This window comes from Jaculus jaculus, chromosome 11, assembly GCF_020740685.1.
Source record: "Jaculus jaculus isolate mJacJac1 chromosome 11, mJacJac1.mat.Y.cur, whole genome shotgun sequence".
In the NCBI taxonomy this organism is placed as follows: Eukaryota; Metazoa; Chordata; class Mammalia; order Rodentia; family Dipodidae; genus Jaculus; species Jaculus jaculus.
In genome coordinates, this window is record NC_059112.1 from 55,274,043 (window position 1) to 55,416,487 (window position 142,445).

General features: G+C 46.0%; 6 protein-coding genes and 2 pseudogenes across 7 annotated transcripts; 5 read left to right on the plus strand and 3 right to left on the minus strand.

Moving 5' to 3' along the window:
• The first annotated feature begins 1,100 nt into the window (after positions 1-1,100).
• On the plus strand, positions 1,101-57,110 carry Pde6b (phosphodiesterase 6B). Its single transcript, XM_004656059.2, has 22 exons — positions 1,101-1,568; positions 24,340-24,492; positions 25,024-25,113; positions 42,772-42,912; positions 42,992-43,066; positions 43,617-43,681; positions 44,354-44,420; positions 44,603-44,650; positions 47,685-47,834; positions 48,106-48,249; positions 48,817-48,882; positions 49,764-49,910; positions 51,753-51,860; positions 52,096-52,205; positions 52,382-52,469; positions 52,881-52,981; positions 53,073-53,180; positions 53,534-53,597; positions 53,861-53,935; positions 54,456-54,539; positions 56,277-56,433; positions 57,049-57,110. The coding sequence occupies exons 1-22, from the start codon at positions 1,101-1,103 to the stop codon at positions 57,108-57,110; spliced, it is 2,571 nt and encodes an 856-aa protein (XP_004656116.1).
• Positions 16,436-19,240, plus strand: LOC123453280 (annotated as a pseudogene).
• LOC101614002 (intraflagellar transport protein 20 homolog) lies at positions 35,883-36,290 on the plus strand. Its single transcript, XM_045161740.1, has one exon. The coding sequence runs from the start codon at positions 36,021-36,023 to the stop codon at positions 36,288-36,290; it is 270 nt and encodes an 89-aa protein (XP_045017675.1). The 5' UTR covers positions 35,883-36,020.
• Positions 57,111-58,683: 1,573 nt separating the features above from the next.
• Positions 58,684-59,767, minus strand: Atp5me (ATP synthase membrane subunit e). The gene is made up of 4 exons (XM_045161182.1): positions 59,667-59,767; positions 59,344-59,398; positions 59,138-59,236; positions 58,684-58,768 (listed from the first exon to the last, which is right to left on the minus strand). Exons 1-4 carry the CDS (start codon positions 59,700-59,702, stop codon positions 58,743-58,745), a joined length of 216 nt encoding a protein of 71 aa, XP_045017117.1. The 5' UTR covers positions 59,703-59,767; the 3' UTR covers positions 58,684-58,742.
• A 69-nt stretch (positions 59,768-59,836) lies between these two features.
• On the plus strand, positions 59,837-64,556 carry Myl5 (myosin light chain 5). The gene is given in 7 exon segments (XM_045161259.1): positions 59,837-59,856; positions 60,111-60,212; positions 62,374-62,476; positions 62,655-62,730; positions 63,553-63,609; positions 63,612-63,656; positions 64,480-64,556. Coding segments are annotated over 7 exon segments (480 nt in total).
• A 1,006-nt stretch (positions 64,557-65,562) lies between these two features.
• Positions 65,563-78,080, minus strand: Slc49a3 (solute carrier family 49 member 3). Of its 2 annotated transcripts, none has more exons than XM_004656135.2 (10): positions 77,961-78,080; positions 70,701-70,859; positions 70,255-70,468; positions 70,007-70,083; positions 69,413-69,550; positions 69,212-69,328; positions 68,727-68,879; positions 68,296-68,453; positions 67,877-67,986; positions 65,563-66,573 (listed from the first exon to the last, which is right to left on the minus strand). In XM_004656135.2, exons 1-10 carry the CDS (start codon positions 77,961-77,963, stop codon positions 66,296-66,298), a joined length of 1,407 nt encoding a protein of 468 aa, XP_004656192.2. In that variant the 5' UTR covers positions 77,964-78,080; the 3' UTR covers positions 65,563-66,295. The 2 variants fall into 2 exon arrangements, with proteins under 2 accessions (XP_004656192.2, XP_045017703.1); XM_045161768.1 differs by lacking the exon at positions 70,255-70,468 and adding an exon at positions 76,404-76,536 and having other exon boundaries at positions 77,961-78,053.
• A 19,052-nt stretch (positions 78,081-97,132) lies between these two features.
• On the minus strand, positions 97,133-98,209 carry LOC123464456 (60S acidic ribosomal protein P0-like). The gene has a single exon (XM_045161697.1). The coding sequence runs from the start codon at positions 98,192-98,194 to the stop codon at positions 97,208-97,210; it is 987 nt and encodes a 328-aa protein (XP_045017632.1). The 5' UTR covers positions 98,195-98,209; the 3' UTR covers positions 97,133-97,207.
• A 27,791-nt stretch (positions 98,210-126,000) lies between these two features.
• Positions 126,001-126,147, plus strand: LOC123453474 (annotated as a pseudogene).
• The last annotated feature ends 16,298 nt before the right edge of the window (positions 126,148-142,445 follow it).

Genomic DNA, 142,445 nt, shown 5'->3' on the forward strand with positions numbered 1-142,445 from the left:
GAAAGTCAAAAACACTGCCACCTGCCTGGCTCAGCTAGCACCTTATGCTTGTCACCCACTGAGTTATGTCACCTGAACTCTGACACCTGGAAAGAGCTGATCCAGGAGTAGACAGAGACAAGTGGGCCCAGAAGCCTATCAGCTGGTGACATCAAAGAAGAAAATCCTGGCCTTAGTTAAAAAGGAGACATAAAGGGAAGAGAAAGGAAGGGAGGAGGATACTTAATAGAGGGATATTGTATATATGTAAGTACAATGATTGTAATGGGGAGGTAATATGATGGAGAATGTAATTTCAAAGGGGAAAGTGTGGGGGTGGGAAGGGAGGGGATTACCATGGGATATTTTTTTATAATCATGGAAAATGTTAATAAAAATTTAAAAATTAAAAAAATAATAAACAAAACTTGGACTGGTAAAAAAAAAAAAAAATCCTGGCCTTTCAGGAAGCAGCTGTGCAGCACAGGCCCTCATGTCACTGACAGCCAAGTGGCTGCTGAGATGGTGTCACTCCTAAGCTGGTGCCCACCGTAGCAGGTAAACGCTGAGGAGGGACGTGAGGAACAACTTCTAAGTAAGGGTGCCAGGACAGTTTGCACAGTTACCGTTCATCCCACCTGGCCTTGCTCTGCCTGCCTCACAAGTCACCTGCCTCCTCTGAAGGCAGGTCCAGGGCCCACAGCCCTCCCCAGCCTACCTGAGTCCAAGAAGACCAGGGACTTCCTGTGGCACCCTCTCAAATCCTTGGATGTATCCCCAAGCAGAAAGGGATTACCCAGTTTGAGATTAGGTCTGAGGACCTGTCCTACCAGAAGTCACATGCCTTCCCTCTCTGCTCATGACTTCCGCAGTAAAGTGGAGCCCCCACCCCCCAGCTTTGTCTTCAACCCAGTTTCAATGAGCCCCATTTCCCCAGAGGGGGAAGATGTAGAACTTCTGAGGGCGTGGCAAGAGCGAGGACAGCCAACTCTCTGATGTGAGTCAGCCGTCCTCCCCAGGCTCCCTAATCATCACTAAGAAAGACTTTGCTGACACAGGGTTTGCAGAGTCCATGTGCCCGCTGTAGCAGTGGCAGCTCTGGGCACGGCAACAGGGACACCATGAGCCTCAGTGAGGAACAGGTGCACAGTTTCCTGGATGGGAACCCCACCTTTGCCCACCAGTATTTTGAGAAGAAGCTGAGCCCTGAAAATGTGGTGGGGGCCTGCGAAGACGGGCGGCTGGTGGACTGTGGCAGCCTGCGCGAGCTGTTCCAGGTGGAGGAGAGCGCGGCGCTGTTTGAGCTGGTGCAGGACATGCAGGAGAGCGTCAACATGGAGCGAGTGGTCTTCAAGGTCCTCAGGCGCCTCTGCACCATCCTGCGTGCTGACCGCTGCAGCCTCTTCATGTACCGCCAACGCAACGGCGTAGCCGAGCTCGCCACCCGGCTCTTCAGTGTGCAGCCGGACAGCCTCCTGGAGGACTGCCTGGTCCCTCCCGACTCTGAGATTGTCTTCCCCCTGGACATAGGGGTTGTGGGCCATGTGGCTCAGACCAAGAAGATGGTGAACGTGCCGGATGTCGCAGAGGTGGGTGTGTGCCAGCTGCGTTCCAGAACTGTGCCCTGGCCTGCCTTCCAAAGATCTCGCAGGCTGGTTCCCTCCGGAGTTTCCCCAGTTCCCCTTCCCTGCTCCACCAGCTTCTGGTCACAGTGCTCAGCCTCCTACCAGTCCTTCCCAAGACCTAGCTGATCTTTTGAACCTTCAGTAAAAAGGAGTTCCTGGGGAGCTTTGCAGGACCTCCCCGCTCCCCGCCCCCCCCCCCCGCAAATCTTTCCCCATTTGCAGAGCCTCCCAGAAATTCTCCTCAAGCTGAAGTTTACAATCAGGCTAGCAGCTAGACAGACGCAGGCTTGCCAAGGCTTCTGCACCTGGGTCCCAAGGCCAGGCCTCCGCGGTGCATGTCTGTGACTGTGAGGCCCTGAGGCAGCTTCAGGGCTTTGCTGGGGTATCTAAGGGCTGTAGCATGAGAAGCCTACCCTGGGGTGGATGGTCCGAGGCGGACACTGCATGGATCAGGCCAGAGCTGCTATAGCAACCAGCAGGAAGGGTAGCTCCAAGTGCCCAGCTATGGCAGAATCAGCTTTACTCCAACAGGCACCGCACTGGTGCTGGGGGCGGGAAGTCTGAGATCCTGGATGGTGTAGAGGTGGAATGACAGAGATGCAGGAGCCAGAAAGGAAAGACTCTGACAGACCTTTGTGGAAACTGCTGAGGCTGGTAGTTCAGAGCTACTCTGGGTAGGATATGACATAGGTATGGACATCTGAATGAAGTGTCCACAGGATGTGGTAGGAACAGCAGCAGAGACACTCACTCTGGGGAGAGCAGTGATCATCTGTGTGATCACACAGATGCCAGGGATTAGGGGACTCCACAGAAGAAGGGTTCCTCTCCTGTCTTTCCCTCTTCTATCCTTGAGGGATCCAGATAGCCTCAGCTCCTGCTGGATGGGCTGCCCACGTCCAGTGGAGGAATCCCAGCCTCTGTGGGGGTTGCAGCTGCCCTCATTCCTGGCCTGGCTGAAAGGTTGGGCAGGAGGGTGGCTGCAATCCTCTTAAAGTTATCTGTTATAAACAGGCAGTCACCCAGCGACCTGAATAGAGTAATCTTCAGGATTAGCTTGGTCTTCACTTGGCTTCCTTTTCAAGAAATGGGTCATCCATGAGTCAGATGGGGTACCAGGAATATGAATTACCACCAACACAAGAAACTGTAGAAGGGGTGGGGGGCAGGACACCAACATTCCTGTGCTTTCTTGCCCTTCTTTCTTTCCTTCCCCACTGCCCTCACTCCTTCCCCTTCCTCCCTGCACACAGTGTGCAAGCAGTGCACACCTCAGGCTGCCTTGAGCCTGGCACAGACCCTCCCCATGCTACCCCCCCCCCCCGCCATCTGCACCTGCACTGATGCTGTCACTCAGGATCCGTCCAGATCGCAAGACTGGCCTCAGTCGTGTCCTCAAGCCTGCCCATGTCTCACAGCTCATCCCCAGTCTCTCTGGGTGTCTTGATGGCACAGTAAGCACATCCTTGGTAGGCAGAGGCACATTTCCCCTTCCTGTGATGGCTGTGAAAACTCCAGGCTGGGCCAGGCCTTATGAACCCCAGACTAGAGGAAAAGAGATCAGAATCAAAATCAGCAAAAGCCAGATTTCCATCAGGTGTGTCAGGACGCTATGAGCATTGCCAAGGGTGAGCTTCTGGATTCACAGACCTGTTTCCAGGGGTGAGTCTGAGATAAGCAGCCCCTGATCTCCTGGGCTTGCTTGGTGCTCTCCTTGCAGAAGGTGAGCCACACGGTGGCCATTTGTAGACTGCAGTATTGTTTTGCAGTCCTGGGGATCCTTACAAGAAAAGGAACTGATGCAAAGTTTTGTGTACAGGGAGGTAGTCCTTACACTTGGGCACACGTGAGCCTCATCTCCCCTGTTTTGACTGGGGAAATGATTTCTACCTCACAAAGTAGCTGCGCAGTTAAACCAAACTGCTCCTAAGCATACAAAGCCTGAGCATGGGGAAGATGCTGAGCCATCTAGACACACCATGAGCACAGGCAGATGACGTCATAGGTACGGCCTTGGGCAAGAGTCAACAAGTAGAGGGAACTGACTCCACGGGCCCTGAGTGTCCATGATCCTGGCATAAGGACATTTGACCTGTGAGGGTCCAGCTGTGATGTGAATGTGGGTAGCCTGGCTTTCCCATCCACTTCTCCCCAGTGACCTCTCCAAGAATGTGACTTTGTGGAGGGAAGAGTCTGCTGAGACTCACATTGGACTGCCTGCAAGCATGACAACCTAAAAACAAGTGGAGACAGATTTGCCATAGAATAGTCTTTATATGGGAACAGGAAGGCATTGCAAAAGGAAGTACATATGTCTTAGCAAACTGTGAGTGTCTTCAAGGGGGTTAAGGCATGGGACAGATTTTAAAGACAAATGGAAGAAATTGAGATAAACTACTTACTGCAACATTCCTTGCCCTTAGTGAAAAGAGGCCCATGCTGGGCAGGTGTTCTGTTCAGAGCATCTTGTCTGAATTAGGACAATCTTAGGGAGTATTGAAGATAAACTATGTGACAGAAATTTATGCATATATCAAAAAGCATGGATTGTGTGTGTAAGGTGGAAGAAATATTTCTGGGGTCTTGGGAAAGTATTTATCTCAGATAGGCAAGCCTGAGCCCTCTCACTTCATTAATCCAGAATCCAACTTTTTCTTTGTCTGATAAGAATGATTTCATCTTGGAATCATTAACTTTCATATTCCCTCATTTTTTTTAAAAAAAAGAGTTTTTAAAAAGATTTTATTTTATTTATTAGTTTATTTTGAGAAAGAGACAGATGGAGAGAATGGGCACATCAAGGCCTCCACTCACTGCAAGTGAACTCCACAGACATTTGAGCCACCCTTATGCATCTGGCTTTACTGGGTAGTAGGGAGTCAAACCTGGGTCCTCAGACTTTATAGGCAAGGGCATAAACCACTGAGTCATCTCTCCAGTCCCCAAAAGGATTTTATTTATTTGCAAGCAGAGAGGGAGAGAGAGAAAAAGGGCCTCCAGCCTCTGTTAACAAACTCCGGATGCATGTGTCACTTTGTGCATCTAATCTTACATGAGTACTAGGGAATCAAACCCTTGTCATTAGGCTTTGTAGACAGGCACCTTAACTGCTGAGCCATCTCTCCAGCTTCACATTTCCTCCTTTTGATAAAGATCATTCTCCAAAATCATTGCTGATTAAGTAACAGACAGTGAGGTGTAAAGTTCCTTGGTGCTGAGAGGGGTCTGTCCTGGTTGGAAAAAAGAAAATAACAGCTGAAGTTCACGGTCAATATCCTTTTAGCCAGCAAGGAAGCCAAAAGGTGAATCTGTCAGGACTGGTCCCTTGCATTCTCTCTAAGCTCCATTCTGTCAGGTGCTGGTTATCAGCTCAGAGCATTGGGCCAATATCGTTTTGTTGAATTTGTACACATACTTCACAGATAACTGCGTACAATTTAAAAAGAAGTAATGCACAGTGCTATTAACAGTAATCTGATACCCTTAAACTTTCATGGTTTTAAACCACAAGCCTAGGCTTACAGGTAACCAGCTGAATGAATTAAATGACCACCCCTTTAATCCTAGCACTTAGAAGACAGAGGTAGGAGGATTGCTATTATATAGTTCGAGGCCAGCCTGGGACTACAGAGTAGTTCCAGGTCAGCCTGGGCAAGAATGAGGCCCTACCTCAAATAGGCCAAAAAAAATTTTTAATATATAAATATTTTTTAAAATAATTAAATTAAAAGTAAAACAGTTCTCATTTATAGAGTTCCAGAAATGAACAGCTTATGACCATAGCTAAATAGTTGTAGTCAAACCTTAGAGAAAGAATTTAGGATCCAAACCAATCTGCACATTGATAATAAAAAATAGGGAGTAGTGAACAGTTACAATCTGACAACAGATATATTTCATATTTATTTAGATATAATTGTTCTACAGTTATAATGACTTTTTTGTTGTTTTTTTTTTTTTTGGTTATTCAAGGTACGATTTCACTCTAGCCCAGGCTGACCTAGAATTTACTATGTAGTCTCAGTATAGCCTCGAACTCACAGTGATCCCCCCACCTCTGCCTCCCGAGTGCTGGGATTAAAGGTGTGTGCTACCACACCCGGCTATAATGATATTTTTAAAATGGTGAAGGCAGTTTAGTTTTTTCAGATTTGACCTATTTATATAAGTTTAATGAAGAAAGTGATTTGCCCTATAGTAATCTCAGATTTAGGAACCTCAAGGCCAGAAAGTCAAACTGAGGCAGAAACTAGACTTTGCCTGTGGACCATGATCCCCTGGCCCCTGGACTTATTGTTTTAATATTTATTCATTTATTATTTATTTGCAAGCAGAGAGAGAGAAAATGGGCATGCAAGGGCCATTTGCCATTATAAACAAACTCCAGATGCATGTGCCACTTTATGCAACTTGCTGTACATGGGTACTAGGGAATCAAACCCCAGACTGTCAGACTTTGCAAGCAAGTGCCTTTAACTGCTGAACCATCTCTCCAGCTCATGTCATTTTATTTTTTTCAATGCAAGGCTGAAGCTTCTCAAAGCCAGTATTTTGTATACAATTTAAAATGTGACATCTCAGTCAGTGGGGACATTTCCAATTGTATGCTACTATGAGCAGAACAGATTTTTATTTATATCATACAAAAAGCCATAAGACCAAAAGAAATAGAACTACCTACAGATTGTTTTTAAATTTTGAAGGAATCAGGTAGGAAAAAAAATTCTTCCACTATTGTTTACAAAAGTATGTTTTGGCCTGGGGGAGATGGCTCAGTGGTTAAAGAAGCTCACTTGCAAATCCTGATGGCCTGGGTTCAACTCCCCAGTACCCACTAAAAGTGGGAGTTTCTTTGCAGTGGCATTAGGCCCTAGTGTACCATTCTTGTCCCCCCCCCCTTTGCTTTCAAATAATAAACCAAAAACATTTTAAAGTATGTTTCATCGGTCATGGAGGTGCACGCCTTTAATCCCAGCACTTGGGAGGCAGAGATAGGAGAATCACCATGAGTTCAAGGCTGCTCTGAGACTGCATAGTGAATTCCAGGTTAGGCTGGGCTACAGCAAGACCCTACCTTGAAAAACCACACGCACGCACGCACGCACGCACGCACGCACGCACACACGCACGCACACACAAAATGTATGTTTCACCAAACTGCTACAAGCTACAAGCAGATTTAAATGTAGTTTTCTTAAATCTAGAAGAGAAAAATATTTAAGAGCCAAAATTGCTTCTAATAAAAGACATAAAATCCCATAGATTATATCAGTTTATTTGGCCTCCTGACTGTGGTTCTGTGATCACACAATTTTCTTTCATGAGATTTACCTTTCATAGACCTGTGGCCTGCTTTAGCCTTTAGTTTTGCCAAAAAAATTTCTTTTTTACATAGAAAGTTATTATACTCTTATATCCTTTGCATATGGAACTATATATGACTGATTTTATTTATTTATCTACTTATTTGAGAGAGAGAGGCAAATAGAGAGAAACTCTAGAAAGAGAGAATGAGAGAATTAGGTGTGCCAGGGCCTTTAGCCACTGCAAATGAACTCCAGACACATGTACCACCTTGTACATCTGGCTCACATGGGTACTGGGCAATTGAACCTGGGTCATTAGACTTCACAGGTAACTACTATGCCATCTCTCCAACCCTGACTAATTTTCTTTTAATTTTAGGTTTTTTTTTTTTTTTTTTTTTTTTTTGGTTTTTCGAGGTAGGGTCTCACTCCAGCCCAGGCTGACCTGGAATTCACTATGGAGTCTCAGGGTGGCTACCTGTGCCTCCCAGTGCTGGGATTAAAGGCGTGCGCCACCACGCCCAGCAGGTTCATTTTTTTAAACTAAACGTCTGCTATGTTTCCATAGTTTATGAGACATCTTTTAGAACATCTCTTTTTTGTGTCTTGTTTCTTTTGGGGATTTTTGTTGTTGTTGTTGTTTGTTTGTTTTTTGCTTTTTAAAAAATTTATTTATTTTTGCCAGGAACACCAATGGGCTTGGGCCTGGCTTACGACCAACACTGTCCTGGTTGATGCTTTGACCTGGACCTCTGGCACTCTGGACTGGTTCTGTTCTCGTTCATGGCCCACTGTAACTTGTGTACAATAAATCACCTCTTTCACTATCTTAGCTGGAGAATCAAAACCAAAAAGAAATTACTTATTTATTTATTAATTCAATTAAATGAGAGAGATAGCGTGGTCATACCAGGGCCTCTTGCTATTGTAAAAAAAAACATCTCCAGACACCATGTACCACATTGTGCACCTGGCTTTACATGGACACTCAGGAACTGAGGCTGGGCTGGCAGACTTTGCAAGCAAGTGCCTTTGATCACTGAACAATCTCTCAGCTCCTGGTTTTTGCTTTTTTAAAAATATTTTTATTTATTTATCTGCAAGGATGAGCAATCTCTCCAGCCCCAGTTTTTGCTTTTTGTTTTTGTTTTCAAGGTAGGGTTTCACTCTAGCTCAGGCTGACCTGAAATTTACTATGTAATCTCAGGATGGCCTCAAACTCACAGTAGTCCTCTTACCTCTCTGCCTCCCAAGTGCTGCAATTAAAGGCGTGCAGCACCACACCCGGCTCTGGGTTTTGCTTTTTTAAAAATTATTTTTTCTTCTTCTGTTTCCCTCATCCTACCCCATTTCCAGTGAGCCCCTTCTTCTGTTCAGCTAGTCCCTCTTCCATTTTGATGTCAGTTTTTTGCTCTCCTCTGTCACCTAGAACATATTTATGGACCAATATTGTGCAAGTCCTGTGCAGGTAATGAGGGTCATTTTGTGTCTAGGAGACAGCATCCCAAAGCACTCCTTCCCCACCCTCTGGCTCTTACGTTCTTTCTACCACCTCTTCTGTAATGATCCCCGAGCCTTGCAAGGCATGATGGAGATGTCTCATTTAGTGTTGAACACTCAACTGTCATTTCTTTTCAATGCATTGACAAGTTCTGAGTTACCCAGTAGTTACTATCATCTGAAAAGACAAGCTTCTCTAACCAAAAGTGGGGTGTATGAGCATAAACAAAACTTGGTGGGTATAATCTATCCATTTAGCCAAACAGCAGTTAGTAGCTTCCCTGTTGGGCTTATAACCTTCCCAGCCATAAGCTGTTGACCAGGTTTTCAGTACCAAGCATGAATTCATTCTCTTGGAGCAGGCTTCAAATCCAACCAGAGATACCTTATAACAGGCATGCCACTTGCACTAATGGGCACATCTTGCCTGGCTGGACAGTTGGGTAGCTTGCAGGGTTTGTTGCTGGTTAAGACTGTTGATGACTTTTTTTTCTTTCACAGTCTATGTACCACTTTCTAGAACTATGACGGCTAGCCAGCAGGGAGGAGGCTTCCATTTCAGTTTCAGCTTGATTTTTCAGTGCCTTACAACTGAAGTATTTGGTGTCTTCAGCAACAGGATCTTACCATCTAGTTCTGGTAGGCATCCAAGAGCCTTGGAAATAGCCTCTATTATTTTGGGATACTAGGGGTCTCCCTAGCCAACAATTCACTGGAAGGTATCCCTGGCACTGGGATTTTCCTATAACAGCCTATGGCTTCTAGACACAGCATTATCCACTGTCAGAAGTTACATCTGCCCAAACATTCTTGTTTTAAAAAAAATTGTATATATTTGGGGGGAGCTGAAGAGGTGGTTCAGCGGTTAAAGCACTTGCCTGCAAAGCCTAAGAACCTAGGTCAATTCCCTAGGACCCACGAAAGCCAGATGCACAAGATAGCGCATGCATCCGGAGTTCATTTGCAGTTGCTGGAGGTCCTGGCATGACCATTCTCTCCCTCTCTCTCTCTCTCTCTCTCTGCCTCTTCTTCACCCTCAATCTCTCCTTCTCTAAAATAAATAAATAAATATTTTAAAATATATTTTTAATTAGCTAATAAAGAAGTAGGTTTCCATATGATTTATTCATAACATCTTTAGTTTTTAAAATATTTTTATTTTTATTTGAGAGAAAGAGACAGAGAGAGGGAAAGAAAAGGAGAATGGGCCAGGGCAGCCAGCCACTGCAAATGAACTCAAGACACATGCACCACCTGGTACATCTGGCTTACATGGGTCTTGGGGAATTGAACCTGGGTTCTTTGGTTTTATAGGCAAGCACCTTAACCATTAAACCGTCTCTCCAGCCCTCAGAAGAGCTGTAGTTTTAATTAACCCTTCTCCCACCCTCCTCTCCTCTATCCCTATTTTACAATTTATATAAATATGTTTCTTCATGCAGAAATTAATGCGTCAATATTTTAAGTTACCCTGGAGTGACGTGGACATTGCATGACTGTCTATTAATTCAATACAAGTTAATTTAAAGTTTTTGTGGTAGGGTCTCACTTTAGCCCAGGCTAACCTGGAATTCACTTTGTAACCCAAGTAGACTTCAAACTCATGGAGATCCTTCTGCCTCAGCCACCTGAGTGCTAAGATTAAAGGTGTGTGCCACCACATCTGGCTGGTTAATTTGTAATTACATTAAATGTTCATTTATGGGGCTGGAGAGATGGCTCAGCCATTAAGGGCTCTTGCTCACAAAGCCTAAATGGCTTGGGTTTGATTCCCCAGTATGCATGTAAAGCCAGACACACAAAGTGGCTCATGTATCTGGAGTTCATTTGCAGTGGCAAGAGGTCCTGGTGTGCTCATTCTCTCTCATTCTCTCCCTCTCTGCACACCTCTCTCTGCTTGCAAATAAATAAATTAATTAATATAAATGTTCATTTATAAGCACTTATCACATTTATATTTACCTAATGTATTTATGTTTAGCTATCAAACCAAAATTGCTTATGAAAACTGAGACATCAGGCTAGCATATGCTTCATCCTAAATTATTTTTCTGTCAAAGAAAAGCCCCAAGAGTTAAGTTGCCCTGGTACCCAAGAGCAATGGACATAATTGTATCCTTTTTAAAAAAAAATTTTATTTTGGTTTTTCAAGGTATGGTCTTGCTGTAGCCCAGGCTGACCTGGAACTCACTATGTAGTCTCAGGATGGTCTCAAACTTACAGTGATCCTCCTACCTGTGCCTCCCAAGTGCTGGGATTAAAGGGGTGCACCACCACATGCAGCCATGACTGATTGCACTGTTATGTGCACATGAATTGTTGGTTCACACTCCCATTTCTGTGATCTTAAACATTTAACAAAGAAAAAGTGGGGTTTGTATCATGATTAATGTTGACAACTGAAAATATGTTAGCTTTAGTTAAGGCAATCATATTAGCCTTGTCTGTCAAAGAACTGAACAGAGCTGGAGAGATGATGGCTATATGGTTAAATGTGCTTGCTTACAAAGCCTGAAGGCCTGGGTTCATTTCCCCAGTACCCACATAAAGTCAGATGCTCTCCTGTGTGTCCGCCTCCCTCTCTCTCTCTCTCTCTCTCTCTCTCTCTCTCTCTCTCTCTCTCTCTCTCAAATTATTAGAAATTTTTTTTTTTTGAGGGAGGGTTTCACTCTAGCCCAGGCTGACCTAGAATTCACTATGTAGTCTCAGTGTGGCCGCAAACTCTTGGTGACCCTCCTACCTCTGCTTCCTGAGTGCTGGGATTAAAGGCATATGCCACCATGCCCAGCTATAAAAATGTTTTTATTTAACTTTTTTTTCCCTTGAGGCAGGGTCTCACTCTAGCTCAGGCTGACGTGGAATTCACTATGTAGTCAGGGTGGCCTTGAACTCACAGTGACGCTCCTTCCTCTGCCTCCTGAGTCCTGGGATTAAAGGCGTGCACCAACACGCCCAGCTCCATAAAAATGTTTTTAATGCCAAGTATTATCATTTTAAAATAAAAAACTGAACAAATAGATACTTTAAGGACTCTGTGTGAAACCTATGCCCAGCAGCAAACCTGTATGCTGACATCTCATTTCTATGTTATTAACAAATTTAAAAGTCTATTTATGAAAGATATATTTAAGTCATATGAATAAAAAACATTTGGATTAACTAATACATATTTTTAGCAAGCTTAGGTTTATTTAGTTACGAGCACCCATTTATCTCTAAGCCAATTAAAAATACAGCTCCAAAGGCTGAGGAGATGGCTTAGTGGATGAAGTGAAGATCCCATGTAAAAAGGCGGAAGCCATGACAGGTTTCTGTAATCCCAGAATGCTGGTGCCCATGGGGAGATGGGCGGTGGAGACAGGAGGATTGCCCAGAAAGCTTGTGGCAAGCTCAGTAAAGAACAGCAGAATGAGAATGCAGAAGAGAAACCCTACCTCAGACAAGTTTGACAGCTGAGGACTGGCCCTAAAGTGGTCTTCTAACATCATATGCGTACTTTCGCATGTGTGTACCTGCCCTCACATACATAACACAACATACAAATGTGTATACACACAAAAAAATTTTTTTTGAATGTTTTGAAAAATCTACTTCATAGCCAGGCATGGTGACACACGCCTTTAATTCCAGCACTCAGGAGGCAGAGGTAGGAGGATTGCTGTGAGTTTGAGGCCACCCTGAGAATTCAGAGTGAATTCCAGGTCAGCCTGGGCTAGAATGAAACCCTACCTTGAGAAAAAAAAAAAAATCTACTTCGTGGGGCTGCAGAAATGGCTTAGTGGGTAAAAGCACTTGCTGTACATGCATGCAAACCTGAGGTCTCCGGCACCCACATAAAAAGCTGAGCATGGGGCTGGAGAGATGGCTTAGTGGTTAAGGCAGATGCCTGTGAAGCCTAAGGACCCATGTTCAGTTCTCCAGGCCCCATGTAAGCCAGATGCACATAGTGGCACATGCATTTGGAGTTCATTTGCAGTGGCTAGAGGTCCTGGCGCACCCATTCTCCCTCTCTGTCCCTCTCTCTCCCTCTCTCTGTCTCTAATAAATAAATAAAAATAAATCTTTAGGGCTGGAGAGAAGACTTAGTGGTTAAGGTGTTTGCAAAACCAAAGGATCCCAATCCAATTCTCCAGGACCCATGTAAGCCAGATGCACAACGGGGTGTATGTGTCTGGAGTTCTTTGCAATGGCTGGAAGCCCTGGCACATCCATTCCCCCCCCCCTCAAATAAATAAATAAAATATATTTTAAAAAAATAAATCTTTTTTTTTTTTAAAGCTGAGCATGACTATGCATGGCTGTCATCCATAATTGAATAGGGTGGAGACAGAAGGATCACTGGTGCTCCCTGCTCATCCAATCTAAACAAAAAATGTGAAGTTTAGCCAGGCATGGTGGTGCACACCTTTAATCCCAGCACTCAAGAGACAGAGGTAGAAGGATCACCATGAGTTCAAGGCCAGCCTGGAACTACAGAGGATGTTACAAGTTAGCCTAGGCTACAGTGAGACCCTATTTCAAAAAAAAAAAAAAAAATGTGATACTGCAGAGTCAATAAGACACTCTGTCTCCAGGAAATAAGGTAGAAAATTGATAGAAGACACACATGCTCTTTGTACACACACACCAAAAAAAATCCAGGTCTTGGAAAGGATTATACTAAGTGAGGTAACCCAGGCCCAGAAAGCCAAGCGCCACATGTTCTCTCTCATATGTGGATCCTAGCTACAGATGAGTGGGCTTCTGCGTGAGAAGGAAAATACTTAGTAGCAGAGGCCAGTAAGTTAAAAAGGAGACATAAATTGAAGAGAAAGGAAGGGAGGAGGGTACTTAATAGGTTGATATTGTATATATGTAAGTACAATGATGGAGAATGGAATTTCAAAGGGGAAAGTGTCGGGGAGGGAAGGGAGGGAATTACCATGGGATATTTTTTTATAATCATGGAAAATGTTAATAAAAATTTTTTTAAATGTTAAAAAAAATCCAGGCCATACAAATCCAGGGTAGAAAAATCTGTTTTAACACACACACACACACACACACACACACACACATGACAAAAGCACATAAACAGAAATAGAGCCCATATAGTTTTCATTTAAAATTTAAAAAGCTAATTTTTTTTTAATATTTACTAGTTACAAGAGAGAGAGAGAGAAAGAATGGGCACATCAGGACCTCTTGTCACTGCAGCAAACTCCAGATGCATGTGCCACTTTGTGTGTCTGGTTTACGTGGGTACTGGGTAATCAAACCAGGGTTGGCAGACTTTGTAAGCAAATGTCTTTAACTACTGAGCTATCTCCCCAACCCAATGCTCGCTCTTTCTTTTTTTATTATTTTTATTTATTTATTTGCAAGCAGAAAGAGATAGAAGAGAGACCGACGGAGAAAATGGACAAGCAGGGCCTCCAGCCACTGCAAATGGACTCCAGATGCAAACGCCACTTTGTGCATCTGGATTTTTGTGGGTACTTGGGAATTGAACCTGGAAACTGAGGTCATTAGACTTTGTAGGACAATGCCTTAAGTTCTGAGCCATCTCTCCAGCTCCCAAGGCTCTGTCTTTTAGTTGGGCATTACAGAGGGAGATCTGAGAAACTGTGGTAGAACTGCTGGCTTCAGTAATGTTGCTTATTCACAAATCTCAGTGCTAGGGATTATCTCCTTTTTTGACCCTGGCAGGGTCCAGAAGTTAAGCGTAAGCAGCAGGTGATGAAGAGGAAAGCAGAGCACAGGCTTCACATGACATGGAATCCTAATTTGGAAATGAAGACCCCAAAGAAGTAGGATTGGTGTCAACAGATGGAGCAGATAAGAATGGCTGAGTTGCTGGGTGTGGTGCCACACGCCTTTAATCTTAGCACTCAGGAGGATTGCTGTGAGTTCAAGGCCACCCTGAGACTCCATAGTGAATTCCAGGTCAGCCTGGGCTAGAGTGAGTCCCTACCTCGAAAAACAAAAGCAAAAACAAAAAGAATGGCTGAGTGAAGATGGAATAATGCAAGGTAGTGTAAGACAGGTTTGCTCTGCACCCTTTGCCCTTGAGGTGGGCTGAGTTCCCACCTACAGCAGGGCCTGTCTCTTACATGGGAACTTGACTAGGTGGTTTTAAGAAATAGCACACACCATTTTGACTTTACTTCAATGGTAAATATATCCAAAGAGCAAATTAAAAAAATTTAAAATCCTGAGTATGGGATTAAAGGTATGCACCACCACGCTTAGCAGAGAAGGGGAGAAAGAATGGGCACACCGGGGCCTCCAGTCGCTGCAAATGAACTCCAGATGCATGGGTCGCTTTTTTCATCTGGCTTTACATGGGTACTGAAAAACTGATCCTGGGCCATTAGGCTTTGCAGACAAGTGCATTAACTGTTGAGCCATCTCTTCAGCCCCCAAAGAGCAAATTTTAGCCTTCTTTCTTATGTCCCACTGAATGTGGCAGACAGTTCATGCTGACTGCTAAACCCAGCAGCTCTGAGGACAGTTTTGGCTACTGAGTAGTACAGACTGGAGGAAGGGAAGAGAGAGCTCTTCAACACGCAGCGTTTGAATTCTGAGAAAAGGGTTAGGACCTTGCATGGTTCTCACAGTGGCACTTCTATCCTTTGTGTCGTGTGCCATTAAAAAATAGGTAAGAAGGAGCTAGAGAGCTGGCTTAGCTGTTAAGGCATTTGCTTGTGAAACCAAAGAACCCTGGTTCGATTCCACAGGACCCATATAAGCCAGATGCACAAGGTGCACATGTGTCTGGAGTTCATTTGCAGTGGCTGAAGGCCCTGGCCTATCCATATCCCCTCCCAAATAAATAAAATACGTTTTTTTTAAAAAAATGGATAGGAGTTGGGTGTGATGGCGCACACCTTTAATCCCAGCACTTGGGAGGCAGAGGTAGGAGGATCGCTGTGAGTTCAAGGCCACCCTGAGACTACATAGTGAATTCAAGGTCAGCCTGAGCTAGAATGAAACCCTGCCTCAAAAAAAAACAAAAACAAAAATAAATAAGTAAAAAATAGGGCTGGAGGATGAAATAACAGTTAAGGCATTTGTCTGCAAAGCCAAAGAAAGGACCCAGGTTCGATTCCCCAGGACCCACATTAGCCAGATGCACAAGGGGGCACACACATCTAGAGTTCGTTTGCAATGGCTGTGTCTATTCTCCCTCCTTCTGTCCCTCTGTCCCTCTCTTTCCATCTTTCTCTCTCAAATAAATAAATAATAAAATATTTTTTAAATGGGTAAGAAGGGCTGGAGAGATGGCTCAGGGATTAAGGCACTTGCCTGTAAAGCCTAATGACCTGGATTTGATTCCCCAATACCCACGTAAAGCCATATGCACAAAGAGGTTAATGTATCTGAAGTTTGTTTGGCTACAGGCCCTGGCAACACATTCATATTCATTCTCTCTCTCTCTCTCTCCTTACAAATAAATTTAAATTTAAAAAATGCATAAGAATGCCTGCAGGCATGGTTTAGCAGTAAGGCTCTCTCTTGCAAAGCTAAAAGGACCCAGGTTCAATTCCCAGCATCCACGTGAGCCAGATGCATGAGGTGGCACATATGTCTGGAATTCATATGCAGTGGCTAGAGACCCTGGCGCACCCATCCTCTCTTTCTCTCAAATAAATAAATAAATAAATAAATAATCTTTTTTAAACTAGTGAGAAGCAGGGCATGATGACATGCATCTTTAGTTCCAGCACTTGGGAGGCAGAGGTAGGAGGATCACTGGGAGTTTGAGGCCAATCTGGGACTACAGAGTGAGTGCCTGGTCAGTCTGGGCTAGAGTGAGACCTTACCTAAAAAAATTAAAAAAAAAAAAAAAAAAGACAACTACTGGAGCAGTTGAGAGTTCAACAGCAAGTGTAGAAAATGCTGTCCAAAGGGGAAGCGGTTCTGGAAAAGGGAAGAAAGGGGTGAAGCCTCTAGAAGTGACAGTGACAGAAGGTTCAGGGCCCAAAAGGTGGTGGCAATGCAGTAAAGGTCACATACATTCTATGTGAAAAACACAGCAAAATCATGGAGGCCATGGAAAAGTTGAAGTCTGGAATGAGACTCAGTGAAGTGGCCACACAGTACAGTAAAGATAAAGCCAGGCTGAGGTGGGGGGGGGGGGCAGTGATTTGGGTTGGATGACCAGAGGGTCCATGGTGGGACCATTTCAAGAAGCAGCATGGCCAGTAAGTGGGATGAATAAGCCTGTGTTTACAGATCCACCACTTAAGACAAAATTTGGATATCATATTTTATGGTTGAAGGGAGAAAATAAATGTATGAAATACTGAAAAAAAAATGTGTAAGAAGCCAGGCATGGTGTTCCATGGTTTCCAGCCCTCAGGAAGCTGAGGTAGGAGGACTGCTGTGAGTCTGAGGGCAGCTTGGGCTACAGAATAAGTTCCAGGGTTAGAGTGATGGCTCAGCAGTTAAAGGCACTTGTTTGCAATGTGATTTCCAGGTCAGCCTGAGCTAGAGTGAGACCCTGCTTCATAAAAAAAAGTAACAGGGCAGGAGAGATTGCTCAGTGGTTAAAGGTGCTTGCTTAAAAACCCTGTCAGCCTGGGTTTGATTCCCCAGTACCCACATAAAGCCAGATGCACCAAATGGTGCATGCATCTGAGTTCATTTGCAGTGGCAAGAGGCCCTAGTGCACCCACCCTCTCTCTCTCTCTTTCTCTCTCTCTCTCGTTCTCTCTCTCTGTCCTATCTCTCTCCCTGGAATAAATAAATAAAACATGTAAAACAAGCAAACAAACAAACAGAGAAGTATGAATGAAATGGGTGTAATGTTGCACACCTTTAATCCCAACATTTGGGAGGCAAATCCAGCAGGGAACTTCTGTCAACGAAGGGGGCTCCTGGGAGAAGGGCCAGCCAGGATGGGTGCAGGGATCTGTTTCAGCCCCTGCTAGGCTATAGGAGCCATGAGGTCCTTCCAAGAGGGTCTTGCAGCTGGCCCCACTTTTTTGGATATGTCAACCTAAATGATAATTGGAGATTCTCCAGAGAATATTTATTTGGAATGAGTAAGAGAACCACAGTGTGAATACATGTGTCAAACCTAACATGTTCTAGGATATTGAAGCAAGGCAAAGATTTTAAAGACAGGGAAGTTCACATAGCTGCTTGGTTACAAAGTTCCTTGATCTTGGGGATCAGAGACAGGAGCTAGCATCTACTCCCTGGTGTGGATCCTTGAACTGGGCATTGTTCTGCCTAGAGTATTGTCTTTAAATTCTTCAGTCTTAAAGAATGGCAAAGCTAGGACTAGAGAGATGGCTTAGTGGTTAAGGTGCTTGTCTTGTTTTCAAAGCCTAATGATGCCAGGTGTGGTGGTGCACGCCTTTAATCCCAGCACTTGGGAAGCAGGGGTAGGAGGATCACTGTGAGTTCAAGGCCAGCCTGAGACTACATAGTGAATTCTAGGTCAGCCTGGGCTAGAGCTAGACCCTACCTCAAAACAAACAAAAAAGCCTAATGACCCAGATTCAATTTCCCAGTACCCACATAAAATCAGATGCATAAGGTGGTACAATGTGTCTGGAGTTTGTTTACAGTGCCTAGAGGCTCTCGAATGCCCTTCCCCTTTCTCTCTCTCCTCTTTCTCATAAATAAATAGATAAAATAATTTTAAAACATTTTTTTATTTGCAAGCAGAGAAATAGAAGGAAGAGACAGACAGAAAGAATGGACATGCCAGGGTCTCCAACCACTGAAAATGAATTCCGGATCCATGTGCCACTTTGTGCATCTGGCTCTACATGGGTACTTGGGAATTGAACCCAAGTTGCTTGTTAGGTTTTGCAGGCAGGCACTTTAACCACTGAACCATCCCTCTCTGGCCCCAAATAAAATATTTTTTTAAATGGCAGAGCTTAATTTTGTTACAGAAATCTGAGCAATAGAGTTAGACCATCAAACTTAAGGTGGGTATAGGAAGAGACTTTCTGGGGCTTGTCTGCAAAGCCTAACAAGCCAAGCTCAATTCCTCAGAACCCATACGCAGCCAGATGCACAAAGAGGTGCATGCGCTGGAATTTGTTTGCAGCAGCTGGAGGCCCTGGTTCTCCTAGTCTCTTCATCTGTCTCTCTTCTCTCTATCTCTCTTTGCTTGCAAAGAAATAAATAAGAATTTTTTTAAGACCCTCGGAAAGTGCTTATCTCAGGCAGTCAGGTGCCCTCACCCTCCTGTTCTCTTACTTCTCGGTTCTTGCTTTGCCAGGTCAAACAGGATGATTGATTTATCTTGGTGCCAGTGACCTCCACAATAAGCAAATGGTGTGTGGCTAAGTGTGTAGGTGAATGTGAGTGAGAGGGTGAGTAGGTAGGTGAGAAGATGAGTGTGTGCAGGAATGGGTGGGTGAGTGGACATGTGGGCAAATGGGTGACTGCATCAGGGATGCAGCTACATGCTTGGCTATGGGAAGTCACCACCCATTGTGACACTAGGACAGTGGGTGGAAAGGCTCCGGGAGGCTCAGGGAGTGATGCGGCTGAGTCATGTCACAGCTCCCTAACTGTGGAACAGGTGTCAGACCCAGGCTTGGGGTGCCCAGGGTTATCTGCATCCTATCCTCACTCAAAAAACTTGGAGCCAGCTAGGTGGTGCATGCCTTTAATCCCAGCACAATGAAGGCAGAGGTAAAAGGATCACCGTGAGTTTGAGGCCACCCTGAGACTACAGACTGAATTCCAGGTCAGCCTGGGCTAAAGTGAGACCCTACCTCAAAAAAAAAAAAAAAAACCCACCTTGGAGCCCTGGGTTTGCATGTAACCTTACCCTCACAACTTCTCCACGTCCCTCCAGACATCACAAAAGCAGCCTGACTGGACTCAGGCACCAGAGCTTCCTGGACCTGTCTTTAGCAACTTCTCACTAGAGCACTGTGTGTCTAAGAACTCAGGCTGGACTCAGCCTAATGCAAAAGCTATGTTGGGGTCTAAGTGCAACAGATATGATGGGTTCACACCTGATAAACCCAAATCCAGCAAACACGTTGACTCAGTGAGAGAGAAGGGCTAGGGTGTGGATCAATGATGGAGCCCTTGCCTAGTATGCAAGAGGCCCCTGGATCCTGTACCCAGCATTGCGAGAGTGCAGAAAGTTTTATTGCTCAAAACAAGTAAAGGAAGATGGGGATGACTGCTAAAACAGTGTTTCTGGAAGGAGGGCCTCTGCTGGGGATACTGCATGTTCCTGTTGAAAAGACGCCACCACTTGCTGAGGCAACACATCTCTGAGTAGTCTGGTCCAGCTCAAGATTACGCACATCAGAGTGGGTGGAAATGGCTCTGGGGTGGAGAATCTGGCATTATAATGACATGATAGTAAGCAAAGTTCACTTTGAGTTCCCTAAAATGTAGGTTGGTGGCCTTCACGGGTTTAACCTTGTTCTGAGTCACCAGGGTCTACAGAGTGAGTTCCAGGTCAACCTGGCTAGAGTGATTCTTTATCTTGAAGAAACCCAAAACAGAAAAAAGAAATGTGTAAGAAGCTAGGCATAATGGTGACACCTTTAATCCCAGCACTCAGGAGGCTGAAGTAGGAGGGTCACTGTGAGTTTGAGGATAGCCAGGGCTGCAGAGTGAGTTCCAAGGCTGGACGGATGGCTCAGCAGTTAAAGGCACTGGCTTGCAGAATGAATTCCAGGTCAGCCTGGGCTAGAGTAGAACTATGCTTCAAAAAGCAAACAGGAGTCTGATGTGGTAATACATACTTCTAATCCCAGCACTTGGGAGGCAGATGTAGGAGCATTGCCATGAGTTCAAAGCCAGCCTGGAACGACATAGTCCATGTGAGTTTGGGCTACAGTAAGATCCTACCTCAAAAAAACAAAAACAACAACAACAACAAAAAACCTAGGGCTCAGTGGCTCTTGCTTGCAAAGTCTGATGCCCTAGGTTTGATTCACCAGTACCCATGCAAAGCCAGTCATCTGTCAAGGCAGATAGAGGGGTGCAGCAGTCACTTAAGGGGACAGCAGGTTCTCCCACTGCAGAGATGCCTAACTGTCTACCATGTCCTCCCAGTACCAAAGTAAACCAGACTGACTGAGCATGGCTTCCAGGAACTGAGGGATGGATGAGGCAAGGGAAAGATGAAAATGGTTAGGGGCCAGCAGAATAGCATGGACAGAGATCAGACTTAGCACAGAGAGGTGGGGCTTTAAAGAAGTTTTGGTGGGCAAAGGACCCCTAAAAGCCCAGGTCAGGCCACCCCATGTTTGGGGCATATGCACTCCCAAAATGTCACTGCAGGGTCCAACTCAAGGTCTCTGGGAAGTCTGAGGCTGTGTCACTTTTTTCTTTTTTTTATTTGTTATTTTATTTATTTGAGAATGACAGACACAGAGAGAAAGAGGGAGAGAGAGAGAGAGAAAGAGAGAGAATGGGTGCACCAGGGCCTCCAGACACTGCAAACAAACTCCAGACACATGCACACCCTGTGCATCTGGCTAATGTGGGTCCTGGGGAATCAAGCCTCGAACAGGGGTCCTTAGGCTTCACAGGCAAATGCTTAACAGCTAAGCCATCTCTCCAGCTCTCTATCACTTTTTTTCTATGAACTGTAGGCTATAGGGAACAGAGAAGTGGAATGGACAAGAAAGGCATGCAGAAGCCTCTAGTAGGGCTGGGGGTGATCAATCAAGAAGGGAGGCTAAAGCCGGGTGTGGTGGCGCACGCCTTTAATCCCAGCACTCGGGGGGCAGAGGTAGGAGGATCGCCATCAGTTCGAGGCCACCCTGAGACTACAGAGTGATTTCCAAGTCAGCCTGAGCTAGAGTGAGACCCTACTTTGAAAAAGAAAAAAAAAAAAAAAAAAAAAACAAGGAGGTTTCCAGCCCCAGGGTCACATGTCAATTTTTTTTACTGTTGAATACACATTTGTATTTCAGGTGTCAGAAAGGAAAGCTGAGTGGACATCATCCAGGTGGGAAACATGCAGGCTGTTAGCTCAGGAGGTGCAGGGCTAGGTTGAAGTTGAGGAGCTACTGGGATTATTTGAGGCTACAGCCAAGATCATGACAGTGCTGACCAGCTAGATGGAACACATGCATGAGTGGCAGGGCGATGGAAGTTGGTAATGAGGGAGTGACATAAGGGTAGAAACATGGCTTAAGGTTGGGAGGCCATCTTCTCAGGGAGCTCTGTGGTCTCACCCATGGAGTCACAGGACAGGGCAAATGCCAACCAGGACTTGGCACAGATGTTCTCAGAATGATCGCACTCAAAAGCAGCTGCTCAAAGACACACAGATCCAGCCAAACTTGTCAGAGTAGCCAAGCCCTGGCTTGGTCACCTGCCCTGGAGTCAAAGGCTCCTTCACCTTGATCCATGTATGCTCTTGTGGGGTTTATGAGATGCCCCGATGCAGACAGCCAAGGGGATGTGGTTATAAGCCATGGGGTGGAGGTCTCAGAGCAAAGTCTCAAGAGCAGGTATCTGGTGTAGGAGGCACAGGTGGTGCTTGGGCAGTTGCCCAAGCAAGGACAGGGGCCTTCAGCATAGTTGTGACTAGCAAACCTCACCAGAACAGATGGGACCAAGGCCATATAAAGAGTCTGGTTACCTGGCTGGCAAGTCATGAAGCTATGTGACATAAAGAAAAGAACATGGGCAGGGCATGGTGGCACACACCTTTAATCCCAGCACTTAGGACACAGAAGTACAAGGATAGCCAGGAGTTCGAGGCCAGCCTGAGACTACATATTGAATTCCAAGTCAGCCTGGGCTTGAAAAACAAAAGGGATAAAAAAATAAAGGAACATGACATATGAGGGAGCTTAAGAACATTTTAAAGGCAGGACCCAGAGTGTGTTTAATTCCTAGTAGGGGAAGGAACTGTGTAGAGAAAAACCAATGAGTAAATTGGCTTAGGTTTACTAGGCAAACGCAGGGGACTAAGTGAGGTGTCAGACTTGGTATAAAAAGTGTTATAGCTATAGCTGGTAGGAGAGGCAAGACAGGGCAATCTCCAAGTATGGGCTGGGTGTCATGTTTATCATCTTAGAGTGACATGAAGACCTGTGTTCATCATCTGAGGATCAGGTGTGAATATTGTGTACGTTATCTGAGGGTTAGGTGTGAAGATCTGTGTGCATCACCTGATGTCACATGTGAAGATCTGTGTGCATCATCTGAATGTCACATGTGAGGATCTGTGTGCATCATCTGAATGTCACATGTGAAGATCTGTGCACATCATCTGAGGGTCACATGTGAGCATCTGTGTACATCATCTGAAAGTCACATGTGAAGATCTGTGTGCATCATCTGAATGTCACATGTGAGGTCTGTGTGCATCATTTGAGGTTGTACATTTTGTTCTGTGTATGAGCACTGTGGTACATCTTGGTGTGATGCTTTAAGACCACACCTGTAGCAACAACCTGTGTACATGTCCAGCTTCCAGATGACTAGCCAGGAGATAGGCACATCCAAACCACCTGCTATATAGTGGCCACTACACCAAGCTATGAGTTCCCCCAGGCTGTTCTTGGGGTGAGGGTGTCCAGGCAAACCTCTCATTTGGGAGTGGGCACAATTTCATGTCTACATGGCTAAAGCCTTGTGTTTGTGACAGCCAGAAAAGGTTAGTGTTCTCCTATGACGGGATGCTGGTGTTGATCCCAGTGATGTCACCTCTGCCAGGACTTGCTGTTCTTCCTTCTTCTCTGCAGTCATTCACATGCTGATTTTCCTCAGTTTTAGCACCACCTGGCTGCAGGTGTCAGAAGGGAGGGGAAGGGTTGATCTCAGCCACCTACATCCCTCTAGGAGAACAGCTCAAGCTCCAGGCCCCCAGCAGAAGGACCTCTGTGGCTTGGCTGGCCTGCCACCTGACAGAATGCCAGCAGGAACCCTCTCAGTTCATGGGACTGACCCATGAGACTCATGGCACATCAGAAGGACTTGCAGATACTATGTTATGCACATACTTGAGAGTCACTGTCATAGTCAACAGTGGGACAATATATATCATCAACATGAGTTTCCTCATCCAACCATGCTATGACCAAAGAGGCAGGCAGCATTGAACAGGGATAGGAAAAACATGGGGCTGCCCCTGCTTTCTGGGGAAATACAGATCCCAGGAGACTAATGCCATAGCCATCCACCTCACTCACCATGCTAGGGCACTCCATCCTCATGTAAATGAAGGCAAAACCAGAAAGCCAGGGGTAAGGCAGGATCATATGTGTCTGCAATCTGCCTGGCTTTAAATTAGTGTTCCAAACTGAGGCACAGCTCAGCTCACCTATTCCTTGCAGAGGTGGAGCTAAGACCAGGGCAGGAGTCCTACATCTGGGGAAGTGTATGTTGGCCCTCCCTGAGGCCAGAGATGAGTAAAGGTCACTATGTAGCAAAGATGATAGGCACTGGGCCATGGAGCAAAGCTCTGGGGCAGAGGTGCTGGGAGACAGACCCAGGGTGTCCTGGAATCCTCAAATCCAGCTTGCCAGCAACACCTGTCCTTGGAGAGTGTCCCACTAACAAGCCACAAATCAGAAAAGGCGTTGTCCCTCATTCAGGCATAATTATCTTTCCAGAAAGAGTGTGGAGCTGAAGGTGGAAAGACATGGTCACCTGGACTAGGAGGTCTGGGAGTGGGCAGTGGAGCAGACTCAAGCATCCAGGATGCTGACTTTGGGCCCCAAATAGGCAGGTGTTGGATGACCCTGTGTGAGGGATGGTTAGGGGGAGAAGCTTAGGAGATGTCTCAGGAATCAGAGGTCAGGGTTCCTCTTCTCAGAGGTAAGGTGAACCAGGTGGAACCCTGGGAACAGGATGAATTCTCTCTGCCAAGGTACCATGTCCTGAGTCCAGAGACAGGGCCTTCTGGCCTCACAGTGCTGTCCTGCATTGTCCTCCTAGGGCTTAGCCCTACCATAGGGACCACAGCAACAACCTCCCTCCTCTCACAGTGTCCTCACTTCAGCTCCTTTGCTGATGAGCTCACCGAGTATGTGACGAAGAACATCCTGGCCATGCCAATCATGAACGGCAAAGATGTGGTAGCTGTGATTATGGCAGTGAATAAGCTGGATGGCCCATGCTTCACAAGTGATGACGAAGATGTGAGTGTCCTGAAGACGCTGCCCTAGGTGTCTGTGTGCTTGTTACCTGGCAGCTTTCCTATGTGCATCCTCCTGTCTCCTCTGTGCCTAATGTGTATGAGTTGTGTCCTGATGCATGTCCATATGTGTGAGTCATGTTCCTGTGCACATCCATACATGTGTGAGCTGGGTCTGTCTGTGCACCTGTGTGTGTTAGCCATGATCCTCTGCACATCCGTGTGTGTGAGCCATATTCCTCTGATGTCCATGTGTATGAGCTGTGTCTCTCTGCATTCCATGTGTGTGTGGGCCAGATCCCTCTGCACATCTGTGAGAGCTTTGTACCTCTGCATGCCCATGTCTCTATACATCTTTGTATATAAGCCATGTCTCTGCCTCATAGGTCTGAGCATTTGTTGCAAGTCCATACCTATAGATGCTAAATATAGTTCCCCAGCATGTCTGTGTGCTTGTGAGCCTCTCCTTTGCACATGTCTTCAGACATCTGGAGTCTGGCACTTCTGACTCCTGCTATTACAATTGCTATTTCAGGTTTGCACAAAGTACCTGAATTTTGCCACATTAAACCTGAAGATCTATCACCTGAGCTACCTCCACAACTGTGAGACACGCCGAGGCCAGGTACCTGCACACCTTGACTGGTCTTGCCCCAACCTTTCAGTCTCCCTAATTGTCCTGTCTTCATGAACGGTCCAGACGTGGCACACTGTCCAAGTTGAGCATGGTTTTGGCCAAACAGATCCACATGTCCCTGCCCGTGTCTCTGCCTGTGCAAGCTGGGTAGGGCCGGTGGTGCTCACCTGGGTGGGGGCTGCTCCAGGGAAAGTGTCCTTCCTTCTGGGGTTATGCTTAGCTGTTCAATGGAGGCAGCAGATAGAAGGGATTCTTTGGGACCTGGGCCCTCTGATCACCCTATCTCCCTACTTGGTGGGCACAGGTGCCTGCACAACCACAAGTGGGCTCCACCCTCCTCAGATGTTGCCTCAAGTGTTCCTTGAGGGAACTGGAGTGAATTTTAAATGAACTAAGAGCACAAAAAATCCTCAAGGGTGTGGGCCTGCCTCAGGCTCTGAAATCAGCTTACCTTGCACATGTTGGAGACATGAGAGTCAGACAGGGTCAGTGTGCTGGAGGTGCGCTACACAGATCATTGTGCCTTAGGGTGCACTACAAGAGCTGGGGTGGACACATCAGAGCAGGTGGTTCTTCCACCTGATGGGAGCCCTCAATTCCAAGCAAGCTGAGTATGGTGGTACATGGCTGTAATCCTGCCCCTTGGGAGGCTGAGGTAGGAGGATCACAAGTTCAAGGCCAGATTGGGCTAGATGGCAAGATCCTGGAGAGAAGAAAGACAAAAGAAAAGAAAGAAGGAAGGAAAGAAAAGGAAGGGGAGAGAGAAAGAGGAAGAGAAAGGGACGGGAAGGAAGAAAAGAAAGCCAGGCATAGCAGTGCACGTTTTTAATCCCAGCACTCCGAGGTAGGAGGATCACTGTGAGTTGGAGGCCAGCCTGAGACTACATAGTGAATTCCAGGTCAGCCTGGGCTGAAGTGAGACCCTACCTTGAAAAACCAAATAATAATAAAGAAGAATCCTGAGCAGGTAGTAGGAGGGTCATTTTGTGACTGAGGCTAGGAAAGGTTGGATTAGGTACATATTAGATGACAGATGACTTCTCAACTTTTTTTTTTTTTTTTTCGAGATAGGGTCTCGCTCTAGCCCAGGCTGACCTAGAATTCACTATGTATTCTCAGGCTGGCCTCAAACTCATAGTGATCCTCCTACCTCTGCCTCCCGAGTGCTGGGATTAAAGGTACATGCCATCACACCTGACCTTCTCAACTTCTTGATCTGTCTGTGAGTGTAGCTATAGGGGAGAGAGTAAAGACCAAGGCATTGAGATCACAAGTAAATAGCTTTATGGGCTGAAGGGATTGCTTAGCAGTTAAGGAGCTTGCCAGCAAAGCCAAAGGACCTAGGTTCAATTCTCTAAAATCCACATAAGCCAGATGCACAAGGTGGCACATGCATCTGAAGTTCATTCACAGAGGCTGGAGGCCCTGGCACATGCCCATTCTCCCTCTCTCTCATAAATAAATAGAAAGTAATAAATTTTAAAAAACCAGCTTTCTTAGCTGACTAAACCTAAGGCAGAGTAAACTCCCAAAGAACCTGAGCCCCAGCTCAAGGTTTTTCACACTTCTCTTTTGTTTGCTTTGTTCTTTTTGTTTAAGTTTATTTATTTATTTATTTATTTATTTGTTTGTTTATTTGAGAGAGCAAGAGAGGTAAAGAGGCAGACACAAAGAGAGAGAATGGGCATGCCAAGGCCTCCAGCCACTACAAACAAACTTCAGATGCATGAGCCATCTTGTGCATCTGGCTTTCATGGGTCCTGGGAAATCAAACCAAGATCCTTTGGCTTTGCAGGCAAATGCCTTAACCACTAAGCCATATCTCCAGCTCTGTTTTGTTCTTTTTGAGGTAGAGTCTCGCTCTAGCCCAGCCTGACCTAGAATTTACTAGAATTACTCAGGTTGGCTTCGAACTCAGAGCAATCCTCTGAGTACTGGGATTAAAGCCATGTGTACCATGCCTGATGGTTTTTCTCACTTTTTATCATAAAGAACAGCTTACAGCAATGTTGATCATAGTTGGCAGTACATGAGTACTTCTATCTCTAGTCAGGTCAGGGTTACCAAGGAAGGTGGGCAATGGGGGTGGGAGCAGAGGGGAAGGCTCGTGGATGCTAACCAACCTGGTGCAGATGCTTTTTGCTTCCCTTTTCTCTAGTTCCTCTTTATCACCTCACACTGGGCTTCTGAGGTTGTTCATATTCATACAGACACATAGCTGTCTTCCATGTTCTGTGAGGCCACTTACCACAGTCCCCCAGCCCCTTACCACATAGTCAGGCTTTGTAACCTGCTATAAACCTGTAAAATAGCAAGAGTTCTCTTTGTCTTGAAAGGAGGGCCTTGGGCCTCCTGATGGCAAGACCAGGGTTAATAAGGACCACCCAGAGCTCCTTGACAGCCCATAGATATCTGGTAACAGGCGCCTGTCTAAAGACCCAAGCCCAGAACCTGCCTCCCATGGGTACAAGGATCCCAAGGTCTATGTGAGGTCTGGGGCCACAGCCCAGGGAGAGACAAAGCCCAGAGTCCTTGCAGTCACAGCTTGGGCCCTGCAGGGAGGTCATAGGCATGACACCCAGGAGAAGGCAGATCAAGGCAGGGAGGCAGGGCCTGGGATGGAGGGTCTGAAGCAGCAGCTGGGTGGGGAAGGGGGCTTGGGAAGGGCCGTAGCAGCGGAGTGGGTAGCCAGGACTGGTTGGGGCAAATGAAAGGCTGGGGGTGGCAAGACCTGCAGAGTGGGCTGACTAGAGAAAGGTGCTGAAGACAAGAAGCCAGGCCATTCCAGACCTGAGAGGGAGAAAGTGTGGCCTGGCTTGATTGGAATTCTTTTGCACAGAAGATTTGTCTCCTCATCATTTATGAACTTACTCAATAATTTATTTATGTCTGGACTCATGGGTATTTATCTTATTCTTTAGGTTGCAACTCAGTATTATTTTATTCATGATACTCCTCAGATTTTTACAACACCAACACCAAACTGGCTCCTTTTTTGTATTTTGGCCCTGTAAGATTTACAGACTCATTTACTATGCTTCCTGCCTCAGTCCTAGAACCCATCACGTTTCCAAGAAGCCCTGGTCCCTCTATTACACCCTACCTGGAAAAAGTGAGTCCCAAGTCAGCCTGGGCTAGAGCAAGATCCTACCTGGTCCCCCTCCGCGCCCCCCCCCTCACCGCCAAAAAACGAAAAACACCACTTTCCTTTTTTTTTCTTTTTCGAAGAAGTGTGTGTGTGTGTGTGTGTGTGTGTGTGTGTGTGTGTGCGTGTGTGTGTGTTAACCTGTGTATGCACACACAGCGGTATACTACATACAACCCTCTGTATCTGTTTGTTAGACACAAATTCAAATGTCTCTAAGCCCTAACCCATTGACATGTGGATAATACTTCCTCCTTTTAACCCCATCAGAGGGACACCTGACTCTTACCATCTGCCACCCACTTGCTAATTGTGAGAATTTAGAATCAGAGCTGCTAACCTGTGTGTCCATAGAAAAGCAGAGCATAGGGCTGGAGAGATGACTTAGTGGTTAAGTGCTTGCCTGTGAAGCCTAAGGACCCCGGTTCGAGGATCGATTCCCCAGAACCCATGTTAGCCAGATGCACTAGGGGGCACATGCGTCTGGAGTTCGTTTGCAGAGCCTGGAGGCGCTGGCATGCCCATTCTCTCTCTCCCCAGCTTTCTCTGTCAAATAAATTAATTAAAATAAACAAAAAAGTTTTTAAAAAAGAAGAAGAAAAGCAGAGCTCGGAGACAATGCAGTTGCTTTGCCCTCAGCCTTACAATCATCCTGTGTTGAGTAGCATAGTTAGATTCTCTTGATCAACATTCTTTCTCCAATCTTTCAATCTACTAAATTTTTTTTGTGCATGTTAAGCTTCACTCTTTCTACTATACACTTCTACAGGTCTTGACAAATACACAATGACATATTTCCACCCCTGAGGTATCATAAAAGATTAACTTCAGGGCTGGACAGAGGGCACAGTGGTTAAGGTGCATGCCTGAAAAACCTAACAACCTGAATTCAATTCCCCAGTACCCACTTAAAGCCAAATGTACAAAGAGTCACATGCATCTAGAGTTTGTTTACACTGGCTAGATGCCCTAGCGCACCCGTTCTCAATCTCTCTCTCCCCCCTCTCTGCTTGCAAATAAATAAAATGTAATTTTAAAAGATTAACTTTATGCCTTAAAAAACCGCCCCCTCCAGGAACCCTGGAGGGCCTGAACATGGCTCTGTGGCTGTGTTCTTTCCAAAATGCCACATAGCTGTACTCATGCGTCATGCAGCCTTTTCAGATTGGCTTCTGCCACGTAGCCACAAGCCTGTGAGGTGCCTCTGTGTGTTCCGTGGCTTGATTACTTGTGTCTTTTTTATTGCTAGATGATATCTCACTGTCTGGATTTGCCCAGTTGTGTATCCAGTTACCTGCCAAAGTGCACCTTGGTTTACTTCTAGCTTGGGCAATTGTGAGTACAGATGAGATGAATGGCCACATGAAGGATTTTGTGCACATGTAAGTTTGCAACTCAGTTGAGCAAATACCAAGTGCACCATTGCTGAGGAACCTGGTGTGACTATACTTGGCTTTGATAGAAAATGTCAGAAAGTGGCTATGCTGTTTCCACTCCCACCAAAAGTGAGCATTGTTGTCGCTGCCTGTCCTCACTGGCACTGGATGTGGTGGTCATTTATGTTTTAGGAGAGTAATAGTGTACAGCAATCCTCTTACCTTGACCTCCCAGGTGCTGACATTAAATGTGTGCACCACTATACCCAGCAATAAATAGTACTTTTCTTTTGTTTGTTTTTTCGAGGTAGGGTCTCACTCTAGCCCAGGCCTGACCTGGAATTCACTATGTAGTCTTAGGGTGGCCTCGAACTCATAACGATCCTCTTACCTCTGCTTCCCAAATGCTGGGATTAAAGGCATGCACCACTATTCCCAGCAATAAATAATACTTTTAAAAAAGAAAGGGGAGCCGGGCGTGGTGGTGCACGCCTTTAATTCCAGCACTTGGGAGGCTAAAGTAGGAGGATCGCTGTGAGTTTGAGGCCATCCTGAGAATACACAGTGAATTCCAGGTCAGCCTGAGCTACAATGAGACCCTGCCTTGAAAAACAAACAAAAAAAGTCACCAGGGATGGTTGGTAGCTGTCACTTCTGGGCTGGAGAGATGGCTTAATGGTTAAGCGCTTGCCGGTGAAGCCTAAGGACCCCGGTTCGAGGCTCAATTCCCCAGGACCCACGTTAACCAGATGCACAAGGGGGCACACGCATCTGGAGTTTGTTTGCAGTGGCTGGAGGCTCTGGCGCACCCATTCTCTCTCTATCTGCCTCTTTGTCTCTCTGTCTGTCACTCTCAAATAAATAAATAAATAAAAGAAAAAAGGCTGGAAAGATTTCTCAGTGGTTGAAGCATTTGCTTGCAAAGCCTAACAGCCTGGGTTTCATTCCCCAGTACCTATGTAAAGGCAGATGCACAAAGTGGTGCATGCATCTGGAGTTTGATTACAATGGTTTCTCTCTCTTTCTCTTTCTCTCTCTCTTTCTCAGTATGTGTGTGTGCTTGAAAATAAAAATATAACAAAAACCAGACTCAGTCTTATAGTCCAGGCATGGTGGCTCACGCCTTTAGTCCCAGCACTCAAAACGCTAAGATAGGAGGATCAACTGGAGTCCAAGGCCATCCTGGAGCTACAGAGTGAGTTCCAGGTCAGCCTGAGCTAGAATGAGACCCTACCTCAAAAACAATCACAACAAAAATAACCCTTCTAATCCATGAACATAGAATATCTCTCCATTAGTTTTGATCTTTGATGCCTTTCATCAGTTTTGCATGTAGATTCTACATATATTACATATAATATATCTATATTTCATTAGATTCATACCTGAAGATTTCACTTGGAAGTGATAGTATAAGTGGTATTATGTTCTGATAGTTTGATATTCTAATTTTTCATTGCTAGTATGAAGGAAAACAAATGAATTACAGTAACCTTGTGACTTACTAAAATTATTTATTCTTTCAAGGTTTTTGTTACTGATTCTGTTTTCTTTTTCATGTAGATAATATTGTCACCTGCAAAGATCGCTTTATGTCTTGCTTCCCAATCTATATGCATTGTATATTCTTTTTAAATGTTTTATTTATTTGCAAGAGAGAGAGAATGGGCACACCAGAGCCTCCAGCCTTTGCAAACAAACTGCAGATGCATGGTTTTTCGAGGCAAATGTTTCACTCTAGCCCAGGCTGACCTGGAATTAACTATATCATCTCAGGGTGGACTCGAACTCACATAGATCCTCCTACCTCTGCCTCCAGAGTGCTGGGCTTAAAGGTGGGCACCACCATGCCCTGATCTCCAGTCTCACATTCTATTTTCTTTTCTGAACTTCTCACACTAGCAAGGATTTCAAGAAAAATGTTGATTAGTAGTGATGACAGGGGCCCTCCCTTTCTTATTCCCAGTCTTAGGAAACAGCATCCAGCTTCTTGTCATTAATAATTATGGCTACCCATGGAGGTTTGGTAGAAAAATGTTATCTAGTGGAGGAATTTTCCTCTATTTCTAATTGCTAAGAATTTATTCTGAAGCCGGGTGTGGTGGTACCTGCCTTTAATCCCAGCGCTCAGGAGGCAGAGGTAGGAGGATCACTGTGAGTTGAAGGCCACCCTGAGACTCCATGGTGAATTTCAGGTCAGTCTGGGCTACAGTGAAATCCTATCTTGAAAACCCAAAATTAAGAAAGAAATATTCTGAATGAGTGCTGGATATTATCAAATGATTTTTCTGTCTCAATGGATAAAATTATGTGATTTTTCTTCTATCATATTGATGTGGTAGGTTACATTCATTAATTTTGTGTTTTGTTTGGGTTTTTGTTTGCTTGGATGGTTTTTTTTTTTTTTTGGCTTGTTTGTTTGGGGGGCTTTTTAATTTTTATTTATTTATTTGCAAGCAGAGAGAGAATGGGCACACCAGGGCTTCTAGCCACTGAAAATGAACTCCAAATTCATGTGTCACCTTGTGCATCTGGCTTTACATGGGTATTGGAGAATCAAACCAGAGTCATTAGGCTTTACAAACAAATGCCTTAACAGCTGAGCAATCTCTCCAGCTTTGGCTTGGTTTTGGAGGGTCCCCTGGGGGGAGGGTTTCAATGTAGAGTCTGATTCTATCTCAGGATGACCTGGAATTCACTATGTAGTCTCAGAGTGGCCTCAAATTCATGATGATCCTCCTACCTCTCCTCCTGAGTGCTGAAACTAAAGGCATGTGCCATCATGCCCATCCCAGCTTGTTTGTGTTTGAGCTGTGGTCTCACTTCACTATGTTACCCAAGTTTCTCTCAAACTGATGGGTTAAGTGATCCTCCCACACCAGAGTCTCCTGATTAGCTGGGAATACAGGTACATACTACTGTGCTTAGTTTCCATTAGTTGATTTTTTAAAATATTTTTTATTTATTTATTGGAGAGAAAGAGGCAGATAGAAAGAATGGGAACACCAGGGCCTCCAGCCACTGAGAACGGGCTCCAGATGCATGTGCCACCTTGTGCTTACATGGGTACTAGAGAAGCAAACCTGGGTTCTTAGGCTTCATAGGCAAGCAGCTTAACTGCTCTCCAGCACCATTAATTGATTTTTAAATGCTGAGCCAGTTTTGCATGATCTCAGTCATGGTGCAAAATTATTTGGTAAGTAAATATAATAACAATTGGGCTATGTAATGTAACAATAATTACTTTATTAGACTGATTTTCTGATGTTCTTTTTTTTAAGTTAATGCCTTGCTATGTACCCCAAGCAAGCTGCTTGGCTATGATCTCTTATTAAAGGTAACTTCCAGAGAGGATGTATATAGCAGACTTGTGATTAAATTTATCCATCGTGGTATGTCCCCACATGGTAGCCTTCCCACGTGCTTCTTGGCCTGTTTTCTTCCTCTTGGATGAGGCAGGAAGGCTAGAGATTGGGAGTTGGCCCACCCCCTTCCTCAGGCCGATAGCAAGGTCACCACAAGAACACTTGGCATGCTCAGGGTGGCTCCTTTCCTCCTGTGTCTGTCAGAACCAGGATGCATTCTCTCAGGCTTCTCTTGAGGACCTGCTGGGTTCCTGAAAGCAAACCCCACAAAAGTGCAAGCTCCCAAGACTCTGGTTCAGCCTCTAGCAATGGGCTGCACAGTCCACTCCCATCCACTAGCGTCTATGGGCAGAGCACCAGGTGAGTTGGTCTCACTGTGGGTCAGACCACCTGCCTCTCAGATGATGGGAGGATGGGAGGAGGGTCCCTGTGAGCTTACTCTGCATCCTTACAATTGCACACATTTTCAACAGTTTTCTGAATGTTTGTCCTGCCCTGTAAGATAACATGGAGGACACAGCAGAGTCCAGGTCCTTGTGCCTGCAGGCACTCCCCACCAAGACATGCAAGGAAGCAACATGGCAGACAGACATGGCCCAGCAAGAGCTTGTTGTCTGGGCCAGAAATAGTAGACAGTGAGTGTTGTTCATCTGAGCTGTTCCCTTCCAGCCAGGAGACCCTGCCTGAGGCCAGGATGGCTCCATAGTCCAATTATCTGCAGGTTGAGGCAGGACCTTTGCCTGGGGTTCAGTCTTCCCACCTCTCTCCTTAAGGGCTGCTATCTGAAAGGCCTTGGCCCAGTCTGCTGCTCCATTCCTTTTCTCCCAGGAACTGGGGTAGCATCCAGGACCCTAGACTACTGCTCAATCTTACTGGAATTGAAAAAAACATCAGTTCATATATTGTATTTTAGAGGGCTTGAGGTGGGCTCAGGGTAAGCCACTGAACTATGCTCAGTTGGCTCTGTTCATCAGAGAGAGGACGCTTCTACAGTGTTTAAAGGACAGCATACTCAAACACATGGCAATAGCATGGGAGTCCCGGGGAAGGAGATCATACTTAAAGATAATTTCATGACTTATTTGGCTTCCAATGTTCATAGGAGCCTTCAAAAACTGGCAGCCAAACCAGGCAACTCCTTGGACCATCCAAGCCATCACTGTGGTCTATTACAACAAGACTTAAAGAAGGAGGGCTGTAGAGAAAGAAGAAGGAAGTGACCTACCTTCTCTGCCATCTTTAGTCACCATCTTGGGGTATCCCAGAATATAGCCACCTACCAAAGGGCCCCTCCCTATCTGTTTTTCTAGCCAAGGAAACTAGCCAGCTTCTGTTCTCATTGCCAGAAATAACTGGGATGCTAAAAATGGTATTCATGTCTGTCCACTCCGTCTCATAGCCCCAGCCTCTCATGGGTCTCACTAGGACCCTGCATCCCAAGAAACCACACCTCAGAGGGAGAAAGCTCATTCTTATCAACATAAAAACACCACTCTCAGGCTGGAGAGATTTCTTAGTGGTTAAGGCACTTGCCTGAAAAGCCTAAAGACAAAAGTTCAATTCCCCAATACCTATGTAAAGCCAGGTACACACGGTGGCACATGCATCTGGAGTTTGTTTGCAGTAGCTAGAGGCCCTGGTATGACCATACTTTCTCTCTCTGCCTCTTTCTGTCTCTCAAATAAATATATATATATATATATATATATATATATATATATATATATATATATATATATAGAGAGAGAGAGAGAGAGAGAGAGAGAGAGTATTTTTATTTTTTTATTTTTTTTAAATTTTATTAGCATCTTCCATTATTATAAAAAAAAATCCCATGGTAATTCCCTCCCTCCCCCCCACACACTATAAACTATAAATTATTTTTTAAAAAACACACATACCAGCTAGGCATGGTGGCACATGCCTTTAATCCCAGCACATGGGAGGCAGAGGTAGGAGGATCGCCATGAGTTCAAGACCACCCTGAGACTATATAGTGAATTCCAGGTCAACCTGGACTAGAGTGATACTCTACCTAAAAAAAGAAAACAAAAAACAAAACACCACACTCATCTCAAAGGAAATAAAAGATAGTATTTTTGAGGTAAATATTAGTGACCATGGCCCAGGAACACAAATTTAGGTTACCCCAAATACTGTGTTCCAATGTGATAACAGTTTCATGAAGCCTTTTTATTATTATTTACTTGGGAGAAAGAGGCAGACAGAGAGTGAGTATGGGCACAGCAAGGCCTCCTGCCCCTGCAAATGAATTCTGGATGCATGGCCCACTTTGTGTATCTGGCTTTAGGTAGGTACTGGGGAATTGAACCCAAGCCATTAGGCTTTGCAAGCAAGTGCTCTTAACCATTGAACAATCTCTCTAACCCTAGAAGTCTTTATAGTAGCAAAGTTACAAATCAAGGATTTTTTTAAATACCTTGGTGGAAACATCAGAACTTCAGGTTGGCAGGTTGCAGCAAAGCAGGAAAATCTCTGTTGCATGCTATCTCATGGGCTTCTTAGCTTTTGGGTTGGTGGATAGAGAGTAGGAGTAAAATAACCTTCTGTAGGTAGGTAGTTGGGGATACAGATCCAAAAGTGCATCAATGTCAACCTGCCCTTGGGAGACGAGAAGGCTACTCCAGTCTGAACCTAAACCTGATTCATCAAGATGGTGATCAGGACAGATCGTGTAGCCATGGCAGCAGCCGGTGGTGGACCGTGAGGAGAGGGAAGCTCCTGCTGACAGCATCCTGGGTCGTGGGGTGCCACCAGGACAGGTCGGCAGCTATACTATGTGCCCCTCCAGGGCAGGCGCCATGTTGCACTCAGCTTTGTGCCCTCAGCATCTAGCAGTGTTGGCAAGAATGTATGTTGAATGAACGATGCCTATGACAAGCAACTGGACTTTATTCTTTCCTGACCCTTGCTCCTGTGACACATCTGACTGCCACTGTCACCCCTTCAGAGCAGAACTTCTCTAGGGAACGTGGAAGGGAAACAGCTATGGCCAAGGACATCCTGGGGGAAGCAGGGCTGCACTTTGATGAGCTGAACAAGCTGCGGGTGTTGGACCCAGAGGTTACCCAGCAGACCATAGAGCTCAAGGAAGAGTGCAAGGACTTTGTGGACAAAATTGGCCAGTTTCAGAAAATAGTTGGTGGTCTAATTGAGCTTGTTGACCAACTAGCAAAAGAAGCAGAAAATGAGAAGATGAAGGCCATTGGTGCCCAGAACTTGCTCAAATCCATAGCGAAGCAGAGAGAAGCCCAATAGCAGCAACTGCAAGCTCTGATAGCGGAAAAGAAAATGCAGCTGTAAAAGGTATCAGGTTGAATATGAAGCTTTGTGTAAAGTAGAAGCAGAACAAAATGAATTTATTGACCAGTTTATTTTTCAGAAATGAAGTGAAATTTTTATTTTTATAGCAGAAAGACAAAAAAGCACCCCCCAACACACACGCACTCAAAACCACCACCAAACCTCTGTATCGTTCCAGTGACTTCACTAACAACTCAAGCACGTTGTCAGTGGCGGGGTGCAGCCTTCAGGAGGCGGCAGTCCCGAGCCTGGGGCGCTGGTACTAAATCAGTGCATGGCCCCTGCAAGGCGGCCTCCACCTCACCTGTGCAATCTCAATATGAACTAAACACTCTGTAAATTCAAAGCTTTGGAAGGAAAAGCAATAAATTTACATTTTCAAATGAAAAAAAAAAAAAAAGATGGTGATCAGGCACAGCCCTGGTTTGTCCACCTAAGAATTTTTCCTGGCTTCCCTTCCTCCCCCACCCCACACTTGCAGGCCCATTCTGAGTCTGTGCTCCTTGCCCTGACCTACTCAGGGTCCTCTATATATGTTGAAACTTAGCCAGTAAAGCTCATCCCAACCTGATGCTTACTTTACATCCCCAGTGTTATTATGTTTTTTTAAATTCCCATCCAAGTCATCATACAGATTACCTACTCCAGACACCTCAACTGTCTGCTTTACTTTCTTTCCTAAAATTAACCTTGCTCAACTTGGCCTTCTGCTAAGTCTCTACTTGTCAATTGTTTGTGAGTCACAAGACAAGGAAATCAGAGCCACTGGCTTGAGAAAGCTCCAGCACTAGAGATGGCTTAGTGGTTCATATTTGCCTGTGAAGCCTAAGGACCCAGGTACGATTCTCCGGGACCCACAGAAGCCAGATGCACATGGTGGTGCATGTGTCTGGAGTTTATTTGCAGTGGCTAGAGACCCTGGTGCATTTGTGCTCTCTCTTTCTCTCTCCCTGTCTCTAATAAATAAATAAAAATAAATTTTAAGTGCTGGAGAGATTGCTTAGTGGTTAAGCACTTGCCTGTGAAGCCTAAGGACCCTGGTTCAGGGCTCAATTCCCCAGGACCCACGTTAGCCAGATTCATAAGGGGGCACACGCATCGTGAGTTCGCCTCTTTCTCTCTCTGTCTGTCACTCTCAAATAAATTTAAAAAAAATGTTTTAAAACTCACAGAGAAACTATAAAACAATAAATTTAAAAAAAAGAAAGCTCCATCACTCTCAAACCCATAACACTGGAGGTGTTTATACATTCCAAAAAGACTTTTACATGATAGTCACAAAAATGTTAGGCCGAACACAGAAGTGAGCAATAAATAGCTACTCAGGGGACAAAACATAGCCCAAGATAATATGATTTCCAATCTAAAACATTCTAGCGTTCCACAATCAGATGAGGGTTTAGGGGGAGAGGGGCTGTTTTGTTTTGTGTTTGGTTACTCAGGGTAGGGTCTTACTCTAGCCCAGGCTGACCTAGAATTCACTCTGTAGTCTCAAGATGACCTCAAACTCACAGCGATCCTCCTACCCTCCTCCTAGTGCTGGAATTAAAGGTGCGCACCACCATGCCCAGAAACACAATCCGATGTTTGGTATCAGTCTTGTAGAATGTTTAATACTTGTGTGGCTTCTTTTGGGGGGAATGTCAGTCCATGTTGTCTACCTGGAATGTCTCACCCACTTCCCTCCCTCCTGCCACCTTGCTGCTCCTTTAGGAAGGCACCCACATGTCTCAGTGCCCTGTCAGTTCACCCCCAATTTCTTGAGCAGAAGGCCACACTTCGAAATTTTAGCTCTTAACCAAAAAAAAAAAAAAAAAATAGGAGTGAAAATTCAGGTCTTGTTATGGGTGGTCCTGATATTCCTCTGCAACCCCATCCCTAGCCCTCTGCACCTGGGTCCCTGTATCAGTAGCACTGGCCCCAAAAGCTCCACATCAGATAGTGTGACGGGTGGGGCTGTGTGTCCTCCACTGAACCAGGAAGACAATGAATTTTGACACTCAGGCAATGCAGGCCCCTGGACGCTTGTCTCTCTGGCTCCTCGGGCTGCAGGATGCTTGAGGTGCTTCAGTGGGAGTCCTCACCACCGCGTTTTTGCCTCGATGCTTGCCAGGTTCTGAAGAAGCTGCTCTGAGCCTCAGGACAGACTGTGTAAAAGCCTGACTTGCTAGAAATACTGGCCACCCTGCCTTACATCTTTTCACATTTGATCTTAGCCAAAAGGCCAAGAAGCCATCTTACAGTTCTTTCTAGTGTGTGTTCCTTTGTTTTGTGGTGCTAGGGATGGAACCTAGGACCTTATGTAAGTGCGCTGTCATGGAGCCACATCCCTGGCCCTCACAACTCTGTCTAAAAAGAAATCCCATTGCCTACCCCACAACACCTTCTCTTTCTTGTCTCCATGTCGCAGAAGGACTGGTCATCAAGTACTAAAATATTCTCATGCCTGCCCCCTTCCCTATGTCACTCAAACCCTGGAAACTTGGGGTGAGGGCAGTTAAGAGTCTTTCTGAAAAGCAACTTGGCCCCTCATCAGATACAACAGGAGACAAGAAAGTTGGTAAATTTGCCTGGCATGGTGGCACACGCCTTTAATCCCAGCACTTGGGAGGTAGAGGTAGGAGGATTGTTGTGAGTTGAAGTCCACCCTGAGGCTACACAGTGAATTCCAGGTCAGCCTGAGCTAAAGTGAAACCCTACCTTGAAAAAAAAGAAAACTGTTAAGTTTTGCTCCAAAGCTGAAGTTCTCTCTGACTTAACACTCTGCTGCTCAGTCAGCTTTAGTGGAGCAATTCTTGCCACCCAAGACAACCAGGGCTGGATGAGGACCCAGGGGTGCAGTTCTGTTGTCTGTGTGGCCAGGACACTGGACTAGCCTGCTCAGAGAAGGGGAAAGGCCAGGGCCTTCTCCTTCAGGCTCTCACTTCCAGATAGTGAGCAAGGGAAATACTCAGAAGTCAGGAAGCAGAGAGGAGAGACTGAGCGGCCAAAGGGGTCAGTCTGGAGCCCCCACCATGATGTCCTCAGACATAAAATGGGGGGGGGTGGAATGAAGTATTCAAGTCCTTCCCCCAAGCACCCCAAAAGTAGAGAGCAGGGTGAATTGAAGAATGAGATAATGGGGAAGTGGTGAATTTAAGTTTTTATTTCCTTTGGTAATAAAATTTCAGTGTGACTGAGCATGGTGGTACATGCCCTTAATCCTAGTACTTGGGAGGTAGGAGGGTTGCTGTGAATTCAAGGCCAGCCTGAGACTACATAGTGAATTCCAGGTTAGCCTGGGCTAGAGGGAAACTCTACCTCAGGGAAAAGAAAAACAAAAAAACCTTTGGTGTGTTTAATTGTTGTTTTAGTTTTATTTATTTATTTATTTATTTGACAGAGAGAGAGAGAGGAAAAAAGAGGCAGAGAGAGAGAGAATGGGCACACTAAGGCCTTCAGCCACTGCAAATGAACTCCAGACACATGTGTCACCTTGTGTATCTGGCCTACGTGTGTACTGGGAAATCAAACCTGGATCCTTAGGCTTCACAAGCAAGCACCTTAACTGCTAAACCATCTCTCCAGCCCTGTTATTTTATTTTATTTTTATTTATTATTACTATATATACTTTTTTTTTTCTTTTTAGTTTTTCGAGGTAGGTTCTCACTCTAGCTCAGCTGACCTGGAATTCACTATGTAGTCTCAGTGTGGCCTTAAACTCACGGTAATCCTCCTACCTCTGCCTCCCAAGTGCTGGGATTAAAGGTGTACACCACCATGTCTGGGTAGTTTTTTATTTTTATTTTTATTTTTTATGAGAGATAGAGAAAGAGCACAAGAGCAAGAGGGAGAGAAAATCAGCATGGCAGAGCCTTAGCCACTGCAAACTAACACCAGATGCATGCATCACCTTGTGCACATGAGTCACCTATCTGGCTTACATGGGTTTTGGGGAGTCAAACCTGGGTCCTTGGGCTTCACAGGCAAGTGCCTTAACCACTGAGATATCTCTCCATCCTGTTTTAGTTTTTTAACTTTTATTTTTTTATTTATTTGAGAGAGAATGGGCATGCCAGGGCCTTCAGCCACTGCAAATAAACCAGACACATGCACCACCTTGTGCATCTGGCTTATGTGTGTCCTGGGGAAATCCATCCTTTGTTTTTGCAGACAAACACCTTAACCACTAAACCATCTCTACAGCCCTGTTTTAGGTTTTTGAGATAAGGTCTCATGTAGCCTATGCTGGTCTCAGATTCACTAAGTAGCCAATGCTGGCCTTGAACTCCTGATCCTGCTTCCTCTACCTTCCAAGTACTGAGATTTCATGCTTGGCTTTACCTTTGTTCTTTGTGTGTGTGTGTGTGTGTGTGTGTGTGTGTGTGTGTGTGTGTGTGTGCTCTGTGGCTTTTCTTTTTCCTTTCTTTGGTAAATTTGCCTGGCATGGTAGCGCAAATATGTACAAATATTAAAAAAAAAACTACAGAAGAGGTGTGGTGGCTCATGTCTTTAATCTCAGGACTTGGGAGGCAGAAATAGGAGGATTGCCATGAGTTCAAGGCCAGCCTGGGACTACAGAGTGAGATCCAGGTCAGCCTGGACTACAGAAGAAAACAAGAAAGGTTTCAGACATTTTAAAATCAATAGATTTCACACAAGACTGACTCTGGCACCTTTGAAGGTAGATCATGTGGCTTTGCCCTGAACACTGCTCTTCTGAGGAAGGCAGGCTCTGGTACTGGCCTTGCCACTCCTCTCGTGGGGAGAACCAAGGTCCCTGGAATGGATGTTCTTGGTGTGAAGGTTACTCAGAAGAGAAGGAAGAGGGACTGAGGCCAAGGTCAGGGTCCCTTGGGCACAGAGCAGAGCAGAGTTCCCCAGCATTAATGCCCACCAGCCAGGGTAGCAGGCAACAGGGTGGGAGCTGGGAAGGCTGGTGCAGCACCCCACAGGATGCTGCACAGAACACCAGCACTGTGCAGGGGCTGAGACGAAGCTCCTGAGCACTGGGGTCAGAGGCCAACAGGCTGTCAGCAAGTTGCTGACTGCACACAGGAACCTTGGGGTCCTGATCCTGACCTACAGTGACTATGTCAGCAAAGTCAAGCGCTTGGGCAAAGCCCCAGATGCCTGCCTGCTCTCTCGTTACCATGTGTACCAAGGCCATTGGAAAGTCAAACATGAAAACAAGGAGAAAAGAGCAGGGGTGGGGCTGTCTCCTCCAGTCAGACCACCTTAGACATGCCGCTTCCTCCTGAGCCTGCATTTGCTCAGGGCTTCACCAGACCCTGCTTCACCAGCTAGGGAAGTGATGGTGTCCACAAAGGAGGAGCCTTATTGCTGGAGGGACACAAGTGACAAGACAGCTCTAGATAGGACATGATGGGGAGGCTGGCCTTAGACCCTGTGGTGTGATCTCATCACTCTGTCCCTCTTCCTGGTGGAATAGTTTTGGGGACCAATGCTCAGATGACTCCAAAATCAGACGTGTGGCCTGAACTTTACCTATACAGCTGGCACCTCGGGCTTTGGCTTTGTAGGAAATGAAGCTTGGGGAGTAACTGTGGGCAGAAGCATGGGTGATTCCCACACATGCCCACATTCGCATGCTTTCCTATAGGTTCCCCTTCTCACATTGCATAGCCATGTACTTACACACATACTAACAACCACTCACAGTTACCCACACATGCACTTTGCATGGTTATGTAAGCATGACCTTCCAATCTCTTTCTCTCCAAGAGATCATGCTTGGTGGGGTGCTTCTATAGCAACAGAGGTTGGGGCACCCAAGGAAGATGGGGGACCACAGGGTACTGAGAAATGGGGTCTACAGGGCCAAGAGAAGATGGCAAGAAAGAATCACCAAGGAAGCACTATGGAGAAGGGACTCTGCTCTAGACAAGGCTTGCTGTGGGTCAGAGGACTCACTAGGCTGGTGGGATGATCCCCCCAGCCCCCAGGGACTATTATGTTTGAGAGCCATGGCACAGGCTCGTGAGAGGAGAGCCCTGGATTTGGTCTGACCCAGGACCTTCCGGAGGCGTTACCAAACAGTCACCTTCAATTCACCTTGCTGGCACACAAAAGCGACTGCTGTTCACAACACAGACTCTAATGTCCGGGTTGACTATGGAGCAGAAGGGAGGAACGGATGCTCAGGTCTTTGCCTTTTCATCTCACACTGTTCCAATTTCCAGTCATTTGTATATTTACTGAATTCAAGGCTTTCATTAAGTGGTGAATGTCAGGGAAGTCTGGAAGCTTTCCAGGGTTTCTCTGGGTCAAGATGAAGGTAGTAGGTACTCACATGAAACCCTGACTTACCAACAGTCAATATCCTCCCAGGGCAAGTTGGGTGTCCTGCAGGCATTGTGGTTGGACGTGTGTACACCAGTGCTGCTGAGTGCAGACAAGTGGAACCACAGGCCAACATGTGTGCCACCCTTCCAGGTGCTCCTCTGGTCAGCCAACAAGGTGTTTGAGGAGCTGACAGACATCGAGAGGCAGTTCCACAAGGCTTTCTATACTGTGCGAGCCTATTTGAACTGTGACCGGTACTCAGTGGGCCTCCTGGACATGACCAAGGAAAAGGTGAGGCCTCAGCTGTCAGGGGCTTCCTGCCCATCCTGGCCCAGTTCACAGGCTGACCTCTCCCTTCTCTTTTGTCCAGGAATTCTTTGATGTGTGGCCTGTGCTGATGGGGGAGGCCCAGCCATACTCAGGCCCACGCACACCTGATGGTCGGGTGAGTCAAGGTGGTATGGCTTTCCCTGGCCCCAACTCCATGAGTAGCACGGGGATAAGGGAGCTTCAAGTGCCTGTATGTCATCTACCCACCAGCCGTCCTTGTCCCCAGGAGGTGGAATCCCCAGAATGGCTTTGGATTTCCAGGGCTCCTTTAAATCACTCTGACATGTTTTCATATGGCACCAGGAGTACACGTGGGTGTCATACATGTGTGAATACATGTGAATTCAAGGCTTTCATTAAGTGGTGAATGTCAGGGAATGGTACGGGATGGAGCAGACACAAGAAAAATGAATCTAACCCTGTATATACAATATGTACCCATAGGTACTGGTATCAGTCTGCATATGGGTATATATGTATGCACAACACACATGTGCATGGTGGATGTGTGGATGTGTGTATGCATGTATAGTCACATGGATGCCTGTGTGGGTGTCAGAGTGTTTATGAGTGTGCACCTGGGTAGGCACTGCTGTCATCTCCCTTCAGGAAGGACCACTGAGGAGCTGGCCAAAGTCACCATGCTGTTATGTTTTGTTTTTCAGGAAATCAACTTCTACAAAGTCATTGATTACATCCTCCATGGCAAGGAAGACATTAAGGTCATTCCGTAAGTGCTAGGGTATTGCAAGCAGCTCATGCCAGGGTGGGACACCCCCAACATCTTCTCTAGAGTAGCTATATCTGGAACTTCTTGGTGGAGCCAGCAGGAAACTCCCAGTGCATAGCCCCTGTGCTATTCCAAGGAATACCGAGGGCCATGGCAGATGAAGGGGAGGTCACCAGCCTGAGGCAACTGGAGTAGATACTGGGTATACTAGGGGGTCAGGTGAGCTATCAGGTGGCCCATCTGCAGTGACTGAGTTGGGAAGTCCTCAGGTTTCTTGACTGGACCAGTGCATCTTGGCAGGTAGAGCCTCCAGAAGGTGGAGCTAGCATCACACCTAAGGGCAAGACTCCAAGCAGGCATGAGAATCCAGATACCAGGCTTGAACACAAACTGAGCTAGGACTACAGAACAAGGGCCAACACTGAGTCCCTAGAGGCCAACTGAAACCAGAAGCCCTCAGTAGAGGGAGGGTCCCCGGGAAGGGAAGGGTTCCAGTGTGGCAGAGAGAGAAGCCTCATCCTGGACTCCTCCAGGCCTAACCAGCCTTCCCCCCCACCACCCCCGCCACAATTCCTCCTATGCCTGAGCTCAGAAGGGGTAAAATGAAGTCACAGATGGTGGCATCTCATAGCCAAAGCCTCTGTCCCTCTGACCTCTGCTCTCTCCCTCCAGTACACCCCCGGCTGATCATTGGGCCCTGGTCAGTGGCCTTCCAACCTACGTGGCAGAAAGTGGCTTTGTGAGTGACCATCCCCCCAGGCCTGGGCCTGTGCTACAATGCCTGTTTACCTATCACCTTCTGTGTGTCCTTCCTGCCAGCCATGGCTTGCTTGGCCCAGTTAGAAGTTTGATTCAAGGCTGGGCTGGCCAGTGTTTATGGGTTTAGCTGCTCAAAGAGAAATTGTTTCTGATCCTTTCCAGATCTGTAACATCATGAATGCCTCTGCTGATGAAATGTTCAAATTTCAGGTATGTTCTCTCTTTGACAGAAAGTGCATTTTACTGAAAAGATGGTATTTGGGTTCAGAATGATGGACTGAATTAGTTTTTGTGCTCACGCCTGTAATACTAGTAATCAGAAAGCTGAGACAGGGAGATTGCTGCAAGCTCAGGGGCAGCCTAGGTTAGAATGAGATTCTGTCAGAAAGAAAGGAGAGAGGAAAGAAGAAAGGCAGGAAGGAAAAGAAAGAGAGAGAGAGAAAGAAAGGAAGAAAGAATGAATGGAAGGAAGGAAGGAAGGAAGGAAGGAAGGAAGGAAGGAAGGAAGGAAGGAAGGAAGGAAGGGGGCTGGAAAGATGGCTTAGTGGTTAAGGCACTTGCCTGTGAAGCCTAAAGACCCAGGTTTGATTTCCCAGTACCCACATAAGCCAAACGCAGAAGGTGGTACCTGCATCTGAAGTTCATTTACACTGGCTAGAGACCCTGGTGTGCCAATTCTCTCCCCCTATCTCACTCTCTCTCTCTCTCTCTCTCCCCCCCTCTTCTCTCATAAACAAATAAAATATCTTTTAAAAAAGAAAGAGGGCTATAGACATGGCTTAGGAGTTCTTTTGCAGTGGCTGGAGGCCGTGCCCATTCTCTTCCTCTCTCCCTCTTTTAAATAAATAAGTTGAAAAATTAAATAAGAAAAAAAGAGGGCTGGAGAGATGGTTTAGCAGTAAAGGCACTTGTTGGCAAAGCCAAAGGACCGAGGTTCCATTCCCCAGGACCCACTTAAAGCCAGATACACAAGGTGGGGCATGTGTTTGGAGTTCATTAGCAGTGGCTAGAGGCCCTGGTGCACCCACTCCTTCTCTCTCTCTCTCTCTCCCCTCCCCCATCTCTTTCATAAAGGAAGGAAGGGAGAGAGGGGAAGGGGAAAGGAAAGGGAAAGGGAAGAAACAATTATAGTCTCAGTGGCTAAGAAGCATGTATTTGGGCTCCTAGGTCTGTAAGTGGACTGATCTTGCCTGATCTCAGTTGATCCTGTCTGGTCTCAGCTGATTTTGTCATCTTAGCTGATCCTATCTGGTCTCAGCTGATCTTTACTGGGTTCAGTTGGGCTCAGTTGGTTTTTAGAGCTCAGTTGATCTTAGATGAACTCACCTGAATTTGTCTGGTCTCACTTGATCTGTCTGGTCTTGACCGTTTTTTTCTAGGCTGATAATTCCTTTCCCCTTTACTTTCCCCCTCAAAATCTCCATCATATCCCCTTCCCCTCTCAATTAGTCTCTCTTTTATTTTACTTTATGAGGTTTTCTTCCTTTTCCTTTTCTTTTTCTTTCTTTCTTTCTTTTTTTTTTCTTTTCTTTTTTCTTTTTCTTTTTTTTTTTTTTTTGAGGTAGAGTCTCACTCTAGCCCAGGTTGACCACTAACCTGAATTCACTGTGTAGTCTCAGGGTGGCTGGAAGTCATGATGATCCTCCTACCTCCGCCTACCCAGTGTTGAGATTAAAGGCGTGCGCCGCCACACCTGACTTTTATTTTGATGTCATCATCTTTTCCTCCTATTATGAGGGTCACGGCAGGTAGTGGCACTTCAAGGTCATGGGTATCCAGGCCATTTTGTGTCTTGAAGAGTGCATTGTAAGGAGTACTACCCTTCCTTTGGCTCTTACATTCTTTCTGCCACCTCTCCTGCAATGGAACCTAAGCCTTGAAATGTGTGACAGAGATGTTTCAATGCTGAGCATTCCTCTGTCACTTCTTCTCAGCACTATGGTGCCTTTTAAGTCATACCAGAGGTCACTGCCATCTGAAAAGAGAAGTTTCTGTAACCAAAAGTGAGAATAGAATTAACATACAGGTATGCACATTAACAGAAGTGCTTACCTGTAGTTTGGTGAACATAAAATATGCATTTAGCCAGACACCAACAGGCATTACACCCCTAGGGCTCATAACCTCTCGCACCATAGGTTTTCAGTACAAGGCATGTATTCCTTCCCATGGAGCAGGCCCTCCAGTCCAATTACAGAGTATTGGTTTCCTCCATGACAGACACGCACAATTATACCCATTGGCTAATTTGGCCTAACTGGCTAAACTCAAGGCTTACAGTCACATGGCACTTTCCTGAGGGAGATCATGCGGACTGGTGGGAACTTGCATTGACACACAGGGCCTCTTGGAGGAATTGGCCCACTATCCATATTTCTTTATCCAGACCCAGCATCCATGGGATGGAAGATAGGACCAACTATATAATGTTCAGGGTCCAGTACAAAATGGGAATGTGTGGCTGTTTTATGAGCAATTATTTAACAATTTAAAATATATATATATGAAAGAGAGAGAGAAAGAGGCGGAGATTTATAGAGAGAGGGAGAGAATGGGTATGCTGGGGCCTGTAGCCACTGCAAACAAACTCCAGACACAGGCACTACCTTGTGCATCTGGCTTATGAGGGTCCTGGGGAATTGAACCTGGGTCCTTAAGCTTCTCTGGCAAGTGCTTTAACTGCTAAGCCTTCTCTCCAGCCCTTATTTATTAATTTTAAAATTATCTTATTTATTCAAGAGAAATAGAGAGAAAGAAGCAGAGAGCGAGAAAGAGAGATAATTGGCATGCCAGGGCCTCCTGCCACTACAAATGAACTTCAGACACTTGAACCACTTTGTGCAACTGGCTCTTCGTGGGTACTGGGGAATTGAATTCAAGGCATCAGACTTTTCAAGAAAGTACATTTAACTGCTGAGCCACTTCTCCAACCCTTGATGAGCAATTATTAAGAGCTTTGAGAAGAGGTGGCATGAAGCCTTCCAAGAGGGGCTATGGCTGACTGCAGCCTTCACACATCCATAAAGCTTCCTCAAGTAGGGGAACCTCCTTCTCCAGCAAGTAAACCATGACACAAAATTCCTAAACACAAAGTTTGTAGGTTACGAGACAGGATGATGGGCAATCAGCACAGCCTAAAAGGGGACAGCAATTGAGGTCCACCCTAGCTACCATGTAATAAGCCCTGGCTAGGGCCAGACAGGGAAGCAGCCCTTAGCTACAGCTCTGCCTTTTCTCCCTGCAGGAGGGACCCCTAGATGACTCTGGGTGGGTCATCAAAAACGTCCTCTCCATGCCCATCGTCAACAAGAAGGAAGAGATTGTAGGGGTGGCTACCTTCTACAACAGGAAAGATGGAAAGCCCTTTGATGATCAAGATGAAGTTCTCATGGAAGTAAGCATCCAATATCAGATGTAGCCCCAAAGGTGTACCTATATGTGTCGAACCCTGGTGAGCCAGGCCCTTCTCCACATGCCTTAAGCCCCTGCCCAGCACTAGATCAGGGAGAAGGAGCCAAGATCAGCTCCTAATAGAAGCCCCACCCAGAAGTACCCACTGTGCTATAGGTAGCCTAGGAAGCCAACCACTTAGCCACAGGTGTAACACACAGTATGCATCGTCAGGGTACATGGGGAGTGGGATGACATTTCTGCCTGCTTCCCAGTCCCTGACACAGTTCCTGGGCTGGTCGGTGCTGAACACAGACACCTATGACAAGATGAACAAGCTGGAGAACCGGAAGGACATCGCCCAAGACATGGTTCTCTACCACGTGAGATGCGACAAGGACGAAATCCAGGAAATCCTGGTACTGTGCCTGATATTTCACAGGGCCCCTCTGTCTAGGGGAAGCAGGGAGTTCAGAAGTTAGGAAACATCTCTGAGGCCCAATAGCTGGGTATAGGCCTGACACACCACACACTGCACAGTCCAGAAACCATCCTTGCACCTCAGCCTCAGCTTTGAACTGGTGTGACAAGAGCCTTCCTGGACTATCTTGTGAGTTCCATTTGTAATCCAGGTGCATCTCTGAGGACACTGTGGAGAGGGCCAGGAAAGTGGGAGCCTCTGGGCACTGACCACTTCTGTCTGGTCTCACAAGTATCTGAGTCTGAGGAGACTACTGCCCTTCAGTGCTCAGGAGCCCTCCATGTTCAGTGGTAAAGGTGACACATCATTCTGTTACATTCATGGGAGGAAGGTGATACTGTTCCTCTGTCACATGGGGCAAAGGTGGCCCCATCACTAACATACTTATGGAGCGAAGGTGCACTGTCACTCTGACATAGGGTAAACATGAGGCCACCACTCTGTCATGCTCCTGAAATGAAGGTGGCACTCACTGTCCCATAACTCACCTGTTACTCTCTGTTAGCCAACAAGGGAACGCCTGGGAAAGGAGCCTGCAGACTGTGAGGAGGATGAGCTGGGGAAAATTCTGGTGAGGACCTGCTTCCTGTCCCTCAGTGGAGACCAACTACTTCCATGGGCGGGAGGGAAGAGTCCTCGCTGGGAGGAAGGGGCTGGTGCACAGCATTGTATCATGATGTTAGTGCTGCCTGTATAGGTATGTCTCCATGATCCTGGTTCTTGGGGTGTGTCTACTGGAAATAACTTGGTGTCTGCCCTTAGTGTCCCAAGCTGTCAATGTTTTGGTCTCTGAAGGCACAATTTGGACCAAATGTCCATCTGTGCTCTCTCCCTACAGAAGTGACCAAGTGACTGCAACCCCTAGAGTAAATGTATCTGTGTACACACCTGTGTGAGCAAGTATGCATGTGTGTGCACCTGTGTGTGTGCAGGTACATATACACACATGCTTGTATGTCTCCTAGAGAACATCCAGGCCAGCTTGGGCAGTTATGTGGCACTTTCCTCTCTGTGTCACTTGGGGGATTTAGCAGAATCACTAGGGCTGTTTGTCTCACTGGGCAGCCTGTGAGCTTATGAATATGCATGACAAGTTGTGAACACCAAAGGTTGTGTTGGGTTTGAGTTCACATATAAGTCTATGTATCCACATGGGTCTGAATCCATGCATGTGACTGTGTGTCTTTTCATGCATGTATTTTTGAGTTTGCTTTCCTTACAACATCACCACTCAGCTGGACAAAATCCCCACTGTCAGGTTACCTGGTGGGAGGGAACAGTAGACTGGACCAGAGCAGTATGAGTGACCCAGCTGTTTCAGTGACTAGAGAACAGATATCACCAGAGACACCTAGGGTATCTGCCTGGACAAAAGGTTCAGAGAGGAGAAATGTCAAGAACCAGTGGGACTGTGGGAGACCTGCCTCCCTCAGTCCACAATTCCTCCCACAGAAGGAAGAACTGCCTGGGCCCACGAAGTTTGATATCTATGAGTTCCACTTCTCTGATCTGGAGTGCACCGAGCTGGAGCTGGTCAAGTGCGGCATCCAGATGTACTATGAGTTGGGTGTGGTCCGCAAATTCCAGATTCCCCAGGAGGTAAGAAGCTAGGGGTGGAGATTCCAGGAGGAGAATGTTGTTGAGGATTCCAGATCCCCCAAGAGGTGGGAGGCATATGGTATGGGGTCCCAGATCCCATAGGAAGTGTTGGAGGTAAATGCATTCATTACAGAACTGGTAAAATATACAATGCTAATTTACCTAGAATAAATGATTAGATGGATAGATGGATGGATGGGTTTGTGGGTGGTTGGCAATGGATGGATAGGTAGATGAGTGGATAAGTGGGTGAGTGGGTGGCTGACTGCATTGAAAATCTGACTAGCAGGTGTTGCAGACAATTTTTTTCATTAGCTGCATGATAGGGCAATAATAGGGAAATTGTCAAAGAGTGTAGAAGGAATTGCACAGCCATGCACCCAGGAAAAGCACATAGCGTCCTCTAGGTTTGCTTACAGGAGGACCCCGGCATCCCTATGGAGGAGGGATTCACTCAGCCTTTGGCCCCACAGTTTTGCTTGCTCCCTACAGTTCTCTGTCCTAAACCTCCACCCCTGGTTCTCTACAGCCCACACGAGAGATCCATCACCTCTCATACTCCTCAGAGACAGGAGTAACAGGCTGGCATTTCTGAAAAAAATTTACTAAATGCTAAAGAAAAACAACAGAAAAAAAATTTATAGTAGACGGGTATAGTAACACATGCCTTTAGTCCCAGCACTCCAAAGGCAGAGGTAGGAGGATCACCATGAGTTTGAGGCCAACCTGAAGATTACATAGCAAATTCCAGGTCAACCTAGGCTATAGTGAGATCCTACCTTGAAAAACAAAACAAAATTATAGAAAACATGAACAGTATAAAAATATTTCCAAGCTGGGTGTGGTGGCATAGGCCTTTAATCCCAGCACCCAGTAGGCAGAGGTAGAAGGATCACTGTGAGTTTGAGGCCACCCTAAGACTACATAGTGAATTCCAGGCCAGCTTGGGCTAGAATGAGACCCGACCTTGAAAAAAAATCCAAATATTTTCTTTCTTAAAAAATATTTTATTTTGGGCTGGAGAGATGGCTTAGCGGTTAAGCACTTGCCTGTGAAGCCTAAGGACCCCGGTTCGAGGCTTGGTTCCCCAAGTCCCACATTAGCCAGATGCACAAGGGGGCACACGCATCTGGAGTTCGTTTGCTGAGGCTAGAAGCCCTGGCGCGCCCATTCTCTCTCTCTCTCCCTCTATCTGTCTTTCTCTCTGTGTCTGTCTTTCTCAAATAAATAAATAAAAATTTAAAAAAATATTTTATTTTTATTTATTTATTTGAGAGTGAGAAAGAGACAGAAAGAGAGAGAGAATGGGTGCACCAGGGCCTTCACCCACTGCAAACTCCAGATGCATGCATCACCTTGTATATCTGGCTTATGTGGGTTCTGGGGAGTAGAACCTGGATCCTTTGGTTTTGCAGGCAAGCGCTTTAACTGCTAAGCCATCTCTCCAGCCCCCCAAATATTTTATGACCCTAAATATCATGATGAAAGCAATGATATTCTCTTGCTTACAGATGTTTAGAAAGTCTCCCACCCTCTTGACCACTGGCCACACATTTGCCCCAAACATCCATGCCTAAAAATTAATATTGTGTTACAATATCCTACTTCCCTAGGAATCCTCTTCCCAGTTTGGGTCAAGGCCATATCTTGAAGCCCCAAATTCCCAATGGCTGGAGCTGTCCTTCCCACACAGGAGGGGCCAGTAGGAGCAAGGGGCAAGTGGGCTCAAGGATGCAGGAGATAAGACGATGGGCATGGCACAGGCTCTACCACAAGGAGTGTGTCAAGTTTAGGTAGACTCCTTTGTAAAATCCAGGGCCTATGTGCCCTCTGCTCCTGCAGGTTCTGGTGCGATTCCTGTTCTCTGTCAGCAAAGCCTACCGAAGGATCACCTACCACAACTGGCGCCATGGCTTCAACGTAGCCCAGACCATGTTCACGCTGCTCATGGTGTGTAGACAGGGTGGGGCAGAGTGACTCAGAGCCAGGGCAGTGACCACAGCTACTCCCTACAAGCCCAAAGGTGCTCATGAGCCAGAAGCTTGTTCAGCCCCCATCAGTGGGTGGAGGGGACCTTGCTGGGGAGGTGAAGAGGTCTGAGAACTCCCCACACTCCCCCTTCCTGCCCTCTGGAGCCAGGGAGCTGGGCCAGTGACAGATCCCAGGCCTGAACCTGTTCCCACAGACGGGCAAGCTGAAGAGCTACTACACAGACCTGGAGGCTTTTGCGATGGTCACAGCTGGCCTGTGCCACGACATTGACCACCGCGGCACCAACAACCTGTACCAGATGAAGTAGGCTGGGGGAAAGGGCAGGCTCATGGTGGGCACAAAGAGCCATAGATCATGTAGCCTGGAAGTCAGTCTCTGCAGCCTGGCAACCAGTGCTGAGAAGGGCCGGGAGGGTGTAGCACCAGGGAGGGTCAGGCTCCACCCACTGTCTTCTGACTTTTTTTCATAATATGCAACAGATCCCAGAATCCTCTAGCCAAGCTACATGGCTCCTCAATTCTGGAACGGCACCACTTGGAGTTTGGGAAGTTCCTGCTGGCAGAGGAGGTTCGTGCCTCACTTGATGCTGGGCCCTCCTCTGGGCTGGGATGGATAGGCAGAAGGTACTGGATGGTATGGGTTTTGGAGTGTGAGGTGTCACAGGACAGGCTTATGTCTGGAGATGGCTCCATATAGGTTAGAATTGTTTCCAAGAAGGCAGCAGCCATCACTGGCCAGTGGGAGACAGAGTCTTCAACAGGTAATGGGGGTGGGTGAGGGCAGCTGACCCAGGATCCTCCATCGGCAGAAGGTGGACACCAAGAGACAATACTGGCTTGTAGAAGCAGGCATGAGTCAGGCTGATCAACATGAGTGACCAAGTCAGAGTGAAAGGGACACATAGGTCCTGATAGTCAAAGGCCAAACAATCTAGGGCAATGTCTGCCATGACCCTGAGATCAACAATGGTGCCCACAGACCCTGAACATCTACCAGAACCTGAACAGGCGGCAGCATGAACACGTGATCCACCTTATGGACATTGCCATCATTGCCACCGACCTGGCCCTCTACTTCAAGTATGGCGCATCAGAGGCAGGAGGGAGGGCAGGGTTCTGGGAAGACACACACACTCTGCCACCAACCCCTTCCCTCCTTCTTGGGGTCCAGGAAAAGAACAATGTTCCAGAAGATTGTGGATGAGTCCAAGAACTATGAGGACAAGAAGAGCTGGATTGAGTACCTGTCCCTGGAGACAACGCGGAAGGAGATAGTCATGTGAGAAGCAAGCAGGGCAGCATGTCCACTGCTGGCTACTTAACCCTGCAGACCTCCTTGACCCTCAGAGCCAGGAGACCCCAGAACAAGAGCAGCTCTAAGTGGTGTACTGATGCCTGGGAACACAGGCTCTGTCCCTGTCTGCCTTGTTTTAGGGGAGCTTTCATGGGATTCATGGTCAGATAGCCCTCCTTGATCATTACTTGCTTCATCCTCAGCCTCCTTTCTTCACCTGCAAGATGGTGACCTGGGACCAGCCCCTTCCCCAGGCCTGTCTTAGGGAGCTACTAAGAAAATGTGTCAATCCTGAGTCCAGAAGGCACCCAGTAATGTGGTCTGTTGTCTGCCCACAGGGCCATGATGATGACAGCGTGTGACCTGTCTGCCATCACCAAACCCTGGGAAGTCCAGAGCAAGGTCAGGACTGATGTCTGGACCCACAGTAGCCCGTCACTGGCATTCCTATGGCATGGGTGAGGGTGACTTGGCACCTGGGGAGCCAAGCCACAGGGAAATAACTGCTGGTTTGCAAAGTAAAATGGTGGGCCCACTAGGCCTGGCTATATGCATGCAGCATGGGAGATGCCACATGAACACACTGACCAGGCCCAGCAAAGCCTCAAGGGGATGGCCTGCTGTTCCTGAACCAGAGCCCCACCATGGCTTTTGTGTGTCCCCAGGTCGCTCTTCTGGTGGCTGCTGAGTTCTGGGAACAAGGCGACTTGGAGAGGACAGTTTTGGATCAGCAGCCCATTGTGAGTGCTACATCCAGCTTTCACACTGACCCAAGGATTAGATCCCTAGAGGGGATCTGGAGTTCTGGAATCAATCCTGATTTGTGGGGTCCTGTGGCATGTGTGAGAGTGGTTCTGTATCTATAGAAGATACAGGGTGTGGGCAGAAGTGAAAACCAGGATACAGGCTGCTGCTCATAACCAGGAGCCACAGTTCATACCACAGCCCGGACAGCCTGGAAAGGGCAGTCCCAGGAAGAATGTGAAAATCAGGTCTAGTCCATGGCAAAAGGGACACAAAGGCAATTATGGTTAGGGTTAGGAACCACTGCTAGTACCAAAGATGGAACTAAGACAGTGACCCTGCGGGGGAGGGGGGGTGAAATTGATGCAGGTTTTATCTCCCAAGCCAACTCTTCCCAATGTGAAGAGCTGTCTGGAGCAGGCTCGAGGGCAGGTACAGACTGGGTCCTTGGCCAACTAGTGGTCTCATGGGGGGAAAGGCAGCACCCAGGTCACCTGCTTCTGTTTCCTTCACAAGCCCATGATGGACCGAAACAAAGCTGCCGAGCTACCCAAGCTGCAAGTTGGCTTCATTGACTTCGTGTGCACATTCGTATACAAGGTACGCAATGAAGGCTTTCCACAGTGGCTGGGACAGTGGCCAGGAGCTGGCAGAGCATGGGCTGGACCTCATGGGGAGGAACCCTTTGTATGGACTTCACCCTGATTTGGCAAGGCTGATGGGGGAGATCATCACAGCACCTACATCAGCCTGCTCAGCCCATGCATGGCCTTCAGAAGTATGGAGAATCTAGCCAGCATATCTCGGTTCACCCCAAGGTCTCTTTTCAAATGTCCCTGCCTCAGAGCACTCTTTTCACCCACAGCAGGCAGTGTTTCTGAGAACATGACTGCAGCTTGCCGGCTAGGGGGTCTGAAGCTTCCAAGGCAAACCTGGGTCTGGTTGGCCCCACCACGTGCAACGTGCAGAACACAAGAACAGCCATGTTTCCACCAGATGGCCAGGGACAAGTGCTCTGCAGACTCTGCTATTTGAGTTCTGCTATGTGGCCCAGGAACATAACACAGGGCAGGAGCTGGGGGAGAGCTGCTTGTATGAGCCCTGACTGCAGAGCGCTGTGCGGCACACCACCACTCCACACTACTCTGTAGACTTAGCCAGCCAGACACAACACTGCTAAATGTTGTCTGGTTCCAGGTGCAACCAGCCCTCAGCAACCAGCCAGCCAGCCAGCCAGAGTCAAGGACTCTCCCTTTCCAAGGTGGTCGCTACCCAAAAATGGGCCTCACTGTCCTCAATCCACCCATACCATGTGACATGTGCATGAGTACATGTGAATGAATAGACCATAGGGCCTGCCTGTCATCAGAGCCCCTAGCCCTTCTATAGGTGGCATTCTCTGCTCTATTCTTGGGATTCTCTTCCTGCTAGTACAGTGTCTAAAGCACATCGCAAGGCTCCCCTTGCACAAGGCCTGTCCCCCTATAGGGCTTTGCTGGAAACCAGACACCTTTTCTCCCCTCTGCTAGCCAGCCACAGATCACACTGCCTGAGGATCAGTCCTAGGTAAAATAGGCTGGGGAAGAGGGGACATCAGGCTCATTCTAGTCACATGGGGGGGGGCAGTCTTTACAGCCTGGTGACTAGTCTTAAGAGAAGCCACACCGATGTAGCACCAGGAGTGTCTAACCTCACCCCACTGACCTTCTGACTTAAAAAAAAAAAAATTATATACTTTTATTGGGCTGGAGAAATGGCTTAGCAGTTGGGGCACTTCCCTGCAAAGCCTAAGGACTCATGAGTTCAATTCTCCAGATCCCATGTAAGCCAGATACACAAAGGTGAGGGAAGCACAAGGTCACACATGCCCACTAAGTGGCACATGCCCACTTAGTGGCACAAGCTTCTGGAGTTTGATTGCAGTGCCTGAAGCCCTAGCACACCAATTCTCTCTCTCTCTCTAAAATAACATCATTTTTACTTATTTGCAAGCAGGAGGGGGAAACAAGGAGAGAATGGGCATGCCAGAGCCTCTTGCCACAAATAAACTCCAGATGCATGTGCCACTTTGTGCATCTGGCTTTATGTGGGTCCTGGGGAATCAAACACAGGACGTAAGGTTCTGCTAGAAAATGCCTTTAACCACTCATCTATCTCTCCAGTCCATCCTTTTGACTTTTCAGTACATTTGCAAGATCCCAGAAACCCAAGCCAACGTATATGGCTTGATTCTAGACCAGCACCCCCAGTCTAGTGAGGCTGGTGGCAGGGTGGGCTGGGGCCTTAGAGGTCACTACTGAGCCCTCCTGGACAGCACTGACTTTTGGGTTCTCTCAGGAGTTTTCCCGTTTCCACGAAGAGATTCTGCCCATGTTTGACCGACTGCAGAACAACAGGAAGGAGTGGAAAGCACTGGCAGATGAGTATGAGGCCAAAGTCAAGGCTCTGGAAGAGGAAAAGAAGGCAGCGGAAGACAGAGCAGCAGCCAAAAAAGGTCTGGGCCCCTTACTGCAGCCTGGGATAGGCTCATGGTCAACCCCCAAGTCAAGCAGTCAGAAAGGCACAGCCAGGAAGCCCCATCACTGACAGACCACATTGAAAGGCTGTTGTTCTTATACATAAGGAAGCTCACTCAACTAGTAGCCCTGGTTGTCCAAGTAGCAGCTCCAAGGCTGGATATGGTGGCATGTGTCTCTAATCCCTCCCAAGCAAAACAGCCTAACACAAAGCACAGGGCAAAAAAAACAAATTAACAAGGATTAAGTCCTGTATAGTCATGGATGTGACTCACGTAAGTCAGCACACCCACAACAGAAGCCCAACAGCAGTACCTCATCTTTGCCAGGGTTTGGCTACCCTGGCTCAGGGATTCTCCCAGGCCATTGGGAGACCAACATGCACAAGGTAGCTTCAGGTCGTGGGAGGCCAGAACTGAACATAATCAGGGCATGATGACCGCAGGGGCTCAAGCACTAAACAAGGCTCAGCGCATAATCGGCTTGGGTTGGCCACAGAGCAGGCTCAGCCCTTTCTCCTGTGGGGGCTGGTAAAGGACACATGGTGTGCAAGGCAGGGAAAGCTCTTACCCATGGTCTGTCTTCTTTTGCAGGGGGCACAGAAATTTGCAATGGTGGCCCAGCACCCAAGTCCTCCACGTGCTGTATCCTGTGAGCCCTGTCCCAGGACTGTTGGTCCCTCCTACCAGTCACCCACTGGACATGGACACTGCCTCTGGCAGTATGGTGTAAGATATTAGGAAGCAAAGAAAAGGACTGAACATAACGTTGGATATTTTGAGGTTTTTTTAAGGTGTCTTTACAAACTAAAGCCAACTATGACTACTTTAAACAACTATGAATACTTGCCCACAACTCACCCTTTTTGGACACGGTTCCCAGAGACCTTCACAAAGGGTCTGGAATCACTGAGTGCTGCTCATGTACATATGTGTATATAAGGTATCCATTTGTTTCACCTGCTTTAGTAAAACCTATACCCTGGAATTCCAAATAAACAGAGAAAGCAACTTGTCTGGTGTTTATGTGGTGGCATCATTGTGGAGGGTGCATCAGCAAACTGCTGGGTCAGGGCCATGAGCAGAACTGCCAGCAGATGGGAGTGGTTAAAACAGAACTGTCCAAGACCATCATGTGGGAAGCAGTCATAGCTGTGGCTCTCAGCAATGTAATGAGCCTGGAAATCAAAGCAGAGGCTGAAGCCCCACAGAACTTCACCAGACTCACCTTTTTTGTTTGTTTTTGAGATAGGGTCTCACTTTAGCCCAGGCTGACCTGGAACTCACAGCGATCCTCCTACTTCTACCTCCCAAGTGCTGAGATGAAAGGTGTGAGCCACCAAACTCAGCTAAGATTCACCTTTGAAATGGGTACTAACTGGCAGTAAACCCCATGGGAAACCCAAGCATTTGCTCACCCAGCACAGGACGACACTAACTAGATGGGGTACTCTTGGGAAGGGGATACACCCAGCATAACATTTGCCTACAGTAAGGGGGAGCAAATTTAATTTTCATTTCACCTCAGTGTCGGCAGGAGACAAGAGACCTAGAGGGACCCCTGCAGCAACCACTGGGCATCCAGGCACTGGGATAACAGGTGGAGGAACCACTAGGAGGAAAATGGCCCCTCACTCAACTTCAGACACCAAATATAGGGCAGATCAACTAACTATAAATAAAATCCAGGGCCCCAGGCCTAGGAAATTTGCTCAAGGCAGAGCCAGGGAAGCAGCTTCACCCACCTAGTCCACTCCAAACCACTGGTGCTGGCCAGCTGTTAGCCTGCAAGAGCCCAGGAGTCCTCCTGCTGGGAAAAGATGACTTGAACAGCCTCCCACAACCCAAGGAATGATTGTGAGTTGGGGTAGAGGACCTAGACTTGTAAATGTGAGGGGATCAAGCCCCCACCCCACCTCCAGTCCTCCTCTGCCCTTCCAGGGACCTGAGCTGCAGACAGAAGCAGAAGAGCCCAGAGGAGAGCAAAACAAACTGTACCATGGAGGCCAGGCCACTCCATTACTCTGGCATTTTCAGGTCCCCACCAATCTTCCTCACTACATCCTTCTGTACTTCCCAGTTTTTCTGAGCTGAACCCTGGCTTTATCAGCTGATAATTAATGGTCTCACTGAACACCCCTTCTCCAACCACCCTACCGTGAGGATACAAGTGCTGACCTAGAGCCCAGAAGTGAACAACCGAGACAGTGAGGAAAGAACGCCAGGGCATCACAAACCAAAGTTTTATTCATCCACAGGGGTCGAAGAAAGGTAAGTCTGCTGGCACCTCACTTTAATATGCTGTCATCTTGAGCTGAAATGTCAAAAGAGATTGTGTCACACACTAGTATGCTCTTGGGTCACTATGAAGACTTCAAAGCTTCAGTTTTTAAACGATCCAGAATTTAATTCCCAGAGGATCTGACTGCTTCACTAAAACCGTCCCTGACTTCTTTCGTACCATCTGACTTGAACCTGCAGGTTAGCAGGCAGGGATCAGCCTTCTGAAGACGGTGCCACCTGCAGTTGCAGCCTTGGACCTAGGCATCCCCCACCAAGGGAGGTTGTAACGTCCTCCTCACACTCCAAGGGGACTCAGGCGCAGTTTTGAGTGGCAGTACCCACTCTAGCGAGCAGCAGCGTTTTCCTGAAAACCCACAAGCAGAGAGCTAAAAACACATACCTTCTGCCAATTCTCTCTCAATGCGTTTCAGTTCATCCTGCCTCTTCTTCTCCTCGGCTGCTACCCTCCTCTGCTCTTCTGCTCGGGGTTTTAGGTAACCTGGGGAGCAGGTCAATTAACCTCTTGCCTGAAGGCGCTTCGCGAGAAGAGCCGGATCCCGAAGCTCCAGGGAGCTGTGACCACCCCGCGCCCCTCCCCGCACTCACTGTAGCGCTTGGCGCCGTAGGCCATGCCGAGGACCAGAGCGGAGTATCGGCCGAGCTGCAGGACAGAGTGTTAGAGCTGGGAGACATGTCGCGGGAACCCGCGGGGCGAGAGGAACCCGGGTTTAGGAGTCACAGGGATGGGGGGCCGGGGCGCCACAGGGACGGGGACCCGGGTGAAGTGGCGGGGAGGGGTCATGGGGCCGCGGCGCCCGGAGGTCACAGCCTGCAGGCTCCAGGGAGAGGGGCAGGAACGCAGCAGCAGGGTAACGGGGAGGATCACAAGGGCTCGGATCTGCGCGTGGTGGCCGAGAGTCTGGGTTCACCTTGATGAGCGGAGAGACCTGCACCGGTGGCACCATCTTGTCCGTGACCTTCGCGCCGGAAGTACAGCCGAAACGAAGGACGTCACCGGAGCGCTCCGCGCAACCCCAAGAGCGCATGCGCCTTATCTGAGCAGCGCAAGGCGGCGCCATCTGGCGGCCGGACCGTGGCGATGCGCTCCCCGCTGGGTTGGTGAGGATCACGTAGAGTAGTATGCTCTTAGCGCGGGGAGAGCATGTCTTTGGGCACCCAGCCCGGGAATCCGCTCCCCATCTGGCCCGGCTTTGAGCAAGTGGACAACAGGCTTGCTCCTAAGACACCAAGGAGTGTGTTCGGTGGGCCTGGCCAGGGTGGTCTGTGCTGCGGGTGAAGGACGAGGGAACCAGAGGGATGCCATGACAGGCTTCAGAGTCACCAGTAGGCCTAAGTTTCTGTTTTCCGGACAGTGACCCTCCTGGCCTTTCCTATGACTGCCCGTCTGTGCGAATCGTCCTTTGGGCCAACACAGTAGGATTCCCTCTCCCAGAACTCATTGCTTCCATCCCCAGGTGGGTAAAGGGGTCTTCTAGGGAAGGCCATCTGAGTTGGTGTGTCTGCTGGGTCCTCACAGTCCTGAGCCCTGATGTCTACCTTCCACCCAGACCTTGGAGAGCCATGGAGTGCCCAGACTGCCAACCTCTCCGACACCGTGCCAGGAGTGGTTGCCTGACTCCCACAGCCAAGTAAGTGTAGAAATAGGGGTAAGAGATGGACAAGCTGATTCCTTCTCTGTGGGAGCCAGGAATGGCAGGACAGTCCTCATCCATCAGCTGGCTTTGCACAACGACTAGCCGTGACTGGACACTACCCCAACGTTGTGTGTGCTCTGGCCTCAGCTCAGCATTGCACTGGAGCTTGGGAAGATCTACAGTCCTCAAGGGTGGGAGAGAGCCCACCATCTTGACTCCTCATTAAACCAGTTTCCAAAGACAGCATAGCTATGGATCCAGGTCTCATAGTTGGTGCTAAGCAATCCTGTGCTGGGGAAGGGAAGATGACCCAGTGTGGGGCTAGTCTGTGCACTGGGATGGTGCCGTTGCCCACTGGAGCCTGGCTGTCCCATCTTGCACCACTTGCTCTGGAGTCCAAGCCCTAGGAACCTGGAAAAAATTCCCTGAGCTAGAGAGACATACCCAGGCCAATGCCCTAAGACCATCTACTCTTTTCTTGCTTATCCAGACCCCCTGAGAAGCCCTACCTGAATGGGCTTGAGAGACAGAGGCAGATCCCAGCCCTCGTCTAACCCATTCCTCCTTGGGCAAGCTTTGAGGGCAACCAAACAGATCCCCTGTTCCCTTGTAGCCATCTGGATCCTGAGGCCCCTCCTTTCCTACTTTGAGCGGCTGGTCAGATAACCTCAGATGACCAAACAGGTTTCCATCACTGGATCTTAAAATAAACCAGACTACTAAGAAGCTCAAGCTTCCAGAAAATGAGTATCTCTGGGGCCCAGGAGGAATGGGGGTGGTGTGACTATAAGCCACATGGGGGCACTATCAGAAGAGGCAAGGCACACAACACGCAGGCACGTTCACATACATGCATGCTTATGAAAGATCATGGCACCTGCTTTGTTTGAGAGTCCTTTGTGGGGGCAGAAGTGGTGGGAAGGGTCCCACACAGCTCTGGACACCCCTTGGGAACCATTGCACCTGTCAGAGTCAGCTGTGTGTAGAATCCAAACACTCCCTACTGTGCTATCTTTAGTGCAGAGCTCAGTCAGGACCCTCCCTGGGAGGCTTGTGGACCCTGTCACATTCAGAGCTGCACATTCTTGTGGCCATGCCTGGCCCTACCCGGGCCCTTTGCTCGTAGCTCGTACCATCCTAACACCTGAACAGTTTCCCTTGCTTTCCTAATTTTTTTATTTTTATTCATTTATGTTGTCTTTCAAGGTAGGTTCTTGCTCTAGCCCAGGCTGACCTGGAATTCACCATTAGTCTCAGGCAAACTCATGGCAATCCTCCTACCTCTGCCTCCAGAGTGCTGGGATTAAAGGCGTGCACCACCATGCCCGGCTCAGTTTCCCTCTCTTGTCATCTTCTTCGGGCCTTCCCAGGTGGGTGATACACCTCTGCAGGGTTCTACCTCAACATGCTGGAGGGTCTTACAATCTGGAAAGGAGCTTCTGTGGTGGAGGCTATATAGTCCTTGGGAGACAGGACATCTGTTACAGTGTATATTCCGTGGCAGATACACCATAGTTCAGAGATGTTCCTAGGGTGGGGAGCTATCTGAGCTACATACTCCACTCCCACTTGCAACGCCTTCAGCTGCTGTGATTGGACTTCCTGCTGCCACCATCTGGTGTAGGTACAGGTCTCCAAGGACTGTCCACATTTGGCACTATGGGGACCTCATCTGTCCTCTTCACTTTTCCTGTTGGCCTCATCCTCTGCAGCCTGCAGGCATAGCCTCATTGTCATCCCAAGATATCCAGTGTCTGGCACCAATAACAGAGTAACATCCAGATCGCTTCCCTGGGCTTTGTCTGTCAGGCCAAGGAAGTAGTGGGGGAACATCTGGGTGCCAGGCCAAAAGCGACTTCATCTTGTGCAGCCTGAACATTTTCACAGTCCCAGAAATGTTATCTCAGTGAGTCAACCAAGGAATGAGCATCAGTGAGGCTGGAAAAGGCCCTGGGTCCTCCTGACTGGTCTTTACCAGCAGGAAGACCAAGAAGAAAAAGAAAGGTGGGGCAATACCTGCCCAGAGGGCATCCTTCAGTATCTTCTCCAACTTTGAGCAGACCCAGATCCAGGAGTTCAAAGAAGTGAGACTGCCCTTGCACTCTAGGATCACTTCACCCAATTGGCACAGTAGGATGACCCGTGTGGACTGGGGTTGCCCATCCCTTTGGTGGGACAGAAGAGCTGGGCATGGGGGTGAGGGCAGGGGCTAGGGCCAACTCAGACTACTCACAGTTCAACAAGCCTGGCCTTAGCTTCCAGGCCTTCACACTCATGGCTCAGAACCGGGATGGCTTCATTGTCAAGGAGGACCTAAAGGACACATTTGCTTCCTTGGGTGGGTATAAGCAGAGGGTAGGTGTGGCCCTGCACAGCCTCTCTTCCTCCTCAGATAGAATAAGGGCATTGGCCCCAAATGCTGACCTCACACTTTGAGGGTGCTATGGCTAGCACCAAAGAAGGACGTACCCCTGGTTTGTTCAGAGCTAGCATAGGGCACCCAGGGTAGACAGAGCCACCTAGGATAGGTTTGGGGAGGTGCTGGGAAGAGGACTGTGCATAGAGCCTGCCCACCCTGCTGACAGCTGGCTGAACACCTCCCCCAAGGCCCACCTTGTGGAGTTCCCCTCACCCTCAGAGCCGGGTGCCAGCTGCTCTTACCCATTCTAAGCCAGCCCAGCTAGCACATAGCCAACCCTGCCTCAGCTTCCCACCATGGCACACTGCTCTCACCTGTCCTTGCTTGAGGTGGGAGGGCAGGGGGCTTGTAGTCCTGCACTGAGAGCTGGGGAAATCAACTAGCTTCTTCCTGGGGTCAGTAGGAGGCCCCAGGTGGCCATCCTCTCTCCCAGCTTCCTTACACTTGACAGAAAATTGTAGCCATCTTGCGTCTCCACCTTTCCCCCAAGCAGGTGATGTCCTCAGATCAGGGTGCAGGGTAAGCTGACATATCCCAGCCTATGTCCCCCACATTTGAAAGAAGGCTTCCCCTTCCCATCACCAATCTTTGTTTCCATGTGTCCTGCACCATCTGGGGTCACCCTGGAGAATGACAGGCATGGTCAGCATTCCTGTGGGGTCACCTGCCAGTGTCAAGACCAGAGGGATTTGGGGTGATGTTTCTGCTCCAGTGACCACTCTGCCCCCACTTCTGAAACAGGTAGAATCAGTGACACAGATGGCCAGCTGGATGCCATGCTCAAGGAGGTCCCAAGGCCTTCACCTTCACCAGGTTCCTGACCCTGTTTGGAGAGGAGCTCAATGGTAAAATCGGAACCAGGTGCCCCTCAGGAGCCCATCTAATTATGGGTGCTCCTAAGAAATCCAGACATTACATACAAAAATCTGTATTTTTACTTCTTTTTCCTTTTCTTAAGATTAAACAAGGTTTATTAGAATGTAAAGCATACACTCGGAAGGCAGAAGTGGGATCATTGTGAGTTCGAGGACAGCCTGAGAATACGTAGTGAATTCCAGGTCAGCCCTGGCTAGAGACCCTACCTGGAAAAACAAAACAAAACAAAAGAATGTAAAGCATAAAGAGAAAGAGAAAATGAAAGCAAGAATAAGGCAGAGGTGTGCCCAAGCTGGGAGGGTACCTGTGCGTAGCCCTTTGTTGTTGATGTTGTGGTTTCCCCACTCCATCCTCCATCCCTAAGCAGGGTCTCGCTGTAGCCCAGGCTGACCTGAACTCACTCTGTAGCCACAGGCTGGCCTTGAAATCACAGCAGTCCTTCTACCTCAGCCTCCCAAGTGCTGGAGGAAAAGTATGCATCATCACAACTGGCTTTGTATTTTCCCATTTCTTGAGAAGCTTGTCCCAGCAACCCAGGAGCTCTGTGAATCCTGGCTCCTGTCTGCTTAGTTACCTATGGCCCGTCATCTGTCACTCACAGAGCCCTGGCCCCCAAATGCGAGCCAGGGCTTCCCCTAGGACCCTGAGAATACTCCCTGTGCCTGCTGAGAGTAGCATGGACACTGAGTTTCACAAGTGGGAAGGACTCATAGGCAAAGGTCACAGCAAAACTAAGTGCCTGAGGGCCTTGGGCAGGGCAGGACAGAACTGCAAAGACCTTTCTGTGGGCAGGTACAGGGACAGAGAAGACCATCCTAAATGCTTTCGATATGCTTGGCATTGATGGCAAAGGCAGCATCCACAAGTAATGTTGACTTGGGGCTGGGGAACACCTGCCTTGGAGAGGAACCACACCACCTGGGCCCTAAGCCCATTTCCTGCACTGAGAGCTTTCCTGCTCCAGTGGCTTGAGTGGCCATCCCTACCATGTGGGCACCTGTGACCAAGGGGTCATTGTCCCTCAAGCTGTTGATGTCTTTAGCTCCTTTCCCAGAGAGATCTTCATGCCAGGTGCTGGAGAAAGGAGATATTCTGGTGTCCCAAGCACTTGCCTCTGACTCCACTGACATCCTAAGACCCAGGAATGATTGACACCCCACCATGAGCACGATGAATTCTGTGACTAACAGGAACCCAGCTTTCAGTAATGGGTTGGCAGGGTGCAGATAGTAAGCTCCATTCTCAGACCGCCTACCAGAGGAACCACACTGTGAACTGACCTCCCTTCCCACCTCAGCATCAAATGCCTGCTGGCTGGTGTCTCAGGATGACAAGATGACAGCAAATGAGGCTTGTGCAGCCCCCACCCCATGGCTTTTGCAAGTCCAAGCATGTCAGAGGGACAACTGGGGGACCACAGAGGCTGTAGCAGTGGGTGTGGGTGGGTCTCACTAGAGACCCCTGCTGCCGGTCTCCTAGAGGGATGGAGCTGGTTCTGAGGAGTTAGGTCAGGGCTAGAAACTACTCAGTAGCCAATGTATTCTGTCCCAGCTGGAGTGGTAGGGACAACACTATCCTTAACAACCTTCCCACACCACCATCCCTACATATGGTACCAAGACCTCCTGGGACACTGACACCTTCCTCATATCCTCATGGTACCCAAAGGCCCAGGCTAAACATCAGCTCACCCTTGACTAGATAGATAATGGTGGGGGGAGGGGTAGGAGTCCGACTCATCCTGTATGCCACATACCATATACCACCACCCCCATCCCTTCCCTCCCCTGCACCTTTCCTGGCTCTGCCCCTTGTGGTAGTCCATCCTTCAGTCCTCCATTCCTGCATGCAAAATAAAACATAGAGTCCCCTGGATGAAGTTCAATTTCTGTATTTATTGCATCTGGGTGGATGGAACCTAGGATCCTATCATTTCCCAACCTGACCTCCCTTCCCCACCACTGGCTCACTCACAGGTGGACCAGATGCTGGAGTTCACTTCACTGATGTAGGACTGGACTATAAGACAGAGTTATAAGCTCACACTGGGAGGAGAAGGAGGAATGGGCCTCCCCACCCATCAGGCTATGCCAATTCAATAAATGTGGGCCCATGGACTTGCAAGTGTCTGCCTGGGTTTTCTTGGGGTGTTTCCAGGCCAAAGTTCTAATCCTGGGATTCCTCTATGGAGATTTTTCTCACTGTGCTCCCCTCTCAGGCAAGCCTGGCCCATAGTCCTCTGTGCTACCCTTGCTATAGGCTGTGTCTGGTCACACAGTGGCAACCAGAGGAGACAAGGCCTTCCCACATCTGTGCACTCCAGTCCACCCATGCCATGGCCCTCAGGACCCCCCTCAGTCCTTGCTTCTCATGCCAGACCACAGGCACATCCATGTTGCCCCTGAATGGACCTTCCCTGGAGTGGCCACAGGCTTGACCAGGGTCCATTCCACCTGGCCAATTTAGCAGATCTTCCAGCTTCACCCCCACAGTCTGCCTGAAGGTCAAAAGGTCACCTTGCTGTGTCCTTGGTATGCTAAGGGCCCTCAGTCCCTGATGGATCTCTTAGCATGGCTAACCCAGTCAAGGAGACGCCAGCCTACCTTCATTAGACAGCCCTGGTCACATTTTCTGCATGCTCTGGGGGCTCTTGGGGGGCAGAAACAGGACCAGGAACTTCCTGTAGGGGACCAGCTGGGAGTGGCAAGCCAGGAGACTGGAGCAGTGACTTTGGGGTAGGACTCATAATCTCTGGCTCCACAGCGCAAGTCCTGGGTACAGGGTGTCCTAGAGACTCCGCCTCCAAGCGCCGGTACGGGGTGTGGAAGAAGAGCACCATGACACAGGTGAAGAGGGCGCACAGGCTGGCCAGCACTAGCAGGGACACTGAGGGCACAAATAAACCTCTATCCCACAGCTGCCCAGGCAGCCAGAGCCCCCACCATAATTGAACCTGGGTAGACCTGACCCAGTTGACTCCATTAAGAGGCATGGAAACAGCTGTTACCAGCTCCCTGAGGCCCCAAGGACATTTCCAGACCCAAGTGCTAAGAGTTGTGGGCTCTGAGGTCAGGAGTATGGGGTATGGGTCAGGACATAGTTATGCAACACCATCCTGATCTCTACCCACTCCCATCAGTAAATCTCTGTATCTCTCTCTCTCTCTCTCTCTGACCCTGTCACTGTATATCTTTGTTCTGTCTAATCTTTCTCTCTTGCTTGCTTTTTGTTTTGGTTTTGGTTTTTTGTTGTTGTTGTTTTTCAAGATAGGGTTTTATTCTAGCCCAGGCTGACCTGAAATTCACTATGTAGTCTCAGGGTGGCCTCGAACAGGGTGGCCTCGAACTCACAGCAATCCTCCTACCTGTACCTCCTGAGTGCTGGAATTAAAAGTGTTTGCCACCACACCTGGCTTCTTTCTCTTTCTGTTTATATATATATATATATATATATATATATATATATATATATATATATAATTTTTTTTTTTTTTTTTTTTTTTTTTTTTTTGAGAGAGAGAATGGGTGCACCAGAGCCTCCTGCCACTGCAAATGAACTCCAGATACATGTGCCACTTTGTACATCCGGCTTAATATGGGTACTGGGGAATTGAACTCAAGCTGCAACCTTTTCTCTGGGTTTTTTCTCTGTCCCTGTCTCTCTATCTCTGTCAGTCTCTGTCCATCTTTATCTCTGTATATCTATCTCTGCCTTTGAATCTTCCTTTTCCTCTCTGATCTATATCTCTGTCTTTCTCTCCCTCCCCCCGTGTGTGTGTGTGTGTGTGTGTGTGTGTGTGTGTGTGTGTGTGTTCCTCTGGCATTTGAAACACCTTACATGGGGTACTGAAGTTGTATTTTTTTGTTGTTTTTGTTTTTTCAAAGTAGGGTGTCACTCTAAACCCAGGCTGACCTGGAATTCACTATGTATTCTCAGGCTGGCCTCAAACTCATGCCAGTCCTCCCACCCCTGCCTCCTGAGTGCTGGGGTTAAAGGTGTGTGCAACTATGCCTGACTGAAGTTGCATTTTTGTCGGGGTATTTGGGCCACACCCACCAACTGAGCCCACGCACCTGACCCCGGCCCCCATGCTATACCTACAACGCCCAGCACCCAGGAGAGGAAAGAACAAGGTCCCTGACTGGGCCAAGCCTCCTAGCCCCCTAACCCCCGCTTTCTGGTCACTCACCTGTCCAGTCCAGAGGGTCCTCACCATGCCCACAGGTAGAGAAGGATGACCCTGTGCGCTTCACAGTCAGCGCCATCAGTAGCAGCATGATAAGCACACCCTCGGCCTGCCTGGACATACAGGGCCCTTAGCCAGGGAAGCAGCATTGCCTGCCCACCAGAGCTGGTCACTTAGGAGGGGGTCAACATCAAAGCCATTTACTGTGCCATCTAGCGTTCCCAGAGCAGCACACTGCCCGGTCCATGTGGGCCCACTGGCTGGTCTAGATTTGCACACACACACTGGGTCCTTGCCCAGCCCTGGCCAGAGCAAGCTTACTTGCTTCATGGAGGGTGGCAGTAGAGGTTTATGAGACATACAGCTGGGGCAAGGTGAAGGAGGGGCTCTAAGAGAAGTGGCCAGTGCAGAGGGACACTTACCCCAGGATAAAGATCAAGCCTGCAGAGGAACCTTCGCCTACGGGAAATGAGCATTCAACTGCCAGCTCCATGGCCACAGGTGCCACCGAGAAACCAAAGAGCCCAAGCAGAGAACAAATGGCCGCCAGGGCCAGGGTCTGTCCCTGCAGCTGGGATACCTGGGAATAACAAAAAAGCAGAGGCCACGATGGAGCAGAGGGAGCAGTGAGACAAGTCAGCTCCCCCATGAGCTCCTGGGTTGGATGCTGAGGGGTGTGGCAATGAAGCCCTGACCCACCCAGGGCCATCAGACAGGACAAAGCCGGGCCTGAGATCAAGGCACTAGCTTGGGCTAAGCCACCACTATCCCTCCTGGCCTTTGCCACCACCGACCTGCCAGGGTACCCTTGATCATGGGTGTTCAAGCACATTCTTGGCTCCAAGGGACTCACCAGTGCAAAGGCCACAAAGGTCATGGAGGTCAGGGACAGGCCAATCTTGGTAGCCTCAGTGAAGTGTTTGGTCCGATCCACATACAGGCCCAGAATCAGTGCCCCTAGGATCCCAAACACGATGAAGAGAGCCCCACAAAGGCCGGAGAACTCCTAGAGGTAGGGAGAAGATGGATGCTAGGAACCATCATGGGACAGGGAGCCACAAGAGCTGCTCAGGACACATGCCATCACCAGGGCAGTTCCCAAGATGAGGGTTCTTGCACTGCGTATCCCACTAAAAGGAAGGAGCTACCATCACAAATGCACCACAGGTCCTAATGTCTATGCATCCTAAGCAGACCCACACCCACCACTGTGCCAGGGGACAGAGGGCATGACCCAGATGTAGATGAGCACCACCTCCATCATAGTGGATGCTGAGGACTTGAAACAGCAACCCCTGAAGAGGCATAGTCCCCTCCATGGGCAAGGCTGCCACTCACATTGGAATAGCCACTGGCACAGAGGATCTGCTCCAGGAGGGCTGAGAAGCTGGTGAAGGCGCCGATGCCACCACCGAAGCACACAGCCAGGATGACGTAAGCCTTGTTCTTTATGAGCTGTGGGGGAAGACAACCATCAGCCCAGGACCCCCACAGGCTTCTGAGCAGAGCTTTCCTGCCTCCATGGTCCGCAACACCCACCAGCTTGAGTCCGTGGGAGAAATCCTCTGAGGTGGAGCTGGCAGCCCCGACAGAGGGCGGGACTGGGGGCACATTCTCCCAGAGGCAGGCAGTGGCCAGCAGGCAAGCAAGGGCAGCAGGAGCAATATAGACACCAAGCTGGGGAGAGAATGCAGATGTGCCATAGACCACGTCACTGCATACAGCCCCATCTGCCTCAGTCTGCTCTGCCCACCTTCCTGCTGCCACCTGCCTTCAACCTGCAGAGTCAGTGAACCCAGGGCCTGTGGGAGGCTGTTCCACTCCACCCTCACTTGCTCCAAGTGGCTTCACACAGAGCGTAGGCTTTCAGAATACCATTCAAAGATGAGTCCCTCCATGATAACACCAGTTCAACATCCCAGGCTTCCAGACTCACCCTCATATAAGAAGCTGGTCATGCTAACACACCTAGGTGTGTCATACCAACAGGTGTGTGCACATGGATTATATATGCATATACCACACACCACATACAGGTACACCCACCATATATACCACACACAAATTTACACTATTTGTCTATGTGCAAACACATGAGCACACATGATACATGCATGCTCATGAGCCCCTCACCATTATGGGGATGTCTTCTGCCTTCTTGACCAGGGCAGGTGACAGGACATTGGCCACAAGGATGCCCAGGGGGTTTGCTAGATAAACAAAGAGCTGTTATCTCAGTTGCACAGGCCTTGCCCCAGCCCTTGGGGGATGTCTTCCTGGCTCAGGCACCTTGGCCTTGGCCCAACAGGAGCAGAAGACATGCATCCAGGTAGGGGCCGAAGGCTGAGCCCAGATGGCAGAGGTTGCACCTCTGGACTCACACATAGTGCCGATCATGTTGGCTGTGGCTCGCTGCTGCTCTGGGAACCACAAGGCAGCCAGCTTGGCTGGAGAAAAGACAACCAGTGTCTGGGCGAGGGCACAGAGGCTTTGGCCACTCATGAAGAAGAAAAAGGGGTTGGGGATTCCTACAGCCATGGAGGGCAGGGCCCGAAGCATACTGCCAGCAAGGTTCAGCCATGCTCCCAGGATGGTCTGCATTGAGATTGAAATGGACAATCAGAAGGCTACGTACCAGCTGGACTTTCCATCCCCCAAGTCTCCTGATGCCCATCTCCAGCCCAGAGGAACACCCCAGCTTCCAACCTCTGAACCTTGGAAGCTGTGCCTGGATGGCCTAGTCAATAGGGCTAGTGGATCCTGGTCCTATACTTGAAAGCAGAGGGCCCACCCACCCCAAACAGGTGTGGGGTGAGACCTGACTCACCGCCCCTCGGAGCCCAACAGAATCCAGGACCCAGATGGCTGCCATGCCAAATGGGATGGATACCAAGAGGTAGATCAGTGACAGCCAGTTGACCTGATCCATGGACAGAAAGAAGTGTTGGGTGATGGTGTCCGCCACAGGTGCAAAGCTGAGCCACAGCTGCAAGACACACAAGAGTTAGTCCTGGGGCCACATACCACTCAGCCACCTCTGCCCTAGTTCAAGCCTGTGACCCCACATGACCAGCCAAGGGACAAGCATATGGATATGCCTGTGTTGCAGTCCGGTTCGCATTGCTGGTAGAAATCACCTAACCAAGAGCAGCTTCTGGGAAAAAGAGATTTATTTTGGCTTACAGGCTCGAGGGGAAGCTTCACGATGGCAGGGAAAATGATGGCATGAGCAGAGGATGGACATCACCCCCTGGCCAACATATGGTGGACAACAGCAACAGGAGAGTGTGCCAAACACTGGCAAGGGGAACCTGGCTATAACATCCATAAGCCCACCCCCAACAATACACTCCCTCCAGGAGGTGTTAATTCTCAAATCTCCATCAGCTGGGAACCTAGCATTCAGAACACCTAAGTTTATGGGGGACACCTGAATCAAACCACCACATTCCACCCCTGGCCCCCATATACTGATATCCATACATGATGTAAAATACAATGCATTCAGTCTGACTTTAAAAGTCCCCATATTTTTTATCAATTCCAATGATGTTCATACATCCCCATAGTTCAAGATCTTTTAACTGAGCTGTAATACCAAAAAATAACCTCAAAAAACCCATAATGGCACAGAATAAATATTCACACTGCTAAAGATGGCATTGGGCATAGCAAAGAAACATTCAACCAATATAAGATTTAAAACAACCAGGGAAAACATCAAACTCTATAGCTTCAAGTACAGCAACTCTAGCCAGTGACAAATCTTCAAGTCCGGTAATTCTAACCAGCAACAAGTCTCTGGCATTCCAATTCTGCCCCTCCAGCTAGGCTACTCACAGTCCTGGAAAACTTCATTGAGGCCGGCAGCTCCTTGGCAGCCATCTCATGGTCCCGGCATCTCCACTGGGTCTCCACTGCAAGCCACGGTTCATCCTCATGGCCCCATGGGGTCTCTGTGCAGGCAACCAGCAAACCTACTTCACACTGCCCATGGCCATTTCCAAAACACAAGACTGTGTTGCAAACTCAATGACCCTCTTTCCAGCATTTCTTATACTCCACGATACCAGGTAGGGTGCCAATTTGTTAATCCAGGGGGGAATAAAGCAGACTTTGAAGAACAGGACACTCCTTGAGCACTCAGGCCCCTTCTAAAGAGTTGACATTCTTTCCATTGCCCCAGCGCAGGTCAGCTAGCCCAGTCTCAAAGGTTGTAATCTCTCAGTTGCAGCTGAACAGGCAACAGTTCACCCAAAGATTTTTCTTTCTGTGCCATATCCCTCTGCACACACCAGTTCATTTCTACGCAAAGCAACCCTGCACAACTTCTCAGGACACGGGCACAAGAGCAAGCTTCTCACACAAACTGCTAGCTCAGTCCAGGCAAAGCTTTTTCTCACCCTCATAAGCCAAACCTCACAGTCCATAGTTGTTACTGCCTTCAGGTCTTTCAGCTCTGACCAGGATAGACCATCAAGCTGTACTTACAGCACTGCAAGGCATCTCTTAGGCCAAGGTTTCAAATCCTTCCACTTTCCTGTTGAAAATCAGCTACAAAAGGCTGAAGCCACACAGTCAGGTGTCTAGCAGCAATCCCACTCCTCGGTACCACTTTACTGTTGCAGTCCGGTTCGCATTGCTGGTAGAAATCACCAAACCAAGAGCAGCTTTTGGGAAAAAGAGATTTATTTTGGCTTACAGGCTCGAGGGGAAGCTTCACGATGGCAGGGGAAAATGATGGCATGAGCAGAAGGTAGACATCACCCCCTGGCCAACATAAGATGGACCACAGCAACAGGAGGGTGTGCCAAACACTGGCAAGGGGAACCTGGCTATAAAGCCCTTAAGCCCGCCCCCAACAATACACTCCCTCCAGGAGGCATTAATTCCCAAATATCCATCAGCTGGGAACCTAGCATTCAGAACACCTAAGTTTATGGGGGACACCTGAATCAAACCACCACAGCCTGTAAAGGCCATGGGAACACAGCCTATGAGGAACTCTGGGCCATCCTGTCATCCCCCAAGAAGGTACCCAGGCAGAGCCCACAGCTTGTCCAGTAGTGGACAGTGGACCAGCCTGGAGGAAGATGCAGAGGCTAACAACCTGGTCAGAGTCTACAGACTATGAACCCCACCAGAGTTAGCCTGAGCCTCTGAGGAGGCTGAGGTCCATCAGTAGCAAGTGTGTCCACTGTCTGGGAGATATTGTTGAATGTGGTTGAAGGAGGCACGTGGACAGCTGAGACTTAGCTGTGGGCAAGGAAAAAATGTGAAACAAGAACCTCAGGGACCTGGCTGAGCCTGGACACTGAGAAGGTGGGATGGCAAAGCTTAGGAAGACAGAAAAAGAAGACAAGGTGAGGGGAGGTGGGAACCCTGTTCCCCAGTTACATGGATGTGCAACGTGCTGAGACAGGATGGACAAAGAGCACACTGTGAGACCTGGTGTGTGGTGGAAACTCCATAACAGACATTCAGATGGCCAAGAACAGGGGGCCTGGGGGGGAGAGCAGTGAGCAAACAAGGCCAGGGGCAGGGTGGTGGTTTGATTCAGGTGTCACCCATAAATTTAGGTATCCTGGGAGTTTTTTGTTTTGTTTTGTTTTGTTTTTTGTTTTTTCGAGGAAGGGTCTCACTCTAGCCCACACCTGGAATTCACTCTGTATTCTCAGGGTGGCCTTGAACTCATGGAGATCCTCCTACCTCTGCCTCCCAAGTGCTGGGATTAAAGGTATGTGCCACCACGCCTGGCAAATTTAGGTGTCCTGAATGTTTGGTTCCCAGCTGATGGAGATTTGGGAATTAACGCCTCCTGGAGGCAGTGTATTGTTTGGGGTGAGCTTAGGGATATTATAACCAGTGTCCTCTTGCCAATGTTAGGCACCCTCTCCTGTTGCTATTGTCCACCTAATGTTGGCGAGGAGGTGATGTCCACCCTCTGCTCATGCCATCATTTTCCCCTGCCGTCATGGAGCTTCCCCTTAAGTCTTTAAGCCAAAATAAACTTTTTTTTTTCCCAAAAGCTGCTCTTGGTCAGGTGATTTCTGCCAGCAATGCAAACCGGACTGCAACAGTAAAGTTGGTACCAAGAGTGGTGTCATTGCTGCTTGAACCCTGATTGTGTAGCTTTGGCCCTTTGAAGCTGATTTTCAAGAGGAATGTGGAAGGATTTGAAACCTTGACCTAAGAGATGCCTTGCAGTGCTGTAAGTACAGCTTAATGGACTATTCCGGTCAGAGTTGAAAGAACTGAATGCAGTAAGAACTATGGACTGTGAGGTTTGGCTTGTGAGGGTGAGAAAGAGCTGTGCCTGGACTGGGCTAGAAGTGTGAGAGGCTTGCTGTTATGCCCATGTCCTAAGAACTTGTACAGGGTTGCTTTGAATAGAAATGGACTGGTGTGAGCAGAGGGTTATGGCACAGAAAAAAAAAAGAAAGATTTGGGCTGCAACTGCTGCCCATTCAGCTGCAATTATATGAGAGACTACAACCTTTGGGATTGGGCCTACTGATCTGCATTGGGGCAAGAGGAAAAATATACTTTTGAAGGGGCCTGAATGCTCAAGGAGTGTCCTGTTCTTCAAAGTCTGCTTTATTCCCACATGGATTAACAAATTGGCACCCCACCTAGTATTATGGAAAAAGATGGTCATTGAATTTGCAACATGGTCTTGTGTTTTGGAAATAAGCATATGAAGCAGGTTTGCTGGATGCCTGCATGAAGACCTGATAGAGCTGTAAGGATGGACGACGGTGGGTTGCAGTGGAGGCCCAGTGGAGATGCCAGGACCACCTGATGGCTGCTAAGGAAAGCTGCTGGCCCCAGTGAAGTTTTCTAGGACTATGAGTAGTCTACCTGGAGGGGCAGAATTGGAACTCCAGAGACTTGCTGCTTGTTAGAATTATCGGACTTGAAGATTTGTCACTGGCTAGAGTTGTTGGACTTGGAGCTACAGAGTTTGATGTTTGCCCTGGTTGTTTTAAATCTTGTAATGATTGACTGTTTCTTTGCTATGCCCAATGCCATCTTTTGCAGTATGAATGTGTATTCTGTGCCATTTGGGTTTTTTTGGTTTATTTTTGGTATTATGGCTCAGGTAAATGACTTCAGACTATGGGGATTTTGATCATCATTGGGAGTCATAAAAATTATGGGGACTTTTAAAGTTGGACTGAATGCATTGCATTTTACATCATGGATGGTTGTCAGTTTATTGGGCCAGAGGTGGAATGTGGTGTTTTGATTCAGGGGTTCCCCCCATAAACAGGTGTTCTGAATGCTAGGTTCCCAGCAGATGGAGACTTGGGAATTAACATCTCCTGAAGACAGTGTATTGTTGGAGTGGGTTTATGGGTATTACAGCCAGTGTTCCCTTGCCAGTGTTTGGCACACTCTCCTGTTGTTATTGTCCATCTGATGTTGGTGAGGGGGTGATGTCCACCCTCTGCTCATGCCATCATTTTCCCCTGCCATCATGGAGCTTCCCCTCGCATCTGTAAGCTAAAATAAACTCTTTTTCCCACAAACTGCTCTTGAGTGATTTCTGCCAGCAATGCAGACCTGACTGCAACAAAGACAAAAAAGGGAAACCATGCTGGGTGTGGCAGCGCACACCTTTCATTCCAGAACTCAGGAAGCAGAGGTAGAAGGATGCCGTGAGTTTGAGACCAGCCTGAGACTACATAGTGAACTCCTGGGCTAGAGAGAGACCCTTCCTGGAGTTGGGAACACCCCTAAACCACAGAGCTCAGAGCCCAGGGTTTCTTCTTTTGGAACAGGGTCAATGGCCCCTCTCTGCCTAATGATTCTCAGACAGAAACATCTAGGTATGTGCCAGCCCGTTCATATAGATGACTGGAAGGTGAAACGTTCCTGAGCAGGAAACATTCGCCAGCCTTAGGCATTGTCCAGTGTAGGAACTCCTCCCCAAAGCAAATAATACAGTGCACAATCAAAGAGGTGCGGGGGTGGGGGGGGGGTGGGGGGGGCTGAGTGGAGAGGAGAGGTGCCTCAAACTTAACACAGAAAGGAGGACAGGGGGATGTGTGGACCAACAAGGGTGTGCCAAATCAAAGTTCCTGATGAATTCTGTTCAAGATGACAAGCTCCAGCCACACCCTTCATAGCTAAGCAAAGAGAGCCAGGCTTCCCCACCCAGAGCCTCAGGGAAACACCAAATTTGGGCAATGGAAACAGTTGCATTTTCTTCCTTTTTTCCCCCACCCCCCCCCCCCCCTTAGAACAGTGTAACTGGCAAATCTTCCAGGTTCCAAGAGCATTCCATGCGGCCCAGCTGCCTCTGGCCTGGCCTCACAGAGCAGACAGAAGGCCTGATGTGTTTACAACCTGCTGTGCTGAACAAAGGGAACAGAGCCCACTTTTCAAGCCTCCAGCTTTATCCTGGTTCCTCCCAGAACTGTGGCCCATTGGCGGAGGAGGCAGAGATGTGTCTAGTATGGGCAAGGAATGAATGTGAGGAGGTACCCACAGAACAAGGACCCATTCAACTAGCTCTCAGCCTTACCTAGGCTTGCTCTGGTGGCCCTTTTCTGTGCATGAGCAGTGGCAGTCCCACATACTTGCATGCAGAGCACTGGGCTGTTTCTTGGCCTCACCCCAGGCTCTGCCCTTTCAGAACTGAGGAGGCTGGACACCAGCTGCAGACAAGGGAGCAGGGGCACAAGGAAAATGGAGTAAACAATGGAAACCCAGCCAAGAATCCAATTCTTGGTGTCAGGTTAAGATTTCTGTTTGCTCCAAAATGACATCAAGACATCACAAGACTGTCCCAGGAACTTCCCCAATCCAGGAAGCAGCTGGAGGAGGCTAAAGAAGATTGCTGCTTGCACCCCTAGGCATCCACCCGCCCAAATCCACTTATGTTCTCCAGTGTTAGAAAAGTGAACGCTGCAGCCAAATCATAGCAATCAGTTACAGGTAGAGAAGTTTCTGGAATCACTGCAACTACCTGTGTCCCGTGCTTGGTTAAATCTGGTTCTGGGGTTGGAGAGATGGGGCAGTGGTTAAAGCATTTGCCTGCAAAGTCTAACCCAGGTTTGATTCCCCAGTACTCATGTAAATCCAACTGCACAAAGTGGCACATGCATCTGGAGTTCATTTACAGCAGTTAGAGGCCCTGGGGAACCCATGTTTCTTTCTCTCTCTCTCTCTCTCTCTCTCTCTCTCTCTCTCTCTCTCTCTCTCTCTCTCTCTCTGCTTGCAAATAAATAAATTACTTAATTTTTTTAAAAAAAGAAGCCAGGTGTAGTGGTGCACACTTTTAATCCCAGCACTTGGGAGACAGAGGTAGGAGGATTGCCAAGTGTTCAAGGCTACCCTGAGACTACACAGTGAATTCCAGGTTAGGCTGGGCTACAGCGAGACCCTACCTCAAAAAACAACAAATAATAAATAAATAAATAAAACAAACTCTGGCTTTCCACAACCAGCCCAGCAACAAAAGAGAACAGGCTCTGGGAATCAGCTCGCTGAAGTTTCACATGCGGTGCCAGTGGGCTGCTGGAAGATGATAAACCCTGGTCACCATCCCCAACTTAGGTGTGCACCCCCTGCACTGCGTCCAGTTGCCACCTACAGCTGAATGGCCTAAAAGCTGCCCAAGTAGCTGTCAACAGTCTGAGAGGCCCCGCATCTCCCAAAGATTCCTCTACACACTTTTTGGTAGATATGTGGCAAGTGCTGTCTCCACGCAGGCTCAGGTGACCAAGCATGGGGTGACCTGACAGGCCTTTGGGCTGTGGTGAAAGACTCTCACATTGTACACTTGCATCTGATGGGGTGAGAAAGGAGGGACTTTAACCCTCTCACCGCAGCAACAAGGGTCTAGGGAGTCTGTGTAGCAGGTTGCAGAGGTGGGACCAGGAACACTGGCAGCCCCAGCTCCCTTGCTTGCCAACCTGTGCTCTGTGCTCTTCCAACGGCTGCCTGGAGATCCAGAAGGCCCGAAGTCGGTCCCAACGACTGCGCGCAGACATGGGGTGCTGGGGCCCCAGGAAAATGAAGCGAGGCAGAATCCCCCATCCCCGGGCCGCCCAACTCCCGCGTGCGCCCCTTCCCGTACCATAGCATTGGAGCAGCTCAAGAGGCTGATCACCAGCAGGAAGACCCAGCGGCGCGCGTAGGTGCGGGGGCCGGGCAGCGCATCCCTGGCTGCCCCGGCTGTCTCGGTCCAGTCCCCGGAGGCCCCTGTCCCGGTCTCCGTAGGCCCCGCCATGCCCGCCCCGTCCGCAGGCCGTCCAGCCCTCCCACAGCCCGGCCGCGCGCACTTAAGGGCAAGGAGCGTGGGCAGGACGCCCGTGTACCCATTCTGGGAGGGGCAATGAGGTCAGTTCCCGCCCCAAAGAACAGCTCAGGAGGGAGGGGCCAGGGGTGAAGTTAGACCTCCTTTGGCTTCCTTGAGAGGCCCAAAGTGGAAATCTCTGCTACTAAAGGAGGGATAAAGTCCCCTTCCTCAAGGGCCGATTTTGTCAGCCTGTGTGGCTCCCACCGTTGACACGTCCACTAGGATGAGTGCAGGAAAGGTGTGTCGTTTGTCGTCTCCCCCGCCCCACACACGCCCCAAAATGTTGAGATTTGGAGAAGCCACAGTGACTGGCCAGAGGCCAGCCTGAAGGAGGCTGGGACCAGCGTGCCAAAAAGCCTCCAATCCAAGCTAAGTATTAGACTTCTAGAGAGGAAGGAGTGGGCGTTACTGGGACGGGAGGGGAGGCGGAAGAGCTGCAGGTAGGTGGTTCATTTCTGTGGGGAAGAGAGAGGCTTGGCAGAGGAGTGGAGTCACATGACCTTGGGCCCAAGCAGCTGACAGGAGTCACCTGACCCTGGCCTCTTTGATGTCAGGCTGCCTAAGAGCAGTGGAGCCAAGGGCTCTGCACAAACCAATGTGGTGGGTGGGGTCCGGCCCAGGCAAGGGAACTGGCGGGTCAGTGACTGCAGGCACATTCCCCCAATGAAGAGGCCTCTTGTGGCCTTGCTCCCAAGGTTACGGTTCCTTTTTTGATCTTTCTGGGGTTTGTTTTAATTTTCTTTGTATTTTTATTATATATTTGTGTGTCTGTGTATAATATGAGTATGCATGCCATAGCCTGCAGGCGAAAGTCAGAGGATAATTTCATGGGTTTTCTTCTCTCCTTCCACCTTCCTCAGAGACAGGGCCTAGCTTGCTGCTTACAAGCTTCCAGATTCCCCTGGCTTGGCATTGAGATTACAGACACATGTGCCACTTTGTGTCCAGCTTTCCATGATTACTGTGGAAGGTCCAATTCTGCTGAGCAGACTTGTAAGCAAACACCTTTAACCACTGAGCCATCTCCCCAGCCCTGCTTTGCCACACAAACACACACAATAGAGATATATATTTGTGATAGAGAATATGGGTGCCAGGCCTCTTTTCAAACTCTGAAAGCATGTGTCATTTTGTGTGTTTGGCTTTATGTGGGTACGGGGGATTTGAACATGGGCTTTGCAAGCAAGTGCCTTTAACCTCTGAGCCATCTCTCCAGCCCTGTTTTGCTTTTTCTTTTTTTAAAAAATTTTTTTTATTTTGTTTTCAATATAGGGTCTCACACTAGCCCAGGCTGACCTGGAATTCACTATATAGTCTCAGGGTGGCCTCGAACTCATGGCAATCCTCCTACCTCTCCTGGATTAAAGACGTGCGCCACCACACCTGGCTTTTTTTTTCCAGTTTTTTCTTTATTGACAACTTCCATACTTACAGACAACAAACGATGATAACTCCCTCCCCTTCCCCCACTTTTCCCTTCAAAAATCCACTCTTCATCATATCCCCTCCCCCTCTCTGTTAGTCTCTCTTTTATTTTGATGTCATCATCTTTTCCTCCTATTATGAGGGTCTTGTAAAGGTAGTGCCAGGCACTGCGAGACCATGGATATCAAGGTCAATTTCTGTCTGGACGATTGCATTGTAAGCAGTCCTTCTCTTCCTTCAGCTCTTACATTCTTTCCACCACCTCTTCCACAATGGACCCTGAACCTTGAAGGGTGTGATAGATGTTTCCATGCTGAACACTCTACTATCACTTCTTCTCAGCACTATGGTGCCTTCTGGGTCATCCCAGTGGTCACCACCATCTGAAAAGAGAAGCTTCTCTAAAAAGAAAAGTGAGAGTAAGCCAGGCATCGGGGCACACAGCTTTAGTCCCAGCATTAGGGAGGCACAGGTAGGAGGATTGCCATGAGTTTGAGGCCACCCTGAGACTCCATAGTGAATTCCAGGTCAGCCTGGGCTAGAGTGAGACCCTACCTCAAAAAACAAAACAAAAAAAGTGAAAGTAGCACTAATATATAGGTATGAATGTTAAGTAAAGTACTTACAGGACTGTTTGGTGAGCATAATATATGCATCTAGTCAATCAAGAGCAGGCATTATACTCCTAAGGCTCATGACTTCCCCCATTACAGACTTTTGATTATGTTTTCAGTACCAAACATGTATTCCCTCCCACAGAGCAGGCCTCTAGTCCAATTAGAGAGCAGTTGGTTTCCCCTATAACAAACATGCCACTATTGCACCAATTCAGTCATTTGGCCTGGCTGGCCAAAGTTAAGGCTTGCAGTGTCCACTGCTTTCACTGCTGCTTTTTGTTTTTTGAGGTAGGGTTTGGCTCAAGCCCAGGCTGACCTGAAATTCACTATGTAGTCTCAGGCTGGCCTTGAACTCACAGCAATCCTCCTGCCTCTGCCTCCTAAATTCTGGGATTAAAGGCATGCACTACCATGCCCAGGTAATTTTTTTTTTTTTGAGGTAGGGTCTCACTGTAGCCTAAGCTGACCTGGAATTCACTATGTAGTCTCAGGGTGATCTTGACCTTACAGTGACCCTTCTAACTCTTGCCTCCTGAGTGCTGCAATTAACATGCACCATCATACCCAGCTTTTTATTTATTTAATTTTTAAAAAATTTTTTATTGACAACATCCATGATTGTAAACAATATCCCATCAAAATTCCCTTCCTCCCCCCACTTTCTCCTTTGAAACTCCACTCTCCATCATATCCCTTCCCCCTCTCAATCAGTCTTTTATTTTGATGTCATCATCTTTTTCTCCTATTATGATGGTCTTGTGTAGGTAGTGTCAGGTACTGTGAGGTCATGGATATCCAGGCCATTTTGCGTCTGGAGGAGCACATTGTAAGGAGTCCTGCTTTTCCTTTGGCTCTTACATTCTATGTACCCTGAGCCTTGGGAAGTATGATAGAGATATTGCAGTGCTGAGCACTCCTCTGTCCCTTCTTCTCAGCACCATGGTTCCTTTTGAGTCATCCCAAGGTCACTGCCATCTGAAAAGAGAAGCTTCTCTAACCAAAAGTGAGAGTAGCATTAATATATGGGTATGAACATTAAGAGAAGTGCTACTGGCAGTTTGGTGAGCATAGTATATACATTTAGCCAGACAGCAGCAGATGTTACACCCCTAGGGCTCATGACTACCCCTGTTGTAGGTTTTCAGTATCAGGGATGTATTTCCTCCCATGGAGTGGGCCTCCAGTCAAATTAGAGGGTGGTTGGTTTCCCCCATAACAGATGTGCCACTATTGCACCCGTTGGCTCATTTGGCTTGACTGGCCAAGTATAAGGCTTGCATTGTCCACTGTTGAGTATCTTCGCTGGTAATTTCTCTCTCTCCCATTGAACTGCATGCAGCGTATGCCCAGCTTTTAAATTTTTTAAATTTAATTTTATTTATTTGTTTATTTATTGATTTGCAGGGAGAGAGAGAGAGGATAGGCATGCCAGGGCCTCTAGCCACTGCACACTCCATATGCATGCTCCATTTTGTGCATGTGGGGGGAATAAAACCCAGGTCACTAGGCTTTGCAGGCAAGTGTCTTTACCACTGAGCAATCTCTCTAGCCCCTGCTTTACTTTTTTTTTGAGATGAGTCCTACTGAGGTATTCTAGGCTCAGGTGTCCCAGACTGGCCTCTGCCTTTCAATATTCCTGCTGTTTATCTTCATGGGTCTCACATTTTCAACACTACATGTCTGAACAAGCTTACTGTGGGGTTCTGGCCTTTGGTGTATTTTGAGAGGGGAGGAGGGGTTGTGTATGTGTCAGATGGAGTCTCCCATTTTTGCCTGAGGTTTTGTCCAATAAGGAAAAATGAGCAATATCATTACCCTGAAAAGGTCAATCCCACTCTCTGAGACTCATAAAAGCACCCTATGGGCCTGTCCTTTTCCTTCACATCTGTCCCCTGTGTACTGTGTCCACTTCCCTCTCCCCCATGGTTCACAGCCCTTTCCCTGCAGACCTGACTCCCCATAGTCTTTCTCTGTGGCTTGGTGCTGTCTTGTGCTGGGGATGCTGACAGCTTGTTCTCTACTTGGGTGGCAGGGAAAGGGTGCCCAAGTTTCATTGTCCAGCACCCTGGCTTAGGTTGTACTTTGCCCTCACCAGCTGCTGGCCTGAGTAGTGTCAGAGCCTATCATACAAAGAGCAACACAGTGGCTACTTTCCCGCATGACTAAATCTCTGTTGTGCTGACCCTCCTCCTTCCATGTTTTGAGTTCACTGAGGTTGTGAAATGCCCCTCTGTAAACTGTATCTATGTGGAAGAGATGGGAACAAAACTAATGACAAAATACACTTACAACCAACAAAGATCTAAAGAACTAGACATACTATGTTCATGGATTGAAAAACTCAAGATATCTTAGTCAATGTTCTCACTGAATTGAACTATAACCTTAATGTGATTCTATCAAGAAGTTTTTGCCAGGCATGTTGGTGCCCACCTTTAATTACAGCACTGGAGATGCAGAGGTAGGAGGATCACTGTGAGTTCAAGGCCAGCCTGAGACTACATAGTGAATTCAGCCTGGGCTACAGCAAAACCCTACCTCAAAAAATTGGGAAAACAAAAAAAAGGAGGAGGAGGAGGACAACTTTTTGTATATAGGAGTGCACCAGGGCCTCTTGCCAATGCAAACTTCAGTTGCATGTGCAACTTTTTGTCTGGCTTTACATGGCTACTAGAGAATCGAACCTGGATCAGCAGATTTTGCAAGCAAGTGTCTTCAACCTCTATGCTATCTCCAGCCTGCTAGCTGGGATTTTTGTTTGTTTGTTTGTTTTGTTTTCCTTTTTTTTTTTTTTTTTTTTTTTTTTTGGTTTTCCAAGATAGGATCTCACTCTAGCTCATGCTGACCTAGAATTTACTATGTACTATGTAGTCTCAGGGTGGCCTTGAACTCATGGTGATCCTCCTACCTCTGCCTCCTGTTTGCTGGGACTAAAGGTGTGCACCACCACACCCAGCTTCTATCTGTTTTTTTGTTTTTAATGAAATGGGAAAAAGGACAGGGGACATGACTCAACATTTGCTTGCAAAGCCTGCCAACTCTGGTTCAATTCTTCATCACCCATGTAAAGTCACTTGGAGACCAGTCTTGTTTGTAGCAACAAGAGGCCCTGTCTCAAAGAAGATGGGGTACAGACAAATTCTCTGACCTCAGTGAACACACCCATATGTACAATCACATACACAAATATCAATAAATAACTTTTTATCAACAGCTCCCATACTTATAGACAATAAACCAGGAAAATTCCCACCTCTCCCCCATCAATAAATAATTTTTTAAATCTTTTTTGTTTTATTCATTATTCACCAGAGAGAGAAGGACTGACAGAGAAAATGAATGTGGGTGTGCTAAGGCTTACTGCCACTGCAAATGAATTCCAATACATGTGCCACTTAGTACATCTGGCTTACATAGGTACTGGAAAATCAAACCCAGCTCATTAGGCTTTGCAGACAAGTTCCTTAACCTCAAAGCCATCTATATCTCCAGTCCCCCATAATTTTTTGTTTGTTGGTTGGTTGGTTTTTTGAGGTAAGGTCTCACTCTAATCCAGGCTGGCCTGGAATTCACTATGTAGTTTCAGGGTGACCTCGAACTCATCGTGATCCTCCTACCTCTGCCTCCCTAGTGCTGGGATTAAAGGCATGTGCCACCATGCCTGGCTTCAGTAAAATTTTTTTAAAGAAAAAGGGTAAGGCTGGAGAGATGGCTCAGTAGTTAAGGCACTTGGCTTGCAAAGCCTAATGACCTGAGTTCAATTCCTCAGTACCACATAAAGCTAGATGCACAGTGACCCATTATTGGGAGTTTGTTTATAGTGGCTAGAGGCCCTGGCATGCCCATTCTCATTCTCTCTCTCTCTCACTCTATCTCTCTCTCCTTTTTCGTCTCCTCTCTCTCCCTCTTCCCCACACCTGCTTGTGAATAAATAAAATACTTTCAAAAAATATTTTATTTTTTAATTATTTATTTGAGAGAGAGAAAGATGGAGAGAGAGAGAGAATAGGCTTGTCAGGGCCTCCAGCCACTGCAAATGAACTCCAGACATGTGTGCCACCTTGTGCATCTGGCTTATGTGGGTCCTGGGGAATCAAACTGAGATCCTTTGGCTTTGTAGGCAAGTGCATTAGCCACTAAGCCATCTCTCCAGCCCTAAATATATTTTTCAAAAAAGAAAGTGGAAGCCTGGAAGCACACCTTTCATCCCAGCACTCGGGAGGCAGAGGTAGGAGGATCCTCATGAATTCGAGGCCACCCTGAGACTACATAGTGAATTCCAGGTCAACCTGGACTAGAGTGAGTCCCTACCTCAGAAAGAGAGAGAGAGAGAGAGAGAGAGAGAGAGAAAATATATACTTAAAAAGAAAAAGAAAAAAGTCAGTCTGTTGAGCTTGCCTCATGTGCCACGTTGTGGATCTGGCTTATGTGGGTACTAGGGAATTGAACCTGGGCCTACAGGCTTTGAAAGCAAATGCCTTTAACCACTGAGCCATCTCCCCAGCCCTGGTTGTGTTCTTATTTTTTTGGTGGGGGTGTTCAAAGTACCGTCTTACTCAAGCCCAGGCTGACCTGAAATTTACTATGTAGTCTCAGAGTGGTCTTGAACTCAAGGCAATCCTCCCACTGCTGCCTCTGGAGAACTGGGATTAAAGGTGTGTGCCACTACGCCCGGCTCTCACAGGACTTCTGCATTAGTTCCCAAGGCAGAATTAACAAGGGCAACTTGCAGCAGAAACTTAGCTCAGTGATAGAGTTCTTCCATAGTAAGGTCCTAGGTTCAATACCCAATGAGAGAGAAACAAAGATATTCCCTCACCCTGGCTTCCTGTCTACTGAACACAGTTTCCATCCTTAGATACTCTCAGTGGACAGTGTGTACATACCTTGAGAGAGCCACATCTTGGAGACATCTTTGATGATCACACAAAGCTGTGCCTTCTTAGAATTGATCCTCAGGGGCCTGTTTAACATTCAACCCCCAGTTAGGCTAAATCTATGTTCAGTGTCTCTCCTTTTTTGTTCATTTGTTTGAGGTAGGGTCTCACTCTAGCTCAGGCTGACCTGGCATTCATTTGGCAGTCCCAGGCTGGCCTCAAACTCACAGTGATCCTTCTACCTCTGCCTCCCAAGTGCTAGGATTAAAGGTTTATGCCGCCACACCCAGCTGTCCTTACTTTTTATTTGAAAACAAATTCAGACTTCTGTCAGCAGCCCAAACCAACATTAAGTGAGGCTTCTCAAATCAATGTGTCTTTCCCAAACAGTACTGGGTTCAAAATCAAGCAATGGAGGCCAGGCATGGTGGCACACACCTTTAATCCCAGCACTCAGCAGGCTGAGGTAGGAGGATCACAGTGAGCTGAAACTACATAGTGAATTCCAGGTCAGCCTGGGCTAGAGAGAGACCCTACCTTGAAAAAACAAAATAATAAATAAATAAATGTCCTCTACAGTGACATGGGTCCAGAAAGCCAGTCTGGCTATTTACGAGCTAGCTCTCCCACAGAATGTTTATGATAAGAGAGCAGGAGGCCATCTGTCCATCCCAAATGCCTGGGGTAAAGACTGACTGGCACAGGCCCTGGAAAACAAAAGGTGGCAGGAAGACTGACCCTTCTGGCCATGAACCACTGTGCCACCCAGCCCGCCAGGCATCCCCTCCAGGCGCCCACACACAGCTGTGCAGAGCCTCCCAGACCTGTCTGATTTCAGCATCCCGCCTCCCTCCCATGTCTGCATGATGACTCACTTGCTCCTCGAACGTCCACCCAGGGCTCAGGTGCTGGAAGCCCACGCAGGATGCCCCACCCCAAACAGGGACCATGTCAGCACATCAGGATCCAGATTCTCAGGCTGCCTCAGAAATGACCCTGTGACTTTATCCTCCTGGACATGGAAGGGAGCAATTGCTGGAACTGAGGATGTTTATTTTCTTCCTGAGGCTGGGCTCTGCTTGCTGTTGCCAGGCTCCATTTGGTCTCCACAGGCTAAGCACCTGGGGTGTCTACCTCCTCTCCACCCTATTTAGCCCTAGGACTCACTAAAGACACAAAGCAGAGGTAACAAAGTGTCTGCAGCCCAGCTTGCTGCCCACACCTCAGGACTGTATTCTGTCTGTCCCCACCCCTCAGACCTATTCATCTTAAAGGGATGAAGGGCCTTGTTTTTCTCATTTGTGGATGTAGTGTCATATGGGGATTTTTTTTTATGTACAATGTGAGATAGTATGTCTGTTTGTGAGTGTGTATGTACTACTGGGGCTGGCACATACCAGGCAACCACTTTACCACAGAGCCACACCACCAGCCTCTGTATCTAACTTTTTTGTTTGTTTGTTTTGAGGTAGAGTCTCTCTGTATCACAGGCTGACCTGGAATCCACTATGCAGTCTCAGGGTGGCCTTGAACTCACAGCAATTCTCCTACCTCTGCCTCCTGAGTGCTAGAATTAAAGGTGTGCACCACAGTGCCCGGGTTCTGCTCTGGAATTTACATTCCCCTCTGCTTGGAGGAGATGGACCATCTCCCCTTATTCTTGGGAAAGTGGTTCTTCAATCTCACTGCTCCAGGGTCTACTAGCCAACCATTTTCAACCAGGCTGAAACTACCCTGCTCTGAGGACAGAGGTCTGCAGAAACATGAGATGTTCATGATGTTTATATGCCGTTCAACACATCTGCTTACAGGTAAGCCATGCCATTCCCACGAGTGTGTGAATGTGAGTTGCGATCCTGTGTCTAGTTTAGTAGTGTGAGATTTGTATCTCATTACTTTTCTCCATTGGTATTAAATTGGTTTTTGAGTATGTGTGTTTGTGTGGGATGACATAACAATTCTATGCATGTGTGTATTGTAAGATAGTTACAAACTTTTCTGGAATACATTGGAAGTAATTTATGTGTATAGAGTGATGTGTATCCATTTTGCACATGTGTGTGCATGCTATAAGTTGCATGCCAATAGATTGTTTATGGTAGGAAAGGTACTTCTTTTTTTTTTTTTTTTTTTTTTTTTTTTTTTGGTAACCTGAAGCCAGATGTGGCTCACGCCTTTAATTCTAGCATTCAAGGCAAAGATAGGAGGATCACTATGAGTTTGAAATCACCCTGAGACTACATAGTGAATTCCAGCACAAAGTGTGTCTGGGTCTCAAAGGAAGCTGTCTCCATCTTTTAACATGTTTACTTTTTCATTTCTTATTTTTATTTTTTGAGATAGGGTCTTGCTTAGCCCAGGCTGACCTGGAATTCACATGTCTCAGGGTGGCCTCAAATTCACGGTGATCCTCCTACCTCTGCCACAATGCCCAACTCATGTTTGTTTGTTTGTTTGTTTTTCTCAATTTTTATTAACATTTTCCATGATTATAAAAAGTATCCCATGGTAATATCCTCCCTCCCAACCCCCACTTTCCCCTTTGAAATTCCATTCTCCATCATATCCCCTCCCCATCTCAATCAGTCTCTCTTTTATTTTGATGTCATGATCTTTTCCTCCTCTTATGATGGTCTCGTGTAGGTAGTGTCAGGCACGGTGAGGTCATGGATATCCAGACCTTTTTGTGTCTGGAGGAGCACGTTGTAAGGAGTCCTACCCTTCCTTTGGCTCTTATATTCTTTCTGCCACCTCTTCTGCATTAGACCCTGAGTCTTGGAAGGTGTGATCGAGATGTTACTCAGTACTCCAGTCACTTCTTTCCAGCACTAGGATACCTTCTGAGTCATCCCAAGATCACTGCCATCTGAAAAGAGAAGATTCTCTACCCAAAGTGAAAGTAGCATTAATCTAAGGGTATAAATATTAAGAGAAGTGCATACTGGGCAGTTTGATAAGCATAGTATATACATTTTTCCAGACATCATCAGATGTTATACCCCTAGGGCTCATGACTACCCCTGTTTTATATTTTCAGTATCAGGGATGTGTTCCCCCCAACAGAGCAGGCCTCCAGTCCAATTGGAGGGCAATTGGTTTCCACCATGACAGACATGCCACTATTGCACCCGTTGGCTCATTTAGCCTAGCTGGCCAATTATAAGGCTTGCAGTGTCCACGGTTGAGTATCTTCACTGGTGGTATCTCTTTCTCCCATTGAACTACATGTAGAATGGCTTCTTCCAGCTTTCTGTCAGCTGGTCTACATGGAGGAGGTTATCATCTCAGTTCCAGCAGGATTTCTCAGTGGCCTTGCAGCCCAAGTATGTGGAGTCTTCAGCAATAGGGTCTTACCATCTATTCCTGGTGGGAAACCAAGGGCCTTGGCAATGGCCTATAATGTTTTTGGGGTATCAGGGACCTCCCTGGCCAACAACTCACTGGAGGTATCCCATCCCTGGCACTGAAAATTTTCTAACAATGATCTATGGCTCCTGAGTGTTCCATTGTCCAAAGTCGAAGGATTCCCTATGATTTATTTGCATCCTCTTAGATTTTGATTAGCCCTCCCTCCACCTGTCAGGAAAGGTACTTTTAAAACGGTTTAATTATTTGAGAGAGAAAGAGAATGGGCATGCCAGGGCCTATGGCCACTGCAGTCGAACTCCAGACACATGCACCACATTGTGCATCTGGCCATCTGGCTTTATGTGGGTACTGGGGAATCGCAGGCAAGTGCCTTAACTGCAAAGCCATCACTCCAGGCCAAAAAAGTACCTTTTTTGTTTTTATTTTGTGAAGTAGTGTCTCATTCTATCCCAGGCTAACATGTAAGTCATTCTATAGTCCCAAGCTGGCCTCAAACTCACAGTAATTCTCCTACTTCTGCCTCCTGAGTGCTGGGAATAAAAGCATGTGCCTCCATGCCTGGCTCTCCTACTTTTAAGACAGGGTTTCTCTTGTTTTTGCCACTGTTGCTTGTGAGTTCCTGTATTCTCCTGGTTCTACTCTTCACTGTCATAGGTGTGTTGGGATTACAAATGTGAGTGCTACTTTACATCCAGGTTTGTGTGGGAGTTGAGGAGAATGGAAATCAGGTCGGCCGTCCAGCAAGAAAGCACCTTCAACCACTGAGCCATCACTCCATTGTGCTTTCTCCTTTTTATTTAGTTTAGAAACAGAATCCATGGAATGGTGCCACCCACAGTTAAGGTGGGTTCTCCCACCTTAGTTAAACTAATCTATAAAATCCCTCACAGATATGACCAGAGATTTATCTCCTAGCAGATTCTAGGTCTTGTCAAATTGACAATATTAACCATCACACACTCTACCTGAAAACAAGAACTTTAAAATTAAAAGTGTGAAAGTCCTTGCCTGTAAAATCTAAGGACCTGTGTTCAATTCCCTAGTATCCATGTAAATCCTGCTGCACAAGTGGCACATCTGGAGTTCATCTGCAGTGGCTAGAGGCCCTGGTGTGCCCATTGTCATTCTATCTATCTATCTACCTACCTGCCTACCTATATCTTTGCTTGCAAATAAATAATTTTTTAAAATTTCCAGGTTGGATGTCTGTCATGGTGGAAACCAACTGCCCTCCAATTGGACTGGAGGCCCGCTCCATGGGGGGGAATTCATCCCTGATACTGAAAACTTACAACAGGGGTAGTCATGAGCCCTAGGGGTGTAACATCTGCTGATGTCTGGAAAAATGTATATACCATGCTTATCAAACTTCCCAGTAAGCACTTCTCTTAATATTTATACCCTTAGATTAACGCTACTCTCACTTTGGGTAGAGAATCTTCTCTTTTCAGATGGCAGTGACCTTGGGATAATTCAGAAGGTATCCTAGTGCTGGAAAGAAGTGACTGGAGTACTGAGTAACATCTCGATCACACCTTCCAAGACTCAGGGTCTAATGCAGAAGAGGTGGCAGAAAGAATATAAGAGCCAAAGGAAGGGTAGGACTCCTTACAACGTGCTCCTCCAGACACAAAAAGGTCTGGATATCCATGACCTCACCGTGCCTGACACTACCTACACGAGACCATCATAAGAGGAGGAAAAGATCATGACATCAAAATAAAAGAGAGACTGATTGAGATGGGGAGGGGATATGATGGAGAATGGAATTTCAAAGGGGAAAGTGGGGGTTGGGAGGGAGGATATTGCCATGGGATACTTTTTATAATCATGGAAAATGTTAATAAAAATTGAGAAAAAAATTCCAGGCCAGGCATGGTGGCACACACCTTTAATCCCACCAGTCGGGAGGCAGAGGTAAAAGAATCACCATGAATTCGAGGCCATCCTGATATTACAGAGTGAACTCCAGATCAACCTGCACTAGAGCAAGACCCTACCTCAAAAAAAAAGTTATTTCATATGAATAGAATCATGTAATAAGTGGCCCCCATTCCTGTTTCTTTCACTAAGCAAAATGTTTCCAGGTTCATCCATGTCACAGCTGGTGTTAGTGATATTTTGCTTTATGGCTAGGCCACATTTCATCCATCCATCTTTATGGCTAGGTCATATTTCATTTGTTAATTCGTCTACTAATTGGTCCTTTGGATGCTTCTGCTTTGAGACTATTGCAAATGCTGTTAGTGAGCTCACTCATGACCTAGCTCTTGTAAGGACATTGTCTTCATTTCTCATGGCTCTACTCCAAGCAGGGGGTGAGGGTTCACATGCTAACCTTACATATAATCTTTTGAGGAGCTCAGTTCTTCTAAAGCAGAGGTACTATTTTTGCCTTCCAAAAATCAGAACATAAAGAGCTCCAACTCTCTACATCATTGCCAAAGCTTGCATCTTTTATCTGTTGGGTTAAGGTATTCTAGAGGTACAAGATGGTGGCTCATTGTGCTCTTGTTTTATTTCCCTAGTGGCTAATAATATAGAGTTTATTTGTAGTCTGAGTATCTCCTATCATCTATTCAGATTATGTCATTATTTTTTAATTTTTGTTTATTTTATTTGGGGGGGTTTGAGATAGGGTTTCACTCTAGCCCAGGCTGACCTGAAATTCACTATGGAGTGTCAGGGTGGCCTCAAACTCACAGCAATCCTACCTCTGTATCCCAAGTGCTGGGATTAAAGGCGTGTGCCACCACGCCCAGCTTTTATTATTTTTTTAATTGTAAACAACAACCCATAGTAATACCCTCTCTCCCCTTTGAAACTCCCCTCTCCATCATATTCCCTCCTCCTCTCAATCAGTCTCTCTTTTGTTTTGATGTCATGATCTTTTCCTCCTATTATAATGGTCTTGTGTAGGTAGTGTCAGGCACTATGAGGTCATGGATATCCAGGCCATTTTGTGTCTGGAGAAGCACGTTGTAAGGAGTCCTACCCTTCCTTTGGCTCTTACATTCTTTCTGCCACCTCTTCCACTATGGATCCTGAGCCTTGAAAGGTGTGATAGAGATATTGCAGGGCTGAGCACTGCTGTCACTTCTTCCCAGCACCATGATGCTTTCTGAGTCCCAAGGTCCCAAGGTCACTGCCATCTGAAAAGAGAAGGTTCTTTACCAAAAGAGAGGGTAGCATTAATATATAGGTATGGACATTAAGATAAGTTCTTACTGGGCAGTTTGATGAGCATAGTATATACCTTTAGCCAGTAAGCAGTAGATGTTACAGACCTAGGGCTCATGACGACCCCTGTTGTAGGCTTTCAGTATCCTGATATGGAAGGTGCAATTAGCACATCTGGTTCAGGCCTATATACCAGGCTTATTTGGCAGGTACTGACCTGGTGTAATCCCAGTTACCTTTTGGGGTGATTTTGGTCTCAGTTATGCTGGGCTCCTGCTTGGGTCCCTCTTTGGTGTGCTGTGGGTTCAAGTAGGCTGGCTGGGTCATTGGATCACCGCTCTGGTCACCGGTGCTGGGTGCTGTGAGTTCCCTTCCCCAGGTCTCTGGTGCTTGCTGGTGTTTGCACTGGCGGTGGGGGAGGAGAGGCTGTGAATGGTGGCTGTAGTTCTCCTACTGGTTCACGTGATCCTCTACCTCAGGATCTGCTCCTCTGTTGTTTGCTGCAGTTCTCCATGTTTCTTGAGTTTGCAAGGAGTTCCAGTGTGAGAGGAAAATTCCCTCACCTGGCTTTTCCTGCAGCTCAAGCAGAGCCTTGCAGTTGTGGCCTTGAGGACCTGCTGCAGCAGCAGACCTGGTGCCTGCGCTGCTGGAGCTGCTTCTGTCCGCCTATGTGGGCTCTAGATGCTCTGGATCTCAGGTTCTTCTCTGCTGCCCTTGGTAATTTCTTATACACCTCACATTTTAGTAGAAGAGTGAATTTTGCTAGGGAATTTTTTTTGGGGGGGGAGGCTTTTCTTCTCCTAGCCTGCTTTGGTGTGGTTCCTACACCACTATCTTAACCAGAAGTTCCATTATATTTATTTATTTATTATTTTGGTTTTTTGAGGTAGGGTCTTGCTCTAGCTTTAGCCCAGGCTGACCTAGAATTCACTATGTAGTCTCAGAGTGGCCTCAAACTCACAATGATCCTTCTATCTCTGCTTCCCAAGTGATGGGATTAAAAGCATGCGCCAGCAGGCCCATCTTAAAAAATATATATTCTTCTTTTTTTTTTTTGAGGTAGGATCTCGCTGTAGCCCAGGCTGGCCCTGGAATTCACTGTGTAATCTCAGGCTGGCCTCAAACTCACAGCAATCCTCCTACCTTGGCCTCTTTGTACTGGGATTAATGGTATGCACCACCACACCCAACTGTCATTTAAAAAATTATTTATTGCCAGGTGTGGTGGTGCACACCTTTAATCCCAGCACTTGGGAGGCAGAGGTAAAAGGATCACTGTGAGTTCAAGGCCAGCCTGAGACTACATAATGCATTCCAGGTCAGCCTGAGCTAGAGTAAGACCCTACTTCAAAAAACCAAAAAAAACCCTTTTTTAAATTATATATATGGAGAGAAAGAGAGAGAGGTGTACCAGAGCCTCCAGCCACTGCTAGCCAACTCCAGATGTAAGAGCTACTTTGCATCTGACTTTATATGGGTACTAGGGAATCAAACCAGGGCTGTTAGGGTTGATAATCAAGAGCCTAATCACTGCACAATTCTTCCAACTCCCTTGTCATTTTTTTTTTTTTTTTGATGCAAGCCCAACAAAAACTGGTCTTTTATTTTCTGAGAGAGAGAATTGGTGCACCAGGGCCTCCCACCACTGCAATTGAACTCGAGAAACATGCTTCCATCTTGTGTGCATGTGCAACCTTGCATGCTTTCATCACTGTGTGTCTGGCTTACATGGGACCTAGAGAGTCAAACATGGGTGCTTAGGCTTCACAGGCAAGTGCCTTAACCACTAAGCCATCTCTTCAGCGCCCCTTCTGTCATTTTTGATTGGGTGTTCATTTTCTTATTGATTTGTAAGTTTTCACTTACTGTTTGCCATATTTTTAACATTTTATTTATTTATTTGTAAGCAGAGAGATACAGAGAGAAAGAGAGAAAATGAGCACACCAGGGCCTCTAGCCACTACAAACAAACTCCAGGTGCATGTACCACCTAGTGTAGCTGGCTTACCTGGGTGCTGGGGAATCAAACCTGGGTCATTATGCTTTACAGGCAAGCACCTCAACCACTGAGTCATCTCTATAGCCCCTTAAGGCACGTCTTGCCAAGAATTTAACCACAGCCCCAAGAAAAGTAACTCATGCACTAGTAAAGTACTGGTACCTACGTGATGAAAAGATGGCAGAAAGGAGGCTGCAGAGATGGCTCAGCAGATAGAGCACTTGCCTGCAGAGCCCAATGAACAGAGTCTGATTCCCCTGCACCCTTGTAAAGCCAGCTACACAAAGGGTTCTATGCATCTGGAGTTCATTTGTAGCAGCAGGAAGCCTTGGAGTGCCCATTATCTCCCTCCCTCTCTCCCTCTCTCTCTCTCTCTCTCTCTCTCTCTCTCTCTCTGTGTGTGTGTGTGTGTGTGTGTGTGTGTGTGTGTGTGTCACACACACACAGTTTTTAAAAGTATTTTTAATATATTTTTTATTTAATTTTAAAAATATTTTACTTATCTGACACAGAGAGAAAGAGGCAGCTAGAGAAAGAGAAAGACAGAGCATGTACCAGGTCCTCCAGCCACTACAAACTCCAGACACATATGTACCACCTTGTGCATCTGGCTTTACATGGGTGATGGGGAATTGAACCTGGGTTCTTTGGCTTTACTGGCAAGTGCCTTAACCACTAATCTATCACTCCAGCCCCCAACATATTTTTATTTTTACTTATTTATTTGAGAGTGAGAGAATGGGTGCATCCTCTAGCCACTGCAAACAAACTCCAAACATATGCACCACCACATGCATCTGGCTTACATGGGATCTGGAAATTCAAACCTGGTCTTTAGATTTCTCAAGCAAGTGCCTTAACCACAAAGCCATCTCTCCAGCCCTCTTTGTTTTCTGACGTAGGGTCTTGCTCTAGCCCAGGGTGACCTGGAATTCACTTTGTAATCTCAGGGTGGCCTCAAACTCACAGAAATCCTCCTAACCTCTGCCTCCTGAGTGCTGGGATTAAAGGCGTGTGCCAGTACACCCAGCTCTGTCTGTCTCTCTCTTTACTTGCAAATAAATAAATAAATACAAATTTTAAAAGAAGTGACTTAAGGGAGGAAGGGTTAATTTTGGCTTGCAGTTCAAGAAGACATAGTCATCATGGCAGGGAAAGCATGGCGTCAGGAGAGTGGTGTGGTGAGGTTTAATCCCTGCCTCTGCAGTCAGGAAGGGGAGAGAGGACTTGGAATAAGTCCAGGCCAAGAAATCTCAAGGCCTTCCCTCCTGTAACCCACTTCTTGCAGCTAGGCCCTGTCTCAAAACCCATTCCCAGCGGAAGCCTAAGTGTTCAAGCATATGAGCCTATAAAGGACATTTCACATTGGAACCACAACCTGCTGTGTGATTTGTAAGACTTTCCTCCCAGTCTGAGGGTTGTTTTAGCCCCTCATTGCTGAGGGTTTTAAGACACAAAAGTTTCTTTCTCTTTTTTTTTTTTCCAAAGCAGGGTCTCATTCTAGCCCAGGCTGATCTGGAACTCACTCTGTACTCCCAGGCTGGCCTCAAGCTCAGTGATCCTCCTACTGCTCCCCCTGGGATTAAAGGCATGGGCCACTATACCCTGCAAAAGTTTCTAATTTTGACAATCACCACTTTACTTATATTCTCATTTGAAACCATTGCTCTTTTCAAGGTCAAGATTTATGCTTCATTTTCACCTAAGACTTCGTTTTTTTCCTATATGTAGACCTTTGATTCCTTTAGTTAATTTATGTGTATGGTGTGAGGTAGGAGTTCAGTTCCATTCATTTGTACGTGAATAGTCAATTTCCAGCAACATTTCTTGAGAAAACCATATTTACTCAGATTGGCTTCCTTCTGGAAAATAAGATGATTTCTAGGCTTGATGGTGCATGCCTTTAATTCCAGCACTTGGGAGCCAGAGGTAGAAGAACTGCTGTGAGTTCAAGGCCTGAGACTACATAGTGAATTCCAGGTCAGCCAGGGCTAGAGCAAGGCAACTACCTCAAAAAAACAAAACAAGGGCCAGGTGTGGTAGTGCACACCTTTAATCCCAGTGCTTGGGAGGCAGAGGTAGGAGGATTGCCATGAGTTCAAGGCCACCCTGAGACTACATAGTGAAGTCCAGTCCAGGTCAGCCTGAGCTAGAGCAAGTCCCTACCTTGGAAAACCAAAAAAAAAAAAGAAAAGAAAAGAAAAGAAAAACAGTGCTGGAGAGATGGTTTAGCAGTTAAGGCACTTGCCTGGGAAGCCTAAGAACACAGGTTTGATTCCTCAGCACCCACACAAAGCCAGATAAACAGTGGCTAGAGGTCCTGTCATACCCATTCTTCCCCCACCCTTTCTCTGCCTTTATCTCTCTCTCATAAAAGCATTAAAAAAAAAAACACACAAAAAGAAAAGCAAGGAGGGCCTGGAGGCATGGCTTAATGGTTAAGGCAGTTGCCTACAAGGCCAAAGGACCCAGGTTCAATTCTCCAGGACCCACATTAGCCAGATTCACAAGGGGGCGCATGCATCTGGAGTTTTGTTGCAGTGGCTGGAGGCCCTGATGCACCCATTCATTCTCTCTCTCTCTCTCCAGCTTTCTCTGTCAAATAGATTTTTAAAAAAAAATTTTTTTAAAGCAAGGGCTGGAGAGATGCCTTACCGGTTAAGGTGCTTGCCTACAAAGCCTAAGGACCCTTATTTGACTCCCAAGGTCCCATGTAAGCCAGACACACAAGGAGACACAGGTGCACAAGGTGGCATGTCTGGAATTCGGTTGCAGTGGCTGGAGTTCAGGCTCACTCTCGGAAGGCAAAGGCAGGAGGATTGCCCTGAGTTTGAAGCCAGCCTGAGACTACATGGTGAATTCCAGGTCAGCCTGGGCTATAGCAAGACCCTATTTCATAAAACAAAATAATAATAATAATAATAATGAGGGAGAAAGAAAATAAGTTGATCACAAGTGCAAGAGGTCATTTTTGGACCCTCATTCTGCTTGGGTTTTATATTTTGATTACTACATAGTTACCCCAATTATTTTGTTTTGTTTTGTTTTGTTGTTGTTATTGGTTTTGATTTTTTTTTTCTTTTCAGTTTTTTTTAATTAACAACATCCATGATTACAAAAAATATCCCTTGGTAATGCCCTCCCTCCCTCTTCTTAGTTGGGAGATTTTTGATAACTGCTTTGATCTCCATACTTGTTATAGGTCTATTTAAGTGATTAATCTCATCTTGATTTAATTTAGGTAGGTTATATAAATCAAGGAAATCATCCATGTCTCCTAGATTTTCGTACTTAGTGCAGTATATGTTTTTATTGTATGTGATTTTTTTTAATTTCTCTGGTAAGTGTTATGATGTTGCTTTTTTCATCTCTAATTTTATTAATTTGTGTCTCTTCTCTCTCTCTTTTGGTCAGATTTGCTAAGGGTTTATCAATCTTGTTTATCCTTTCAAAGAACCAACTCTTTTTTTTTTTGTTTGTTTGTTTTTTTTCAAGAGAAGTAAGCCTTTATTTCCATGTTTTCCAAATAAAGCTGGCTTTTTGGTTGCTTTCTGGTAATTAGTCGAAGAGACCGAATCCCATGTCCTCATCTGACTCCTCCGACTCTTCCTTCACTTCCACCTTGGCTGGGGCGGCTGCAGAAGCAGGAGCAGCAGTGGTGGCGGCGGCCACAGGGGCAGCGGCCACAGGGGCAGCGGCCACAGGGGCAGTGGCCACAAATGCAGATGGATCAGCCAAGAAGGCCTTGACCTTCTCAGCAAGTGGGAAGGTGTACTCAGTCTCCACAGACAAGGCCAGGACCCGCTTGTACCCATTGATGATAGAATGAGGCACTGAGGCAACAGTTGGGTAACCAATCTGCAGACAAACACTGGCAACATTGCGAACACCCTCCAGGAAGCGAGAGTGCAGGGTATCCTCTGTGATGTCAAGCACTTCGGGGTTGTAGATGCTGCCATTGTCAAACACCTGCTGGATGATCAGCCCAAAGGAGAAGGGGGAGATGTTCAGCATGTTCAGCAGGGTGGCCTCGCTGGCTCCCACTTTGTCTCCAGTCTTGATGAGCTGCACATCGCTCAGAATTTCAATGGTGCCCCTGGAGATTTTGGTGGTGATGCCCAAAGCCTGAAAGAAGGAGGTCTTTTCGGGCCCCAGACCAGTGTTCTGGGCGGGCACAGTGACTTCACATGGGGCAATGGCACCTGCACGGGCAGCAGCTGGCACCTTATTGGCCAGCAGCATGTCCCTGATCTCAGTGAGGTCCTCTTTGGTGAACACAAAGCCCACATTCCCCCGGATATGAGGCAACAGTTTCTCCAGAGCTGGGTTGTTCTCCAGGTGTCCTCGGATGGCCTTGCGCATCATGGTGTTCTTGCCCATCAGCACCACGGCCTTCCCTCGGAGGGACATGCGGATCTGCTGCATCTGCTTGGAGCCCACGTTGTCTGCTCCCACGATGAAGCATTTTGGATAATCATCCAAGAGTTGGATGATCTTAAGGAAGTAGTTGGACTTCCAGGTCTCCCTGTCTTCCCTGGGCATCATGGCGGTGCGTCAGGGATTGCCACGCAGGGTTTAAAGACGATGTCACTCTAAAGAGGACGCCTGGCGAGAGCCAACTCTTTGTTTTATTGATTCTTTGGATTTGTTTGTTTGTTTGTTTGTTTCTATTTCATTAATTTCTGCTCTAATCTTTATTATTTCTTCCTGTCTACTGATTTTCGGTTTGCCTTGTTCTTCTTTTTCCAAGGCTTTAAGGTGAAGCATTAGGTTGTTTACTTGATACCTTTCTAATTATCTAATAAAGGCCCTTACAGCTATAAATTTCCCTCTTAGGACTGCCTTCATTATGTCCAAAAGGTTTTGGTATGTTGTGTTCTCATTATCACTTGACTCTATGAATTTTTTATTTCCTTCTTGATTTCTTCATCATTCGTCATTTAGTAGTGTATTGTTTAGTTTCCATGATTTTGTGTATGCTCTATAGCCTTTCTTGCTATTGATTTGTAGTTTGATCCCATTGGGGTCAGATAGAATGCAAGGAATGACTTCAATTTGCCTATATTTGTTAAGATATGCTTTGTGTCCCAATATATGGTCTATTTTAGAGAATGTTCCATGTGCTGCTGAAAAGAATGTATATTCTGCAACATTTGGATGAAATGTCCTGTATATATCTGTTAGGTCCATTCGTTCTATGACCTCATTTAGTCCAGATGCCTCTCTGTTTATTTTTTGCTGGTCTATTAGTCAGGGTTCTCTAGAGGAACAGAACTGATAGAATGAATTCTTTTTAAAAGGGGATTTATTGGATCAGCTTACAGTAGTCCAAACCTGGTAGCTGCTAAGTCCTCATGGCCAGATACCTCAGCAGACCCAACCCGGCACTGCAGATGGTGCCAGAAAGCCTGGAGGCTTCCTGAGGAGCCACTGGGTTTTGATCCACACGGGTCTTCAGTTGATGCTGGTCTTTAGTCTGCACTGGTCTTCAATCCACGCTGGAAGGAAGCATCTCCGGCAGCCAAGTGGAAGGGAGGAAGGAAGGAAGGAACTCTTTTTGCCCAGAGCTTCCTTATATCAAGTCCCTCTCTGAATGGGGCTGCCCACTCTGGGGGATGGGCTCACCCTGGGGGAAAGACTTCCTCCTTTAGTTGATCCTTCCCAGAAGCAACCTGTGGATTACTAAACAGATCAAGTTGACAACACCTTATCTATCACAAGTCCACCCCTTATCAACTTGGCATTAAATCATGTCTCCTTACATCATACTTAATTTCCAAATGAAAACAGTAACAAGCTCATAATTCTGCCTAACATGGTATAACTATCCCACGTACAACGGGAACCACAAAATCTTCCCCCCAACACAAAGCTTAGTCTGTAATATAATGGGTCTAATATAAATTCAACAGTTAGCTAATGATATAATCGTAATATTGGTGTAGATACATACAAACACTCTGTTATCAAGGCAGGGCAGAAACATTTACATTGCAATCACAGTCCTTGTTTCTGTAACTGGTCACGTGGCCTTAGCTGGTATTTGTAACTGCCTTCTTCTACTACCCTTTCTGTATTTCCTCCACCATCAGCAAAGCACCTCAGCAGGTCTTGGATCTTTACCTGGATGGGTAACCCATACCTTCATTTCTGAAGGATCTGGGACATTGATCACACTACTTCTATTGGGTTGTTGCAGTCGTCCATTGACTTTGACAACAGGACATGGTAACACTTAACAAATGCCCTAAAGGATCTCCTGCACTCCAGGCATACTCTTCCTTACCTCCATTGCAGAGGAGCAGTCCATTTCCCCCTGGTAATCTGGGTCAATCAACCCTGCTATCACTGTAACTCCTTTCTCAACCTGTTCACTCAGGGCATTAGGAGCCCAAAGTGACCAGGGGGAAGTCTTAGTTTCCAGTTCAAAGGAATGTTCTTTGTGTCTCCTGGCAAAAGCACTCCCCCCTCTGGATCCAAAACTTGTAGTCCAGCAGAGCATAAGGTTGTGGGAACAGGAAGCAAAAATCTAGCTAATGGGTCACTTGGGGTGATGGTAAGTGGGACCATTTCCATTTCCACCCCTTGATTCCTGGACCCGTGAATCCGGGCTATAGGAGAAACAGTACCATACATAGGATGCTGATTCTGTTCATATACAGCCTACTGTGGTGTGTACTCCCCCAGCCCTCCAAGCTATTACCACCTAGTTGGCGCTGTAGCTGTTCCTTCTAAAGGCCATTCCACCATTCCATCAAGCCAGCTGCTTCAGGATGGTGGGGGACATGGTAAGACCAATGAATTCCATGATCATGAGCCCACTGCCATACTTCCTTGGTGGTGAAGTGAGTTCCTTGGTCAGAAGCAATGCTGTGTGGGATGCCATGATGGTGAACAAGGTATTCTGTAAGTCCACAGATGGTAGTTTTGGCAGAAGCACTACGTGCAGGAAAAGCAAATGCATACCCAGAATACGTGTCTATTCCAGTAAGGACAAAATGCTGCCCTTTCCATGATGGAAGAGGTCAAATGTAGTCAATCTGCCACCAGGTTGCTGGCTGGTCACCCCGAGGAATACTACCATATTGGGGGCTCAGAGTTGGTCTCTGCTGTTGGCACATTTGGCACTCAGCAGTAGCCATAGCCAGGTCAGCCTTACTTAGTGGAAGTCCATTTTGTAGGGCCCATGCATAGCCTGCATCTCTGCCACCATGGCCACTTTGTTCATGGGCCCATTGGGCAATGACAGGGGTGGCTGAGGAAAAAGGTTGACCACTATCCACAGAATGGGTCAGCTTGTCTACTTGATTATTAAAGTCATCCTCCAATGAGGTCACCTTCTGATGAGCATTAACATGGGACACAAGTATCTTTATATCCTTTGCCCATTCAGAGAGTTCTATCCACATACACCTTCCCCAAATGTCCTTTTCACCAATTTTCCAATTGTGCTTCTTCCAAGTCCCAGACCATCCAGCCAAACCATTGGCCACAGCCCATGAGTCAGTGTATAACTGCACATCTGGCCATTTTTCCTCCCAAACAAAATGCACAACCATATGCGCTGCCCGAAGTTGCCATTGTGAAGACTTCCCTTCACCACAGTCCTTCAGAGTTGTCTCAGAAAGGGGCTGTAATGCTGCAGCTGTCCACTTCTGGGTGGTGCCTGTATAACATGCTGAACCATCTGTAAACCATGCCCTAGATCCCTCCTCCTCAGTCAATTGATCATAGGGCACACCCCATGATGCCATAGGTGCATGCTTGGAGACAGAAGGCATTACAACAGGAGTAGCAACCATAGGCATTTGGGCAACTTCCTCATGTAACTTACTCATACCTTCAGGGCCTGCTTGAGCCTGATCACGTATATACCACTCCCACTTAATGATGGACTGCTGCTGTGCATGTCCAACTTTATGGCCTGGTGGGTCAGATAACACCCAGCTCATAATGGGCAGCTCAGGTCACATAGTAACTTGATGGCCCATTGTCAAATGTTCAGTTTCCGCTAAGGCCCAATAGCAGGCCAAGAGCTGTCTCTCAAATGGAGAATTGTCTGCAGACGATGGCAAGGCCTTGCTCCAAAATCCCAATGGCCTCTGCTGTGATTAACCTATGGGGGCCTGCCAAAGGCTTCAAAAAGCATCCCTGTCTGCCACTGAAACCTCAAGTACCATTGGAGCTTCTGGATCGTATGGCCCAAGGGGCAGAGCAGCCTGCACAGCAGCCTGGACCTCTTGAAGAGCCTTCTCTTGTTCTGGGCCCCACTGAAAACTACTAGCTTTCTGAGTCACTTGGTATATGGGACGGAGTAAGACACCCAAGTGAGGAATGTGCTGTCTCCAAAATCCAAATAGGCCCACTAGACGTTGTGCTTCTTTCTTAGAGGTAGGAGGGGCCAAATGCAACAACTTGTCCTTTACCTTAGAAGGAATATCCCTGCATGCCCCACACCACTGAACTCCTAGAAATTTCACTAAAGTGGAAGGTCTTTGAATTTTGGATGGATTTACTTCCCATCCCCTGATGTGCATATGCTGTACCAGCAACTCCAGAGTGGTTGCCACCTCCTGCTCATTTGACCCAATTAGCATTATGTCATCAATATATGTGACACCCTGTGGAAGGGACAGGCGATCAAAGTCCCTGTGAACTAAGCTATGACACAGGGCTGGAGAGTTAATATAATCTTGAGGTAAAACAGTAAATGTGTACTGCTGACCTTGTCAGCTGAAGGCAAATTACTTTTGGTGGTCCTTATAAACAGCTATGGAGAAGAAAGCATTTGCAAGATCAACAGCCACATACCAGGTACCAGGAAATGTGTTAATCTGCTCAAGTAAAGAAACCACATCTGGTACAGCAGCTGCAATTGGAGTCACCACCTGTTTAAGTTTCCAATAATCCACAGTCATTCTCCAGAATCCATCTGTCTTCTGAACAAACCAAATAAGAGAGTTAAAGGGAGATGTGGTGGGAATCACCACCCCTGCATCCTTCAAGTCCTTTATAGTGGCATTAAGTTCTGAAATCCCTCCAGGGATGCAATACTGTTTTTGATTCACTATTTTCCCTGGTGGTGGGAGCCTCAACGGCTTCCATTTGGCCTTTCCAACCATAATAGCCCTCACTCCACAAGTCAGGGAACCAATGTGGGGGTTCTGCCAACTCCTAAGTATATCTATCACAATTATGCATTCTGGTACTGGGGAAATAACCACAGAGTGAGTTTGGGGACCCACTCAGGCTAACATTTGCCAAAACTCCATTGATCACCTGACTTCTGTAAGCACCTTCTTTAACTGGAGGGCCATGGTGCTTTTTGGGGTCTCCTGGAATCAATGTCAATTCAGAGCCAGGGTCCAGTAGGCCCCAAAAGGTCTGATTATTTCCTTTCCCCCAGTGTACAGTTACCCTAGCAAAAGGCTGCAGGTCCCTCTGAGGAAGGATAGGTGTAAGTTTAATATTGAAACTTTTGGTGGTTGCAGGAGGGTCCTTCCTCCAAGGGACCCAGGCACCCCTTCAATCAAGGGGCTCAGGATCTGTAAACTGGCTCAAGTCTGGAAACTGATTAAGAGGTTCTTGATTCTCTGTTGCTATAATTCAAAGTGGCTTTATGTTCCCTTGCACTAGAACTTTTCTGCTTATACAGATCAAGAAGAAACTCAGTAGGCTTCTTATCTATTTGATTTCTGGGAACACCATGATTAATCATCCAATGCCAAAGGTCCATATGAATCATACCTTTATGTGCATAATTTTTCCTATGCTGTCTATTACGAAGAACACGTTCACCCCGCCTTTGGCAATTCAGTGCTGCCACTTGGCCCTTGTTACCCCGAGGTCCAGTTATGCCCATTGCATCTAAATCACCTAATGCAGCAACTGCAGCTCCCACTGTGAGGTCTTCTTTACATAAAAAACCAATGATGGGAGAGTTTAAGTATGCTGGTGCTCCCCTCACAAATCTGTTTCTTATAGTCTTAGTGAAGGGCACATCTTCTGGATGCTCCCATTGTGGGGGCAAAGATGAGTTTACATGGCAAATCCACTCCAGCATTCCAAGTTCTCTGAGCTTTTTAATCCCTTCATTGACATTAAGCCAAGGGATATCAGGCAGCTCAAGGTCATTCACAGTAGGCCATCTTTGGATCCATACTTCAGCCAACCAATCAAATAAACTCTTGGCACCTCTTCCAACTGCACAAGCTGCATTGTTAAATCTAAAATCTCAGCTCAATGGGCCTATTTCAGTAAATTTAGCCTGATCTAATCTTATGTTCTTTCCTCCATCATCCCACACCCTTAAAATCCATTCCCATACATATTCCCCATGCTTCTGCCTGTACAAGTTAGAAAACTCCTGAAGTTCTTTAGGGGTGTACCTCACCTACTCCTGTGTCACACTTTCTATCTCACCTTTAGGGGCCTGCCTAGCCTTCTGTCTGGTTATAGGTCTAGAGGCAAAGATGGGTGGGAACTGAGAAGCACCAGCACTTCCTGCCGATTCCTCAGACAAAGAGGGATGAATTCCCTCAGGCAAGGGTGGGGAGGGTAATACTTCAGGATGTGGGGATACAACTGCTGCTAAGGGAGGGCAGGTCATATTTTCATCCAAAACATCTTCTTCAGAATCTAGCTCTTCAACATCCCCAGGTTCTTCAGGGTCTTCCCACACATCACCATCCCAAGTCACAGGATCCCACTCTTTTCCAATCAGTGCCCTCACTTTAACTTCTGATAGTTGGTGAGGCTGGGATTTGAGTTTATGTTGCAAGTTAGCCAATCTCACAATGAGAGCTTGGGTTTGGTTTTCTGCAATCTGAGCCCTGTTCTGGCTAGAGAGGAGACTGTCCTTCAGGGCACTTTTATAAACCTTGAGATCATGTATGTACGTCTTAAGCTTGGAATTTTCCTTTTTGAGCTTCTGCTGTTCCCTCAGTAGTTTGTCCAGAGATGCTAAAACCAACCAACCAGCCTCATCATTGGTCTTACTTTTCCATAAATATTCAAATGTTTTAAATACAGAGTCACTAAATTCCTTGCTCTTCACAAGACATGACTCAGGGTCACCAAATACATCTATCTCATGGAGTTCTTGAAATAGTGCACACCATGGATTATTAGTGCCCTCCTTATTTCCAGGAAAAGCACTCTCCTTATTACCATGAGGGCCTTTAGTAGCATTGAAATTGAAAAGCCAACCCCAGATAGCACTAAGCCCACTAGAGAAATCCATCCTTACAATTCTGTTTCTAGAGCCACTTCTGGTACCAAAATCTGTATTAGTCAGGGTTCTCTAGAGGAACAGAACTGATAGAATGAATTCTTTTTAAAAGGGGATTTATTGGATCAGCTTACAGTAGTCCAATAGCAGTTGCAGGCCTGAGAATCACCGAACCTGGTAGCTGCTCAGTCCTCGTGGCAGATGCCTCAGCAGTCCTGACCCAGCACTGCAGATGGTGCCAGAAAGCCTGGAGCCTTCCTGAGGAGCTGCTGGGTTTTGATCCACACGGGTCTTCAGTTGATGCTGGTCTTTAGTCTGCACTGGTCTTCAATCCACGCTGGAAGGAAGCATCTCCGGCAGCCAAGTGGAAGGGAGGAAGGAAGGAAGGAAGGAAGGAACTCTTTTTGCCCAGAGCTTCCTTATATCAAGTCCCTCTCTGAATGGGGCTGCCCACTCTGGGGGATGGGCTCACCCTGGGGGAAAGACTTCCTCCTTTAGTTGATCCTTCCCAGAAGCAACCTGTGGATTACTAAACAGATCAAGTTGACAACACCTTAACTATCACAGCCGGATGACCTGTCAATTGATGAGAGTGCAGTATTGAAGTCACCCACCACAACTGTGTTTGGTGTTATCTGTGACCTTAATTCTAATAGCATTTGTTTGATGAAGTTGGGAACCCACATGTTAAGTGCATGTATGTTTAAGATTGTAATGTCCTCCTGTTGGAGTGTGCTTTTAATCAATATAAAGCCATCATCCTTGTCTTTTCTAACTAATGGTGGACTGAAGTCTACTTTGTCAGATATTAGGATAACAACTCCTGCTTGTTTTCTAGGCCCATTTGCTTGAAACACCATTTTCCAACCTTTCACCCTAAGGTAGTATCCTTCCTTTGTAGAAAGGTGAGTTTCTTGGAGGCAACAAATTCAAGGATCCTGCTTGTTAACCCAGTCTGCAAACCTATGTCTTTTGGTTGGGGCATTAAAGCCATTGGTAATTAGGAGATATTATTGAAAGGTGTGTGCTTATTTTTGCCATTTTTTATATTTCTTTCAGTTTTATCTTTGCTCTCTTGTGTTAACTAGTATTTGAGTATTGTTTGTTTTTTCCAGGTTCCTTATATGTGTGCTTTTCTTTCTCTTCAGCATGGAGGATTCTATCAAGTATTTTCTGTAGAGCTGGTTTTGTCTTTTGCAGCACTTGGATTAAATGTCCTGTATATATCCTTTGGTCCATTTGTTCTATGACCTCCTTTAATCCAGATGCCTCTCTGTTTATTTTTTGCTAGGATGGCCTGTCAATTGATGAGAGTGGGGTGCTGAAATCACCCACTACAACTGTGTTTGGTGTTATCTGTGACCTTAGGTCTAATAGCATTTATTTGATGAAGTTGGCAGACCCCATGTTAGGAATATTTGTCAAATATTCCTTTACCCTGTTTTTGTTGTGGAATGTCCTTATTTCTCCATCAATTTAAATGGATAGCTTTGCAGGATAAAGTAACCTTGGTTGACAGTTGTTATCTTTCAGAACTTGGAATACATCATTCCAAGCCCTTCTGGCTTTTAAAGTTTCTGTTGAATAATCTGCTGTGATCCTGATGGGTTTGACTTTGTAGGTAACTTGATTTTTCTCTCTAACTGATTTCAATATTTTTTCTGTGGTTTGTGTGTTTGGTAGTTTGATTATAATATGGTGAGGAGAGGTTCTTTCCAGGTTTTGTCTGGTTGGTGTTCTAAAGGATTCCTGTATCTGCATTGGCACCTATTTTCCAATTTGGGGAAAATCTTCTTCTATAATTTTGTTGAAAATGCCTACTATGCCTTTGGAGTGAAATTCTTCTCCTTCTACTATACCCCAAATTCTTATGTTTTATCTTTTCATAATATTCCAAATATCTTGAAATTCCCATTCATACTTTCCTATTTGTCTTTCTCTTTGTTGGACTGTATTAGATCTGCCATGTGGTCTTCTAGTTTAGATACTCTGTCCTCTCCTTCATCCATTCTACTGGTGAGATTTTCTACAGAGTTTTTTATTTCATTGACTGTGTTCTTCATTGCTAGTAATTCTGACTGGCTTTTCTTCATTATTTCTATTTCCTAATTATGTCTTATATTGACCTCTTTATTTCATTAAATTGGTTTCCTGTGTCTTCTTTGATTCCTTTGATTTCCTCTTTCATTCCTTTGATTTCCTCTTTGACTTCTTTGAGCATATTTATAATCATTCTTTTGAAATCTTTCCTCTAACTCATTCTCACTGGAGGTCATTTCTGATGCATTAATACTCCATGGTGGATTTATATTGTCTTGATTTTTGGTGTTTCTTGTGTCATAAGGTATATATTTTGCATCTTGGAACAATTTAATGCTTGGATTTTCTAGTTAGCTGTAGTATTATTAGGTGTATCAATCAATCTGATGTTATATATCTTCAGGGTAGGAGCTTAAGGTGCTAGGTGTGGCTCTCAAGACAATCAGAGTATCTACAAAAGTGACCCTAGGTGTTGGGTTTGTCTGCTATGAGAGTATTCAAGTAAGCTGAGTGGAACAAACTAAAGGCCAATTCTCAAATTTAACTAAACAATGTACACATTCAATGAAAAACAGCCTCAAACCCTTAATCCTGTCAACTAGGAGGTTAAGATTTCTGATCTGTTGAGGGTTCCAAGTCAGCTTGTGACCAAGTGAGATCCTTCCCTAATGTATAACAAAAGAGGAAACAAAGCCACTATAAATCAAGAAGCAACAAATAACAAGCCCAAAATGTAGCTTATTTAAGGTTGGCAAATCTGACCACCTATCAGATTTAACATATAATTTATCCTGATATGGAAGGTGCAATTAGCACTTCTGGTTCAGGCCTACCTACCAGGCTTATTTGGCAGGTACTGACCTGGTGTAATCCCAGTTACCTTTAGGGACGATTTGGGTGTCAGTTATGCTGTGCTCCTGCTCAGGTCCCTCTTTGGTGCACTGTGGGTTCGAGTAGGCTGGCTGGGCCATTGGATCACTGGTCGCCGGTGCTGGGTGCTGTGATCTCCCTTCCCCTGGTCTCTGGTACTTGCTAGTGCTTACCTTGGCAGTGGGGAAGGGGAGGCTGTGGATGGTGGTTCTAGTTCTCCCACTGGTCCACGTGATCCTCTAACTTGTGATCTGCTCCACAATTGTTCACTGTGGTTCTCCCTTCATGTTTCTTGAGATTGCAAAGAGCTCTGGTGTGACTGGAAAACCCCCTCACCTGGTTTTTTTTCCTGTGGCTCAAGCCAAGCTTTGCAGCTGTGTCCCCACGGACCTGGTGCCACTGCTGCTGGAGCGTCTTCTGCCTGCCTATGTGGGCTGTGGATGCTCTGGATCTCTCCTACTTCTCTACTGCCATTGGTAATTTCTTATACACCTCACTTTTTAGTAGAAGAGTGTATTTTGCTGGAGTTTTTGTTTTTTGGTTTTTTTTTTTTTTTTTTTGGCTTTTTCTTCCCTAGTCTGCTTTGGCATGGTTCCTATACCACTATCTTAACTGGAAGTCTAGACATCTCTCATTGTTTTTCACTTTTGAGGTAGGGTCTCACTCTAGCCCAAGCTGACCTCAAACAGCAATTCTCCTACCTCTTCTTCCTGAGTGCTGAGATTAAAGGCATGTGCCAACATGCCTTCTCCAATCATTTTGATTACTGTAGTAAGGTTTGAAATAAAGAATTTGGAGTCTGCTATTTTGTTTTTCTGAAGAACACCTTGCTATTCTGGGTCCCTTGTATTGTCACACAATTTTTTTAAACATATATATATATATATATATATATATATATATATATATATATAAAACATATATATATAATATTAATATATAACATATATATAATATTAATATATAACATATATATAATATTAATATATAATATATATAATTTGTTGTTTATTTTTATTTATTTATTTGAGAGTGATAGACACAGAAAGACGGATACAGAGAGAGAGAATGGGCACACCAGGGCCTCCAGCCACTGCAAATGAACTCCAGATGTATGCGTCCCCTTGTGCATCTGGCTAATGTGGGTCCTGGGGAATTGAGCCTCAAACCGGGGTCCTTAGGCTTCACAGGCAAGTGCTTAACTGCTAAGCCATCTCTCCAGCCCTAATACATATACTTTTTTATTGCCAACTTCTATACTTACAGACAATAAACTATGGTTTTTTCCTCCCCTCTCCCACATTTCCCTTCATAACTCTGCTCTCTGTCATATCCCTTCCCTCTCTACATTAGTCTCTCTTTTAATGATGTCATCATCTTTTTCTCCTATTATGAGGGTCTTGTGTAGGTATTGCTAGGCACTGTGAAATCTTGGATATCAATGCCAAATTCTGTCTGGATGGTTGTATGTAAGGAGTGGTACCCTTCCTTTGGTTCTTAAATTCTTTCTGCCATCTCTTTCACAATAGACCCTGAGCCTTGGAGGGTGTGAGATGTTTTAGTGCTGGACACTCCTCCCTCCCTTCTTCTCAGTACTATGTTGCCTTTTGGGTCATCCCAGTGGTCATCACCATCTGAAAAGAAGATTCTCTAACCAGAAGTGAGAGTAGCATTAATATATGATTATAAGCATTAAGCATAGTGCTTTCAGGGCAATTTGGTGAGAGTAATATATGCATTTATCCAGACAAGAGCAGACTTTATACCCCTAAGGCTCATGACCTCCCCTGATTAGGTTTTCAGTATCAGGCATGTATAGAGTGGGCCTTCAGTCCAATTAGAGAGCAGTTGGTTTTCCCCAAAGCAGACATGCCACTATTGTTCTGGTTCAGTTATCTGGTCTGTTTGGCCAAACTTGAGGCTTCCAGTGTCCACTGTTTCCAATGCTGATGACTTCTGTCTCTCACATGACTGCACACAGTGCAGCTTTTTCCAGCTTTCAGTTGGCTGGGCTACAGGGAAAAGGATTTCTACTCAGCACCAACTTGATTTCTCAGTGACTTTGCCACTCAGGCATGTGAAGTCTTCAGCAATAGGGTCTTACTATCTCTTTCTCATGGGAAACAAGGGCCTTGGTAATAGCATATAATGTTTTGGAGGCAACAGTGACCTCCCTGCCAACAACTCACTGAAAGGGATCACATCTTCGGCACTGAAAATTTTCTAGTAACAATCTATGGCTTCTGGATGTGCTACTATTCAAGAAAGTATATTTTCATATGTCTTATTCAGAATATCTTGAATTTTAATTGGTACCTCCCCCCCCACACACACACACACCTTTCTTTTATACAATCTCTTTCCCTAACCTCACTTAGACCTTTCCCCTCCTTGTAACCTGTTCTTCTACTTACATGTATACAATACCATCCCCTTAAGAGCTTCTCTTTCCTCCCTCCATTACAGCCTTTTCTAGCTTATGGGCCTCTGCTACTGGTTTTTGGTTCCAGATCACACACAAGTCTATACATTTGTAGCTAGGATCCACATGTGAGAGAGAACATGCAACATTTGGCTTTGTGAGCATGGGTTACCTCACTTAGTATAATCCTTTCCAGATCCATCTATTTCCCTGCAAATTTCATAATTTGACTTTTCTTTACTGCTAAATAGAACTCCATTATGTAGATGTACCACATCTTTATTATCAATTCATCTGTGGGTGGACATGTAGGCTGGTTCCATTTCCTAGCTATTGTGAATAGAGCAGCCATAACTGTGGTTGTGCAAGTATCTCTAAGGTAGTGAGAAGAGTCATTAAGGTATATGCCTAGGAGTGCTATAGTTGGATCATATGGCAAATCTTTTTTTTTTTTTTTTTTTAGCTGTCTCAAGAACCTCCACTCTGATTTCCACAATGGATGTAACAGATTACATTACTACCAACAGTGTAGAAGGGCTCCCCTTTGACTGCATCCTTGCCAACATTTATTGTCATTTGTTTTCTTGATGGTAGCCATTCTGACAGGAGAGAGATGGAATCTCAAAGTAGTTTTATGCCCCAGCCAGTGGGGAGTCAAACAAAGACCTGAGGGGAAATTAACCTGGATGAGAGACAAGAGACACAAAGAAGGAGACCAAGTTTATGTTCTGATCAAGGTCTTCAGATTTTTATTTTTTACACAATGGTTATATAGGGGAAGAAAGTGGGGAGTTAAGCTGGCTGACGTGATTTAGGGCTGAGGGATTGTTAGGGAACCTAGAGGAGATGTAACCAAGTGTTTGTCTAACCTTAGGGAGCCTAGAGATGTAACTGAGTGTTTATCTAACTTTTGCCTCAATGGCTTAACAGCCTGACTGTGTCAGGCTTGACAGCCTGACCGTAAACTGGCCTTTTGCAAAAGATAAGATTCTGCAAGCAGTCTGCTGACCAATATTTCTAATTACAAGCTGGATGGACCAGCTTTCTAACAAATGAGTCAATTTAAGAACAGACCCAAGCAAAATGGAGAGGCTTTTGCTCTATGGCTCCCAACAGTTTTAATTTGAATTTCCCTGGTGGCTAAGGAAGTAGAACAATTTATTAGATGTTTATATGCCATCTGTATTTTCTTCTTATAAGAACTCTCTATTTAGGTCCATTTTGATTGGGTTGTTTGATTTCTTTTTTTTTTTTTTTTTTTGGTTTTTTGAGGTAGGGTCTCACTCTAGTCCAGGCTGACCTGGAACTCACCATGTAGTCTCAGGGTGGCCTCAAACTCATGGCGATCCACCTGCATCTGCCTCCCAAGTGCTGGAATTAAAGGTATGCACCACTGTGCCCAGCATTTGATTTCTTATTGTTCTGTTTTTTGAGTTCTTTTTATATTCTGGCTATTAATCCTCTGTAGCAGACAGCTTCTGGTTCACTGAGATGAACTTCCAGACCAGGCACAGTTATGGAGGAAGAGATATTTATTGAAGCTTATAGATCCAGGGGAAATTACATAAATAGCAGAAGAAGCTGGCCTGCCTTCACAGGACCAAGCAGAGAACGAAAAGCACAAGCCTATAAGGCACTTGCCTGCAAGACCAAAGGATGAGAGTTCAATGCCCCAGTAACCACATAAGCCAGATGCACATGGTGCTGCCTGTGTCTGGAGTTCATTTGCAATGGCTAGAAGTCCTGGCATGCCCTTTCTCTCTCTCCTCTCTCTCTCAAATAAATAAATAAAAATGAAAATATTTTTAATTACCTTAAAATAAAGAAAAGAAGAGAAAAGCACAAGCCTAAAGCCAAAAGCCACATAGCACACTTTAGGAACTCCAGCTAGGCACACTTTGCATATCTCTAGATTGAAATCTGAAACCCACCACCACACTTTAAGATCCACACAGTGATACTGCCTCCAGCCAGGTGGCTAAAGATGCAAACTACAAACAAATAAACAACTGAATATATTGGAGGCCATCTATTCTATTCAAATGACCACATCCTCTGTCAGATGTGTAGCTGGCAAAGATTTTCTCCCATTCTGTAGGTTGTCTTTTGCTCTATTCACAGTGTCTTTTGCTATACAAAAGCTTTATAATTTCATGAGATCCCAGTAGTTGATTAGTGGTTTTATTTTCTGAGCAACTAGGGTTATATTCAGAAAGTCATTACCTATGCTAATATGTTGAAGGGTTTCCCCTCCCTTTTCCTCTAGCAATTTCAGGGTCTTAGGTCTGATATTGAGGTCCCTGGTCCACTTGGATTTGATTCTTGCGCATGGAGAAAGACAAGGATGTATTTTCATCTTTCTACATATAGATATCCAATTTTCCCAGCATCACTTGTTGAAGAGGCAGTCTTTTCTCCAATGAATATCTTTGTCATTTTAGTCAAAATTCAGATGGCTGTAGCTGCCTGGATTAACATCTGGATCCCCTATTCTGTTCCACTGATCTACATGTCTGTCTTTGTGCCTATACCATGCTGTTTTTGTTACTATGGCTCTGCAATATAGTTGAAAATCAGGTATGGTGATACTACCAACCTTATTTTTGTTGCTCAAAATCATTTTTGGCTATTTGAGGTTTTTTGTGCTTCCAAATGAAGTTTAGGATTTTTTTTTTCTTCTATTCCTGTGAAGAATGCCATTGGAATTTTAATGGGGATTGCATTAAATGTGTAGATTGCTTTGGGTAAGATTTACATTTTCACAATATTGATTCTTCCAATCCAAGAATATGGGATGTCTTCCCATTTCCTAGTGTCTTCAGCAATTTCTTGCTTGAGTGTTTTAAAGTTCTCATTGTAGAGATCCTTCACTTCCTTGGTTAAGTTTATTCCAAGGTACTTTTTTTTTTTCAGGCAATTGTGAATGGGAGAGATTCCCTGATTTCATCCTCTGCATGTTTGTTGTTAATATATAGGAAAGCTATTGACTTCTGTGTATTTATTTTGTATCCTGCTGTGTTGCTAAAAGTGTTTATCAGCTCTAACAGTTTGCTGGCAGTGTTTTTAGGGTCTTCTACATATAGGATCATATCATCTGTAAATAGTGATAATTTGATCTCTTCCTTTCTAAGTTGTATCCCTTTTATGAGTGTCTCTTGCTTTATTGCTATAGCTAAGACTTCCAGTACTATATTAAATAAAAGTGGGGACAGTGGATACCCTCATTTTGTTTCTGAATTTAGTGGAAAAGCTTCAAGTTTTTCATCATTTAATGTTATGTTGGCTGTAGACTTGTCATAAATATCTTTTATTATGTTGAAATATGCTCCGTCTATTCCCAGTTTCTGTAATACTTTTACCATGAAAAGATGTTGAATTTTGTTGAATGCTTTTTCTGCATATATTCAGATGATCATGTGATTTTTGTCCTTCATGCCATTTATATGATGTATTACAATTATTGATTTGCATATGTTAAACTATCCCTGCATCCCTGGGATAAAGCCAACTTGGTTGGGGTGAATAATCTTTTTGATACATTCTTGTACTCTGTTTGCCAATATTTTGTTCAGAATTTTTGCATCTATATTCATGAGGGATATATTTCTGTAATTTTCTTTTTTTGTTTTGTCTTTGTCTGGTTTTGGTATGACAGTGATGCTGGCTTCATAGGAGTTCGGTAGTATTCCTTTGTTTTTAATTTTATGGAAAAGTTTAAGAAGCAGTGGTGTTAGTTCGTCCATGAAGGTCTGGTAAAATTCACAAGTAAATCCATCTGGGCCTGGGCTTCTTTTAGTTGGGAGACTTTTTATTTTATTTAAAAAATTTTTTATTATTTTTTATAATTGACAACTTCCATGATAATAAACAATATCCCATGGTAACTTCCTCTCTCCCCCCACTTTCCCCTTTGAAACTCCACTCTCCATTATATCCCTTCCCCATCTCAATCAGTCTCTTTTATTTTGATGTCATAATCTTTTCCTAGGAAGCTTTTTATAACTGCTTGGATCTCTGTACTTGTGACAGGTCTATTTATTTTATTTTATTTATTTATTTATTTTGGTTTTTTGAGGTAGGGTCTCACTCTAGCCCAGGCTGACCTGGAATTCACTATGTAGTCTCAGGGTGGCCTCGAACTCATGGCAATCCTCCTACCTCTGCCTCCCAAGTGCTGGGATTAAAGGCATGCGCCACCATGCCTGGCTCTGACAGGTGTATTTAAATGATTTATCTCATCTTGATTTAATTTTGGTAGGTCATATAAATCAAGGAAATCATCCATTTCTTTCAGATCAAACTTAGAGGCACATGTATTCTTAAATTATGCCTTTATAGTTGTCTGAATTTCTTTGGTATCTGTTTTAATGGTGCCTTTTTCACCTCCAATTTTATTTATTTTTTTTGCCTCTTCTCTCTTTCTTCTGGTCAAATTTGCTAAGGGTTTATCAAGCTTGTTATCCTTTCAAAGAACCAACTCTTTGTTTTGTTGATTCTTTGGATTTTTCCTCTTTTTTTTGGTTTCTATTTCATTAATTTTTGCCCTAATCTTTATTATTTCTTCTCATCTACTGATTTTTGGTTTGCCTTGTTCTTCTTTTTCCAAGGCCTTAGGGTGAAGCATTAGATTGTCTATTTGTGAACCCTCTAATTTCTTTTTTTTTTATTTTTATTAACATTTTCCATGATTACAAAATATATCCCATGGTAATTCCCTCCCTCCCCACCCCCACACTTTCCCATTTGAAATTCCATTCTCAATCATATTACCTCCCCATTACAATCATTGTAATTACATATATACAATATCAACCTATTAAGTATCCTCCTCCCTTCCTTTCTCTTCCATTTATGTCTCCTTTTCAACTTACTGGCCTCTGCTACTAAGTATTTTCATTCTCACACAGAAGCCCAATCCCTCTAATTTCTTAATATAGGCACTTAGAGCTATTAATTTCCCCTTAGGACTGCCTTCATTGTGTCCCCAGGGTTTTGGTATGTTGTATTATCATCATCACTTGATTCTATGAATTATTGATTTCCTTTTTTATTTCTTTAATGACCCATTGATCATATAGTGTGCTGTTTAGTCTCCATAAATTCAAAAGGAAAAGTGGGGGGGTGGGGAAGGGAAAAATTTTAAAAATAAAAAAGGCATCCCTGTTCATGGGTAGAAGGACAAGATAGTTAAAACATCAGGACTCCCAAGCTGACCATTCTACATTATTCATTATAAAATTCTACAGCTAGTCTCTGCAGAAATTCGTAAGAAATTATATATATATATTTTTATTTTTCAAGGTAGAGTCATGCTCTAGCTCAGGCTGACTCAGAATTACATAGTCAAACTATGTAGTTTCAAAGTGACCTCAAACTAAAGGTGATCCTCCTATCTCTGCCTCTGAGTGCTGGGATTAAAGGCATTTACCATTACACCTGGCAGAAATTGTAATTCTTTTTTTTTTTTTTCAAGATAGGTAGGGTCTTGCTCTAGACTTCCAAAACTATATTAAATAAAAGTGGGGACAGTGGACACCCTTGTCTTATTCCTGATTTTAGTGGAAAGCTTCCAGTTTTTCCCCATTTAGTAATATGTTGGCTGTAGGCTTGTCATAAATAGCCTTTATTATGTTGAGATATGTTCCTTCTATTCCCAGTCTCTTGGTCTTGGCAAAGACTTTCTGAATACAACCCCAATTGCTCAGTCAATAAAACCACAGATTAATCACTGGGACCTCATGAAATTACAAGGATTTTGCCAAAGGACACAGTGAAAAAAGCAAAGAGGCAACCTACAGAATGGGAAAAAATCTTCGCCAGCTATATATCTGATAGAGGATTAATATCTAGGATATACAAAGAACTCAAAAAGTTAAATAATAAGGAATCAAACAAGCCAATCAAAAAATAGGTTATGGAGCCAAATAGAGCATTCTCAAAGGAAGAAATACGAATGGCATATAAGCATCTAAAAAATGTTCTACATCACTAGTTATCAGGGAAATGCAGACTAAAACTACATTGAGATTCCATCTCACTCCTGTCAGATTGGCCACCATCATGAAAACAAATGATCATAAATGTTGGCGGGGATGTGGAAAAAGAGGAACCCTTCTACACTCTTGGTGGGAATGCAATCTGGTCCAGCCACTGTGGAAATCTGTGTGGAGGTTCCTAAAACAGCTAAAGATTGATCTACCATATGACCCAGCTATAGCACTCCTAGGCATATATCCTAAGGACTCATCTCATTTCCTTAGAAGTATGTGCTCAACCACGTTTATTGCTGCTCAATTTATAATAGCTGGGAAATGGAACCAGCCTAGATGTCCCTCAACTGATGAGTGGATAATGAAGATGTGGCACATTTATACAATGGAGTTCTACTCAGCGGTAAAAAAAAAAAAAAATGAAGTTATGAAATTTGCAGAAAAATGGATGGATCTGGAAAGGATTATACTAAGTGAGGTAACCCAGGCCCAGAAAGCCAAGCGCCACATGTTCTCTCTCATATGTGGATTCTAGCTACAGATGATTGGGCTTCTGCGTGAGAATGAAAATACTTAGTAGCAGAGGCCAGTAAGGTAAAAAGGAGACATAAAGGGTAGAGAAAGGAAGGGAGGAGGATACTTAATAGGTTGATATTGTATATATGTAATTAAAATGATTGTAATGGGGAGGTAATATGATTGAGAATGGAATTTCAAATGGGAAAGTGTGGGGGTGGGGAGGGAGGGAATTACCATGGGATATATTTTATAATCATGGAAAATGTTAATAAAAATTTTTAAAAAAAAAGAAAAGAAAAAAAATATCCTATGGTAATGCCCTCCCTCCCTCCCCCACTTTCCCCATCATATCTCCTCCCCCTCTCAATCAGTCTCTCATCATATCTCCTCCCCCTCTCAATCAGTCTCTCTTATTTTGATGTCATGATTTTTTCCTCCTATTATGATGGTCTTGTGTAGGTAGTGTCAGGCACTGTGAGGTCATGGATACCCAGGCCATTTTGTGTCTGAGGGTAGCATATTGTAAGGAGTCCTATCCTTCCTTTGGCTCTTACATTCTTTCCTCCACCTCCTTCACAATAGACCCTGAGCCTTGGAAAGTGTGATGGAGATATTACAGTACTAAATGCTCCTGTCACTTCTTCCCAGCACCATGATGCCTTCTGAGTCATCCCAAGGGCAGGGAAGCCTTTTTTTCTTGATGGGGGTTTTGAGGTAGGGTCTCAGTCTATTCCAGGCTGCAACACCACTCCCAGTGGTCTTCTGTTTCCTTTTTAATATTTTATTTATCTATGAAAGAAAGAAAGAGAGAGAGAGAAGCAGATAGAGAAGGAGAATGGCTGTTCCAGGGCCTCTTGCCACTACATAAAAAAGTCCAGATGTATGTGCCACCTTCTGCATCTGTCTTTACATAGGTAATGGGGAATCAAACCTGTGTTCTTTAGCTTTGCTGGCAAGCACCTTAACCACTAAGCCATCTTTACAGCTGGCCTTCTGTTCCTTTAGCTCAACTTTAATTTCTTTTAGAAATGTTAAGTAATCAGGCTGGAGAGATGGCTCAATGGTTAAAGGTGCTTGCTTCCAAAAAAAAGCTTGACAGCCCGGGCTTGATTCCCCAGTACCCACGCAAAGCCAGATGCACAAAGTGACACATGCACTTACAGTTAGTTTGCAGTGGCAGAAGGCCCTGGTGTGCCCATACTCACTCTCTGTTTCTTTATCTCAAATGCATGAATAAAAACATTTTTACAGCACTTGGGAGGCACAGGTAGGAGGATCACAATGAGCTTGAGGCCACCCTAGACTACATAGTGAATTCCAGGTCAGCCTGGGCTAGAGTAAGATCCTACCTTGAAAAACCAAAATTAATTAATTAATTAATTAATTAATTAATTAAATTTGACTAGAGAGATAAATCAGTGGTTAAGGTGCTTGCCTGCAGAGCCTAATGAGTCAGGTTTGATTTCCCAGTACCCATGTAAAGCCAGATGCACAAAGTGGTACATGCATCTGGAGTTCATTTGTAGTGGCTAGAGGCACTGGCATACTCATGTTTTTTCTCTCTCTCTTTATCTCCTTGCAATTAAATTAAATTAAATTAAATTAAAATATTAAAAATAAAAGATTATGGGCTGGAGAGATGGTTTAGTGGTTAAGGCACTTGCCTATGAAGCCTAAGGACCCAGGTTCAAATCCTCAGGACCCACATAAGCCAGATGCACAAGGTAGCACATGTGTCTGGAGTTTGTTTGCACTGGCTAGAGGCCCTGGCATGATCATTCCCTCTCTCCCTTTCTCTTTCTCACTCTCTCTCTCTCAAATAAATAAATAAATATTAAAAATTATTTTTAAAAATTATTTTAAAAAATAAAAGAAGCTGGGCGAGGTGGCACACACCTTTAATCCCAGCACTCGGGAGGTAGAGTTCAGAGGATTGCCATGATCGCCATGAGTTGGAGGCCACCCTGAGACTACATAGTGAATTCCAGGTCAGCCTGAGCCAGAGTGAGACCCTACCTTGGGGAAAAAAAATAGTGAATTCCAAGTCAGCCTGGGCTGGAGTGAGACCCTGCCTTAAAAACACCAAAAAAATAGGAGCTGGGCCAGGCACAGTGGTGCACACCTTTAATCCCAGCACTTGGGAGGCAGACATAGGAGGATTACTGTGAGTTCAAGACCATCCTGAGAATACATAGTGGATTGCAGGTCAGACTGAGCTAGTTGAAACCCTGTCTCAAAAGAAAATGGCGGGGGATAGGGGCGGCTGGAGAGATGGCTTAGCAGTTAAGGCACTTGCCTGCAAAGCCAAAGGACCCAGGTTCAATTCCCCAGGATCCATGTAAGCCAGAGGCACACACATCTGGAGTTCGTTTGCAGTGGCTGGAGGCCCTGGTACACCCATTATCTCTCTGTCTATTTCTCTTTCTCTGTCTCTCAATTAAATAAATAAAAATAAAATATTTTAAAAGACCAAAAAAGTAAATAAAAATAAAAGAAATGTTAAGTAATCATACCTGGTACTATGAACCAAATCTTAATGAATGCTATGCATAGTATGCACCGTCTAGCAGTGCTTGGAAAAATGCAAAATAAACATACAACACACAAAATATGATTTAAAGGAGGATCGGGGGATGCACTCAAGTGCTCTTCTGACTGTACTCGCAGCTTCTATTCAGTTTCAAGCAGTCAAAGCTATGGTGTGCTGGTTTGATTCAGGTGTCCCCCATGACTGCTAGGTTCCCAGCTGATGGAAATTTAGGAATTAACACCTTCTGGAGGCAGTGCAATGTTGGGGGCAGTCTTATGGGTATTATAGCCAGTGTCCCCTTGACAGTGTTTGGCACACTCTCCTGTTTCTGTTGTCCACCTGATGTTGGCCAGGAGGCACTGTCCACCCTCTGCTCATGCCATTGTTTGACCCTGCCATCATGGAGTTTCTCTTTGAGTCTATAAGCCAAAATAACCCTTTTGTCCCCACAAGCTGCTTTTGGTCAGGTGATTTATGCCAGCAATGTGAACCTGACTGCAAGGTCTGGAGGCTTCCTGGAGAGCTGCTCATCTTCAGTCCATGCTGGTTGTTCAGTCCACACTGCTCTTCAGTTCACCCTGGAAAGTCTGAGCATAAGACACAAGTTTTCATTGGATCAGATCATGAGTCATTTATTATATCAAGAAATCTTTGGTGTTCCTTCCTTCAAGAAGCTCCACCCAGGGGTTGGAGAGATGGCTTAGCAGTTAAGCGCTTGCCTGTGAACCCTAAGGACCCCTGTTCGAGGCTCAATTCCCCAGGAGCCACATTAGCCAGATGCACAAGGGGGCACATGTGTCTGGAGTTATTCTGCAGCTGCCGGAGGCCCTGGTGTGCCCATTCTCTCTCTCCCTCTCTCTCGGCCTCTTTTTTTTTTCCCCGAGGTAGGGTCTCACTCTGGCTCAGGCTGACCTGGAATTCACTATGTAGTCTCAGGGTGGCCTCCAACTCACGGCGATCCTCCTACTCTGCCTCCTCCCTAGTGCTGGGATTAAAGGCAAGCCCCACCCCACCCGGCTTCTCTCTGCCTCTTTCTCTCTCTGTCTGTCTCTCTCAAATAAATAGTTATTTTAAAAAAAGAAGCTCCACCCAAGGTGCATAGCTTCTATGTCCTCAGACTTAACTTGTGCAAAGATTACCTTCTTATGAATTACATTCAGGAAGATTAAAGACCTTAGAGAGAAACTCTTACTGTTCTTTGGCTAACAAGATAGGGTATGCCCATCAGAAAGTCTCTTAAATGGGCTAAAGAGATGTCTTGGCAGTTAAATACACTTCCTCTCAAAGCCTGCAGGTCCAGGTTCGATTCCCTAGTGCCCATGCAAAGCCAGATGCACAAAGTGGCACATGTATCTGAGGTCTCTCTCTGTTGGGCCTTGAGAGGCCCAGACGCGAGGCCTAGCGGAACTTCCTGAGCCTAGCTAGAGTTTGGGATCTGCCTCTGGCCAGCTACGACTCAGCAAGACGCCTAACGGCCTCTGGCCTGTTACTTCCGCATAGGAGTTGGAATTCCCGCACACACGCGCTTAGAACCAATCACTTCAAAAGTCGTGGTATACTGTTGTTGTGCCAAGACCCCTGACCAGGAGCCAAGTCCCCCAGTCACCCAGGAGTCGCCCAGAGAACCTTCACAGAAGCCAAGACACTCGAATGCAAAAGCAACAGGTTTCTTTATTGCAAGCCTAGGCCTGGGCTCCGTCCCCACAGTCTGGCACAGCGGTGGTGAGGGAGAGAGCCCCTTTCTTTTGGGGGAAGAGGTTCATATAGGAATTAGAACAAAGAAGTAGGGGATAGATACATGGTTGGTTGATTTAAACAGTTCTGATTGGCTTGGGGTTTCAGTGGGCAAAGTTGGGGGCAGGAGCTAGGGGCACTCCAGGCAGATGAAATAATCTCCATTGTCCTTGAAGTGGAGATTCCTCAGTTTCTTATCTAAGCAGGTGGTCGGAGCCCCCCCCCCCCCCCACAGTGGAGTGTTTCTGCAATGTCCTTGAAGTGGAGATTCCTCAGAGATGTTAGGGGGAAAGGCAGCAATTAAGCAAGCAAAGTTTACAGAAGCAAAAGGTCCGCACATTGACCAGCTAGTTCTCTAAGTCAGGCCTGGGCCTTTTTTTTTTTTTTTTTTTAATTCAAATGGTTATATTTGGTCTCACGTTATTGGCCCTTCCCTCTCCCCGCATCCTAGAATCCCCACCCTTGTTCTCAACACTATATAGGCAACACCCTGTAACAATAAAGTGAGTTCCTGCTTCGACAAGACTCCCAGCTTGGTGGTGTGTTCCTGGCCTTCGACACTCAGCCTCTTCCTCAACCCCTTGGGAGGAACCAGCGGGCCTGGTCCTTCCTCAGCACGACCCGCGGGGGGGGGGGGGGGGGGGGGGGGGGGGGCGGGGGGAGCCCGGCATCTCTCTCCTCTCTCTCAAATAAATGAAAAACTTCTGTTAAATGACTATGCTTATCCCCTTTAAATCCATGCTGCTCACATGAAGAATCTGCTTTTTACTTTTTTTGGTTTTTCGAGGTAGGGTCTCACTCTGGTCCAGGCTGACCTGGAATTAAATATGTAGTCTCAGGGTGGCTTTGAACTCAGGGGTTATCCTCCTACCTCAGCCTCCCAACTTCTGGGATTAAAGGTGTGCACCACCACACCCAGCATTTCACTTTTTTTTTAATTTTTTGTTTATTTTTATTTATTTATTTGAGAGCGACAGAAAGAGGCAGAGAGAGAGAGAGAGAATGAATGGGCATGCCAGGGCTTCCAGCCATTGCAAACGAACTCCAGATGCGTGCGCCCCCTTGTGCAACTGGTTAACGTGAGTCCTGGGGAATCAGGCCTTGAACAGGGATCCTTAGGCTTCACAGGCAAGCGCTTAACCACCAAGCCATCTCTCCAGCCCTTACTTTTTTTTATTTTTTAACAGATGGCAGCAGATACTGAGGAGAACCATGACCCATCAGTATGATAAGAAAAGAAGGCTTACTGCTTTGCTGGAGACATCTGCCAGGGCCCAGGAGAAACTACAGACAGATGAAGTGCTGCTCTCACTGCTACCCCAACAACCTCCCCTAGGGAGATGGTGGTAGATACTAAGGACACTCAAAATTCATCAAAGCAGAAATTCAGAGGGTGCAGAGTATTCCTTTAGAACATGAAAGGAGAATTATAACACACCTACCAAGGTTCAGGGAACATTGCAGAAGAGGGGGCAGATGATATTAAGAGCCACAGGTTGGGTGTATTTGTCAAGGTTCTCTAGAGGAACAGAACAGATAGAATGAATTGTATTAAAAGGGAATTTATTGGATTAGTTATGGCAGTCCAACAAAGGCAGTTTGCAGGTCTGAGAGTCAAGGACCTGGTAGCTGCTCAGCCGACAAGGCTGGTTGTCTCAGCAGTCCCAATCCAGCACTGAAGGCCTGGAGGTGTCCTGGAAAGATGCTGCTCTTCAGTCCACGCTGGTGTTCGGTCCACACTGGTGTCCAGTCCACACTGGTGTCCAGTCCATGCTGTGCTTCTGTCCACACTGGAAAGCAGCAAGCAGCACCAGCAGCCAGGGGGGGAGAAGGAGATCCTTTCCTTCCCAAGCTTCCTTAGAGAAAACCTCCACTCTGAGAGGAGCTGCTCTCTCTGGGGGAAGGACTCACCCTGGGGGAAGGATTCCTCCTTTAGTTAATCCTCCCTGGAAGCAAACTCAGAGACCCACTTATAAGGAATGTTTATGGATTCCTAAACAGATCAAGTTGACACAAAACTTAGCTATCACAATGGGAAAGAGTATCGGAGGCACTGTCTCCAATCTACACAGAGACTGAGGCCTTCATGACATCACAGTGTATTCCAGTAATCCCACTGAGCAGGGTCCCTCAATGGAATGATGGTGGGGAGGAGGGGATATAAAAATATAACTTGATGGTGAAATGCGATGTCAGTTTCAGGAATAAAGTCCTGTACCCCAAACTCTGGATTTGTGTCTACTTCTAACCAAATAAATGGATAAAAATAAGACTGAGAACTGAGTGTGGTGGCACACACCCTTAATCCCAGCACTCAGGAGGCAGAGGTAAGAGGTTCAAGGCCTGAGTGAGATCCTACCTCGAAAAAAAAAAATTTAAAAAGAAGAATAAAGAGAGTTAGTGAGGAAAGAAGAGAAAGTACAAAGAGCTCCTGGCATGTGGAGGGCAGAAGGCGATAAAGAGCCCAAGTGGGAGCAGGAGTTAGGGGGTTCTCCACTCATCTTGTAGAGAGTTCCAGACCAGAAATGAGCAGAAGACCACCTGAATAAAATTTAAGAGTCTTTATTCAGGTTGGCCAGCGTCTATCTCTCCACAGCTGGATGCTGAGAATAGCAACCGCCTACCTCTACAGTGAGTTTTTTGTTTGTTTGGTTTTGGTTTTTTGGTATGTCAAGGTAGGGTCTCATTCTAGCTCAGGCCAACCTGGAATTCACTCTGTAGTCTCAGGGTGGGCTTGAACTCATGGTGATCCTCCTACCCCTGCCTCTCAAGTGCTGGGATGAAAGGCATGTGCCACCATGCCCGGCTTACAGTGAGTTTTTTTGGTTTTTTTGTTTGTTTGTTTTTATGTGAGAGCAATAGACAGAGAAAGAGGCAGATATATATATATATGGAGAGGGAGGGAGGGCACACCAGGGCCTCCAAGCACTGCAAATGAACTCCAGACATGTGCACCCCCTTGTACATCTGGCTAACATGGGTCCTGGGGAATAGAGCCTTGAACTGGGATCCTTAGGCTTCATAGGCAAGTGTTTAACAGCTAAGCCATACCTCCAGCCCTACAGTGAGTTTTTAAAAGGCAAAAACTACATTTACTCTTCAGTCATCCCCCCTTTCCCCTAATTGATTTTGCAAGAGCAAGCAAGCATGGTTTACAAAAGCAAAATTTGGCAGTCAGCACAGAGCAAGCACCAGATAAGGGCGAGACAAACACCAGATGCTGGTATGCAGCAGGTACCGGGGACCAGGTTGCCTTGAGTTTAGGGAAAGACTAATACCAGATATCTGAGCTACTCTTCTGTGTTAATCTTTATTCTCCTGTTTTTCTTAGGTCTGTTGAGGTTGTGCGTGCACCCCTACAACTGTCTGTATTGTACACTGTTTTAACAAATACACAATGACATGTACATTTTTGTGAAAGAAATTAGAGCAAGCCAGACATGGTGGTGCACACTTTTAACTCCAGCACTCTGAAGGCTGAGGTAGGAGGATCACTATTAGGTGGAGGCCACCCTGAGACTACCTGGTGAATTCCAAGTCAGCCTGGAATAAGTCCCCTCCTCAAAAAAAAAAGGGGGGGGGGAAGCTGAAGTAGAACTGAGCTACCAGAAGATTTCTCAGGTTCACTATTGTGAACTAAAGTTCTCAGAAAACTGCTGTGTCTGCTGCACCTACCTGCAACAAAGTGAAATGAACTGATAGAACTCCAGTGATCACACAGAGATGGAATGTTGCAAGGTCAGAGTCAAATTAACTTGGGCTACATTTAGCCCCTCAATAGTCATTAATTATTGCCTGCCCACCTCTGTGACCTAACATCCTTGTGACTATCAGCTGATCAGGTGCAACCTTTCTGTTTGTTTTTGTTTTTGTTTGTTTTTTTGACGTAGGGTCTCCCTCTAGCCCAGACTAATCTGGAATTCACTATGTAGTCTCAGGGTAGCCTTGAACTCACAGTGATCTCCCAAGTGCTGGGATTAAAACTGTGCACCACCATAACCAGCCCAGGTGCAATCTTTTGGAATGTACTGGCAGACCACCAGCTTCCACCAACCAAGGAAGGCTTAAGAATGCCATTAGATGCCATCTGAAGCCTATGGTGGAGATTTCCCACTTTGCTGTAATTCATCTACTGCATGGTCGGCCAATGTATTTAAAAAGAGCCTTGATTTATGACTTTCTTTTGTTCTGTACCTATAAAGCCTTCATGAAATTGTTAACACATTGAACATGGAATTGGGGTGACCAAAATCTGTGTTCCCGGGCCATGGTCACTCATATTTGGCTCCAGAATAAACTATTCCTGATCCCCTTTGAGTTGAGAGCTGTGTCTTTTGTGTCAATATTATAATGTCATTTAGTGCTCCGGCCAGAAAACTCCTCTGTGCCCCATCCATTCATGCCTCCTCAACTCCTGACCTGTTGTACCGTCACCACAGTTTTTCCTTTTCCAGAATGTCATAGTTGAGGCTGGGCATGGTGGCATACACCTTTAATCCCAGCACTCAGGAGGCAGAGGTAGGAGCATCACCATAAATTCAAGGCCACTCTGAGACTACAAGAGTGAATTCCAGGTCAGCCTGAGCTAGCGTGAGACCCTACTTCAAAAACAAAAATAAAAACAGAATGTCATAGTTGAAATCATGTGGTGCACAGCCCTTTAAAACTGGATTCTTTCTTTCTCTCTTGTTTTTTATTTATTTATTTATTTATTGAGACAGGGTCTTATTCTAGCCCAGGCTGGCCTGCAACTCACTTTGTAGCACCAGGCTGACCTCAAACTCTTGGCAACCCTCTTACCTCAGCACCTCCTGAGTGTTGTGACGAAAGGCATGTGCCACCATACCCACTGTTAAGATTGGCTTCTTTCACTTAGCAACATGTCCTTTCCTGACAGAGAGGAGGGAGACAGAGAGTAAGTGTGGGTGCACCAGAACTCCAGACCCATGCACTACTTTAGCACTTTGTGCATCTGGCTTTTACATGGGTATTGGGGAATTGAACCTAGGCCATCAAGCTTTGCAAGTGAGTGTCTTTATCCACTGAACCATCTCTTTTTAATAATGTTTGTTTAGTCTAGCTGCGGCGCCACAGTACGCGCTCGCGCTTAACTGGGGCCGCTTGGCACGCCGCGGGCGGCCACTTTAACCGCGAGCCACATCGCCGTTCCCGGGCCTGGAGGGGGCAGGCGGTGTTCACTCAAGGCTGAAGTGCCCAGGGCGCGCGTATTCGCACGCCTTTCCCTTCCACAACATGTCTGCTGCCCTGAGTGATTTCCAACCCAACTGGGATGTGCGATCAGGTTGGAAGTTGGATTGGACAGGAGCTGCATACTTACTTGAAAGAGAAAGGCACATGGAGAATGGGCCTTTGGTCTACAAACTCACTCCAGATGCATTCGCCGTCTTGGGTACTGGGGAATCCAACCTAGGCTCCTTGACTTTTGCAAGCGCCTTAGCCGTTAAGCCACCTCAGCCCAAACATAACTTGAAACCAAGTGTATGGGCAGTGACTCGGGTCTGTAATTAACCACCCTTGGCAGACAGTTTGTGGGAACCCTGATGGAAAAGGAGGGGAAAGGCTGACCATGTGCTCAGTGGTCGAGTGATTCCCTGATGTGTTTCCATCACCAGTACATCTGCGAAATCCATTTGGATAAGCTACCTAAATTAATGTTTGATTAACTGCAGGTTATTAAACATTACATTAGACTTAAAAATACAGGTTTTTAGCTAAAAATAATAATAATAATAATTTTTGTTTAGATTTTCTTTTTAATTAGAGACAGAGAGAGAATGGGCACACCAGGGCCTCCAGCCACTGCAAACGAACCCCAGATAAATGCACCACCATGTGCATCTGGCTTATGTGGGGCCTGGAGAACTGAATGTGGGTCCTTAGGCTTTGTAGGCATGTTCCTTAACCACTAAGCCATCTCTCCAGCCCTAGGGCTGGCCTGTGAAGCCTAAGGAGCCTGGTTCAAGGCTCGATTCCCCAGGACCCACGTTAGCCAGATGCACAAGGGGGATCACGCATCTGGAGTTCGTTTGCAGTGGCTGGAAGCACTGGCGCACCTACTCTCTCCTCTCTCTCTGCCTCTTTCTCTCTCTGTCTGTCACTCTCAAATAAATAAATAAAAATAAACAAAAATTTTTTTAAATATTTTATTTATTTATTTGAGAGAGAGAGAGGCAAATAGAGAAAATGGGCATGCGATAGCCTCTAGCCTCTGCAAATGAACTCCATACACATGTGCTACCTTGTGCATCTGGATTTATGTGGGTACTGAGGAAACAAACCTGGGTCCTTTGGCTTTGCCAGCAAGTGCCTTAATCACTGAGCAATCTCTCCAGCCCCAATAGTTCATTTATTTTTATCTTGCAGTATTATTCCATTATGTGGATGTATCACAATTTACTCTTTCATTTACAGAAGGACATCTTGGTTACTTCCAAGTTGTTTGTATGTTTGGGAAGTGGGCAGTTCAAGGTAGGGTCTCAATCTAGCCCAAGCTGACCTGGAATTCACTATGTACTCTCAGGATGGCCTCAAACCTATAGTGATCCTCCTACCTCAGCTCCTGAGTGCTAGGATTAAAGACATGCACCACCATGCCCAGCTCCCACATTTTGAGTCACGAATAAAGCTGCTAAAAGCACTTGTATGTGTAGAGTTCCATGTGGATCTACATTTTCAACTCAGATGGGCCAATAACTACCATAGATACTGAGTCATTGATACATTTACTTTTTTTTTTTTTTTTTTTTTTACATTTACTTTTGTAAGAATACCAAACTCTGCCGGATGTGGTGGCTCACACCTTTAACCCCAGCACTCAGGGGGCTAAGGTAGGAGGTCACCATAAATTCAAAGATAGCCTGGAACTACTTGATGAGTACCAGGTCATCCTGGGCTAGAGTAAGACCCTGCCACAATAAAAAAGAGAAAAAGGGCTGGACAGGTGGCTTAGCAGTTAAGCACTTGCCTGTGAAGACTAAGGACCCCAGTTCGAGGCTCGATTCCCCAGGACCCACGTTATCCAGATGCACAAGGGGGCACATGCATCTAGAGTTTCCAGCAGCTAGAGGTCCTGGTATGTGTGCTCTCGTTCTCTTTCTCTCTGCCTCTCTCTCTCTCTCAGTCACTCGCTTCCACTCTCTCTGCTTGTAAATAAATAAAAATATTGGTTTGGTTTTCTTTTTTTGGATTTTTGAGGTAGGGTCTCACTTTAGTCCAGGCTGACCTGGAATTCACTATGTAGTCTTAGGGGTGGCTTGAGCTCATGGCGATCCACCTACCTCTGCCTCCTGAGTGCTGGGATTAAAGGCATGTGTCACCATGCCCCGCAATTTTTTTTTTTTTAAGAAAGTAATTCTTGCTGGGATTGGTGGCACACACCTTTAATCCCAGTACTTAGGGGGCTGAGGTAGGAGGATCACTGTGAGTTTAAAGCCTGCCTGAGACTACATAGTGAATTCCAGGTCAGCCTGGACTAGAGTAAGACCTTACCTCAAAAACTTTAAAAAAAATAAAATAAATAAGGGCTTCAGGGATGGCTTAGCTGTTAAGGCATTTACCTGCAAAGCCAAAGGACTCAGGTTTGATTCCCCAGAACCCACGTTAGCCAAATACACAAGGTGGTGTATGCATCTGGAGTTTGTTTAAATGGCTGGAAGCCCTGGCATGCCCATTCTCTCCCTCTCTCTTTCTCTCTGTCAAATAAATAAAAATAAAATATTCAAAAAATAAAAATAATAAATAAATGCATAAATAACCCTTGAATCAAAAACAAAAACAAAAAAATAAAGAATAGCAACCTGTTTCACAGAGTGGTTTAGAGCTTTACATTCCTAGAAGAAGTTAATGAGAATTCTGTTTTGGATTTATGGGCCCTTAGCATCAGTGTTATTTTTTAAATTATTTATTTGACAGAGAAAAAGAGAGAGAATAGGCATGCCAGGGTCTCCAGCCTCTGCAAACAAACTCCAGATGCATTTTGTTTCTCAATTTTTTTATTAACATTTTCCATGATTATAAAAAATATCCATGATAATACCCCCCTTCCCCCCAACTTTCCCTTTCAAATTCCATTCTCCATCATATCCCCTCCCCATCTCAATCAGTCTCTCCTTTATTTTGATATCATGATCTTCCCTCTTATGATGGTCTTGTGTAGGTAGTGTCAGGCACGGTGAGGTCATGGATATCCAGGTCATTTTATGTCTGGAGGGAGCACACTGCAAGGAGTCCTACCCTTCCTTTGGCTCTTACATTCTTTCCGCCACCTCTTCTGCATTAGACCCTGAGCCTTGGAAGGTGTGATCGAGGTGTTACTCAGTACTCCAGTCACTTCTTTCCAGCACTATGATACCTTCTGAGTCATCCCAAGATCACTGCCATCTGAAAAGAGAAGATTCTCTACCCACAGTGAGAGTAGTGTTAATCTAAGGGTATAAATATTAAGAGAAGTGCTTACTGGGCAGTTTGATAAGCATAGTATATACATTTTTCCAGACATCAGCAGATGTTACACCCCTAGGACTCATGACTACCCCGTTTTAAGTTTTCAGTATCAGGGATGTGTTCCCCCCCATGGATCAGGCCTCCAGTTCAATTGGAGGGCAGTTGGTTTCCACCATGACAGACCTGCCACTATTGCACCTGTTGGCTCATTTGGCCTGGCTGGCCAATTATAAGGCTTGCAGTGTCCACTGTTGAGTATTTTCACTGGTGGTATCTCTTTCTCCCATTGATCTACATGTAGAATGGCTTCTTCTATCTTTCTGTCAGCTGGTCTCCATGAAGGAGGTTATCATCTCAGTTCCAGCAGGATTTCTCAGTGGCCTTGCAGCCCAAGTATGTGTAGTCTTCAGCAATAGGGTCTTACCATCAATTCCTGATGGGAAACCAAGAGCCTCAGCAATGGCCTATAATGTTTTGGGGGTATCAGGGACCTACCTGGCCAACAACTCTCTGGAGGTATCCCATCCCTGGCACTGAAAATTTTCTAACAACAATATATGGCTCCTGAGTGTTCCATTGTCCCAAACCAGAGGATTCCATATGATTTACTTATATCCTCTTAGATTTTGATTAGCCCTCCCTCCGCCTTTCCTTTACTCAATCTCTTCCCCTGACCTCACTGTGGGCCTTTTCACCCCAGTTAATCTATTCTTCTACTTACATATATGCAATACCAACCTATTAAGTACACTCCTCCCTTCCTTTCTCTTCCCTTTATATCTCCCTTTTAACTTACTGGACTCTGCTACTGAGTTTTTTCCTTCTCACACAGAAGCCCAATCATCTGTAGCTAGGATCCACATATGAGGGAGAACATGTGGCACTTGGCTTTCTGGGCCTGGGTTACCTCACCTAGTATAATCCTTTCCAGGTCCATCCATTTTTCTGCAAATTTCATAACTTCATTTTTCTTTACCACTGAGTAGAACTCCATTGTATAAATGTGCCACATTTTCATTATCCACTCATCAGTTGAGGGACATCTAGGCTGGTTCCATTTCCCAGCTATTATGAATTAAGTGGCAATAAACATGGCTGAGCATGTACTTCTAAGAAAATGGGATGAGTCCTTAGGATTTATGCCTAGGAGTGCTATAGCTGGGTCATATGGTAGATCAATTTTTAGCTGTCTTAGGAACCTCCACACTGATTTTCATAATGGCTGGAACAGATTGCATTCCCACCAACAGTGCAGATGCATTTTTTTTTTGTATTTTAAATGATTTATTTATTTGAGAGAAAAAAATGGGTGCACTAGGCAGATGCATTTTTTTTAAGGAGTTGGTTTTGTTTTCTTTTTTCTACTTTTTATTTATTTAAGAGAGAGTGAGAGAGAAAAAGATGCAGATATAGACAGAGAATGGGTATGCCAAGACCTTTAGCCACTGTAAACAACTGAGCTTCAGAAATATATGCCCCCTTGTGCATCTGGCTTTATGTGGGTCCCGGGGTATCAAACTCATATCATTAAGTTTTATCGGCAAGTGCCTTAACCAGTGAGCGATCTCTCCATCACCTCTTTTTGTTCTTTTAACAGTTTCTGTCACAGAACACAAATTTTGATATTTTTTAATTTATTGAGTTCCCTTTTTTTTTTTTTTTTTTTTTTTTTGGTGCTGAGGACCATCCACTGAGCTCAACCCCTTTTTCTTTTATTTAAGGGGGGGGGGAGGATGGGCTGTTAGGGCCTCTAGCCATGGCAAATGAACTCCAGACACATGCACGACCTGTACATCTGGCTTAAGTGGGCACTGGGGAATTGAACCTGGCTCTTTAGGCTTCTAAAAACCTTTTCACTAATTAATTCATTAGTGAATTCACAGAGAAGTCAGAAAATATCATTTGTATTATTTATTTTTAATTAGCTGAGATTGTCTTTGTGATTAAATACTTGTCAGTGTTTACACATTCTCTCTATATACTTGAAAATATGTGCCATGTTCTGTTTGGATGATCCTTGATAGTTTCAAATGAATGAGTTTATTAAGCATATTGTAGGCAATTATCAGCAAGCAGCAGATAAGTAACAGAACATCAAATCAGGAAGAAATGACTGGGGAAGGCCCATGGAAGCAGTCAGCTGGAATTCCAGCTGAGAATCCCAGGCAGAGTCCTCCCCTCAGATGAAACTTTCAACTAGCCATTCCTACCACAGGCATTTTCATAGCATGGGGTAAACAATAGTGACCTCTGCTGGAAAGGGTTTGCCCTCCAGATGTTCCCATGGGCTGTTTGCTATCCTCTTTCCTCCTTGTCACCAGCCCCAGGACAAAGGATTTCAAAGGACTCTCTGAGATAAAAATGCTTGAAGCTGGGCATGGTGGTCCATGCCCTAATCCCAGCATTTTGAGAGGCAGAGGTAGGAGGATTGCTGTGAGTTCAGGACCAGCCTGGTACTATATAGTGAATTCCAGGTCAGCCTGAACTAGAGCAAGACTCTACCTCAAAAAAACAAAAACATGGGCTGGAGAGATGGATTTGCCATTAAGGCTTTTGCCTGTGAAGCCTAAGGACCCAGGTTTAATCTTTCTCCAGATTCCACATAAGCCAGACCCACAAAGGTGAGGCAAGTGCAAGGATGCACATGCCCACTAGGTGGTGCAAGTGTCTGGAATTCAATTGCTGTGGCTGAGGCCCTGGTGTGCCAATTCTCTCTCTAAAAAAAAAAAAAAAAAACAGGGGCTGGAGAAGATGGCTTAGTGGTTAAGATGTTTGCCTGCAAAGCCAAAGGACCCAGGTTCAATTCCCCAGGACCCATGTAAGCCAGATGAACAAAGAGGTACATGCATCTGGAGTTTGCAGTGGCTGGAGGCCCTGGCACGCCCATTTTCTCTCTCTTACTCTCTCTCTCTACCTCTTTCTCTCTCTCAAATAAATAAAATATATTTTAAAAACACAAAATAACAACAAGAAAACAAAAGCTTTGACACAAGGGGGGAGTCTATCCTGTTCCCAATGTCAAATCTCAATAAGCTCAAATAGCACATGACAATTTACTAATATAATTTATATTATATATTGTGATATATGTTCTCTATTTGTTTCACAAAGGATTCTATATTATCTGTTGGATAAGCTTTTTTATTCTTTTTGTTTTGTTTTGTTTTGTTTTTGTTTCATTTTGTTTTTTTCAAGGTAGAGTCTCACTCTAGCACAGGCTGACCTGGAACTCACTCTATAGTCTCAGGGTGTCATCAAACTCATGGCAATCCTCCTACCTCTGCCTCCCAAGTGCTAGGAATAAAGGCATGTGCCACCATGCCCAGCTAAGGCTTATTTAGTTATTTATTTTTGTTTTTTTGGAGGTAGGGTCTTACTCTAACCCAGGCTGACCTGGAATTCACTATGTAGTCTCTAGATGGCCTCGAACTCACAGCGATACTCCTACCTCTGTCTCCCAAGTGCTGGTATTAAAGGCATGCACCACCACACCTGGGGGAGAGAGAGAGAGAGAATGGGTGCACTAGGGCCTCCAGCCACTGCAAACAAACTCCAAATGTATGGACCACCTTATCCATATAACTTTATGTGGGCACTAGGGAATCGAACTCACATCCTTAGTCTTTGCAGGCAAGTGCCTTAACCATTGAACCATGTCTCCAGCCCTGGATAAAGCTTTGTATTTTCATTGCTAACAACTAAGGTAAATAGCAGTTTAAGGTAAATATTAGATAGTATTTCCCAGATTTATCAAATTTTCTTGAACTTAGTTATTATTTAGGAAGCTGTTACCTGCTTGCTTTTTAAAAAAGATTTTAATTTATTTGAGAGAGAGACCAAGAGACAATGAGACAGCTAGAGAGTGAATAAAGCCAGGCATGGTAGTGCACGCCTTTAATCCTAGCACTTGGGAGGCTGAGGTAGGAGGATAGCTGTGAGTTAGAAGCCAGCCTGAGACTATATAGTGAATTCCAAGTCAGCCTGGGCCAGAGTGAAACCCTATCTCAAAAATCCAAAACCAAAAAAGAAAGAAAGAGGGAGAGGGAAAGAGAAGGAAGGGGGAGGGAAGGAAAGAGAGAGAGAGAGAGAAAGGGGATTCTGGGGATTTAACTCGGGTAAGCACTTTACCCACTGCCCTATCTCCTCAGCCCTCTAGCATCTTTCTGAACCTTCACTCCAGGCCGTTTACCTGTGACTCATCAGGTAATGTTCATCATCAGGGCATTGTCTCATCCCACCTGATAATCCTCTTTCCAAAGCTGACAATGATGACCAGAGTAATCACATTTTTCCTCCCCTTTCAGGTCTGTACTTCATTGGCTGCCACGTTTCTCATCCCTTCTTCTTTCCTGCTGGATGAAATACCATGCCTTTTCTCTCTATTCTTTTTTTTTTTTTTTTTTTTAGGTATGGTCTGGAATTCACTATGTGGCAGACCTTGAACTCACAGCAATCTCCCTAGCTCAGCTTCTCAAATGCTGGGATTAAAGAACTGTGCCACCACACCTGGCCCTCTATTTTTTTTTTAATTTATCTGAGAGAAAGCAAAAGAGTTAGAGAGAGAGAATGGGCATGCCAGGGCCTGTAGCCATTACAAACTAACTCCAGACACATGCACCACCTTGTGCATCTGGCTTATGTGGTACTGGGTACTGGGGAATCAAAACTGGATCCTTAGGCTTCATAGGCAAGCACGCTAACAGCTAAGCCATCTCTTCTGCCCTGTTTTTTGTTTGTTTGTTTGTTTGTTATTTGTTTTTTGTTTTGAGGTAATGTCTCTTTCTAGCCCAGGTTGACCTGGAGGTAATTCCCTCCCTCCCCTCCACTTTTCCCTTTGAAACACAACTCATAATAATAACTAAGTTATCATTAATAACTATGTAGTCTCAGGCTAGCCTCGAACTCACAGCAATCCTCTTACCTCTGCCTCCCAAGTGCTGGGATTAAAGGTGTATGCCACCACACTTGGCTTTTTCTCTCTATTCTTTTTAGATGTTCCATTAATTTAATTTTTCATTTATTTATTTGCAAGTGTGTGTGTATGAGTGAGTGCCAGGTTCTCTTGCCACTGCAAATGAATGCCTATCAGGCTTTATGTAAGTGGCTGGGTAATTGAGCTAGGGCCAACAGGCTTTATCAGCACATGACTTTAACCACTGAGAAATTTCCCCAGTTTAATTTTTGCCACCTACTATTAGCTACACATTTCCTAAGAAGTCTAAAGTTATACCAGTTGTGGTGTGTGTGTGTGTGTGTGTGTGTGTGTGTGTGTGTGTATTTGAAACACTTGGGATTAAAATCAGAGCCTTACACATGCTAGGCAAACACTTTGCCACTAAGTAATATCCCCAGCTCTCTTTTTATTTTGATTATTTATTTATTTGTTTATTTTTAGGTAGGGTCTCACTCTACCTCAGGCTGACCTGGAATTCATAATGTAGTCTCAGGGTGGCTGTGAACTCACCTCTGCCTCCTAAGTGCTGGGATTAAAGGTGTGTGCCACCACACCCGGCTCTTTTTATTTTGAGATAGGATGTCACTAAGTTGTTCAGGTTAACCTTGAACTTGTGATCCACTTGCCTCAGCCTCTCAAGTAGCTAGTATATGCTGTGTCACCAAGCCTGGCTTCTGCGAAGTTTTTATTATGGAAAAGCTCAAAGACAAAAGGAAAGTCGTAATAACTCCCTGTATCCATTACTCAGTTTCAATAATGATCAATTAACGGTTGGTCTTATTTTATTCAAATACTTCCCACTTCATTCTGTCCATATTGGCCTGATGAAGTGTCAGAGACCATGACATTTTGTCCATAGAATTTTAGTATTTAGGGATGGAGAGATGGCTTAGCAGTTAAGGCATTTGCCTGCGAAGCCAGGGTCCCTGGTTCAATTCCCCAGGACCCACGTAAGCCAGATGCACAAGGTGGCACATGTGTCTGGAGTTTGTTTACAGTGGCTCAAGACCTTGGTGTGCCGATTCTCTCCATCCCTTCTTCTCTCTTTCTCTCTCGCTCTCACTCTCTCTGCCTCTTTCTCTTTCTCAAATAAAATTTTAAAAAAATTATTTATTCATTTTGCAGGCAAATGCATTGAGAGAGAGTGAGAGAGAGAATGGGCATGCCAGAGCCAGATATATGTGCCACCTTGTGTATCTGGCTTACATAGGTCATAGGGAATCAAAACAAGGTAACTGCTAAGCCATCTCTCCAGCCCCAATTTTTTTTTTTTTTTCGAGGTAAGGTCTCACTGTATCCTAGGCTGACCTGGAACTCACTATGTAGTCTCAGGATGGCCTCGAACTCATGGTGATCCTCCTACCTCTGCCTCCCGAGTACTGGGATTAAAGAAGTGTGCCACCATGCCCAGCTAAATAAAAAACTTTTTTAAAAAAGAATTTTGGGCTGGAGAGATGGCTTAGTGGTTAAGGCACTTGCCTACAAAGTATAAGGACCCAGGTTCAATTCCTCAGTACCCATGTAAGTCAGATGAATGAGGTGGCACATGCGTCTAGAGTTTGTTTGCAGTGGCTAGAGGCCCTGGAGTGTCCATGCTCTCTCTAATAAATAAATATAATATTAAAAAAAGAATTTTAGTATTTATTTATAAAAGACAAAACCTCTTAAACAAAGTAACCACACCATTGTTGCACCTCAAGACGGACTCTAAATCTCCCACATCATCCAGGGTCCCCTCACCTGACTGCTGCAAAAACGTGCTCTGTCTGGCTTGGTTTGCTTGATCCAGCAACCAGTCCTTGCTCTGCTTCCCTTTCAACCTGCTGTCTTTCCTGCAGTTCTCACTCTCTTACAAGTGTCTGTGGCAGAAGCTCCTCTGCTCTGATTATTTTCTGCTCATATTCCAAGATGTGTATTATCTATCCCAAGCTCCTGAATGTCTATAAATCAATGCAGAACCCACAGACTTAATCAGTGTCAGGTTGAGGTCCCCAGGAAGCATATCTTGAGATTAAGACTTTGGTTATAATATATTGGGGAGGCCAGGTATGGTGGCGCACGCCTTTAATCCCTGCACTTAGGAGGCAGAGCTAGAAGGATTGCTGTGAGTTCTAGGCCACCCTGAGACTACACAGTGAATTCCAGGTCAACCTGTGCTACAGGGAGACCCTATCTCAAAACAAAACAAAACAAAAACAAGCAAACAAACAACTTATTTGGGAGGAACTTAGGAAGGGAAACAGGGACAGAGAAAAAGAGCCAAGAAGGGAGAAGCCAACAGAAGGATCCCATAGAGAGGGGCTTCTCCCAGCTGCTGTGTCTCCACATCCATCACCAGCCAGCTGTGGCCATGGCTCCATCCCCCACCACCAAGGCAGGTCCAGAACAAGTGCAGCTCCAGGAAACCTCCAGGGATGAGGCCAGAATATTTGAGCTCTAATGGAATTCCTGACAAGCCTGTACCTAGTAGTGTGCTCTATCCATCAGAGGTGCAAAGTGTCCAACTTGTGTGCAGTGGTATTACTAATGGCCATTATTTCATGCAGCTATCTTTTTAGTTTTTTGGTATATTTTATTTTTACTTTTGTATTTGAGAGAAGGAAAGATGCAGAGAGAGCGAGAGAAAGGCACACCAGGGCTTCCAGCCACTACAAACAAACTCCATACACATGAGCCACCTTTGCATCTGGCCTGGGGAATAGAACTGAGGTCCTTTGGCTTTGCAACAAGCACCTTAACTCTCTCCAGCCCAGTTTTTTTTTTTTTTCCTTTTTCCTTTTTCTTTTTCTTTTTCAAGGTATTGTCTCACTCTGGCCTAGGCTAACCTGGAATTCACTCTGTAGTCTCTGGGTGGCCTCGAACTCGTGGCAATTCTTTTACCTCTGCCTCCCAAGTATTGGGATTAAAGGTATGTGCCACCATGCCCAGCTCTTTTTTAAGTTTTGTTTATACATATATTTGTTGTTGTTGTTTTGTTTTTCAAGGTAGGGTCTCACTCTAGCTCAGGCTGACCTAGAATTCACTATGTAATCTCAGGTGGCCTTGAACTCAAGGCAATCCTCCTACCTCTGCCTCCTAAGCGCTGGGATTAAAGGCGTGCGCCACCAAACCTGGCTTATAATTTATTTATTTTTATTGACAACTTCCATAATTGTAGACAATAACCCATGGTAATTCTCTCCCTCCCCTCCACTTTTCCCTTTGAAACACAACTCTCCATCATACCCCTTCCCCTCTCAATCAGTCTCTCTTTTGTTTTGATGTCATTATCTTTTTTTTCTTTTTTGAGGTAGGGTCTCACTCTAGCCCAGGCTGACCTGGAATTTACTATGGAGTCTCGGGGTGGCCTCGAACTCGCAGCGATCCTCCTACCTCTGCCTCCCGAGTACTGGGATTAAAGGCGTGTACCACCACGCCCAGCTGATGTCATTATCTTTTCCTCCTATTGCGATGGTCTTGTGTAGGTCCTGTCAGGTGAGGTCATGGATATCCAGGCCATTTTGTGTCTAGAGGAGCACGCTGTAAGGAGTCCTACCCTTTCTTTGGCTCTTTCATTCTTTCTGCCACCTCTTCCACAATTGACCCTGAGCCTTGGAAAATGTGATAGAGATATTTGAGTGCTGAGCACTCCTCTGCCACTTTTTCTCAGCACCATGGTGCCTTCTGAGTCATCCCAAGGTCACTGCCATCTGAAAAGAGAAGCTTCTCTAACCAAAAATGAGAATGGCATTAATATATGGTTATGAACATTAAGAGAAGTGCTTACCAGGCAGTTTGGTGAGCATAATATATACATTTAGCCAGACACCAGCAGATATTAAACACCTAGGGTTCATGACTACCCCTGTTGTCAGTTTTCAGAATCAAGGATCTATTCCCTCCCATGGAGCAGGCCTCCAGTCCCATGAGAGAACGGTTGGTTTCCCCCATAACAGACACACCACTATTGCACCCATTGGCTCATTTGGCCTGGCTCTCAGTGTCCACTGCTGAGTATCTCCACTGGTGATTTCTCTCTCTCCCATTGAACTGCATGCAGCATAGCTTTTTCCAGCTTTCTGTCAGCTGGTCTACATGGAGGAGGTTTTCAGCTCACCTCCTAAAGGATTTCTCAGTGACCTTGCAACCCAAGTATGTGGAGTCTTCAGCAATCTGGTCTTACCATCAATTCTTGGTGGGAAACTAAGAGCCTTGGCAATGACCTTGGCAATGTTTTGGGGGTATCAGTGACCTCCCTGGCCAACAACTCACTGGAAGGTATCCCATCCCTGGCATAAAAACTTTCTAGTAACAATCTATGGCTTCGGAGTGTTCCATTGTCCAAAAAAGCAGGTTTGCATATGACTTATTTATATCCTCTTTTTTTTTTTTTTTTTTTTGAGGTAGGGTCTAACTGTAGCTCAGGCTGACCTGGAATTCACTATGTAGTCTCAGGGTGGCCTTAACTCAAGACGATTCTCCTACCTCTGCCTCCCAAGTACTGGGATTAAAGGTGCATGCCACCATGCCCGGCTCCTCTTTGATTTTGATTAGCCCTCTGTGGTGGTTTGATTCAGGTGTCCCTCATAAACTTAGGTGTTCTGAATGCTAAGATTTGGGAATTCATGCCTCCTGGAGGGAGTGTATTGTTGGGGACAGGCTTATGAGTGTTATAGCCAGTTTCCCCTTGCCAGTGTTTGACACACTCCCCTGTTGCTATTGTCCACTTTATGTTGGCCAGGGGGTGATGTCCACCCTCTGCTCATGCCATCATTTCCCCCTGCCATCTTGGAGCTTCCCCTCGAGCCTGTAAGCCCAAATAAACCTTTTTTTTTTTTTTTCTCACAAACTGCTCTTGGTTGGGTGATTTCTACCAGCAATGCGGATCTGACTGCAACAGTAAAGTGGAACCAAGGAATGGGGTTGCTGCTAGACACCTGACTGTGTGGCTTTGGCCTTTTGGAGCTGCTTTTCAAGAGGAATGCAAAAGGATTTGAATCTGCCTTGCAGTGCTGTAAGTACAGCAGGATGGACTATTCTGGTCAGAGTTGAAAGACACGAATACAATAAGAGGTTTGGCTTATGAGGGTGAGAAAGAGCTTTGCCTAAACTGGGCTAGCAGTGTGGGAAGCTTGCTGTTATTTATGCCTGTGTCCTGAGAAGTTGTGTGGGGTTGCTTTGTGTAGAATTGAACTGGTATGAGAAGAGAGATGTTGCACAGAAAGAAAAATCGTTGCTGCTTGTTCCTCTGCAATTGGGAGATTACAACCTTTGAGATTGGGCTAGCTGACCTGCACTGGGGCAACAGGAAGAATGTAGACTCTTTTGAAGGGGCCTGAGTGCTCAAGGAGTGTCCTGTTCTTCAAAGTCTGCTTTATTCCCTCCTGGATTAACAAATTGACACTCTAGCTGGTATTGTGGAGTATAAGAAGTAGCAGGAAAGAGAGGGTCATTGAGTTTGCAACATGGTCTGTGTTTTGGAAATGGTCATGGGCAGTGTGAAGCGGGTTTGCTGAATGCCTGCATGGAAACCCCATGGGGTCATGAGGGTAAACCGTAGGTTACAATGGAGAACCAGTGGAGATGCCAGGACCACGAGATGGCTACCAAGAAGAGCTGCTGGCCCCTGATGAAGTTTTCCAGGACTGTGAGTAGCCTAGCTGGAGGGGCGGAATTGGAGTTCCAGAGACTTGTTGCTGGATGGAATTATTGGACTTGGAGATTTGTCACTGGCTAGGGTTGTTGGACTTGGAGATACAGAGTTTGATGTTTGCCCTGTTTAAATCTTGTGTTGGCTAAATGTTTCTTTGCCATGCCCACTGCCATCTTTTACAGTGTGAATGTTATTTCTGTGCCATTATGGGTTTTAAATTTTTTTATTAACAACTTCCATGATTATAAAAAATACCCCACGGTGATACTCTCCCTCCCCCACTTACCCCTTTGAAATTCCACTCTCATCATACCCCCTCCCCATCTCAATCAGTCTCTCTTTTGCTTTTGATGTCTTGATCTTTTCCTCCTTCTCTTATGATGGTCTTATGCAGGTAGTATCAGGCATTGTGAGGCCATGGATATCCAGACCATTTTGTGTCTGGAAGGAGCATGTTGTATGGAGTCTTGCCTTTCCTTTGGTTCTTACATTCTTTCCGCCACCTCTTCCGCATTAGACCCTGAGCCTTGGAAGGTGTGATACAGATATTGCAGTACTGAGCACTGTGGTCATTTCTTTCCATCACCATGATACCTTCTGAGTCATCCCAAGGTCACTGCCATCTGAAACAAGAAGATTCTCAACCAAAAGTGAGAGTAGCATTAATATGAGGGTGTGAACATTAACAGAAGTGCTTACTGGGCAGTTTGATAAGCATAGTATATACATTTTTCCAGACATCAGCAGACGTTACACCCCTAGGGCTTATGACTACCCCTGTTTTAAGATTTTAGTATCAGGGATGCATTCCCTTCCCATGGAGCAGACCTCCAGTTCAATTGGAGGGCAGTTGGTTTCCACCATGACAGACCTGCCACTATTGTACCCGTTGGCTCATTTGGCCTGGCTGGCCAATTATAAGGCTTGCAGTGTCCACTGATGAGTATCTTCACTGGTGATTTCTCTTTCTCCCATCGAACTGCATGCAGAATGGCTTCTTCCAGCTTTCTGTCAGCTGGTCTACAGGGAGGAGGTTATCAGCTCAGTTCCAGCAAGATTTCTCAGTGGCCTTGCAGGCCACTATGGGTTTTGGCAGGGATTTTTTTGGTATTATGGCTCAGTTAGAAGATCTTGGACTATGGGGATGTATGAACATCATTGGAGTTAGTAAAAACTATGGGGACTTCTAAAGTTGTATGAATGCACTGTATTTTACATCATGGATGATGAATAGTTTATGGGGGCAAGGGACAGAATACGGTGGTCTGATTCAGTTGTTCCCCATAAACTTAGGTGTTAGGTTCCCAACTGATGGAGATTTTGGAATTAATGCCTCCTGGAGGGAGTGTATTGTTGGGGACAGGCTTATGGGTGTTATAGATAGTGTCAGCTTGCCAGTGTTTGGCACACTCCCCTGTTGCTATTGTCCTCCTTATGCTGGCCAGGGGGTGATGTCCACCCTCTGCTCATACCATCATTTTCCCCTGCCATTGTGGAGCTTCCCCTCTAGACTGTAAGCAAAAATAAACCTTTTTTTCCCTCCCACAAGCTGCTATTAGTTGGGTGATTTCTACCAGCAATGCAAACCTCACTGAAACACCCTCCCTCCACCTTTCCTTTACTCAATCTCTTACCCTGACCTCACTTAGGCCTTTTTACCCTCACTAATCTGTTCTACTTACATATATACAATACCATCCTATTAAGTCCCCTTCCCTTCCTTTCTATTCCCTTTATATCCACTTTCTAGCTTACTGGTCTCTGTTACTGAGTGTTTTTGTTGTTGTTTTGTTTTTGCGGGGGTATTTTTAAGGTAGGGTCTCACTCTAGCCCAGGCTGACCTGGAATTCACTATTTAGTGTCACAGTGGCCTCAAACTCATGACGATCCTCCTACCTCTGCCTCCCAAGTGCTGGGATTAACGGCGTGCACCACCACGTCCAACTGTGAGGTTTTTTTTTAATTAAGTAATTTAAAAATAATTTGAGAGAGAAAGAAGCAGAGGCGGGTGGGGGGGGGGGGAGAATAGGTGGGCCAGGGCCTCCAGCCACTGCAAATGAACTCCAGCCACATGGGCTATACTGTGCATTTGGCTTACATGGGTCATGGGGAGTCGAACCTTTGGCTTTGCAGGCAAATGCCTTAATCCATAAGCCATCTCTGAGTTTTATTCCTACTCACATAAAAGTCCAATCATTTGTAGCTAGGATCCAGGCTTTCTTGGCCTGGGTTACCAGATCCATGCATTTTCCTGTAAATTTCATAATTTCATTTTTCTTTACTGCTGAGTAGAACTCCATTGTATAAATGAACCACATATTCATTATCCACTCATCAGTTCAGGGACATCTAGGTTGGTTCTATTTCCTAGCTATTGTGAATAGAACAGCAATAAATATTGTTGAGCAAGTA

Excerpts from the sequence above, each read along its gene's own strand:
- Pde6b (XM_004656059.2), top strand. The coding sequence starts at position 1,101 with ATGAGCCTCAGTGAGGAACAGGTGCACAGTTTCCTGGATGGGAACCCC. Across the intron at positions 43,067-43,616 it reads CACGCACACCTGATGGTCGG|GAAATCAACTTCTACAAAGT; the intron begins GTGAGTCAAGGT and ends TTTGTTTTTCAG. Across the intron at positions 53,936-54,455 it reads TTTTGGATCAGCAGCCCATT|CCCATGATGGACCGAAACAA; the intron begins GTGAGTGCTACA and ends TTCCTTCACAAG.
- LOC101614002 (XM_045161740.1), top strand. The coding sequence starts at position 36,021 with ATGGCCAAGGACATCCTGGGGGAAGCAGGGCTGCACTTTGATGAGCTG.
- Atp5me (XM_045161182.1), bottom strand. The coding sequence starts at position 59,702 with ATGGTGCCACCGGTGCAGGTCTCTCCGCTCATCAAG. Across the intron at positions 59,399-59,666 it reads AGGTCTCTCCGCTCATCAAG|CTCGGCCGATACTCCGCTCT; the intron begins GTGAACCCAGAC and ends TCTGTCCTGCAG. Across the intron at positions 59,237-59,343 it reads CTACGGCGCCAAGCGCTACA|GTTACCTAAAACCCCGAGCA; the intron begins GTGAGTGCGGGG and ends CCTGCTCCCCAG.
- Slc49a3 (XM_004656135.2), bottom strand. Across the intron at positions 69,329-69,412 it reads TCTCCCACGGACTCAAGCTG|CTCATAAAGAACAAGGCTTA; the intron begins GTGGGTGTTGCG and ends CTTCCCCCACAG. Across the intron at positions 68,454-68,726 it reads CCTTTGTGGCCTTTGCACTG|GTATCCCAGCTGCAGGGACA; the intron begins GTGAGTCCCTTG and ends TGTTATTCCCAG.
- LOC123464456 (XM_045161697.1), bottom strand. The coding sequence starts at position 98,194 with ATGATGCCCAGGGAAGACAGGGAGACCTGGAAGTCCAACTACTTCCTT.